The sequence below is a fragment of the Apus apus genome, chromosome 2 (genome assembly GCF_020740795.1).
Source record: "Apus apus isolate bApuApu2 chromosome 2, bApuApu2.pri.cur, whole genome shotgun sequence".
Classification (NCBI taxonomy): Eukaryota; Metazoa; Chordata; class Aves; order Apodiformes; family Apodidae; genus Apus; species Apus apus.
In genome coordinates this window covers 152009652-152153830 of record NC_067283.1, presented here as the reverse complement: position 1 = coordinate 152153830, position 144179 = coordinate 152009652, and the positions used below count along the sequence as shown (strand labels likewise).

Sequence of the window (144179 nt, the reverse complement as noted above, 5' to 3'; positions counted from 1 at the left end):
CACTTCTAGAGAAAAAAAAGAAGTAAATCACACACATCTGTTTTCATGAGTTCTGTGCAATGAAGAGGAATGAATCTCTGCAACTAAATGCCACACAGAGTAGTAAGGAGCTCTCAGGGTCCCTGCAGCTCTACATATTTTGCAGCCTGGTCTAGTGGGAGGTGTCCCTGGCTATGCAAGGGGCTTGAAACTACATGATCTTTAAGGTCCCTTCCAACCCACATGATTCTATGATTCTATGATGTTTTGGTATCAGCAAGTCCTGTAGCAAAGAGATGTGTATAGGACACTAGGTAGGGCTGCTTGTTCTGGGGCACAGGAGAGTTTACCAGAACTTTTAAAGTCAAGGTTAGTGAGATGGTGAATGGGGGCTAAACTGAAAACATGGAAATGATGAGATTAATGGTTAATGAGGCACTGTTTGAAAGAAATGGAGGTGACCTCTTCTTTCTCTCTTGCAGGGAAAGTTTGCTATGCTCTTCACCCACATCTCTGGATACCTTTTCTATGTGTCCTCCCTTATATCCCCCCCTACATTGTTATGCATGTAATGATAGGGCAAGGGGTAATGGTTTCAAGCTAGAGAAGGTAGATTGAGGTGGAACATTAGGAAAATGTTTTTTGATATTAGGGTGGTGGATCATTGGAACAGGTTGCCTAGAGAGGTGGTGGGGGCCCCATCCCTGGAGATATTCAAGGTCAGGCTTGATGGGGCTCTGAGCAATCTGCTCTAGTTGCAGATGTCCCTGCTTATTGTAGGTGGGTTGGACTAGATGACCTTTAGAGGTCCCTGCCAACCCAAGATATTCTATTATTCTACACACAAACCAAAGGCCTTTGTACAAGACTGTCCTACTGACACCAGCTGACGTGTACAGAACACACATGGGCACATCCTCTGATCAGACTAGAAGCAAGAACTCAGAAATTTTTGAATGAAGAAATATCATGGATCAGTTAAGCCTGGAAGGAAGTTTAGGCAGGCAATGAAAAACTAAATGCCACCAAAGTCATGAGTGGTTAGATGCCTGAGGGTGGAGAACAGCACCTGCCTAACCATCCTGAAATGAAAAACAGTTTCAGGGCTAAGTAAAACTAAAAGCAGCAGTTCAGTAGAAGGGTTCCAATTCTAAGTAAAGTCTCCCACAAACTTTCAAGAACCTGGCTTTACCACAGTAAAAACTATTGATTTATTTTTTAAACTATGTCCTTTCAGGCTGAAAATGGTCCTTAACTATAATAACCTATGATGATCTTTATCCCATTAAACTCATAATAAAACAGTATTACATCTCTCTTGTCAGTGGTTTGCTCAGTACACGGTGTTTTAAAATATCAAGTCTCATTCATTTCACAGGTACTTTCACCACAGGTAGTGGAACTACATTTTAAAGGTGCTGCAAAAGAAAACCTGGGCAATCAAAATCAGATATACTTGAATGCAATTACAGCAGCAAATGACTGTGTACCAGCGAATCTTGGTTTAATCTAAGCTGTGCAATCACCCTTTTCAGTATCTTATTATTAACCTCTTGTCTATGGAAAAACCACTCTCAAAATGAAGGAGCAAATGTAAGTAGTTTTAATGTTTAAGTCTTAGCTGGCTGTTTATTCAGGAACAAGCCCAGGCAGAGCTGACAGTGCAGCCCATAAAGCTGCCTAATGTTTTCATTTCTGTATGACCCCTCATTTCAAAAGTTTTCCCAAACTTTCCAGCAATCATGGAAAAACTGTAAGTGCTTTGGCTGAAATATTCTATTTCTAAGCTACGTCTTTCTGGTTTTTTGTTTGTTTATATTGTTGGTTGGCTTGGATTTTTTTTTGTCCTTTCTCCCAATCCTGCTAAATTGACTTGAATTCCTTCCCCAGCTTCTGACCCTTGTATGAGTTCCAGAAAGAGCAAAGCATGGGGATGATCCTCGCTTCTCCAACAGGCATGAAAAACAAGATCTGCAGAGATGTCAGAAGAAATTATTCTCACTGCAAAGAGGGACTGAGAAACGCAGAGAAATGCTGTTCTCTTAGAGGCGGGTGCACATGTGCTCCCTCTGCACAAGAAACAGCTGCTCTTGGGCATTCCTCTCCAAGCCAGTGAAAGAGGAAAGGACAGACAATCCACAGAGACACTTAGAATCATAGAATGGTTTGGGTTGGGAGGGACCTTAAAGATCACCTAGTTCCAACCCCCCTGCATGAGCAGGGACACCTCCCAGTAGACCAGGTTGCTCCAAGCCCCATCCAACCTGCCCTTCAACACCTCCAGGGATGGGGCAGCCACAGCTTCCCTGGGCAACCTGGGCCAGTGTCTCTCCACCCTCACAGGAAAGAATTTCTTCCTCTTGTCTAACCTAAATCTACCCTCTCCCAGTTTGAAACTCTTAGCCCCTTGTCTTCTCACTGCAAGTTTCTCTCCAGCTTTCCTGTAGTTCCTTCAGATACTGGAAAGCTGCTATGATGTCTCCCTGGAGCCTTCTCTTCTCCAGGCTGACCAATCCCAACTCTCACAGCCTGTCATCGTAGGGGAGGCTCTCCAGCCCTCTGATCATCTTTGTGGTTATCCCCTCCCTGGACATGCTGGCCACGCTTCTTTTGATGCAGCCCAGGACACTGCTGGTTTCTGGGCTGCAAGTACACATTGCTGGCTCGTGTTGAGCTTCTCACCAACCAACACTTTAGGACTGTTCTCAATCCATTCTCTGCCCAACCTGTATTAGTGCTTGGGATTGCCCCAACTGAGGTGCAGAACCTTGCACTTGGCCTTGTTGAACTTCACACGGCTGGCACTCTCAACGACCTGCTAAGGATGACAGTAAAGAATGGGCAGTTCTGTACTTTTGTGAGAGACTGAGGATGCAGATACACAACCACCAAATTTCCTGGTCTCCTGATGCATGCCTTGTGCTCCCCTGGTCTCACAGTTGTCATCTGTCTGCAGTTTAGTGCTGTAGGACCTGGACCCGCAATAAGCAGCATCTGCAAGGTAGTGAGAACCTTGGAGAAGTGACCTCTGGTGACAGACTGTGAGAAGCCTGGCCAAGTTGGCAACCTCTGTTGCAGCCTCTGGGAACTGCTCATCCAGAAACTTCCTGGCTCTTTGTTAGCTACTGCACTTGAGAACATGACAGTTCCTGGTGTTGCTGAAGAACCTGTTTACTGCTACAACCTTTAATGGGATAGAGCATGTCTCTGCTGCGTGTTCTACCCACCCTAACTGCAAAAGGGAGGGGGGAAGAAAGGGGTAGGGCTTTGGTCCTGCTTCCTTTTGCCATTAGGAGCACTGGCAGGTGAACAGTCCTCAGTTGTGAACGGATGCTGATGCAGATACTGGGGTCTGCCAGTCCCTTCAGCATCTCTATAACTTGCCCTAAAACAATTTCATGGAAAGGCTTGGTGACTCGGTAGCACTGGTGTTCTAGGCAGGGCACTTCCAGCAGCCTCAGCAGGTTCATCAGTAACTCTATAATGTCCACCATTCTAACATTGCTACTAATAAGGATGTAAACTATCATCAGGGATTTGATGAGTTTGTGCAGGGTGTCCAGAAAGGAATGGAAAACATCTGTTGGTGTATTTTACTTGGAGGTGCTTTTCACTAATGGCATCTGTTTTTGTTTAGACTTATGTGGGGAAGAAAAGAACAGTTTCCCACATCATCATACACCTGGAAGCTTCAGGAGGAATCAAGACTGAGAAGGATTGCTGCAGATGGTGAAAGATCTCACTTACTGGTCACCACAAGTGAAGGATGTGTCCCCAGCATCTGCTCTTCTTTACTGCAGATGCTACCTCCTCTCCAGCTTCAAAGGACTAGAAGAAGATTATTTATTTGTTATTTGTAAACCCGCAAAAAAACTTGCTGAAAAGTTTCATGGAAAGAACATTATTGTCATGGCTTCTACACTAGAAGACCTTGCTACCTGAGTTAAGTAAGTTGCTCAATTCAAGCAGAGCAAAGAATAAGAGGAGGGTTGAAGTGCTCAGAATTTGTGGTGAGTTAGTCTGGTGTTTGTCTGTGTGTGTGGTGCTTGTTCTCTGGCTGTCAAGAGGGGACCCACTCCCCTACTTGTCATTTGATTTTTCCCAAAGCTCTTGCTACTGTTTTCCTCACTTTCAGGCTCCCTCATACATCTACAGATTTCTTCATTCTTTCACTGTCCCTCTGATTTCCCTATAATGCCTTTATCCTTTTTTTTCTTTTATTTTTCCCCACTAATAACGTGCTTCCCTAATTCCTCTTCGATGTCTTTCACAAAGTTCACAAGACTCTTCACAGTCCTCACATCATCCTGTCCTCTTGGGGCTTTTCTGGAGGGACTTTTCATGTGTGCTTTCATGGGAAATATAATAAGAATTCAGTTCCAAATTGCTGGCCTAGCAATAAAATAATGAGCAACCTGACCTGCATACCTGACATCTGCATGTAAGTGTAGAAGATCTTACATCAGTGTATCCTTAAACTGATCTCCTGGATCTCTAATTTGGTGCTCAAGTGCCTTAAGTGCACTTCTAAAGAAAAAAATTGGTTCAGTTTAATCCATAATGAAACACATTTCATGTGCAATTCCATTTTGTGAAGGAAAGTGAAGCAAGTGTAATGAGAAATTCACTTCCAAAGCAAATTCTGATCTAAACTAAAACTCTACTGTAAACAAACCCAGTATGTCCATCCTGCCTACCCTGGTAGAAAATGATAGTGTCCATTTAGCTCTGGGAAATACTGAAATTTCTACTGTAAAAGGGACTGGAAAATATATTGTCAGAGAGGTCAGAAGGTTCCAGGAAGCTGGAACTTGCTGGAGTATGCCTTTCAAGACTGCAAATGAAGTTGTCTTGAAAAGACATTAGGAAGGTATCTCCTCTGTTTTCAAATCCACGTGCCTTCACAGGATCATGGAATGACAGAATTACCTTGGTTGGAAAAGACCTTCAAGATCACCAAGTCCAGCTATTGACCTAACACTGAAAAGCCCATAACTAAACCATATCCCTAAGTACTCTGTCTGTACAACTCTGAAACACCTTCAGGGATGGTGCCTCCAGCACTGCCTTGGGCAGCCTGTTCCAATGCCTTGAGGCCTGATAGATCCTCTTTCCATCCAGAAAACAGTGTTTCCCACTCAGTGGAGTTGCTTGTGATTGGCCAGGTTTAGTGACATTTGATACAGGTCTTCAAGACAAGGAGAAGCTACAGACTTTTCATGAGCTACAACCTGGAGCTAGGTAAGCTTCCAGCAATGGGTTCCTCCTCCTGCTTCCTTGCTTTCTAGGGCAGAAGCAGCCAAAGAGAGAAACTGAGGACATGCTGAGCTCTCAGCTTCCCTGTCAATACCTATCATTACTGTGGTGGGAAGACGTGGTCTAGTGGTCCCCTTCTGTCCTTCATCTTGGTGAGCCCTGGCTTAGAGTCAACTTCTATTTATGGCTTGTGAACAACCTGGGGACCAGCATAGGCTGGACTTGATGATCTTACAGGTCTTTTCCAGCTTTGGTGATGCTGTGACCAGGATGTAGAAGTGAACTGGGAGCTAAGTTATCTTCTGGTGCCAATGGACTTCTCTACTGCTGATCCACCTTTGGAAGGGAACTTTTGGAGCAGGAAACACGGACAAACCTGTTAGAGGATTTTCTATACATCTCTATGGCAGGGGAGGAGGGACAAGCTAAGAAGCTGCAATGGCAGATGTTTTACTTTTTATTTAATTAGTTTTTCTAGTGGCTTATTGCAGTTTGTCCAAAGTTTGTGCTAGTCTCTTTAGCCCCTGAGAGAGCAGTGCTGTCATTCTGTGCTGATCTGGTGTTGGTGAGAGGCTAAAAATAGTCCAATTAAGGTAGCCCAAACAATGATACAGATTTATTTTTTGGAAAAAAATTCTGAACCTTTCTCTCTGGCAGTTGATGCAGTCAAAAACATCCCTCAGAAGATTTACACAAAGATCTTACCCTGAGAATGAGGAAAAGCTTGACCTGACCACCATGGTTTTATCCTAGAAGATAAGATGCCAGTGAGGAGAAGGGGGTCTTCTGCAGCCAGGTGGGAAATTGTAACTCTGAAAAAAGTCACCACATCTCTGTTCCCTGCAAGTCAAGTAATCAGGAAGGATCTGCATAATTAATAATTTTCACTACCATCAATGTACTCATATATTTTTTTTTCCAACTTAGGGAGTCCAGTTAGGTGGAAAATATTCCTTTGATTTACGGCCCTGAGATAGTCAGCTCATAAATTAACATTTGTGTTGGCAGCTTCAATATGTGCTTTCTACATCTGAAGCCTGCAGGTAGCAGAGAGTGACAGGGAGGCATCAGACTAAGATGTGTAAAACATACAGAAACAGTGTTTATTTTCCATGTCTCAAGTGAGAAGGCACTTTATGATAGTGTTATACCATGGCTTTTAAAATGCTTTATTTTTCATAGGCATGACTTGGATAGCATTGAAAGCAAGATCTCTGGGTGACAGCAATTGGTGAGAAGTAGTAAATAATGAAGAACAATGCAGTCAGACAAAAGGTCTTAGATAATTTAAATAATTAGGCAAAGAGATGACAAATTCAGCTCGGTGCAGATAGATGTAGAATAATGAGTCTTGGAGCAAAGAATATAAAGAGAGAATATGTTAACTGGGAGAATGTTGCAGCATACTGACTAGCAAAGAGATCTGGGGAGCTAAGGGAGAGAAATCTCCTTAATGCTCAGGATATAACTGCTCCTGAGTGGGTGGAGTCAGAGAGGAATAAGGAAAGGGTCAAGAACTGAATTTTTCATAGACATAAAACTCTCTTAGGTTATCTTGTCCATCCCCTTGCATCAGCAGAGGGATGATTCTTTCTGCAAAGAACCCTATTATCTTGAATTATGAGGACTGTCAAGGTGATTAATGACAGATTAGTTAGAGTGTGAACACTTTTGCTAGCCAACGCAAAAAGCTTAATGTTTGGTTGAGATTCTAACCTCACTGATGCAGATGTAAATTGAGTCACCTGTGCAGAATCTCTCATGCTATATGGAAGTATATATGCACTTATTTATTCTCAGAACTGGAATATTACCTTTGCAATACTGGGATTTTAGCTACAGCTGCAGTTGAGACAACGCAGAACCTGGTGAAGATGAGTTTTCTGCCAGGGAAATTCATAGAATCACAGAATTGTAGAATAATTTGGGTTGGAAGGGACCTTAAAGATCATCTTGTTCCAGCTTCTCTGCCATGGGCAGGGACACCTCCCACCAGACCAGGTTGCTCCAAGCCCCATCAAACCTGCCCTTGAACACTTCCAGGGATGGGGCAGCCACAACCTCCTTGGGCAGCCTGTGCCGGTGTCTGACAACTCTTACACTAAAGAATTTCTTCCTAATGCTCCCCTCTTCCAGTTTTGATCCATTACCCCTTGTCCTCTCACTACAAGCCCTTGTCAAAAGTCCAGCCTCCCCACCCTCCCCCCGCCCAGCTTTCCTGTAGCCCCTTTCAAGTACTGGAAGGTGCCCTAAGGTCTCCCCGAAGCCTTCTCTTCTCCAGGCTGAACAGCCCCAACTCTCTCAGCCTCTCCATAGCAGAGCTGCTCCAGCCCCCTCCTATTCACAGGACCTGTGAAGCCCAAGCTTCACTTAAGACTGGAATCCTGTTTCTGTCCCATGGCTATTGCATGATTACCCAGTTCAGACGTTGATCTGGGTTAAAGGTTATCCGTTTTCTCAACAGACCCACTGATTCAGAAGATACTACTGGAGAGTGAAAAGAGTAGGAGTTGATTGTTGCAGTAAGAATATAAACATGAAAAGCAAGAATCAAATTATGAACTTAAAACCCCATGTTAAACTCCCACTGGAAATGTGCACATCTTCTGTTAGTGAGTATTTGACATCAATGTTTTCCAGGTTCTTGTAGTTCTGCTGGAAACTTCACCAGAGTCCATCTGGGATCCATAAAAAAGTCTAAATTCCTAGCCCTGTCTGGGAAGCAGAGGACCTAGGATCCGGTCTTCCTCCAAGAGCTGGTCATACACGTGACATGGAACAGGCACAGAAGCAGCAGGACAAACCCAGACCTCCGCTTTCCCCAGAAAGTCAGAACAGACCACTGCCCTCTTGTGCTTCTGCCCAGTGGATCAATGAAGGTTGTGCTCCTTTCTTATTTTGACACAAAGGGTGGAGACCTCTCTTTTTGAAGCTTGGAGTTTGATACATGGGCTAGATACTTCTTGTTTTGAGGGGGCTGCTGATCCCAGCATCTCTTAAATAACGTAGAAAAGGCAACTGTGAGTGGTGCAACGTTGCTCTAACATTGAAAGAAACTCCTACTCATGTATTTCAGAGGATGGACCTATGTTGCTTCTTCACAGAGAGTCGGGGAGCTTCAAGATTTTCAGTTCTGAGAAGATCACAGAATTACAGAAGCACAGAATCTTAGGGGTTGAAAGGGACCTCTAGAGATCATCTTGTCCAGTTTCCCTGTTGAAGAAGGATCCACATTACTCAGGACCAGAGGGATATTTTCACACCGTTGGAAAGGTGCTTCTGGCTTCATATTGCTATAAAAACTTCCACACACACAAACATACAACACGTGTAGAGATTCCTTCTCCATTTCCCATGGGCAGGATACCAGTAAATGCATTAAAACTCTCTGTTATAGAGAGATAGCTTGGCCTTGGGAACCTGTAAAATGCTTGGGAGATTTTTTTGATACTTAATTGCTTTTTCCAGATGTGCTTTTTCTGTAAGTTGTGTTGTGCATGGGGAGACACCAGACTCAGCCAAACCTCACTTGTAGCTTTCATGTTTTGTGGGGAAAGAATTTTTCTTTGTGATGAGTTACTGACTTTCTGGAGCAGTATGAATATAATTCTATTTTATTTATTATTCTTTTCTTTCTAAGCTGGGGTTAATGTCTGTGTCTAATAAAACTGCTAACAAGCCTCTGGGGCAATTTATTTCCTTCTGAGGCCTTGTTCACCATGGCCCTTTAAGAGTGTGACATCACATTGGCTTTTCAACATACAACTGAAATGTTTGTGCTGCTATAGGTCCCAAACAACTTTACCTGTTTATCCAAAGGGTGCTACTGTTCAGTTACGTGATCATCAGGTATTCATTTAACCTTGTTGACACATCAGAATGTCAAATGCTTCAAGATGCCTTCCCTTCTTGAATACAAGGCTACAGAATTTTCTCTTAGGTTCTGATGTATCTGAACAACTCTAGGATCCTGTTGTTTTAAATGCTATATACAACTTTAAAATAAAATTATACCCTGCTTAGTACTAATGAACAGCTCCTAAAACCTACCAGCTGTATAGACTGAGATAATTACAGTTCCCTCTGATGGGAAATCTCTAACTGTAGCCAACCACAGAGAGAAGAAGATGTTGAAGAATATTCCTGGTAGGCAGCAAGCAGTCCAGCTAGAAAATTTATCTTCTTGTGATGCATCAAGAGCAACTTCTGACGTGGGGTATGAACAGATGATGAACGTTGGGTTTCTGTGGGCACAGGAGATAACCTGATCTGATGAGCAAAATGGAACAATTCTGCATGAGGTTGTTGTTAACCATTTACCATTTTTTCCAGCAATGAGCCCTTTCTGCAGTGCTGCAGACAGCATTCCCCTTTTTTAGAAAAGAGGTCCCAGCCACCTGGCATCTCTAGTACATACCAATATTCTTATAGTCACATCCAAAATCATATCCCACCAGCCCAGACCCTGGATTAATTACCTTGGATTAAAGAAAAAAAAAAAAATCACATTTGAAAGACACAGTAAAGTTTCTTCCTAAAAATCAGGATGTCTGAGATGTCCTGGGGGGATGATAGATTGTTCTGAGAAAGCACGAGCAAAAAAGTGTTGAACACACAGGGATGCACAAGATGGTAATTTTGTGGGAGCAATGTCTGCCATGTAGCACATTTCCTTGGAAACAAAAAGCATATCTCTAGTAACTAACTACTGGAGCCAGTTCTATAGAGAAAAAATTGTGTTCCTTCCCTTTAATTTTTAAGGTCAAGAGTAGATCTCTTTCCAAAACACATGACTTATTTCAAAGAGGAAGGGGGAGCTGAATGCAGCAGTTGCTGGATGGAAATCATGACAGCTGGTTTCAGCAGTCCCCTCTCAACTTGAAACCATTGGGTGAAGTCCTGGTTTCACTAGAACAGGAGAGGATGGGATTTTACCACATCAAACAATGCCTTGTACATCTGGAATGCACATATCTGTATTTTGTATTCAATGCAAATAGTGTTTTGATGGAAAAGTGTCCAGTAGTATTGCAGATGGATGAAGACAGTGGTTGCTGAAGTGCTGGAGTTGAGTTGGAAAGGAGGGAGGATAACACTGATGAGGGGCAGAGCAGGACAAGAAGTAGTCCTGTCACAAAAGAGGCACAATACGAGCAGATTTTGCAGAGAATGGGCTGAGATCAGCTACACTACTGCAGCTAGTGTCAGAGCAGGCCTTCTAAGGTTGGGATGGTAGTAGGACATATTGTCATGGATTGGCACATTTACAGTGATGGAAAATGATCTAGGCTTGAGGGAAAGTGTCTAAAATGCATTGCAAATGTAGTGTGTATGCACTGTGTGTGTGTGTGTATTTGTATATATATATATAATTGGGTTTGCATTGACTATGTGTTGTTTCAAAAATCTGAACATGAGATGCATATACACAGGGCATGTGGATCACTGGCACCTATGTTGTATGAGTTTTCCTACAAGCTTTTTTGAGACAGCTTGATCTGTGGTACCATCTTGGGCAAAATCAGAGTGAATTTGTTTGCGTGATCTTTGCAATCAATACAACGGGGACATTTTAGGGTGCTCTGTGAACAGAATGAACTCTACAGTGACCAGCATCTTGGAGTTAGGAGGCTCAGTATGGATTTGTGGTATGTGGCCTTATGGTTGAGATAAGGACACAGTCCTCTGTCAAAAAAAGGATTAGAACCTCCTCATGCCTTTTACTGCCCCAGCAGGACGTTGCTATTGGTGAAGCCTCTGATTAAGAAGCACTACTTGAGAGATAACAAATTTCCAATGATTACCATGGGAACCACAAATGATTTCATAAGGGGGGAGAAATCATAAAAAGTTCTAATTGAGAGAGGATGAGGCTTAAAACAGTTTCTATGGAAACCAGAGGTGGCATCCAAAAAAAGTGTGTGTACTAACCTGATAGTCTGACTGGCAGGTAATTGATTCAGTGTTGGAGTGGTGGAAGCCTTGGGATGGGAGATGAAGTGTCCATCATACAAATGTATCATCACTCAATTGGTGATTATTTTTCATTCTTGTCTCTGTGCTGAGTGGATCTGGTTTGGGTTTTGTTGGGTTTTGGGGGTTGTTTTTTCTTTTCCTTTCTTTTTTCTTTTTTCTTTTTTTCTTTTTGTTGTTTAATGTCTTACTGCAATGTGGAGCAACTTTAGCAGATGTGATGGATGGAGCTCTTCCCTCACCTTACTCAAAGGATAGAAGTGATGAAGGTGCTTTTATGGACAGCATATATAGGCTTCAGTGTCCTCCTTCTCTGACACAAAAGAGAGATGAACACAGACTTCAGCCTTCAGTAACCACTCCAAATATTTGGATGAGATACTTGGTCCATGTTTTTCAGGACTTCTGACTTCTCAGTTTCTTCTGACTTACTGGCTACTTTCCAGCTATACTCACTTCACAGAATTCAGAATTTTTCAAGTACTTTTACTTGGCAGATCACAGAGGAAATCCCAAGGACACTATGTATTGTATGACTTGTGAAGAAACCTTACAGACATACAATAAACCAGCTAAACTAGTATTTATATCTACCAGAATCACTCGCTTTTTGGGCAAGTGGAAAATTATTGCCAAGGGTTTTGTGGAAGACATAAGATGGGCAAGTAAAGTCTTTGTGCTCTTTCATGGGGCTACAGCCCAAGTGCATTGCAATATCCTTCAGCTTGTTGCCTGACGAAGGAAAATAACACTTTTGTCAGTAAATTAGATAAATAATAGGCCTTTGGCCAGCTGCAGGTTGCTGAAGTCCTCAGCAAAATCTTTGCCAGCTCTGTAGTTTGGCAGACACATACATTCCTCCAGTATTCTCTGAGCTCACCAAATTAATTTCTCCATTCAGCAAATGTAGACAGAAAAGCCTAGCATTTTGAAGTATTTTATGGACCTGAGGTGTTCTGAAAGAAGATAAACCTTTCTACTGAAAGACCTAGAAGGCTGTTCTGTAATCTCTGTGATGCTGGGGTTCATGGCCCCCCTTACTGATATCCATAAGCATGATAGAAATGAAGTATTGAAAAAGTATTAAGAGAAGAAGCATCCCTTAACTTAACAAATCTGCATTTGGATAATTTACTTTGCCCATTTTCTAGTCATAGAATTACCATTGCCAGCATAAATCAGCATGGTCTAGGCTGGAGCCATCTGCAAGACAGCCACACTTCCCATCGTCTGTGGCCAAACTTTTAGGCCAATTTGCATCCAGAATGGATGCTACATAACAACCTCTGTATACTCCAGCATAAAACGGATTTGAAGAATGGTACAAAATGGTATTCAAGGAGATCAGAAAGATTTCTTGCTCTGTTTTTGATCTGGCCATTTTAGATTAAACTTGGATCAAGCTTTGCTTTTTGTGTTTCATATATATAGGGCTAAGGTGAGGTGAGTCTTACACATACCACACCTTGGCAGGACACTGAAATGTCTGCCTGCATAATAAGTTTAAGCTGTAACCTTTCAAGGATTTTGTCTTTATAGTATGATAAAAAGATTGTTTTCCACAGACTGAAGTGCTCAGGAAAGATCCAATGAAGGTGGTGGCATCCATTTAAAGAAGGCTCTTAGCATATTGCCACATGAACAGGCATCATGCAACTGAAGTGACCCTCAGGTGGTCACCCTGCCTTGTGGTTCAGTGAATCCATCGCTGCTTACACCACAGGTTCTTTTTAGCAGCATTTCACAAAATCAGGCACTGAACTAAACAGAGCAGCTGAAGAAAATGTCAGGAGATGCAGCTCAGTGCATGAACACCCAGGGCTCCATCCTGCTCACTCAGTCTGGAAAACCTTGCTGTTGTGCTTTGTTTTTTTTCCCCTCAAAAACTGTACATTTTCCAATTTTCCTGTATATTCTTATTCCCTTTGCCACCAGTGGGCAAGGAGGCAGTCAGAAAGGCATACTTCACCCAGCCATACCTCTAGCTGGGTGCTTGCACATCTGCTGGTTTTCTGATGGTGTTGGTCTGTGCTCTGTTATGGAACCGTGCAAAAATTTTCCAGCAACCAAATCATTCATCCATATTTCATTTCATTTCAGACCTTGCAATTGCCCTTCTGAGAAGTGCATGTCTGCATGGGGGAAGGTGTGTAATCACCTTATTTATCTACACGCTCAATAGAAAGCAACAGTGAAAGATTCTGGCTCACACAGGTGAGCATTTCAGTGCAGGTTTCGCAGGTGGTGTTTCATCCTTTCCAGTTCAGTGTGCCAGTAGTTTTAAACCCCTCTGGAGACTCTCAGATCTTTGCTATGCAAACAAAATGTTCCACTAGCTGCAGAACTACTGGAGTTCTGTGGCTGCAAACAAGGTAGCAATCCTCTACCAGGGGACAGCACCTACCACCTTGTGTGGGATCAATATGCAAGAATAACCACTGGGTCAAGATGAGGTGAACTAAATGAAGGAACTTTTGTGGAACTGAGACAGGAGATGCTTGGCCTGTGGAGATTAAGAGATGTTTGAGCATGTGCAGAGCAGTTGTTTATTATCACTTGAGAGCAAAATTTTGAGGGTAGAATGCTACTTTGCATGAGAACATAAGTGTGCTGCTCTGTAAGGCTTAAAAATACAAATAAGGTGTTGGGAAAAGCAGTTGAAAAAATAAGAGAGTTTCATCATACCTGTGTAATTCCACACTGCTCTCATCCTGATGACTGTGTGGAGTTGTGTCCCATCTATCTCCAAAAGGTACATTAGAACTGAAAGGCATGGAAAGGCTGACACAGCAAGGGATAACCGAGAGATGATTGAAAGACTTGGATTCTTCTCCTTCAAAAGGGAACAGCAGAGGAGGGATTTTAAAGAGGCCTTTAAAAACCTGAGCGGTATGGAGAAAATTAAAGAGGAGAGTTTTCTTCATGTCCTCTTTCATGACAAGGACTAGGGAATGATAACGGAACTAGGAGGCTGCAGGCTGCAGATCCATAGCACACAAGAGAAAGCAGTCCCTTGTGTCATGTATAATTAGGCTGTGAAATTTCTTCCCAGGGGAGACTGTAGATGCCAAAAGTTTACATGGGTTCAGAAAGTGATTCATAGAAGAAAATATCTGCTAAAGGCTAATGTGATGCAAACACACTATGTCTGGGTCAGCAGTTCCTAGGTGACAGTTTAGAGAAGCTGGGCAAACATGAGCACATGCCGACTCCATTCTTTCATCTTAGGAATCCACTTCAGGACAACGTCAGAGGGTGGCATGATGAGCTGAAGGAAACTTGGGTCACACCTGGAGAAGCTCTTTCCATCTGAAAAGTGGGCTTGTGCATGGAACTAGCTGTGAGGAAGAGAAGCTGAGGGTGGAATGTAAAGCACAAGAAACAGACACAGGACAATGTGGGAAACTGTTCTTTTCTTCCCCACATAAGTCTAAACAGGCAGGGTCTCAGACCACAGTTTACTTCTGTTTGAGTTCAAAATCATAACTCCAACTGTCCTGAGAGCCCTTCAGAATTCTTCTAATGGCAACATTGTGAACATACAGTCCAATAGATTAGTGCTTTGCTGTAATTTTTGGAGCTCTGCTAAAGTTGTATTAAAAGATCCTGATGTTCAGATAGTGGGTAGTCCCATCCCTGGTCAATAATGTGATGAAGCCCAGGAATAAGCAGAATCCTGCAAGGAAATTCAGTTCAAAGGAATCACAGGATCATTTGGTTGGAAAAAGATCTTTAAGATCATTAAGTCCAACTTTAAACCTGACACTGCCAAGCCCATCACTAAACCATAGAATCACAGAATGGTTTGGGTTGGAAGGGACCTTAAAGATCATCAAGTTCCAACCCCCCTGCATGGGCAGGGACACCTCCCACCAGACCAGGTTGCTCCAAGCCCCACCTGGCCTTCAACACTTCCAGGGAGAGGGCAGCCACAACTGGGCAAGCTGTTCAGAGAAGTTCACATCCAGGAAGGATGTGAAGAAATTCACATTAAAGTGTTTTTTTTGATCCATATGTTCAATAAAGAAATCTTTCTGAGCTTCTTTTTTTTGTTTTGTTTTGTTTTTGTTTGTTTGGTTTTTTTTGCTTTCAGCTCTCTTTTAAATCACAGTGTATCCTGTGTGTCCCAGAGCACAACTTTAAGCATTTTGGCATCAGTAAACAAGTTTGGAGAACAGGAAGAGTAAGAGCATTTGTAAGACTTAAAGTCCTCATGTAATCTTGGCTTACAAAACCAGGTGTGTTTAAAATACAAAACCAGATGTATTCAGGTTTTTGGTCTGAACTTAGTAGTTATTTAGACCTTCATGACAGCACTATAGGTATCTGTGCATATTTAAGCTACATGAAAAGAATTCAGCTTTTTAGTTAAAAAAAAAAAAGGGGGTGAACATGTTTGTCCACCGTAAGATTGATGATAAATCAAACTTGAAATTAGAGTGCCAGCTCTGTTTGCAGACATGCCAAGTGTTACATGAGAGTGAAGTCAATTTGCATGTTCCCAAAGATTGCTTACAGTGATTTGCTTGCAGAGTTTGTAAACATAATGACTGTCATTTGTTGAATTGACAGTTAATACAGTAGCCTGGCTCACAGATTAGCCTTCCTTCCTCCAAGCTGTGAGGTAAGGTAACATTAATGGTGTAGAGGGACCAGGCACAGTTGGGAGAGTAATTTGCCATCCATAATTTCTCTGTTAAATGTTACCTTTCTTCTCTTTTCTTCTGTTCACAAACTGTCCCTGAGTAGACTATGGCTGGGATTATGGGCTGAACAATTTCTGCCACTGTGTCTCCATCTATCATGAACTTTTTTCTATGAATGTATGATCAACAAGTCAAGTAGCTTTGACTACACACATATGTTACATGGATTGTTTCTTCTCCCTCATTGGATGGCAGGAAATCTCAGAATAAAGCCTTTTGGAAAAACAGCTGTAAAAGCTAATTCTGAGCTTGCCTGCTGATTGATTCAGTTATATTTTGCTGTTCTTTTCAGCTTTTTGAAGTGTGTTACATGTTCCCTTCCAAAAGCTGTCGTTCCCAAAGAACCTGGTAGCTCTTCAGCTGAAGAAAAGCTGAAGAAAGCTCAAGTATAGAAGCCTTCAGATCCATCTTTCATGTCATTTAAAATGCAGATCACTGCTCTTTGCCTAAGCAATGTGGAAAATAAAAATGTCTTATAAATATATTTTAGAATAAGGGATTACTATAGATAGAAAAGGACCTCTGGAGGTGTCTAGTTCAACCTCCCTTTCAAAGCAAGGCTAATTTCAAAGTTGGGTTGTGTTACTTGAGGTCCTCTCCAACTGAGTTTAATATATTTAAGGATGGAGATTAACAGTCTCTCTGGGTAACCTGTTCCAGTGATTAATTATGCTCATTGTGACAAATGTTTCCTTGCAAATCATTGAAATTTCCCCTCACTGCAACCTGTGTCTCTTGCTTCTTGTCTTTTCACTGTGCATCCCCAAAAAGAATCTGGCTCCATTCTTTCTATAAGCACCCACTAGGAGTTAATAAAATCTTCAGCTTTAGTAAGGGCAAATATGAAACAGTAGAAGCACTACTGGTCTGTGTAAGGTCATGTCCAAAAGTGAGCTAGTTAAAAAATTAATAATTAGGATATTATCCTATCTTCTAATGGCAAAATTCTCCAGCACAGATGTCATTGAGATAGGACACATGAAAACATTAAAGTAAAGAAAAGAAACAGACAGATTTAATGGAAAGGATAGTTTCTATATCTGTAATGTTTCTCATTACAAAGAAGAGAGCAAAGCTCTCTTCTCCCCTCCAGAATACTCAGCCCTCACCCTGATTGCCACTTCTGTGTGTGCTCACACAGCCTGCCTCAAATATACAAGACTTTCTACAATTTGCCAAGACTTTCATGGCATTAAAATATTCCCATATAGACTATTGCAGGAAAGGAATTAAAAACCATCATGTCCCACTGAAACTGCATTTTTTCTGTGGGAAGTAAATCCACTGCATAGGCCACACCATATCCAATGGAATAGGATATATTCATCGTGGTTTACACTCCAATGATTGGAATTGCCAAGGAGGGTTTTCCAGATGAGATTAGTGTAGGCACTGGGGCTGTGCAGTTGCAGTGTCATGGCCTTCAATGGTACAAGTGGTGTGAGCACCCAACTGTTACACCCTGCCCAAAGTTTGCTACTGTGGCTGAAAGGTGGATTTAGGGCAGGTGGGTGGTGGTTTTTCACCCCCCTGAAGATAGGACAAACACCAAGGTCAGCTCTCTGAGGGTCTTCTCAGCTCTCTGTCCCAGCTCCCCTTTCCCACACTGGGAACAGACCCCAGTAGAGTCATTAAAATTTGTAGAATCATGGAATCACAGAATGGTTGGGTTGGAAGGGTCCTTAAAGATCATCTAGTTCCAACCCCCTGCATGGGCAGGGACACCTCCCACCAGCCCAGGTTGCTCCAAGCCCCATCCAACCTGCCCTTCAACACTTCCAGGGATGGAGCAGCCACAGCTTCCCTGGGCAATCTGGGTCATTTTCTCACCACCCTCATTGTAAATAATTTTTTCCTAATGTTTAATCTAAATCTACCTCCTTCCAATTTGAGCCACTACCCCTTGTCCTCTTGCTAAATGGCCTTGTAAACGTCCCTCCCCAATTTTCCTGTAGGCCCCCTTCAGGTACTGGAAGGCAGCTGTAAGGTCTCCTTGGAGCTGTTTCTTCTCCAGGCTGAACTGTCCCAACTCATAGAACCATTTAGGTTGGAAAAGACTTTTAAGGTCATTGAGCCCAACTGTAAACCTAACACTGCCAAGTCCACCACCTCTACAAATCTTTCAGTGATGGTGACTCAACCACTTCCCCGGGAAGCCTGTTCCAGTGCTTGACAACCCTTTCAGTGAAGTAAATTTTTGTAGACTACAAATATAAACCTCTCCTGGACAACTTGAGGCCATTTCCTCTTGTCCTATCACTTGTTACACAGGAGAAGAGACCAACACTCACCACACTACAACCTCCTTTCAGGTAGTTGAAGAGAGTAAGAAGATTTGTCTGTGTAAAATTACTGTCTGTGTAAATTTACTATTTACTGGTGACTTTTAGCTAGAAAAGGATGACAAATGCCTCAGAAGGCACACTTGGTTCACTTACTGGTATCAGTACTGAGTGGTTCATTTTTGCTAAGGCAAAGGGTAAAACAACTGTTAAATACCAAAGTCCCTATTCTCCTCTGTGTGCTAACCTAGCCCTTCAAGGAAATTTTCAGCATGTGTGTGTCACTTTTCTGACCCATTCTCATTACAGTACAGCTGTTTTCAGTGCCTTTCCATGACCTTAATGGACCTCTCCTAGGCACTGATTCAATACAGTAATTTTAAATGAACTGCTCTAGCCAACTCTCATGTTAAGGGTCTTTTGATAGGTCTTATGGGAGAAATGGAAGTCACAGGGAGAGCTGTACAGCTGGCAGCTGATTCATGGCCATCCATAGATGTGTATTGACAATCTTGAGTTTGTTTTAACTAAAACCATGAGCAGACAGCCTAAGGGCCACCACCAGGACCAGAAGGGTATAAAGGTAGTTTAAAGCAATGTCAATTCATACCAGATGGCTCCTGTGCTGAATTCAGACATCTGGAAAAGAAGCTAAGACTGGTTGTGTGATATTGTTGAGTGGAATACTTGGTCCTGGATACTTAAACTATGGAAACTGACACAAAACATCCTTTTCCAGCTCAGTTGTGTCAAATGATTAATTAGGTTCAGAGTTAAATCATATCTATTCCTGCTTTAGCTGATGCATATTAAGTACTGGGCACCTTAATTGCACTGTATGTTGTTGTTAAATTATACTAAAAGAGGACTTCTGCTAGGGGCCAGGCCATTGACTTTAATGAAATAGCTAATTTGGCCCTTTAAATTATGAGTTGAGACAAAGCAGGAGCATAAATGTTAAAATATCATTTCATGCCAGTAGAGAGAAAAGTTGACATTTACCTAAACCAAAGACTAGATTGCTGAGAATGAAGGAGAGAGATAATGAGTAAGTGTAAAGGAAAATAGGAATGAAAAGGCAAGACAATCTGAAAACTGACAAGACACTAGGAGGACATGACCTGGAGCCAGAGATGGCTGAAAAAGTCTGCAAGCAGGGAGAACATAAGTTTTGTGAAAAGGTTTCATGTGCTTCTTTAGTTGGGGAGGAAGAGTCTTGGTGCTGGAAAATGGAGCCTCTATTTTCTGCAGTTCTGAAACAAAGTACTGGTTATCACACACACAATAATATCTCTGGATTCTCTTCTGAATGGAATTATTTCTGTATTTTTAAAGCTAAATTTGATCAAATTCCCACAAGAAGAGAGGCAGGCACACAGAATATCTTATTTTTTATAATAAATAAAGCCATACTTTTGTTCTGAGAGGCTAACAACTAGAACAGACTAACAACAATGTTAGCAGAAAACAGGTTTCTCAGAGAGAAAGAAAAATGGGATTACTCAATCCCTTAGGTACCAGGAGCAGAGCAGAATTACCAAAGCACTGCAATTGCACACCATTCTGGCACCATTCTGGTACCTCGTCCTACACAGGTTGAGTTCTTCTTTGGCTTTAGCCATTGACTAGGTGTGTGGACTTGAAATGAATCATCTAAATTCCCTTAGTGAACTCACTGCAATTTTATCACTGGCGTCACTGGGGGCCAACATGCTGCTGTACAGTTTTGAAAAGAGGGAGTAAGAATATTTACTGACTTTGCAGGGATGTTAGTCACTCACTACTTGCTTCATTTAGCACTTGGATGGACATGGTGCTATGGGAAGGCTGGCTATGTTTGAAGGTTGATCAACTCCTGCTTCCTGTACCTTATGCTATAGCCAGCTTTATCAAGGGTTTTTTCTTTGGAAATTATTTTTGTCTTTATCAAGAAGAAAAATTGCAGTGAACTGTGTCTATATCTTTGCTCAAAAGCTGAGAGGTCAAAAGAATCTTATAAACTGGGGCCCAGTAACTTTGTCCCCTATCCAGATTTTACAGAGGTCTGGGAAATCTACCATTAATCAGTATCCTCACAAGGAGATCCTGAATAATATCTGGTGGAAATACAGACAGATGGAGGAAAGTTTCTTCATAAGTAAGTTCTCATGAAAACACATTTCCTCACAAAGGAAATTCCTTTTTTTCTAGTAAATTTAGGAGCAATACTGTAAAAACCAAGTTTGTTCTTGTCAATCCAGTAGAAAGTCCTGAAGATCTTGCAGCCTAGAGGATTGCTTTGATCTTATATTAAAGGTATGAGTAAATTTGCAGATGACACTATAATCAGTGGGAGTGTGGATCTCCTTGAGGGTAAGAAGGCTCTGCAAAGGGACCTGGACAGGCTGGATTGATGGCACAAGATGAAGTGTCAGAATCTGCACTTCAGTCACAGCAACCCCAGGCAACAGTACAGGCTTGGGGAAGAGTGGCTGGAGAGCTGCCTGGAAGAAAAGGACCTGGGAGTGCTGGTCAACAGCCAGATGATCATGAGCCAGCAGTGTGCCCAAGGTGGCCAAGAAGGCCAACAGCATCCTGGCCTGCATCTGGAATAGTGTGGCCAGCAGGAGTAGGGAGGTGATTGTCCCCCTGTGCTCAGTTTTGGGCCCCTCACTACAAGAAGGATATTGAAGGGCTGGAGCATGTTCAGCGAAGGGCAGTGAAGCTGGTGAAGGGTAGGTGGGTGTTGATCTCTTCTTCCAAGTAACAAGTAATAGAATCTGAGGAAAGTTGTACCAGGGGAGGTTTAGATTGGATATTGTTGGTTGGCACTGGAAAGGGTTGTCATGCCCCGAAACGGGCTACACAGGGAAGTGGTTGAGTCACCATCCCTGGACGTGATTAAAAGATGTGTAGATGTGTTTCTTGGGTACATGCTTTAGTGGTGGATTTGGCAGTGCTGGGTTAACAGTTGGATTTGATGATCTTAAAGGTCCTTTCCAACCAAAACAATTTTATGATTCTGTATATAATATCTCACAATTTTACTGGTTTCTCCTCTGTGTGATTGGATGCAGTGAATGGACTGGGCCAAATTCTCAGCAAGCTTAAATTGACATCATGAGCAGGTTTGAAGCTGTGCACTTTCTCCAGCTTCTGTCAGCTGAAGATTTCAGTATGTGTTTGAGATTATTTGTGTAGTGGTTTGAAATCTTGTTTGTGCCGGCCTAGCCAGGGAGCAGCATCAGGGAAATCCAGTCCCCACAGGTGCTAGACAGAGGTACAAGGGGAGGCAGATTTGACTCCTGTTCACAGCCTTTGTGTCCACATTGCATTTCATGGAGGCTTCTGATCTGCACAGATTTCCTGTGTGCTCCTGGTCAATGCTGTAATTTCTCTAAGATACAGTTCTCTGTCTGTAAGATGGGGACACTAAATCAGCATTGAATTTCTTCTCACTCAGGTGATGCAAGGAGAAATCCATTAATGCAAGGCATCTAGGTAATGCACTAATGCAGGTCTGAGCATCACAAATCACAGAATCACAGAATCTCTGAATTGTCTTGATTGGAAAGGACCTCTGAGATCACTGAGTCCAACCATCAACACATAAACACCCACACAACACAAACAGCCACACACACTCCACTAAAAAACACTCACAAAAACCCCTACAACCTTGGCCACTAGAGCATGCCCTGAAGTCCCACATCTACACATTTCTTGAACACCTCCAAGGTTGTGATTCAACCACCTCCCTGGGAAAGCTGTTCCAGTGCCTGACCACTCTTTCAGTAAAGAAATTCTTCCTAATATCCAATCTGAACCTCCCCTGCTGCGACTTCAGGCCATTTCCTCTGGTCCTATCATTATTTACTTGGGAGAAGAGGCCAACACCCACCTCCCTATAACCTCTTTCCAGTTAGTTTTAGAGGACAACGGGGTCTTCCCTCAGCTTCCTCTTCTCCAAACTAAACACCCCCAGTTCCCTGAGCCACTCCTTGCATGACTTGTTCTCTAGACCCTTCACCATCTTGGTCTAGTCCTGCAGAGGAAGGAGCTCTTCTATTTTTACAGAGCTAAGAATCATGTTTCTCATCTGCTACCAAATCATTTGACATTCTGTGTTGAAAAGGCACAAGACAGGGATATATATATATCCTAATTGCATTTCCAGAGAAGAATCATGTGGCAATAAAGCATAGAAAATCGGAAAGTTCTGTTTTAATTTCTGTTGTTGTTTGATCTGCCAAGCTATGGGAAGGTTTTGAAAAATTAAAGTGCTGTTTTGTGGCTCCTGCTCTCCCTTTGTAATCATCCCTTCTCTTTTTCTCTAAAGCATCATGACAACGTGTCAGTCAATACTGATCTTACACAGAATTAAATTCTCCCTTCTTCTTCAGGGCCTTCATACTCAGCTTCAGGCCAGGCCTGGAGCTCCTGTCCCATTCCTTAATGACACAACTTGTGCCAGGATGGATTTAATGATATATTCATAATAGATGCTTTGGACTAAATCCAAAATGTCTTTACATTCATTCTCAGTCTCCACCAAAAGCAAACTCCCAGTGAAACCAGCCATTTTTGCCAGTCCCAGGCTTTGATTTACTAGACCTCAAGATGCACAGATTACCAAGCATCTGCCCTGAGGTTTGGGTATCAGGTTATTGGTTCTTCTTCTCATACGTGAAGAAACTGAGGCCCAGAGGAGTGCTGAGATTTGCACCACATCATAGAGTGACCCTGTACAAAACCAGGAATATAAACCCGTGGTGGCATCCCATGAAGGGCAGTCAGAGCTTGAGACTTGTGCCATGGCAGAAGTGATTTTTCTTGAGGACTTGCATGAGGGAGTGGCATTGGCAACCAACAGGCAAACTGAATCCAGGAAAGTGAAAGGCATGGAAACAGCCATGGAGTCTGGAAAGGAAGAGCAAGATAAACAGAGAATGAGGGCCAGTGTAAATTTGAGGTGGGAGTAGCTGGACAATGGCAGAAGGTGTGTTAACAGATGAGGTTGCTGTAAGAAACCTCAACTATAGTAGTATATGAGTCTTCTCTTTTACTTTGCAGTGTGCTGGGAAGTGTGATGAATTCAATCTTGTGTATCTTATGGCAAAGCAGCTCTAAGGACACTTGGCAAGCAGAAGATGCTGCCATCTGGAGTGCACCTCAGCCCCTGTTTTGTCTTGCATACCTGATATTTGCCATTGAAGAAAGCCTGTGGCAGGAAGTGGAGTGTGGTTTTATTTCACAACATTTATATAAAACACTTTCAATCATGTGTTCTTCCATTAATACAGTTGCTAAGAGGATGAGACTGATAGTAAGTGGTCTTACGAAGCTATCACACAGTTTCATACTTATAGCTCAGATTTCTGCCTTTTCAGTCTGCCCCAAATAGGCTTTTTCAGGACTTCCTAATCTGACCAACTGGCCTCTGCAATCTGTCAGGAAATATTATCCTTGCCAAGACATGATATTCAAGCAAAACCACAAAGTCCCAATCCCCTTCCTCCCCATCCCCTTTGTCTGATTCAGCAGACCAGAAATACCATTTGCCATTTTCTTACAAGCTTTTGACCTGTAACTCTTGCTTGTTATTGATTGTGGCTTTAGAGCAGGTTGAGTGAGGAAGAGCTCAGCAGTGCCCTGAGCACACACACTGTAAAACGAGGGCCAGATCCAGCCACACTACTTGGCCAGCCCTAACCACAAGCTTTTTATTGGCCAGGTGATGTTGCCTGGGGGTGTGAGGAGGTATGAACCATGAGTGTCTGGCTACTCTGGCACCAAGACCTAATAGCAGGGGGGTTATATGGCTAAAGCTGTGTGCTGCAATCAGACAGCTTACTTTGCTGATGGGGAAAAGCTACCAAGTTTGTGCAAAGCTTTGCTTTGCAGGCAGGCATCTGTGGATACTTGCAAAGATGTTTTCCACTGTAGTTCAGCAGTATGGAAATGCATCTACTGTAGACATAAAATGAATCCTGGAGAAAGTCTAATTAAACTGCAATTTTCATAGAATCATAGAATGGTTTGGGTTAGAAGCGGCCTCAAAGATAATCCAGTTCCAACTCCCCTACATGGGCAGGGACACCTCCCACTAGACCAATTTGCTCCAAGCCCCATCCAACCTGTCCTTGAACACTTCCAGCGATGGGGCAGCCACAACTTCCCTGAGCAACTTGCTCCAGTGTCTCACCACCCTCACAGTAAATTTTTTTTTCCTAATATCTAACCTGTATCTACCCTCTTCCAGCTTAAAACCAACACCCCTCATCCTATTGCTACATGCCCTTGTGAAAAGTCCCTCTCCAGCTTTCCTGAAAGCCCCTACTGAAGAGTGTGTCCTGAGCATCTTTCCAGGAGAATGGCAGGAAGAGTTGTTTGGGAGGTGTGTGAGGGATAATGCCCCTCAGCCATCAGCACACACAAAGAGTCTCCAGCTGCACTCAGGGAGGCTGGGATCAGAAAACTGAGGAGTTGGCAGAGCCCTTGCTCTTTTTTTTTCCTCTCACCATCAGCTTGTCACACCAGCACAGGCAAAAGACTCTGAAGCGTTACGTCCAGGGAAGAAAAAAGCCTTAGCAAAAGATGTGCTCAGAAATCTTCAAAGCACAGTGCCTGCTGGAAACACAGCTCAGGTCTGAGAGCCCACTTAATTTTCCCAGGACAGTGGCAATTTCACTGGACATGTTTCTTTCCCAAGAATCCCATAGTGTCCCATGCTGGGGAACTAACATGCCAGCGCTATCTACTCCCCCCTCTACTTTGTTGCTTTCAGGAAAAAATGCCAAGATCCAGCCAGAGTTTCCAGACAGCTGGAAAAGCTGCAGACACAGCTGAAGTGGACTTTGATAAACATTTTCTGCAGTTCTGATTGCAACTTTCTTTCTGCCCAGTGCCAAATGGCTGATTGCACCAACCACCTCCCTCCGAGTCCCATATCCTCAGTTCTTAATTTCTCTGTCCACTTCCTTCCTCAGTTCCCCAAACCTTCTTTCCAGTCTCCTTTTCCACCCCATCAAGGCTAGATGCCCTGCATGACAACCAGCACTGTCACCCTCTTCACTCTCTTAATGAATTCTGCCCCTAACCCTGATTTTTTCTGTCTTGAGCATGTTTATTGTGAGCCCTCATTGGCAGCTGTCCCTAGTCATAGAGGGTCCTTCAAGATGGCCTTACTGAGCCTGGTGAGCAGTCGAGCATCTCTAAACCTACTACTAAGCATAGTTTTCCAACTCCTACCTCAGCAACTAAAATGGGATGAGGAATTTTAAGCAAAGTAATGGATCTTGGAGTTATGAGATATATGACACTGTAGAACCATGGAATGGTTTGGGTTGGAAGGGGCCTTAAAGCTCATCTAGTTCCAACTCCCCTACCATGGGCGGAGACACCTCCCACCAGACCAGGTTGCCCAAAGCCCCATCCAACCTGGCCTTGCACACTTTCAGGAACAGGGCACCCTGTGCCAGTGTCTCACCACCCTCACAGTGAAGAATTTATTCCAAATGTCTAATCTAAATCTCCCCTCTTCTGGTTTTAATCCATTACCCCTCCCCAGCTTTCTTGTAGGCCCTTTTTTATACCATCCAGGTGTAAAGACAGCAACACCATGACAATACTAAGTTGTCATTTTTGGTAACTGAGAGAGAAAAAAACTCAGAAATTCCCACTCTGTTTAGGTGTTATTTTAACTTTATCCAGTCAGTCGGACTCGCCTGTACTGAGCAACCACAGGGCAGAAGGGCAGCACTGCTGTATGATAGTTGGGATACAGCAACCTGCATTTGGTTCATGCTCTGCTGCTAATTCATTGGTTGGTCTTGGAACCATCTAACAATGCTATGCTCCTGAGCAACCATCTTCAAAGTGATTATAGGACTTGCTGCATCACAGGCATGTTGGGAGGCTTCATCAATCAATTGTGGTTTTAAAAGGACTCTCAACTCCTGGCCCTAAAGTGTAAATCATCATCATTTATGTCCTTGCTAGGATTTTTTTATGCAAGTCTTCATCTCACTCTGTTCTCATGACACATGTACACCAGGTCAGTTCTCAGTGGGTTACTCCTCATTTGAATGTGTGTAACAGAGCTGAGGATCAAATCCCCCATCTTCAGCCACTGGAAGGCTCTTCATACTGTAGCCATCTACACACTCTTGAAAACAGAAGCTTTTTAAAAGCTGTATTTGACTTGAACATCAGGAAAATGTGCACCTCACCTACCTCAGCACCAATTCTTTTTAAAGCATATTGTGTGTTAACAAGCTGTCTTGAGCACTGAAATTGATTTTAGAGATGAGCAGTTATTAAAGTTTCATTTTCCTTCATGCATCCAGTTCCAAACTAAGTGATAACATGAGGTGGTGGGAAAATCTCTCCATGAGATCATACTGCCTTTGCCCTGACTCTCTGAGTTTCTCAGGAAAGGTTTTCTCTGGAGCTTATATCCTGCTTGATCTCTACAAGTAAAACTATAATCTTCCTTTCAAAGAAACAGTTTAGCCTTGTGTGTATACACAGGTTGGAATTTATTTTGAAAAATAGCTGTAAGAAACTCTGGCACAGCTAAATGTAATTGAATTAGCTGGGGTTTAAACTACTGCTATGCTTTCACTTCCATTTCAACACAGTCAGATACAGTAATAACCATATTTAGCATCAATTTCTTAATTTCTACTCAGTCTAACCACTCCCTGGTTTTGGTAAGCTAAAGCTAACACTTCCAGCATGTCTGTGGAGAAGTGGGAAGATGCTGTTCTTCCATTTGCTATGCAATAGATTGCCTTGCTTGACCCTGGTGTATCCTAGGTTGACTCCAAAGTTGCAGCCACAAATGACGTATCCAGGGATGACATTGGAGTATTCAGACCTTGGACCACTGAGACAGGTTTGCAAGAGATGCAAGAGAAGGCAGTGGGAACACCCCATGGGATGCCCACCTTTGTTAAAGATTTAGACTAAGGCTGCAGCTGGAGATCCCACCTGCCACAGGCTTTCTCTGTGGCTCTGATGTCTCTCTCTGTTCCATACCTGAAAAATGGTATATGCAGGAGGAAAATGCTGGTTGGAAAACGTTTTTCCATTACTGGGAGGCAGTCAGGTCATAAATGATGGGAATAGAGGCCAGAAAAAATACATTAGAAGAAAATGCACTTTGAAAATCATGGACATATCTGAAAGGTAAGTATATTAATGTGTGCTCAAACAGAAAAAAATAATAGGAGAAGATGTAGAAGAGCCCACTCAATTTCTTCCAGATAAAAAGGACATATATATACATCAAACATTTATTCAAAGGAGTTTTATTCAAAGAAGATACAGTCTGGTCTTGTTCAACATATTCATCTATGACCTGGACAAGGGGACAGAGTGTGTCCTCAGCAAGTTCACTGATGATACCAAACTGGAATGGGTGGTGACACTACAGGGGCCTGTGCTGCCATCCAGTGTGACCTGGACAGGCTGGAGAGCTGGGCAGAGAAGAACCTAATGAGGTTCAACAAGGGTAATGTAGGGTCCTGCACCTGGGGAGGAAGAACCTCATGCACCAATGCAGGTTAGAGGTGGACATGCTGGAGAGCAGTTCTGAGGAGAAGGATCTAGGAGTTCTGGTAGATAGTGAACGATGCATGAGCCAGCAGTGTGACCTTGTTGCCAAGAGGGCAAATGGAAACCTGGGGTGCATAAGGAAGAGTGTGGTCAAGGGAGGTCATTCTCCCCCTCTACTCTGCCCTGGTGAGGCCACAGCTGGAGAACTGCATCCAGTTCTGGCCTCCCCAGTTCAAGAGGGATAGGGAACTACTGGAGAGAGCCCAGGGGAGGGCAACAAAGATGACTGGGGGACTGGAGCATCTCCCTGATGAGGAAAGGCTGAGAGAGCTGGGACTCTCTAGCCTGGAGGAGAGAAGGCTGAGGGGAGACCTTATTAATGTCCACAAGTATCTAAAGGGTGGGTGCAAGGAGGATGGAGACAGACTCTGCTCAGTAGTTCTCAGTGATAGGGTAAGATCAATGGGCACAAGCTGGAACACAGGAAATTCCACTTAAATATGAGGAAAAACTTCTTTACGGTGAGGGTGACAGAGCCCTGGGACAAGCAGCCCAGGAAGGTTGTAGAGTCTCCTTCTCTGGAGATATTCCAGACCCACCTGGAATTACCCTCCTGAGTAATGTGCTCTGGGTGATCCTGCTTTAGCAGGGGAGTTGGACCAGATGATCTCTAGAGGTCCCTTCCAGCTCTGACATTTCTGTGATTCTGTGATAAAAGCTAGGTCCTGCTGCTCAAGCAGTCAACGCAGACAAATAAGGTAAGTCAGCACATTTTGTCCAGCCTTTCTTTAAATATTCCAAACAAAACAGAGTCTTCAATTCTGGGCCAGACAATTCCACATCCAATACCCATGGTAGCTCCAATTTTCCCTTTACAGTGGCATTCCATTAGTAACAGGTGTAGCTTATTGCACTAGTCAGGAAACCCCCTAAGCAATTAATTTCCTTCTTCAATGGTGATTTTTAAAAAATGCACACTTCCACGAGCTCATTCGGAATTTGTTGCATCGAAACACAGCACCCATTGCTACAGAAAGATGCCTCTGGATCTTTGCAGCTCAGTTATCTTTGATGATGATGGAGAAGACTGTACCAGCACAGGGATATTCCTTTGTACTTTGCCAGGGTTCTCCCTGAACACTTATTCTTACCCAGTGGCAGTTTTGGTAGGGAAGGCAGTCATCTACATGGAGTCATCAGGTGCAGTAAATGCAAAAATGACAGTCACAGTGTGAGCATTTGGTAAGCCACAAACAGATCAGGACATCACACTGTCTCAGGAAACTTAGGTGAGTCAATTCAGTAACAAATGCATTCACAATAATCATCCTTGCTGCACTAACTTCTCCAAGGCAGCCTGCTTCTCTATAGCATGCCTACAAGATGTGCATACATTACCATCAGTGACTGATGCTGTCCCTTAGCAGCTCATGTTTAATGAAAGCTCTGTGCCTATATATAAATTCTGTGTTTGAGTGAAACATCTCCCAAATCCTTCACAGCAGCTCTGGAAGAGACCTTTGGCTTGTATGCTGAGAAGTGAACTCACGCGTTCCACCATGCATAATCTCTGCAGAATAAAAATGATACATGAATATAAAAATAGAACAGAAGAGACTATTTAGATTGCACCAGATGCTCACATTCCTGCCACCTAGGTTGATTCAATATTAGAGAATTCCCTGTAAAAAGAAATGAGTGTGGGGAAAAATACAAAGCGTGGGTCTGATCCTGGTCTTTTTTCTCCCACGTGTGAACTTGCTTCACACAAGCACCTTCTCTCTAAGTCAATGAGACTCTTTGTGCATGTTTCTGTCACTGCCAATTCCTTTCAAGAGGACTGTCATGTTGCAGGCACAGGGGTGATGGAGGCAAGAATTAAAGCACGAGTTTCCTGTTCTTCTGCATAAACACTGCTTGAGGAGGGGGATGAATGATTTGAGACCTGCCTGAGAGTATCCAACAGAGGTTGCACTACTTTGAACGTCAGTGGGAAAAAGGCACAAAGAATAAAACAAGAGCTGCACAGGGAAGTTTCCCTCCTCTCTAATTTTGCTGAGCTACTGCTCTAAAGACACAGGTGTATTCACCTAGTGACCCAAGCTCAGCTTCCTCTTGCAGTCAGCCAAGTCAGTCCATGGACCACAAACACTTCAGTCACTGTGCAAATGCACACAGCTGGTGGAAGCAGAGGACATGAAGGGAGCTTGTGAAGCTGAAGGAAGTTTGGCTCCTTTCAATCCAGTCACTAAGGCTTGTCGTTGATAGCAGCCTGATCCAAAGGCAACCAGAGCTGGTAGATGTGGCCCTCGGAGTCAGGCACTGCAGTTTTAAACTGAGCCCCTTCCCAGTTCTTAAAATTGCAACAATTACCCCTGTGCTGCAGCTGCATTTGTGAAGGACAGGCTTCATTCATGGTCAGATCATTTAATGAATGAGCTTTGTAGACTTGCAGGGAAGAACTTTTATGAGGCACCTCTGGTGAGCTATCCTTTATGACTGAAATGGCAGTGTTGCCAGTCAAAGGGTGTTGGAAGTGCTACAGATCTGAAGCACTCCTCTCATGCAAAATGAGTGGCAACAACCACTCCTTGTGTGTGACCACCTAAGGCAAGTAATTCCTTATTGCCACTCAAAAGTACACCCACAGCAAATTTTAACACCCACCAGGTGTTGCTATGCAGCTCGTGCTCCCTTAGGGCATGAAGCCCTTGGGAGAATAATGCCTCCTATGGTACTTTTATTGCAGAAATGCAGATAAATCCCCCAAAAGGGGCAGAGACACTTCATAGGGCACAGTGAGCCAGGGCTACACCTACAGGCCTTGCTTGTCTGTGCAGGTGGAGCCTTTTACTCTTAATGCCATGGGAGACAGATGGGGAAGCCACACAGAGCTGTCACATTACACCCCTGTGTAGGGGGCAGTAGTTCAAAATGAGGCTACTTTCTTGAACTTCAAATTCTCCACTAAACCATGAGTGGCATGGAGAAACTGCACAGTTTGCTGTCTCATCCAGCTCAAGACTGGGGACTATTGAAGGAAGCCTAGTCTGAACAAATAAAAGAGAGTTTTTCTTCCAGCTCTGAACAGCAGATCTGTTGAACTCCTCCTTAGGGAAGGACAAGAATTTTTCTTGAGGATGCAAACATTTTAGCTGTATTCAGGAAGACAGAGGACAAGTGCCTGGGAGAAAGATCTATCATGGATCACTAAATAGAGCAACTAAATGAGGCTCAGAAAATCCCCTAAATTAAAATAGTCTGAGGTTGGGAGAGTATTTAAGGAGGTGAAAAGGAATCAGACATACTTGTTGGATTTGCATTTTTCCCTCGTGTCTACTACAGCCTCTGTGGAGGAGAGACTTTGGGGCTAAATTAACCTTAGTCCTGAACCAGAACTGCCATTCTGACCACCTTCATGTCACTGTTTCAAGGGAAAGAAAATTGTTTCTTGACAGCCTGTGTAGCAAAAGAAATAGTTTAGCTCTTTTTCTTTCCAATTTTAATCATATTTTATCATTGTGTTTCTGGTTGAGGGACTTTCTTGCCTTCTCTGGTTTCTTGTGACTCTCCTAGTCCAGCTGGAAGATGGCTCATGGATTGGTACCTCTGAGATCCTTGTTGCAGACAGAGAGAGATTAGATCTCACTCAAGGAGCACCGCTGACAGGTCAACAGGAGCGACTGGAGAGGCTCACAGAATTAGCTCAGAGCCAGCTGCCCTTGTGGCTCCCTCGTGCCTTCGTTGTAGAGTCAACTCCAGGTAAAATGGGAGAGCTGCTCTAACACAACAGCACCCACAGCTCTTACCCACACACTCCCACTCTGGAATGTGGGAGACTTCTAACTCTTGTTGCCTTCTCGTAGAGGGAGTAGGTGAAATGTTGGGTTAGCACAGCAGTCAGCAGCCAGGGCAACCACTGCACAGCTAAGGGCTATCTTCCAGCCTGCTTGCTCTCCTTCTAGTTAGACTAAACTGAGAGGAGCTAAGATATGTGTTGACACCTTGAGCTAACCTTTATTTTGGTGACCAATCAAGGTTTACTCCTTCAGTGGCTCTGTTTACAGCTGTCCAAGCCCCCAGTCAGTCACTTTTCCAGAGAGTAAGCAACTTTTTTTCTTCTCTTTATGGAGAAAACTGAGAAAAAATGTGGTCAGGAAATAACATTTTAGCCATTTCCATCTATATATTAGAGAGCAAAAGCTCTTCACTCATCCCTTAGCCCTCCAGTCCTTTCCACGGCAGTATTATGAAGAGATATTTTCTAGATGTTTCATCTTTATGGCTTTCTTTTCTTTCAGACATGCTGTACAACCCTGGGCCCCAATCCTGCACTCAGCCTGATGATGACTTTTCTGTTCCTGGGTGTGTTTCTGCATCTTACTCGAGCGATGCCATCTCAGCCTGGCACTCCGGAAGGCCCACAAACTGAGCCATAGATCAACTTGTCCACCATCAGTCCTTCTCCCTGAAGTTTGACTGACTCCTCTGCTGTAGATGAAACAACCAAAGGACACTTCTCATTGGACATTATTTGCTCTGTGGTTCAAACATTGACTTCTGCCCATAATTCTGGATGAGCAAAGGAAGGTGGATACAACAAGGTCTCTAAAAAAGAAAATCCCAAAATTCTTGTAGACATAAATAGATGTTTAAAAAGTGACTACGACTTTTCTCTGTGCAACGTTGAAACCTTTGCAAGAAAGCAGAACTACAAATATTTCCCGCTCTACAACCCCTGGAAAATGCTAATACTCAGATATTTCTCCAGAAAACACCACACCAACCCACACCTTGAGAGAGCAGCCTATGCCTGTGCTCTCCATGGCTGTCACACTGCTCTGTACCCTGAAGGCCATGAAGACCTCATCCCTTCCCAGCTGCCCACAGGCTCCACTTTGACCCCATGCTAACCACCACTTTCCAGCTAAAGGTTAATTACTCCAAGGGACATTTCCATCCAAGCTGTTGCCTGCAGCTTGCAATCCCCGCCTGAGTGCTATTTTTAGACCTGCTCCTTAGTTATTATTGATCCCAGTAACCCTCTGTTAATTAGATACACATAACACACACAGCATTTGCAATTCATTTGTCAATCCCATTCAGCACCTCCCTCTCCTGAGATGTAATTTGAAGCCCTCCTTGAATCATGCTATTGATCTTTCCCAGCAACTTTGCTTATAGGAGTCTCTGTGTTGCAGACTATTTATAGATTCTTCTTCTTCTCCTTCTCTCCCTTCGGGAATCAGAAACGGGCAATAGTAAGAAGACTTCTATTTTAAGGAGTTGGTCAAAACCAGACATTTCCTCTTTTCTTCTTTCCCCTCCTTCCCCCTATTGCTGTTGTGTACAGGTTTCCTTTGGCAGGCAAGACCTTCATGCTCCATGTGGTGCTGTAACAATTCTGGTAATGCTCAGGTGATGTGATGTGGAATTTGCCTTGGGTTGAAATCTTGTTTGCTGAATTAATTAAATTAATTCCTCTTCCTCTCTGCTTTGTGACCTCTTTTGTCTGCTCAGCCTGACGTGCACCTTTCAGTCTTCTCAGCCTGCAGATTTGATCCATTTGCAAGCCACTGTGTTCGCATTGCCCCTTGTAGCTCAGGAAGGGCAGGCAAGGGCTTTAGACAATGTGTAGTTAAGAGTGAGATAGATGCAGTTGCTTTTAGGGATGGAGGATGACCATAACAAGGCCTGTGATCCTAGGATTTGAGAAAGACCTTGTTGTGGCTTAACCCAGCAGGAAGTTCAATACCACAAAGGCACTCACTCACCCTCCCCCATCACCCCAGTGGAGTGGGGAAGAGAATTTGAATGGTAAAGGTAAAGAGAGAATTGGAGAGGCAAAGGTAAAGAGACTCGTGGGGTGAGATAAGAACAATTTACTAAATTATTATTACTATTATTATTAATAATAATAATAGAAACAATAATAATATAAATACTAACATCAACAACAACAATCATCATCATCATCAAGTATACAAACAAGTGATGAACAGTGCAATTGCTCACCACCAATGACAAACTTGTCCCTGGGTATCAATCCTGTCGGAGAGAAACCCTGAAACCACAATCCCAGAAGAGAGAGAGAACTGCCTGGTCAACCCCCATCTATAAACTGAGCATGATGTTGCATGATTGGAATGATAAGACGACTGGCCAATTTGGATCCCCTGGTTTGGCTATGCCTTCTCCCAGCTTTTGTGCACCTGCACACCAGCAAAACATGGGAAGTTTGATTTCTTAGCAGCAACTTAAAACACCAGTGTGTTATCAACATTCTTCTCATACCAGATCCCAAAGCAAATCCAAAACACAACGCTATTATACCTCCTAAGAAGAAAATTAGCTCTATCCCAGCTGAAAGCAGGACAGACAGAGGCTCACGAGACATCAGAAGCATGTGAAGTGAACAGCTGGCTGAGGAAGAGAATTATCCCCCTTTACTCTGCTCTTGTGAGACCCCACCTGCAGTACTGTGTCCAATTGAGTCCCCAAGAGAAGAAGGACACGGAGCTGTTTGAGACAGTCCAGAGAAGGGCCATTAAGATGATTAGAGGGCTGGAGCACCTGCCTTATGGAGACAGGCTGAGAGAGTTGGGGCTGTTCAGCATGGAGGAGAGAAGTCTCTGGAGAGAACTTAAAGGACCTTCCAGTGCCTGAAGGGGCTACAGGAAAGCTGAGGAGGGACTTTTTACAAGGGCATGGAGCAATATGAAGAGAGTAAACAGTTTCAAATTGAAAGAGGATAGATTTAGAGTGGATATTAGGAATAAATTCTTTCCTGTGAGGGTGGTGAGGCACTGGCACAGGTTGCTAAGAGAAGCTGTAGATGTGCCATCCCTGGAAGTGTTCAAGGACAGGATGGATGGAGCTTGGAGCAACCTGGGCCATAGAAACATTCTATGGTTCTATAAGCAGGTCAGCCTTAATTGAGCAAGGCTGAAAATCCCAGGTGTAACACAGGAGGAAGCCTGCAGTTACCATAGGCAAGGTGACACCAGAAGGGACAGGCTTGTCTCAGGGTGTACATGAAAGCAGCCCTAGGCTTCTGTGGTAACACCTGCTGAAAATCTGATGGCAAAGAGGGAGCGAGGTGTGCCAGGAGGAGCTGAGTGGGACACAGGGAGGGACCTGAAGCCTAGGCTGCCCAGGGAAGTGGTTGAGGCTCCATCCTTGGAGGTGTTTAAAAGACGTGTAAATGTGATGCTTAGAAACATGGTTTAAGCATTGGACTTGGTAGGGCTGGGCTAATGGTTGGACTCAATGATCTTAAAGGTCTTTTCTAACCAGAATGATTCTCTGATTCTATGACTCACAGTGGGCCTGGGGCAGCCGTGGGGATTGCAGCTCCCCCAGCAGGGTGGTGGCTCAGGAGTCATGGGGCTGGGCTCTGCAGAGCGGGGCTGGCGTGTGTGTGAGGATCCCTGTGTGTGCCTGTGCCCGGGAGAGGTTGTGTTGTTTGGGGAAGGGGCTGTGTGGTGTGTGTGGACATAGGGGTGGTGTGTGGAGGGCTGTGGAGTGGATGTGTGTGTGAGGTTGTGCCTTGCGTGGTGCGCTCTGGTAATGTTCTGTGGTGTGTTTGCCTGGGGATGGCATTTGGGCTGTGGTATGTACAGGTCAGCGTGTGTGGAGGGCTGTGAGTGGAACTGTGGTGTGTGGCTTGTTTGTGTGAAATGCTGAGGCACGATGTGAAGCTGCCGTGCATGTGTGTGGAGCTGTGCTGTGTAGGGCTGTGGTGTGTGGGGCTCGGTGTGTGTGGAGCTGTGGTGTGCAGGGATGTGTGTAGGGCTCTGTGTGTGGGGCTGTGGTGTGCAGGGACGTGTGTGGGGCTCTGTGTGTAGGGCTCTGTGTGTAGGGCTGTGGCATGTAGAGACGTGGTGTGTAGAGATCTGTGCGTGGAGCTGTGGGGTATGGAGCTGTGGTGTGTAGGGCTGTGGCGTGTAGGGCTCTGTGCGTGGACCCGCGGCGTGTGGGGCTGCAGTGCCTGTAGCAACGGTGTGTGCGGGGTGTGTGGGGCTGCGGCGTTTGAGGCAGCCCCCAGCATGCAGCCGCGGTGCCGCCGTCCCCCCCGGGGCAGGCGCTACCTGAGGTGCGGACCGCGCCGCTCGCTCCCGCCTGCAGCCCGGGGCGCGGCGGCAGCGCCCACGGCCGGGGGGGCAGGAGCTGCCCACCCGTCCCAGCTCGTGACCCGCTGCACGACCCGCTCCGGGCTGTCCCTGGGGGGGGCCAACACAGCCCGGCCCCCCCGCCACCCGGCCCCGCAACGGCAGCCGAGGCGTGGCCAACCCGGGGGGAGGCGGGAAGAGCCGCGCCGGGGGCGCTGGGCGGCTGCTCCCTGGCACAGGGCGGCGCCGACGGGGTTAACCCGCTCCCCGCGGCGGCCGGGGCGAGCTCCCGCCTCCCGTGCCAGCGCCGGAGCGGGCACGGACACACTCACACTCGCTCACACTCACACACACACACACACACGCGCGCAGGCGATGGCTGAGGGGCGCGGGCTCGCTTTTCCCCGGGATGATGTCAAGAGCTTGGGAGAAGGAGGAGGAGGAGGAGGAAGACGGCTGCTCTTTTCCTTAACGGCTTTGTTCTAAAATCATCCGAAATAAAAGCAGCCCCAGCCCCGAGCGCCGGGGGAGCAGCCGTGAAAGTAGCTTTTTTTTCTTATTTTGTTTTAGCTTGGTTTTTTTTTTTAAATAGTATTTTTCTATTATTTATTTTTCTCCTGATCTCTGGCTTTGTGTCCACCTCGGGGCCGAGCCCCCCTCTCTCCCTGCTCTTCCCGGGGGGGGGAAACCGCCGGCTTTTTCTTTTTTTTTTTTTGTTTTCTTCTTTTTTTTTTTTCCCCCCCTCCACTCCTCCCGGCATCCCGAGGCCGGAGGCAGCGCCCGCCGCCGTCCCGCCCCGCCGCTTCCCCCGGGGCAGGTGCTCCGCGCTTCCCGGCTCGCTTCCTTCGCTGCCCTCCCGCCTCCCCAGGCCCGGGAGCGGCTCCGCGCCGCTCCCCGCCCCCCCCAACCCCGGCTCGGCGCTGGCTCCCCTTGGCCAGGGCCACGCCGGCGGCCCGCAGCTCCCACCTCCCGCCAGAGCGGCGGCGCGGCCCGGCGCTCCCGGGGATGCTGCCCCCAACTCCCCGCCCGCCGCCTGACACCATCGCCGTCCTCGCCGCGCCGGGCGCCGCTCGGCTCCCCGCGCAGCGGCCACCTGCAGCAGCAGCAGCAGCAGCGGCAGCAGCAGCAGCAGCAGCAGCAGCAGCAGCCCAGCTCTTCACCGCCCGCCTCGCACCGCGGCGGAAGGAATAAAAAGCGTCCAACCCGTCCCGACCCGCCCGGCCGGTGCTCCCCGAGGGCAGCCGGGGCCGGGGCGGGTCGGGCCCCCGAGGGCACCCGCCGCCCCTCGCTCACTTTTTGCGCGGAGCCCCGCGGATGGGCGCGCTGCCGCCTCCCGGCCCCCCCTGACTCCGCCGCCGCCGCTCCGCCTGAAGAAACTTGGGGACGGCGGCGGCCTCCGCCTCCCCGCCGCGCCCCGCCCGGGCTGCGGGGGACCCTTCCCCTCGCCGCCGCGCCAACTTCGCGGGGGGGACCCGCCCGCCGCAGCACTCCAGCCCGGGGCGGGGACCCCCTGCTCCTGGCCCCGGTGCCGGGGAGGAGCGGGGGTGCCCTGGATGGCCCTGCGCACTGGGACGGCTTGGTTTGGGCAGGTCCTGCGCAGAGTTTCCCGGCTCCAGGGCACCTGGTCCCGGCGCTCCAGCAGCCTCCTGTGTCTCTCCTCCCAGGAGCCCGAGCAGGCGGGCGGAGAGCGGCCGCCGCCGCAGCACAAGCTGCCCCGCAGCAGCGGCAGCGGGGGCCGCCAGCCCCCCCGGCACCTGCCCCCCTGCTGCGGTTGTTGCGGCCTGTCGGATCCCCGGGCAGCCAGGGGGGGACATGGTCCCCTCACTCGCCCCTTGCTGGCGGCCATGAAGAGGCAGAACGTGCGGACCTTGTCCCTCATCATCTGCACGTTCACCTACCTGCTGGTCGGGGCTGCCGTCTTTGATGCCCTGGAGTCCGACAACGAGATGCGGGAGGAGGAGAAACTCAAAGCCGAGGAGATCCGGCTCAAAGGAAAGTACAACATCACCAGTGAGGACTATCGGCAGCTGGAGTTGGTGATCATGCAGTCCGAGCCGCACCGGGCTGGTGTCCAGTGGAAATTCGCCGGCTCCTTCTATTTTGCCATCACAGTCATCACGACCATCGGTGAGTGTCTCACCTCGGGGAGGCCCTCAGGAGCCTGGGCCGGGGCTGGTTTAAAACCCCCCTTTGTTGGGAAAAAGGGAGAAGGTGAAGGGGGCCGTGGCATGCAAAGGGTTAAGTACTGGATGAGGGTTTTTTTTTTGCTTCCCTCCTGTATTATGTAATTAGTTGCTCTTCACTGGCACTTGTTGGACGTGGTGGTGTCCCACACCTCTTCCCTGGAGATGATGGAGCCTGTGTCCCCTGTGTGGGACTGGAGACGAGTGGGGCTGGCCTGGTGGGAGAATTGGCATTAGCCAGGTGGCTACCACTGGGCTGTTGTTGCTTGGGTGTCAAGGAGGAGGGGGGAAGAGGCCGGGTGACACTCTTCTGGGGTTCCCCTCGGGAAGAAGGAGGCCCTATCGCCACGCTCCTCCTTGCACCTTTCCTTAAGAGACATGGGGAGAAACTTAGGCAAATGAGGATGAAAACAATGAGTGCATGGGAACTGGATCAGCTGGGAAAGCCCTAGATGTGGCCAAGTGTAGCCTGGCTTCCTAAACTTTGTTTTGGCATTGGCAAGGGCTGTGGTGGGGCTTCCTGCAGCTGTGGTCCTATTATTGGGCCTCTCCTGGGCATTCCTGAAGTTTTTATTGCAGTTGGAGTATGTGATGTGCCAACAGGTCACAGTCTACATCTCCTCTTTGTGGACACACGGTCCGACAGGCAGAGCAATGCCCGCTGTGCACACCCGTGCTGCCCAGCTCCCCAGATGTGCCATTTCCCAGGACAATTGAGAGACAGTCAGTGGACAGAGCCACAGGCTGTTCATTTTGTACTTCTCTGCTTCCTCCAGCTAAAGCAGAGTGTTTTGTGTAAAGTTTCCTTCCAAGCCATGAAAATAAATACCAGGATAACTAGAGACTGCCGAGTGGACGCAGAACTGTGCCACAACTCTGGCTTTGGCTTGATGAGCAGGTTTGTTCCTGCTGGTTTTGTATTCAGTAGTGGTGGACGTACTGAGGTGGTTGATATGTCCTTCTCCCAGCACTTCTAGATGTTCCCCCAGAACATCTGGGGAGATCTGAAAAGAGCTCTCTAGCTCAGTGGCTGTTTGATAATGCATTGTATTGAGCAGGACACGACAGATTAGCTGTGTTGTTAATACAGAAGGACTCGATCTTTTTATCATTTAGGGCTTGTTACAAGAAATTTGCACATTGCCACCTGAAGATACTGTCAGATCTGATAATATAAAGCCTATTTGCCCTTACAAAGATAAGATTTTAAACTATAACCTCCTATCTTTTTTAGTTACTATATCTATATTAATATTAATATTAATATTATATATTGATCAGCTATAGAATACAAGGTAGAATGTAACTTTGGCTGATGACTTAGGTTTCCTGCTGTTCGTTAGGATGTCAGAACTCTCCTTCCTCTGGTCACTGATTCTCCCTCCCTCGATCTGTCTCTAGCAATTTATTTGTGCTAAGTGAATTCTGGATTGTCATACCTCTCTGGATTGCAACTGGGCTTCCACACACACCCCCGTGTGTGCACTCAAGGGGCCCTACACTCCTGCCCAGGAGGTGGCTGCAGTACTTTCTGGGTTCTTAAGCTCAGTCAGGGACAGGTAGAACGAGCTGGCTTTACAGCAGTTTGCTGTTTTGATCATATTTTACACAGGAAGGAGTACAACTTGCTTGGGAAGCTTTAGCATTTTCTCCTGCAAAGAGCTGGGATTTGTTTAGGAAGGTTGGAGCACATCAGCGTGCAGAGAATAGAGTGTGTGTTTCTGTAGGCAGAGGCACTTTGGGATGTCAGAACTGTTTAAATTTGAAACGTTTATGGCAACTGAGAACCACTGGGAGGAAGAGTGATAATAAAGAACGGTGCAGAAAGCAGGCTTGCTTTAATGATTTTTCATTTGGGAAACTCTGCTCCAGAAGGATATGTGATCCATCTTTCAAAAGTTTATTAATAGTTACTATCTGCATCTTGCCAAACACACTTCTATTTTGTGTGTAATTTCTTCAGTACTAAAGTAGCTTTGTGATGTTATCTGGTCTACTGGTGGTCTGTAAAAGTGAGCATGGAAGGTTTTTCTTTAATTTCTTGTTTATCATAAAAGAATTTCATTCAAAGGAGAAAGAACGACTTTCTATATTCAAGTTCTCAAGAAGAGAAGGTTCATTCTCTATGTTTCTTGCACAGGACAGTGATCCCAAATGTTCATAGTGATATTTTGTGATGGTTGTTCATTTTAGTGTGACTGTTTGTACACTCTCCCATTCATTTTCTTCCCCTGAAACCTCTCAGACAGGCTCCAAGCAGCACATGCACTGGTGGTGTGCGCGCTACTGAACGTGCTGCGTTCTGTAGGTGTTCCTGCAAAAGTGCATCTAACTAACCATCGCAGGCTGGTTTTTAGAACAGAGTTAATAAAACCCCTCGTTGCCTAACCTAGAGGGGCACGCCCATCTCCAGAACACTCCTCACTGGACCACAAAGTCCAGCAAGACGCACACACTAGCAGACTACTTTCCGTCTGACTTAATTGTTCCCCTTGCTGTCGCCGTGCTAGCAACATGTCTGAAGCGGTTACCTCTTCTCTGTGTTGATTGCAGCCGCTGTGGCTTTAATTTAATCAGAGGCTCTTATCGCTGGCCACGGACCAGGAGCCAGCAGCTCTCGCTAGCCCGGCAGAGCCTGGTGCTTCTCCCGCCGGGAACGGGGAGCGGCAGCGGGCGGGGCGGCCGGTGGTGCTGAAGGGACAGCTCCGGTGGCCCCGCGCTGCGGGACCGGCCTCCCCCGACGGCTCCGGCCTCCTCCTGCAGCCCCCCATCCTCACCCCCTGGGTCCTGCCTCCTCCTGCCGCCCCCCATCCTCACCCCCTGGGTCCTGCCTCCTCCTGCCGCCCCGCATCCTCACCCCCTGGGTCCTGCCTCCTCCTGCCGCCCCCCATCCTCACCCCCGGGGTCCTGCCTCCTCCTGCCGCCCCCCATCCTCACCCCCAGGGTCTGGCCCCCTCCTGCAGCCCCCCATCCTCATCCCTCGGGGTCCTGCCTCCTCCTGCAGCCCCCCATCCTCATCCCTCGGGGTCCTGCCTCCTCCTCCTGCAGCCCCCCATCCTCACCCCCTGGGTCCTGCCTCCTCCTGCCGCCCCCCATCCTCACCCCCGGGGTCTGGCCTCCTCCTGCCACCTCCAATCTTCCACTCCCCTGATCTGAACCCCCACTCTGGTTCCGATCTCCACCCCCCCCCCCCCAAATCTGATCTCTCCCGCCAGGTTGCGGGCTCTTGCCTCCCCTTCCAGGCAACAACATTCAAGACCTACTTGGAAAGGAGGATGGAAATCTGGAAGCCTCCCATGTGAGGCAAAGTGCTGAGATTAGGTCAGGTCTCACACTTCCTCTAATCTACGGCATCTGGCTTTTATTAAAGGGTGGTAGGGGTTGTGGTTTGCTTGTCAGGCTGAGTAGTAAAGAAATAAGCAAGGGCTGATCCAGTAAATGCAAACAGTTTTTTTCACCTGTGACACAACTTAATTTTTTTGGTCCCCAAGTGCAGTGTTATTTATTTATTTGTTTGTTTGTTTGTTTGTTTGTTTTTAACTGATCCAACAGAAAAAACCAAACAACCACAGGTGCTACAGCATTCAGTGACTCTGCTCTTACAATCCAAGAGCAGCTTCCACAAAGTTTTGGTCATGTTTGAATTCCGCGAAAGTTTTTAGGTGATCAGGATGGAACTAATAAGCTGTTCTTGGCTCTCACCAGTTGCTGAGTTTATTTTGGGATTGTTTTCGCTTTACAGTTAGTTAGTATAATTTCCTATCCGTTTCCAGTTACACAGCCAAAATGATGACTGAGAGCAATTTAATCAAGTTCTCCATCCAGCTATTTGTCTTTTATGAGAGACGTTGTAGAATACATCACAGAGCTCATCAAGAGACTGGATACGATGAGTAAGAATAGCAGCTTTTGAAAAGAAAAGGTAATTCCTAGGATTCCTACTAAGTTTTAATGCCCTTTTCTACAGGTTTATAGGAGCGAGTAAACTGCTTCTATGTAAGCAGGTGTCAACACTGTCAGAATGTGTTATTGGCATGGATATCACTCCATCATTTAGGCCTTAAAGGGTGATAGTCATACTTGATTTAACACCGCCAAGCTCTAGTAAACACTGAATATTTCTGGAGGCTTGTACAGAATGTAAAGAACTGAAAGCTGTTTATGTCACCCTAAAATGAACTGAAACAACAGATTGAGGATCTTTATTTATTTATTTCTTCATGAGAAGTGACTTCAAGGAGAGCAAAATTCAGACAGTGTGTGCTGTGAATGGCTAGTCTCTTTTTCTAGGTTTTAGGCCTTTGTTTTTGATGTCAAACCTACTACAAGCAGTATCTGAACTATCCTGGTGAACACAGACAAAATATGTTTTAAGAATGTGGTGCAATATCTGTGATGGTGAATGGAATATCCACCTATTCACAGTTGTTTGGCTACTGACTACCCGAACGCTCAAGAACTCTGTTAGATCCAGATGAGGAGCTTGTGCACATCTGGCAGAGGGTGGCCTGACAGGGAGTTTTGAACCTGCAGGAATGAAGTGAGTGAACGTGCTTAAATCCCTTTCCAGAGAGTAGTTAAGTCTCCACGTCCTTTCTCTGCGTCACTTCACCCTCCTGTAAAACAGGTATAAAAATACCAAACTGGTAGTGTTGTGATGTTTCTAGTTTGGGTTAGAAAAAGACTGAAGTGTTTTCACTTGTAAATTATTGTATATTGCTTCTCCTTTTAGACCAGCCTCTGGTGTTATGACTCTGCTCTGGATTTTTGATGGATGGTAATATTTAGAAGCAGTCAGGTGAAAAGCTTTGCATAGGGGATCATGGCAGATGGACAGTTTGCAATGGAAAGAAGGAAAGGAAAGGAAGAAGAACAGACATGAAAGGGGAGAGATAGAGAACAAAGACACTAATGCTTTGGTCAGCTAACTGCTGCATTCATGAGCTGCTAGGACCATAAAGGTCATCTCTCGTATATAAAAAACAAACAGAAAGTAAATTAAAGCCACTCTATTATTAAGAAACTCAGGTGAAAGTAGAGAGCAAGATTTTCTGGTGATATGAATGCTTGTAGATGCACTGAAGTAATAAATCTTTCATCCACACCAACTGAAGCTTCAGTGGGGAGTACTGGATGACCAGTATTTTAGTATCTGTTGATGGCATCTCCCAGGCAAGGAGGAGGTCAGCTTCAGGGAGCAGCACAAAGATAAAATGTGCATAGAATTTTGCTCCCCTGCATATCTAAAATATTCTGCAAGATCTTTTTACACTGCATTCTTTGTCTCATGAAGAATTTTACAAAAGCCCAACAAAACAACAAAAACCTGAAAATATCCAAAACAGTGTCCTGCTAACACCGAGGGGACTTTGTGGCTGCTTTGCTCACAGTTGGTAGAAACAGTTCTTGAGCTCTCAAAAACTGGTTTTGCAATGATACCTCACATTCCTGCCAGAGGCACATTAGCAAAAGCTTTTTAAAAATCACTGATAAGGAAGGCTTAAATGCAGCTCCCACCGATGCTGAACTGCAGCTTCCCGCTGCACAGCTTTGTGGCAGTGCAGATGCAATATCCAGGAAGGGTGTGACAACACTTTTGGGGAAGCATCAAGAAGCCTCCAGCCACTCAGTGGATTTCCTTAGTGTAACCAAGTCTGCGAAATCAGTGTTTTGAAGGTGTTTTGTTTTGGGTTTTTTTTGTTGGTTTTTTTTTAGGATTTGGTGCCCCTTGCTTTCCTCCTAACTGTTTGTAACTTCTTTTTTAACTGAAGCAAGTGAGATTAAGAATAGGCACAAGAAAACTCCTTCTAGCTGTCAGGGTGGTTGCATGCTGGAAAATGTTGCCTAAGGGGACTGTGGAATCTCAATCATCGGAGGGTTTTAAAAGGAGTTTAGACAAAAATCTGTCAGGAATGGTTAAGTTATTGCTGCTTTTGGCTTTGGGGAGGAAGACGGACCAGCTGACCTCTTGAAGTCTTTATCAGCCATATGTTCTGTGATTTTCTGAATCTTCCTTTTTCCACGTCTTGAGCTCAAATAATTCCTGGAAAACTTGTTTTTCTTGAGAAGAAAACTAAAGATCTTCGAAATTCCAGTTTCTCCACTACATGATCTTTTCTTATGGATTATTTTTCTATGCAGTAAAACCACTCATGTGACTTTGCAAGTGTCAGCATAGAAATACCTGTTTTTACCCACTGACAAGACTACAAATTAGAGGTGTCAGCGAGTCTTTTGGGAAAGAAGTTAGCTGAAGAAGAAAATGATCCTGCTGATGCAAGGATGGGGAGCAGAAATTTACAAGTCAGAGCTGGGAGGGAGAGGAGGTGTTCTAGACTAAGAATAAGGGAAGAAGTTTAGCTGTTAGCTATGCGTTTATGCCTCCTTCTACTAAAAAGAATAAAAATCCCTTTGCTTCCCCTGGGGACAGCATTGGATCTAGAAGTCTTGATCTAAAGCAAAACTGATTAATGGAGAGCTTGCCTTTTGGACATCATGGGTTTTGGGACAGACACTGCTGGTCTGGCAAAAAGCAAGGATGGGAGTGCTGCTGTCTTCCCTTGAAGGCTGTCTAATCTGAGATGCTTAGTTCCTTCAGTGCCAGAGCATATTCCTTCATAAACAATGAAAGCCATGCTCATGGCTTTGAGCTTGAGTTACACAGCACTTTCTATTCAGAATGCTGTGCTGACATGAGGTGATTCATCTTCACAACACCTCAGTGTAAAAATTATCCTTAATTTAGAGACAAGAAGATAAAATGACTTTCTGGAAATTCAGGTTGGGAACTATTTCTAACTGCCAAACAACTCACTCCTTGCTTCAGACCACATGGAATTAGCTGGATTAAAGAGGGAAGATGAACCAAAAGCAGAGCTCCATAATGATTTGAGGTGATAGTAGCAAACTCCTGCAGCTTAGATCTTCTGACATGCAGTAATAGCAGAAACTGGAGCTTTATAAAATGAAGGATCATATATAGCTCTGGGCAATTATCTCTGTTATTACTATGTGACCTCTGTCAAAGGCCCTTTAGGTTTTTAGGTACCCAGCTTCTATGGATTTTACTCAAGATCCTTGACTGGATCTGGATGAAGGCCACATGAAATATGTCCTTCCCCTGTAACAGATGCTAGCAGGGACACTTGCTGGTGATGCAGAACTAATCAGTAAGAGTCCTTGCTGCTTCTGAGTTGAGCTAAAGGGTTACTGTGGACTTGCAACAGATGTTTGCTGTGTGTAGCCAGCCTGTTCCTCTGTTTTTGGCTTGTGGATGTTTTTGAGTGAAGCCATCCATGGACTACTTCCAAAATTCCATGTATGTAGATTGCTGTGATGTAAATTAATTGGACGTTGTTAACATCTTGGGATTATAGTCCATGGAGTCTTAACTTCAAGTAGAAATATAGGGACAGAGTCCTTCCTCCAAGTTACCTATACCTTGCCAGGTGTCTGTGCCTTGACTAGCTACAACTAATGTTGATGTTGTTGGTGATGTAGCTATGGCAGTCTCTTTGATTAATGAGAGTGGGTCTATGGATTAGGGAATGCAAGGCAAAAAACCCACAGAAATTAAGGTCTGATCCAAAGTATGTTGTAAATAATGGAGAGAATATTCTGAGTCACAGTAGTTTTGGATCAGGCCATTATTTGATATGAATTCTGCAAAGCAAGGAGATGTATTCTATAGCAAACCAACTCCTGGAAAATACTTGCGATAGCAGTTTGTTTATTTTTAATAATGAAGCAAACAGAGTTTGTGGAGTTAGAGTGCATGTTGGCTTTGATATTTATACTGATTTTTATTTTTTTAATTGAAAGTGAAAGGCTAAACTGCATACCTTGAACTCTGAGCAAAGAGAAAACTTGAGGAAGAATGTTGGTGCTTTTTATTTCATGGCTTTGTTTCCATGGTGGGTTTTTTTAAATATTTGGTTTCTTGCACTGTAAAAGCCAGGCAGTCAACAACCTCTTCTGAGCCACTGAGATGCTTTTGTTGTTGTTTTTTTTTTAAAAGTGTACTGCTCCCTTACTCCTTTCCTGTTTCAGGGGCAGAACCTCCTATGTTTCTTCACAGATTTTTTTTCTTTTTAAGGAATTGAAGTGACAGTTTTTCAAAACTATCTGGCCAATTGCCACAAGAGGCTTATGTATTCATCAGTTGGCTAAAGGGTTCAGTATGTAACTGCTTCCATTTTGGAGATTGTTAGGGGATGCCAGTGAAAGACATCTCTCTATTAAGGACTCCTGTATTTGTTACTCATTAGGATGATTAGGAGGGAATGGGCTGTATTGTCCTTTCAATTCCCTGCACCAGCAGGAAAGAAGAACTTCAGATAAATCAGAGACAGGTAGTGGGGTAAAAAGATGTCTGATGGCAGGTTGATTGTCTTCTAGCTCTCCCAACACAGAAGAGAATTGTTCCCTGTGAGCCTTCTTGGGCAGGAACATTTCACAGAGAGCTTTAGGGCACAAACTGATGGACAAAACCTGCAGCATCTTCTCTGATTGTATGGTGCAGGAGATGAGCTACAAGGAAATGTTTGTAGTCTCCTCATTTAGGGATATTCCTGACATATTGAAGGGAAGGTAGAAATAAAAGAGATCTCCTCCCAAGGCAGTTAGCACTATCAGCAATTTCCAATGTATGCTACTGTTAACTCAGAGAGATGTTTTGGGTGCAAATGGAATGTTTTATTTCTTCTACCCTCTTTTCTTTGGATGTCTAGAGAGGATGTCCTTCTCCTATGTTTAAACTGTCACAGGCCATTGCTATGGGAACTGTATCAGAAATGAGCCGTTGTCACAAACCTGTGACCACCTGGAGTTTTGAGTTGTCATTTTGCTGCATTTCACACCCATCTGGAACTTTTCAGGACTAGACACATTAGGAAAAAGGTATTGAATGCTCTTGTTTCAAGCATCAAGGCATCTCTAACTTGAACTAATGAGCAGCTGTTAGAATCATATAGTAATTTAGGTTGGAAAAGACCTTTAAGACCTGCACCTGGGTTGGGGTAATCGCAAGCAGGATTGCAGGTTGGGTGGAGAATGGATTGAAAACAACACTGAGTAGAAGGAATTGGAGGTGTTGGTTGATGGGAAGCTCAACACGAGCTGGCAATGTGCACTTGCAGCCCAGAAGCCAGCTGTGTCCTGGGCTGCATCAAAAGAATTGTGGCCAGCAGGGCAAGGGAGGGGATTCAGCCCCTCAGCTCCGCTGTTGTGAGACCCCCCTTGCAGAGCTGTGTCCATTTCTGGAGCCCCCAACATGAGAGGGACATGGAGCTCCTGGAGCAAGTCCAGAGGAGGGCTATGAAGGATGATCAAAGGGCTGGAGCAGCTCTGCTCTGGAAACAGGCTGAGAGAGTTGGGGTGTTCAGTCTGGAGAAGAGAAGGCTCCTGGGAGACCTTATAGTGGCCTTATAGTACTTGAAGGGGCTACAGGAAAGCTGGGGAGGGACTTTTTACAAGGCATGGAGTGGTAAGGATGAGGGGTAATGGTTTCAAACTGGAAGAGGGAAGATTTAGATTAGACATTAGGAAGAAATATTTCAATATGAGGGTGGTGAGACCCTGGCCCAGGTTGCCGAGAGAAGTTGTGGCTGCCCCATCCTTGGAAGTGTTGAAGGGCAGGTTGGATGAGGCTCTGAGCAAACTGGTCTAGTGGGAGGTGTCCCTGCCCAGGCAGGGGGATTGGAACTAGGTGATCTTTAAGCTCCTTTTCAACCCAAACCATTCTATGTTCGTGGAGTGCAAGTGTTAGCTGTTAATAGTTTGGGCTGTATGGTGACACAGATCTGACTTTAATAAGTGAAAACAGTGTTATTGGCAGTAATATTTTTTAAAAAATCTACAGTTTGATACTTCAGTTAACTTTGCACTGTATGTTAGGGACCTGAAATAAAATGAATTCCAGCAGCAGGAAGGACATGGAGCCCTGACCACAAGGCTCTGCATGCAGGCTGTGTCCTGTCAGGTACTGCATCTGGAATGTTTTCAAACTGTTCATGAAGTCAAGATGATTGGGCTCACTGTTACAATCCTGCATCAGAGGAACACCTCATACCTGCAGATGTGACTGGAAGTCTCAGTGCTTCCCCACAGTTTTTTTGGCCTTTGGGAACTTATTAGGCTTCCAGAGGCAGTCCAGGAGTTTTAGAATTCCTTACAGGATAAAGCATATACTGTTTTCTGCTGAGGACTCAAAACAGCAGAAGGATTGCCCTTCAGAACTATTCAGGATTGTTACATATACTCAGCTGTCAAGAAACCTTAGGTTGCCCTAGACTGGCAAAGAGAAAGAAACCATATTTTGGGACATGGAATTCTGGGGACCATCGTTTGTGGAGTGGGAACCTCTCCCAACATTTGAAGGAGTCTACCCACCATTACTCTGCCAGATCCTCTGTATAAGTCACTGATCCACTGTTTGCTTGCTCCTGGACACCAAATATGATTTAGCACTGCAGTCTTTTTTTTGCAATATTACTTAGGTGGATTAGAAATGAGATAAATCTAATTCTAGCCAACTGGATCCAGCAACACTAGATCTGTGCCATTGGAAGCACATGGAAATCCCAGGCATGTGACCTGAATTCTTCAGTTGACCTTTTAACTGATACATTAAGAATTCAGTGAACTTCTCAAACTCTCTCCTTCAGAGTTTCTCCCCTCCTGTGCTGTTTCCTGTGGGAATGAACATCTCAAGAAGAGGAAGGAGATGGTAGCAGTTAATTCTGGAGTGATGCCCTATCAGCTTTTGCATTCTTTTCTGGTATTTTTCTCTGATGAACAAATAAATGATCATCCAATTTTTTGGCAGCAAAGGCTTAAACTCATTATTTGCTCTTAAACACATCCTGCCTAGTAGTAAAAGGCCTGTTACTTTAAGGGCACTTTTTAAACAATTAGGACTTTAAGAGCAACTGTTTGCCTTAATGGGTGCACTCTGCCAGTCAGAGGGTACAACAAAAGCTGATGCCTACAGATGTAGGCTCACAGAGGCAAATCAGCAATGGTACAACTCAATTCATGAGTGTACTGCACATCCAAGAGATAATTTTAAAGCTTGAGAAGCACTAGTTGTGATTCAGAATGGCTTCATTTTTGTTTTCTTCCCAAATATCCACCCCTAATTATATTTTCATTTAGAAGCCTTTGTACCACTCCTATGCTTTTGATAGCTTAATCTGTGTGGGTTGCATTCAGCTCTGGTTTCACTTGTTGGGCTGGCACCAGGGATAATTTTTCGTAGTCTCAGTCTTACTACGTTGCTGTTCTTGTCTGATGCTTGAACTCAGTGTCCTTACGATGTAGGTAGATCAGCTGCTGACATTTTGGTACGACGCAGATTTCTGCTTCCAAGGTTTCAGGAGGTTTCTCTTTTCTCAAGATGGAGCTCATGGTACTGAAGAGGTAGATGCGTGGGATGCAAACTTGGCTCCGAGTACCTAGCGATGGGTATCGCAGTGGAAGCTACGGGCTCTGGAGCATGTGGTCCTGATTTGGATGACTGGCTGAAACCTGACTACAGGTGATGAGCTGTTACATAGTATTTCCATGATCTCTTTGGAAAGAATGCAGCCTGGGGAGCTTTGCAAATCTGATCAAAACCACAGCCGGTTCCTGAAGAACCTGCGTGTACAACAGTGAGTAAGAAAAGCCGTGAAACAGCAGCAAGGAAATGTTAGAGTGGCCTCAGAGAAAAAAAAATACTTCTAGCAATGATACTAGTGTTACACTGAAACACATTGCCTGGGGAGGGTGTGGACTCTTCATTGCTAGGTCTTGAAGAACAGGATAGAAAAGCATCTGTTAAGAATAACCTCTGCATACTGTCCTGCCTTGTGGCAAGGGATGGACTAGTCTCCTGCCTTATTTTTAATGGTTCTGTACACACACAGGCTGTTTGAAGTTTGTCTTGGATCTTGCTTGGGATCTATGTGAGTTTATCTTGCCCTTTTTTTGCTGAAGGTTCCTGCTTCTCTGGGGGATTATCGGTCCATCCTACAATTTTGTCTCCAGCTGAGTATCTGGATAAGAATCAAACCTCCTCTCTAAGCAGACACTGTTCACTGTCAGCAGTGTCACCAGTTTTTTATGGCTGCTGTTTGAACAGCCCTACCAGTGGCTGTTGCAGGGAAAAACAAACATGCTGCCTATCTTTAAAAAAAGGACAGGAGAGAACATGGGGAGTTAATGCTTAGTCAACCTAAATTTGATACTCAGAAAGATATTTGACCAAGCTCTTAAATAATCAGTGTGAAAGTACCTAGAGGATAACAAGGGGCAATCTGGAGCAAATGCAGTTTTTTCTTCTGTAACTCACATTGAACTTCTCTGGGGTGTTCTGGTTTTGGTTATTTTTTTGTTTTGTTTGTTTTGTTTTTTTTCAGTAGAGTAGCTGGTGTAGCTGATAGTGGGGGAGCAACAGATCTTGACATTAGGTATCGGGCATTATAATAGAAATGAGTTCTTATAATTACAGGAGAAAAACACAGACTGGATTGAATTATCACAAGTGGGTGCAAGGGCTGGATGCACACACACTGTGGCTGGACTTACTGCATGTGTGAAAAGCAAATACACTCTGCAGGTGATTGTAAATAAGGCAGAAAATACAAACCCAGTTGCCCCCTGCAAAATCTGCCACCAGATAATTTCACAACAGGATAACAAAAATAAATAAACTGAAAATGTTAAGTTTTCTGTCAATGTGAGTGGACATAACATGGACAGTCTTGTAAAGGGCTGTCTTGTTGTTGGTACCGTTCAGTTTTCCCATTAATGTCTTGGCTGATCCAACAAGAGAACACACAGTAATTGTGAGAGGAGTGGCTAGCACTTTGGAGAGCAGGAGCAGAATAGAAAATGATTTTGATCAATTGGAGAAATGGTCTGAAATCAATATGATGGAATTCAGTAAAAACAAGTGCAAAGTATTGCAGTGCAGATGCAAGCATGAAATGCACACATATAAAAAATTATGTGGACTGACTAGATGCAAGTACTGCAACATTATGCTGATAAAGCAGACTAAATACAAGTCTATGGTGTTAGATGTTCAAAAGAGGCAAGTGTTAGGTGTAAGTCACAGAAAGTAGCTCTTCTATTTTGTTGGTATTGGTCAGGCTTTGGCTTGAAAACTGTGTCCAGTTTTGCGGAAGGATCAGGAAAAATCAAAGTGTTAAGAGGGGAAAGCAACCAAAACACTAAGAGAAAACCTGACCTGCATTCAGTGTGAAGTGGACAGAGATTGTTTAGTCTGGAAAATAAATGTGTGAAGTGGAGGATAGTAGGTTGTCAAATATGTGAAAGATTGTTGTACAGAGGACAGTGATAAGTTTTTTCTACGTATCTACCCAAGTAGATATCTTGAGTGTGGCAGATGTAGGTTCCCTGCCAGCTGTGAAAACAGCTGTAACATGATCTGCAGGCAATCTCCAAAGTATCAGTAGTAGGAAATCTCTCTGAAGGAGTTAAACAGTTGTCCAGCACACATGGGCTTGGTATGCTTCAGCCCGCCTCAGATCTGAATGGACCAGGTTAACTGCTGAGGTCCCTCCAAGCCAGGTGTTCCTAGGAGTGGGTGGTTGATCATGGCTATACAGGAGTTGACTGATGAGTTGTGTAGGCCCTAAGTGCTGGGCTGAGGATCTAAGCATCCTGAAACAATTTATTGAGGTTTCTCCCAGCTCGCAGCTTCTGGGATTATACACTCTAGGTTTGTTTCTGAGTACTGTGCTAAATGGACAGTAACATTTGCTATCTGGCAGTGCACCTCACTATGGTCAAGAATGGACTTGCCTTTAAAAGAGCTGTTCTGCTGGGAATGGCATTAATATGCATCTTGCAACCCTCATTCATTTTGCATTTTGGGTTACGAATTCTGTCATGCTGAAACAAAGAGGTTTGTCCTCTTTCCCTAAATCCCATGCATACAAACCAGCAATTTCCATAACACAGACAATCATCCAATCTGTTATCTTGGCAGACACCGATGCCTTTCTACTTTGGAGGAAGGAAATCTATCCCATAATACACCTGTGCAATATATGGCAATGGTGATTTCGTTGCTAACCCCCGCAGCAATCAGTTTATGCCCTCAAGCATGGGATTTGATTATCCTTGTCATTATCTTAGCTACAAATGTTATTAGCAGCCATAAAATTGTCCATTAAAGTGAGAGGAATTACTTGCCTGCACCGAGGGGAGAACAGATAATTTACTACATAGATTTTAAGCCCAAATGCACTTTTTTCCACAAGAGGCCTCTAAGCCTTTGTTCAGCCTCCATTTTTGTGTTTCAAAAGCTCCTTCCCCTCCATGGGCTTCAGGTCTGTGTCTTCCTACCGTAACAGTGAGATAGACACATGCCATTCTTGAAATAACCCTGAGATCATGACCATATAGGACTTCATGCTCCATGGCTTGCATTAATTCTTCCCTAATACTGGATGTGCAGCTGCTCAAACTTTGGTTGGGTTCCATAATTTCTAGACTTCACTGTTGGTCCAGGCTTCATTTATAAAGAAGCAATTCTGAATGCCTTGGGCTTGACTTGGCACCCATGGACTGACTGTACATCACTGGTTGAGCATAGGATCTGCTCCTGGCAGGGTAATTTTTATAGGTTTTCATGATACTGCAATACTAGGTTTTTATGAGAGGAAGAGGTGATGTATCACAGGGGCCAAGAAAAGGTGCTGTGTCTGAGTGGGTGACATCCAGGGTAGCGTCTGAAAAATTTCTTTGTCTTCCCTGGGACTGGCTGATTCATTCTCTTCCCACCACCCTGTTAATTCCTGTTCATATGTCAGTTCACCTTAAAGCTGCTTATTCCCATGTGGTATTGTGTTCCCACCCCCTTCCATCAACAAGGAGTGGGAGAGACCGCCTACATCTTTCCCAACAGACAAAAATGGTGGATCCTCACAGACTGGGACAGATTCTGATCACAGTTACTCTCTGGAAATCCTCTGGAACTTTTTGCTGTATTTGTTGTCTTTAAACTGAGATGGATGTGTGCAGAATCTGGTCTGGAGAGCCTGCATTTTGAAGGAAACCTCCCCTCCTACTCATGCCAAAAATTCACACACAGGATGTAGCATCAATATTAGCTCCTGTAGTAAATGGAAAATGCAGCAGCAGCCTGAAAGGAACAGAAAATGTTCTCAAACAGGACTTGAAAAATAAATAAACATTGTATAACCACCAAAATCAATACTCTTCCATATTAACCATTACAGATATCTGTCTTTTTTTCTATCATACTGTGCACATTTCAGTGCTGTGGAAGATGTATAACTCAGGGAACCTCATTTCAGAACTTGGAGGTGGTATATCAAAGGCAGGGTCTGGGACAAAAGGCCTGACAAAGAATGATTTTAAGTAACACAGGAGGTTTTCACCTCCTGCTTCTCAAAAGAGCATTAGCTGTACCAAACAAGTGAAAAGATGTATCCAAAATGGATATGTATTAATGGATGTTACAACGTTATTAGAAACAACTCCTCAAAAGCTCATTATGTCCTGAGTCATCTCTGCTGACTTAAAAAATTACTTTGCAAGAACAAATATTAGGTTCAGGACATCCAAGAGGGGACAGCCTCTTAGCTTTCTGCAGTCTAAAAGCTTTATATTCCTCAGCTACTCCTCTGCTTGGAGGGAAACCTAGGTGGAGCAATGTCCTTATGCTTTCTGCAGTCTATGCCTCATGGCCTTCTTCCTTTACTCGTCATGTCTGCCAACACAGTCAGTAATTTTCAGGTTATTCTTGTGGGCTTCTCTGTTGAGTTTGTTCAAGCCAAGCTGCTCTTGGCTACTGAAGGCATCCTCTCTTCTCCTCTTCCTTTGAAAACTTGATATCCCTATTGATCCAGGAAGCAAAAAGCAGGACTGCAGACTGAGCAGGTGGTTGATGATCTTCCCAACCAGAAGACTGTGTGTTAGATTTAAAAGATGGAGATGCCCCTGTAGCCCATGGCCATCCTTTGCTTTCTTGCCCAACACACATAATATTGGGGGAACATCCTGTGTTTTTTGAACGGTGTTGTGGTTTGGGCCCAACATGACAACAGAGGAACAGCCCCAAGGCCGCTCACTCAGCTCCCCCCTCACACACACTCTGGGATGAGGAGGACAAAGCTCATGGGTTGAGAGAAAGGACAAGGAGGGATCTTCACTGATGAAGGTCCCGGGCAAAACAGACTCAACTTGGGGAAAAATAATAAGTTAATTTCACATTCATCACACACACACACAGGACACAGACACACGCAGAGCAGGGCTTGCATATGTTACCCCACCCCTCCCTTCTTCCCGGGCCCAAATCCCTTTGTTCCCTGTTTCTCTCCCTCCTTCCCCCCAGCGGCACAGGGGGATGGGGATGGGGTTTGGAGTCAGTTCACAGGCTGCTGGTTCCTGCTGCTCCTTCCTCCTCAGGAAGAAGGATTCCTTACAGTCCTGCCCTGCTTCCCCACGGGGTCCCTCCCATGGCAGAGTGTCCTCCGCGAACCTCTCCTTCATGAGCCCTTCCCATCAGGTCTGGAGCTGCTCCAGCCTGGGCTTCCCACAGAGTCATGGCTGCTTCGGGAACAGTCACCTCACCTACAGCAGGGTCTTCCATGGCTGCATAATTCAAGTCCACTGGCAGCAAAACCAAGCTCACCTCTCCTGGTGCCTTCAGGGAATATTCCACCACGTTCCTCCACGACTGCAGGGGCACAGCTGCCATCTCGCCATGGGTTGCAGGGAAACTTCTGCTTGGGCACCTTCTTCCCCTTCTTCCTCACCAACCACCAGCACCTCTCTGCCTCTCCAGCTCAGGTCTTTTCTAACTGCTGCTCTACTCAGGTGTTACATCAGTTCTTTTATATGTTAATGGCAGAGGCACATCCATTTTCTCCCTCTAATGGGTCCTTGGCTCACTGGTTATGGAGCTGGGGGAGCTTCTCAGCTTCTTACCCAGCCACCTGTGGAGCCCCTCCCCCACTACCAAAAAGCCTGTCAAGCCAAACCAGCACAAATTGTGACTTCTGCTTCCATTCCCTGTGCACAGCTTTGCCAAGGAGAGGCTGGCAAGTTTTCCTGCACAGCACGTTGGTAGAGAATTTGAAGAAGAGGAAGAAGCTGGAAATGGGTTGTAGGACAGACTGGACCGGGGCTCAGAATCCTTCATTCAGGTGATTTCCTGAAACAGAAATTTCTGGGTTTGGTGGTCTTTAGTCTTCTAGTGGTTTAGTGCCATGCCAAAAAGGTGTGCATTCTCACTGAGCCTGCTGAAGAGCCACAGAGCTGTGCTCCACAGTGTGTGTGTTTCTGTTAGAAAGATGGCATTACCTGAAATGTAGATTGATAGACAGACAGATGAGTTATTTGTATGTGACCTTTTAATGTGACATGCTCCAGCCCTTTTACAAGTCTCCCTACGTCCTCTGGGAGGTTCACAGCCTTCCATCTTGAAGGGGTGACAGAAGGCTTTTGTCTCTCCTCTGGCTTCTCCTTCACCTCCCAACTGCAGTGCTTGATGTTGATCTTGCTGCTTAGAGTGCCTGCAGCGTGGACCAGACCCGAGGGTCTGGGATTCTTGTTTCTAATGGCATGCTTAGAGCTTGTGTTCAGAGGGAGACAGAAAGATCAAAGGCTGTGCCAGTGCACTGAGCTTGATTTTGCTTACACCAATAGGAATCAATTGACTTCACTGAGTTATGAGGGATTTACAGCTAGGGGAGAACAGATTCTGACCTAATGGCTCCAAAAGAGGCTTTTCTTGGATGAGCAATGTAATCACAGCACTGGAAGAGACAGATTTTGTGACTTATCTGTGGGTCTGCAGTCTTTTCTTTGCTTCTGGTAGGGTGTTCTCTAATGTCACCATACTTAAATTTCACTGTGGGCTGATCTAATGAAGGACCAGCCTTTGCTTGAACAGAGATCTCTGTTCAGCTGCAAAGCATCCTACAATCTTCATGTCACTGTGCACATTTTATTTACTGCAAAGCACTCTAGGAAGGGGCCAGCAAGCTCAGGGACAGACACTGAGGCAGTGAAAAGTTTCCACTGTCTTCCTTTGTTGGAGTAAAGCAGAGGATTTAAAAAAATGGAGGTGAGGCAAGGGCCAGGGGGAATGGATTGGTGACTGGGTCCATTTACTAATCCCAAAGACATGACTTAGCAAGGGGCCAAATGATGGAGCACGTGTGCCAAAATCAGCCTGCTCTGTGTATCCAGCTGGCAAGCAGTACATTTGTTTTTAAATCAGTTAAGCTCCTTTTTAGAGTTGGTTGGAGTTCTGGGAATGAAATATATATATATATTTTTTTTTTAGAAGATACCAATACACTGAGACTGCAAGGCATTGATTTGGGAAACTTTGTTGAGAACATTCCCTAAGTTTGGGGAATAGGAGGTGATAATGGTCAATGTAAGAGGGACTGTTTGGAATGTGTGGACTGTGTTTGGAATGAGTGGAGGTGAACATAGTCCCAAGGCTCAAGCTTGTCTCCTTGAGGTGTCTGGAGGCTATGCTGGGCACAAGGGCCTGAAGAAGAGGTGGCAGCACTCAGGATGTGGAGCTGGTGCAGCTTTGGCTGCTGGTTCTCCTTTGGTCCCAGTGCAGCTGGAGTTGGAGTCAGGGGACAGCTGATGTATCATAGAATCATAGAATCCTAGGGGTTGGAAGGGACCTCGAAAGATCATCTAGTCCAACCCCCCTGCCAGAGCAGGGTCACCCAGAGCACATCACACAGGAAGGCGTCCAGGCAGGTTTTGAATGTCTCCAGTGAAGAAGACTCCACAACCTCTCTGGGCAGCCTGTCCCAGTGCTCTGTCACTCTCACAGTAAAAAAATTTTTCTGATATTCACCTTAAACCTCCTATGCTCCAATTTGTATCCATTACTCCTTGTCCTATCACTGGTCATCACTGAAAAAAGCTTAACTCCATCTTCTTGACACTCGCCCTTTACGTATTTGTAAACATTGATGAGGTCACCCCTCAGTCTCCTTTTCTCCAAACTAAAGAGACCCAGGTCTCTCGGCCTTTCCTCATCAGGGAGATGTTCCACTCCCTTAATCATCATGTAGTTTGGCTGGTGACCATGACTGTGACAACAATAGTAGGGTTGAGTCAGGGCTGAGCAGGCAGAAGCCCCTACCCTGCTGCATACATAATCCCACCTCTTTCTTGCCCATCTCTCCTTTCAGCTGAGCTTGAGCTGTGACATCCCTTGAGTACCAGGGCTTTTACAGTGGCAGGCAGCAGAGGCTTTGCTTTGGTCCATCAAAGTAACAAGGAGACAGTAGTTTCAGGAAAGGATAGGGAGACAGTGATGCAATGGATGGGAGTTTAGCATGGGATGGGAGAGGGGAGCCAGAGACACCGTAACTAGCATCATTGAGGGTTCTTCCAAAAAAGACTGGGGACATTGATATGGGGAATCCAATCTTACATGCAACCTTATGCTTTGTGCCTGTGTGCTGTCATCTTCTGAAGCCAGTGTACTGCTCCAAAATCACTACCTACTGCAGCTGTACCTCAGCTAGATTTAGCCTTTCTAAGTGGGTTGCTTCTGGTGTGGTGCTCAGCACAGATTGTAAGACCCACCTGGGAAGAAGGTGAATTGCTATGTGCTGGATTGTGTACCTCACCAGTTGGCAGTGACAATAGCACAAATGTCTGCAGTGAGATTTGATGTTGATTTTCTTCTGATTTGTCACTTATTGAAACTTAGAGCCAGCCATGATGATTGGTCCTGTCCTTGGATTCAAGCCCTCCTGCACTGGGCTCTGTACCAGCATGAGATTCAGGGTAATTTCAAAAAAAGTGTCTAGAAGACCACAGAACTAAAGCTCCATTTTCAAAAGTAGCTTTTGCACTTTGGAAACCAGTTTCCAAGCCAAGCAAGTTCTTACCTGCCAAATACAGGTTTAGAAAACAGGTTGGTTGGGGTGTGAAGTCATTGAAGAACATGTGAAAAATATGCCTTTCAGGAAAGTTTTTTAAAAAAGGCTACAGGTGCCTGGTAATTCTGAGTCCTCTGGTAACCCACCTCTTCAGCTACCTGTCACAAACGTTCCTGGGAAGATCCTCCTCTCCTGTTACTCCTGAGGGTGTAATTCACCATGAAATCTGCAGTAGGTGCTTGTGCATAGAAGTTAAAGCTGCTCTTTCTGCCTGCTGACTCATGCATGAGGTACCAACTCCTGTTGATATTCACAGGAGCTTGATGAGTACCTGTAAAACACAGGATTAAGTCACTGCCTTGGAGAAATTTCTAGTGCTTTGAAATGAGACAAATGAGTGCAACAAGTAATAGGATGGGAGACAAAAAATGTGACACCTATGAATGCAACAAGTACTAGGTTGGAAGGAGAAGAAATAATGAAAATAATGACAATTAGGTTTTTTTAATTGCTCTCAGTAGCCACCATCACTGACTACCTGAATAATTTATCCCAAGAAAAATCCTGGCCTCATGGTGTAGTTCAAGAATGCTTTTGTGTCCAAGGGACTGTGAGAAACAATGCCTGGAGGCATTTTTTTGGAGAAGCCAAAAAATGCTAGTCACAGCTGGCACAAGTGGCATTGCAGATGGGAAAGTGGGTGATGAGAAATGGAAGCTGGGGAACATGGAGCAGGGCTGTGTGGTCATGAAAAGCTTGGAGATGTGAAAGCAGACCCCCAGGGCAGGAAGGCACTACCACAGAGGTGTGGCAGGTGTGCTGATGCTTCTGTTTTCAATCTGAAAAGTGGGGGCAGGGCCATATAAGCCTCCCTGGAGCTGTTCTGTGGGTTAAACCCCGCTCGGGGAGTACTAAATATTGTCGTTATTGCTTGTGTTACTGAAGAGAGCAAAATTACCTTGGGGGAGAAGAAAACGGCCAAATCCACTCTCCTGGCCACGTCTTCCTGAAGAAGAATGTTGACTGTGAGCAGCACAACTCCGAGCTGCCGTGACGCTCAGCTGCTGTCGTCGGAATGCCGAGACAGACGTGCTGCTTCCTCTGCAGATTGTGTATTTGGAGCACGTTTCAGTAGTGCTCTGAGTTTCCTTTTTTTTTTTACTCTTCCTCTACAGTGCCAGTCATTGCCTTTTCTTCATTTTAGTGATTAATTGCTCTAAATACTCCTGCTCCTGGACTGCGGGAGTACAATTTCTGAGCTGTATTTCATTTGAACTCGCTATGCAAGTACAAGCGAACTTGGGGGAGTGCACACACCCACGTATTGCTAGGTAGAGATGGTTGCCAAAAGGACACCAAGTAAAAGAACAGCTAGTTCTTAAACAAGGGTATAATCTAATAAGCCAAAAAAGACAAAATTGCATACTGGAATCTTCACTGCTTTCCCCCTCCCCCCAGTTTCAAAATTTACAGCTAGTAGAACCCATGACTAGAGCAGGGATTTAAATATATATAGGCATCTGTGCTTCTAAGAAAAGGAAGTGTGTCTGTTTGGGGAGCTGTGTGGAATGAGTTGGTGGATCTCAGTCCAACTTCTGGCAGCCAGGTTTTCACATCACTCAAAGCCACCCCCTCACCCAGCCCCCCTCCAAGTCTCATGCCAAGCTCTTCCTCATATGATGCCACCTGCTTTAGCACCTTCTGCAGAGATGGAGTGTTTCTCGTTTTCGGTTGCGGTCCTTCTGGGCTGGTGCTGAGATGTGCTGCTGGCCTGTCAGCCCTGCCTGTGGAGGGTAGAGTTGGCTGTCACCTTGCTCTCTCCTCCCATGTGGCCGAACCTTTGCACATCTCTCCCTGCCATCCCCATGTGTCAGACACTTTTAGCCATCCTCGTGACTGGTTTTGCCTGGCATGTGGCATCATCTTTTCAGCGTGCTGAAAAGAGGCCAACTAGAAGGCACAGTGCTCTTGTGTTAGGACCATGGCACATCCCCTTTCACATGCTGACAAGCATCTCTCCTAGGTCCAGTGTACCAAATGTACCAAGCACAGGGATGCTGTCTGGGATGTGGCAGGACAGCACTTCTTCATCTTTTATATACTATGGCTCTGTTTTGTTACAGGCAAAAAAGCTTCAGGACTTGCAACAAATTCAGCAGCTCAGAAATAGAAGGTTATTTTGTGCTGCCTGGAGGTTACAATTTCCTCCTCAGCTCATCTGTTCTTAGGATGTCCATTGCCAGGACCCTCAATCTGGTCTTGTTTATGTGCTGCCTTCCAAACCTGACTGTGCAAGTTATTTCTTACAAAGCTGTCGCTACGCCTGAGTGTTTTTAGCTGTGTAACGATCCTCCTGTGCCCCCTGAAAAGCACAACAACCCTTTCTGATGGAAGTGGCACTCTGCAGGCTGAGTGCTTTTACCTTGACTCAAAATCTTAAAAGGAAATGTTAATTGCTTTAGTGGTGTTACTGTTGAGAAAGGCACGCCGGGCTGACTAGCTGGGAAAGATGAGTCCTGGTGCTGATAAAGGAGAGAGCAATCCATGTGAGTCTGTGAGAAGACAGCAGTGCCCAGGGCAAATTCAGAAGTGGAATGGAAATATCTCAGTGATTTGCTTCCTTGTCGTTTTTGTCTGGAGGTGGCAGAACTGACTGGCATCTCAGGGCTGTGTTAACTTCTGCACTGCCTTGGCACAGGCTCTGGGCTTTGGAGTGCTGCTGCCTGTGCTGCTTTTCTCTCTGCCAGCTGCAGTAGATAAATGCAAAGGGGAGAGGGAAAAGAGACTTTTAATGGAATGCATTAGTTACAGGAGTCATGAAGGACATGGGAAAGGTTTGGGCTTGCTCTTCTCCTAGATGTGGAGCTGCTGTGGATGGGACAGCACTCTGGAATTCAATATTCACTCAAGCTTGGGTGATTGAATAGGTCAGGAAAAGGTGACACAGCTCTTGGAGAGAAGGGGTTCAGAACTCAGACATACGACCCCAGAAACATGAGGGTGTCCCAGCAGGTTCCATTTCCCAGCTCCCATCTGCCATAAAACCAAATGGCCTTGTAGTTCCTGGTTAGTAGCTGGTGGTTTGGGGTTTAGATGAGGTATCTTCATATCTGGGGCTTGCTGTCTTTGGTGCTCAGGTGGTCTAACCTATACTCATCCGATGACTCTGCTGTTTTGGAATTTTTTCTGTTTTCCTTTGGGTTTTTGAGCTCTTCCAGTTACAACAGTTGTGGTTTTGCGTGTGTGCAGAATCGCTCCTCTCATCATCTCAACACCTGAGACACATGTAGGCATCCTTGACATCATAAAGAGAGGTTACTTGAATCAAAAGGAGGTAGGGAATGAGCACTTTCTTCCTGTGCTGTTAAAATTGAGCCATTCTACAGAAGAGTATCCAGCAAGAGAGAGTACAAGGGAGCGTTTGATGTTGCAGCATGGTGATCAGATGAGGAGGAAGTCTTTGACTGTGTTTTTTGTCTGCACTAATTCTGGATTTTTGGTTTAGTAAAATACTTTAACAGTCATGACAACCACATCTCCCAAGCCCCTGAAACAAGGTTTTGAATTTTACTCTGTGAACTTGACACATAATGCATAGGCATTGCTACATCTCTGCTCTGGGTGCTCAAGGATCTTAACTGCTGCTAGCCCTTGATTTGAATGTGCCTGAGTTTCCTACAAGTGAAATAGGTGTAACAGTGCATCCATCGTTGCCTGCATGTGCAGTCTGTGCTGGGAAATAATCCTTCCCTTGTCTCTTACTGCATCTGTGCAGTACATAATATATAGGTGCTTGTCTGGGGTTTTAAAAGACCAGCACAAATCCAAGAAACTAATGTACTATTTCAGTTTCTGTCTGCACCTGTTATCGTTCTCCAAATTCCTGGATTATTTTCTTTTCTTTTACAAATTCATCCTCAGGCTCCCCAAAGAGGTTTTAATGGGCAGAGGGAGTTAAAGTAGACAGCCTGTAAAAAACCCAGACACTTAAGAAAGAGCTGCAACCTAAATTATCATCTCAAGTTGTTGCTGTACTGTGTTACTGCTTTACACTACAAAGTGGTGTGAGCTATTAGGAAGCAGCTGCTTTGTAATAGTGGAGCTGACTGGTATCAGGTAGAATCAGAAATGCCCTGTTGTGTGTTACGTTGTGAGGGTGGTGTCCTGCATGAGAGCATGGTGGAAACTCCCCTGCATCAGAGAAATGCCTGCTGTCTTATGTGGCCAGAAAATGGCTATAAATGGCATTTATTTAGCAGCAGCTCCAACTCGTACTAAAGAATGCCCACAAAGATAGCTGAGAATCAATGTGTCTCAGTGCTGGATGGTGGTTCAGAAATAAAACAGCATAAAAAGCATCCTACTACACCAGCTGGAAATGGAAAAAATCCGTCGTTCTTAGAGTGGGAAATAAATTAGGCTGAGCCAATCTTGGAAAGAAGGTAGTCAAATCACCCCCTATTTGTTTTTTCTTATTGTATCATTCACTGCTAGGCTCACTCTCTTTGCATTACTCTTTTTCTGTTCTGTTTGTTTTTACCATATCTCAAGCTACCTCCACCTCCATTTACTCTCTTTCTGATCCTTAGCCCATTTTATGTCTAGTTCTTGGAATTTCTACTTAGGATCCAGTGCCGAAGGGTTTTACACCTGCCAGCTGTTATGCATCAGAACCGTTGCTGATAGGAGAACAGTGATGGCTACTAAAAAATGTCAACTAATTCTTCTTTCAACTATTCAACAGTCTACAGAACTGGGTGCTAGCCTGAGACATTCCTAACATTCCCAGAAAGACCTGGGCTTCATATTTCACAGGCAACTGAGAGTATTTAGTCCCAGCACAAGATGTTATTCCTGCCCTCTGACTATTTATTGATGAGTAATGAATGAAGACAGTGGCAATGTGGTAACAGAGCTGTGACAGAATGTGGCTGTTTGGGTTTAACACCTCAGTTGTGATGATGTTTGCTTGGGTTTCCTCTGATTTTCAAATGAGTCTCTTTTTCTGAGGTTGTCCTTCCTTGTATTTGTCATTGCTCTGAAGAGTGCAAGCATTCAAGAGGTGGATGGAGTAGTCTGGTAGTAAAGATAATGACTTGGGTGAGATTCCTGTTATCACAGAATCACAGAATTGTCACAGTTGGAAAGGGCCTCTGAAATCACTGTGTTCAAGCATCAACACACAACAAAAAAACTCCAAAGAAAGAACAACAACAACAAAAAACCCAACAAAAAACCACACACAGACAAACCCACACCCCACCAAAAAATACCCACCACAAAACCCCACAACCTCAGTCACTAGAGCATGCCACATCTACACGTTTCTTGAACACCTCCGAGGATGGTTGTGGTTCAACCACTTCCCTGGGAAGGCTGTTCCAGTGCCTGACCACTCTTTCAGTAAAGAAATTCTTCCTAATATCCAATCTGAACCTCCCCTGCTGCAACTTCAGGCCATTTCCTCTGGTCCTATCATTATTTACTTGGGAGAAGAGGCCAACACCCACCTCCCTACAACCTCCTTTCAGGTAGATGTAGAGAGCAGTGAGGTTTCCCCTCAGCCTTCTCTTCTCCAAACTAAACACCCCCAGTTCCCTCAGCCACTCCTTGCATGACTTGTTCTCTAGGCCCTTCACCAGCTTGGTAGCTCTTCTCTGGACACACTCCAGCCCCTCAATATCCTTCCTGTAGTGAGAGGCCCAGAACTGGACACAGGACTTGAGGTGAGGCCTCATCAGTGCTGAGTACAGAAGCACAGTCACCTCCCTACTCCTGCTGGCCACACTATTTGTGATACAAGCCAGGATGCTCTTGGCCTTCTTGGCCAACCTGGGCACACTGCTGGCCCGTGTTCAGCTGGCTGTGAACCAGCACCCCCAGCTCCTTTTTTGCTGGGCAGCTTTCCAAGCACTCATCCCCAAGCCTGTAGCATTGCCTGGGGTTGTTGTGACCAAAATGCACAACGCAGCACTTGGTCTTGTTGAACCTCATACAGTTGGCCTCAGCCCATCAATCCAGCCTGCCTGGATCCTTCTGTAGAGCCTTCCTGCCCTTAAGCAGATCAATACTCCCACTGAATTTGGTGTTACCTGCAATCTTACTTATCCTTCTGCTAGTAGCTTAGTAAGATGCATGGAAAGGAACAGGTACAAGGGGGAGAGAAGGAAACAGTGTTACTGGAAGCTTAATGGTGCCATGCCTCAATTCAGCTCTGTTGTGAATGGAGCTGTGTATCCCTAGTATTGGTGCTTTCCAACCTGAAATTCCATCCTGCTCTTAGGAATGATCATAGAATCATAGAATCATAGAATGGTTTGGGTTGGAAGGAACCTTAAAGATCATCTAGTTCCAGTCCCCTTGCATGGGCAGGGAGACCTCGACCAGACCATGTTGCTCAAGGCCCCATCCAACCTGGTCTGAGGGGGAATCCACAGTCTCCCTGGGCAGCCTGTTCCAGCAATAATGCTGTATGCCAGAAGTGGTATACTTTAATGGCTTTAAACTTGAAGAAGAGAGATTTAGGTTAGACATTAGGAAGAAACTCTTCAGTATGAAGGTGGTGAGATACCGGAAGAGGTTGTCCAGGGAAGCTGTGGAAGCCCCATCCCTGGAAGTGTTCAAGGCCAGGTTGGATGGGGCTTGGAGCAACATAGTCTAGTGGGAGGTGTCCTTGACCATAGTAAGGGGAGTTGGAACTAGATGATCTTTAAGGTCCCTTCCAACCCAAACCATTCTGTGATTCTTTGAAGTGGTGTATTCCCAAGGAGGGGAAAAAAGAGCCAAATTGACAATTTAAATAAAAAAGATGGGGAAATTATTGTATATTCAGTATCTTTCCTCACTGCTGCAAGGGAATCCAGCTGGGTGGCCTGTATGTCTCCTAGAAGAAGCAGCAGCCCTCTTTACAGCACTGAAGTTGAACCAATCCCAGTGCTATCAGTTCTGTTTCTAAAGTGAGTGAGGGCTCCTTAAAACATCCCTGCAAAGGCAATGGGAACCCCAGAAGTGCACCATGAGGTCTGCTTCCTTTGGTAAAATCTGTGCAGGCAGAGAGGAAGAGAGCAGAATGAACACCTTGTTCAGCTCAAGTGATGTGGACAGGTCTTTCCTCACAAATTCTTCAGTTATGTGCTGTGGGCAGGAGGGTGACTGCTCCCCACACTCTGGAAGAGTTGTTACTGCTGGGCAGACCCAGAGAGTAGTCAGATATCTGTCACAGCATTATGGTTGCTCGAGGAAGTTTGCTTTTTCAGCCACTTGTGAGCCAGGCAACTGTGAAAGGAGCTGAAGAAAATTGTACAGTGTTTTAAGAGCTGTGGATGCAGCTACAGGGATCCTGGACATCAGAGAAGGCAGCTGGCAGGTGGGACCTGATGGGTAGACAAGGGTTCTCCCAGAAAATTCCTTGGGCTGTTGAAATAAGAACTTAGCTACGAAAAAGTAGCCCAGTGTTGTGCTTCAGCCAGTTCAAAGCCATCTAATACATTTTCCAATATCCTGTGAGCAGGAATAACGTGACTGGAGTGCTTTTTCTTTTCTCCCTGACATTCATCACAAAGACGAAAGCAATGATGTTGTGACTCAGCCGACCTGAACGAGCCTGACAGTTCATCTCTCTGATGGGTTGGGACTGGATTATGATAGGGAGTCATTTACTCTCAGTTGGTTTTTAAGCAGTAAGGACTTCAGAAATGTCCCTGGTGAGGCAGGGATGAGGGCACTTAGCAAAAGCCAGTTCTTATCTGACAAAATAAAAAGCAAAAAGCTCTAAGAATTGCTCCTTATTCCTGGTAGAAACGTAACATCCACACAAAGAAGATGGAGTTGGAAAAATGCCTCGTTCCAAAGTGTGTTTATCCATGGTAAAGTGCTTCTATAAAAGGCATCTTGGGACTCCAAAGTTTATTCCCCCTCAAGGACTTCTAGACTGGGTTTGCTTGATTTTCAAGTCAACATTGCTTTTTTTCTCTTTCCTCCTGCCAACCACGTAAACTCAGCACGGCTGTGGAAATCACACAGTGCTTTCTCCCTCATGGCTGGTACCTCCAGTAATATCCTGCAAATGGGAAACAGCTTTATTGGCAATATGGAAGCCAGTGTAGGTACCAGTTCATTCCCCACTGCAGTGACTCTCATGTGCTAAGAACAGTAAAACCCGGTCCCTCTAAACAAAACTGAAAGATTTAAAGTTCACTCTGGTGAAAAGCAGATGCATCTATGTCTGTATCATGGTGAAGAAGAAAAAGCACACGTATGTATGTAATTTACCCTCTTTTTGAAGGGTCAAGTGAATTCCCCACTTGGACATTACAGACTGTGTAGGTTGGTATGTGCTGGGTCCTGAAGGTAGGAGCTGGGAGAATGATTCCTGAAGGGGAGCATGCAAAGGTGGCATTAATTTTTATCTCTGGTATTTTGGGTGGATGTCTGGGCCAGTTGGGTCTTCAGTAATGTTCTGGGGAGGGGAAGAAGGGGAATGATTTCTGAGAGTTGTTTCTAATGGAGCTCTAAATCAATTTTGTGCTTCTGAGGGCTCTTGCTCCTGATTTTGCTTCCAATTTTGGTTCAAGTGAGCTCCTTAAATAGAACCACAGAATGGCTTAGCTTGGAAGGGACCTCTGATGGTCCTCAACTCAAGCCTTTCCTCAAAGCAGACCCAGTCCTGAGTTCAGAGTCTTGCCCAGTTGCATTTTAATCATGTCCGAGGCAGATTTTTAAGCAGCTGGAGATTCCACATCTTCTTGGCCCCTGTTCTGCCGTTTGTTGTGAGAATTTTAATCCTAATACTGCACTGGAATTGCTCACTACAATCTGTCTCCCATTCTGTGGTGCATCTCTGGGTGTACAACTCTCACTTCTCTCTACCTGCGAGTCACGCCCTTACTGATGCAGCCTGGTGGGGTTGGTCCATGTTGCTGCAAGGGCACACCACTGACTGCTGTTCAACTTGTTATCCACCAGCACCCCCAGGTCTTTTTCTGCAAAGCTGCTCTCTACCCAACCATGATGGTTTTCAGGACTCTCATTCCAGCTTTTGCCAGAGGATCAAAGGAGCAAGAGCAAGGGACCGGGAATCCATCTAGATGAATATTAGAAAGAAGGATTGGAAAACCTTCAACGAGGGATTTGTGGCCAAGGAGAGGAGTGGAGCTGCTTCCTTTTGTAGCTGGAGTGATGTTTTTTTACCTTCCTTCGTGTAGAGCTGCTAGAAAGTAGCACAGTGTCAGTTGTAACAGCATCATTACAATTTGCAAACGTGCCCGGTTAAGCAGTTAGTGTGAGGCTGCAGGTTCCTGAACTCTCCTGGATGTCAGACAATTCTGGGAGGCTACCTCTGCATTAAATACAACTTTTTTCTTTTTTTTCTGGAAAAGATCACTTTCCTCAATGGACTGTTCCCTTGATGTATAGTCCCGGAGTTTAGGGCAAGCTCCTAATTTTCAGCCTGCATTTTGGGTTTCATAAATTCCTTCAATTCTTGCCATTTTTTCTGCCTTATGTAAAGGGTTTGCATCCTTTCAGTATTTACAGACTGTTACGAAGTCCTTAGAATAGGTTATATTTAGCCAAACTTTGTATTTATCTGACTGTTTTAATCTCCCCTAATTAGTCAGTTCTTTCCAACATTGAAATAATGATTTTACCCCCCAAGGCCAGGTTGGATGGGGCTCGGAGCAACCTGGTCTAGTGGGAGGTGTTCCTGCCCATGCAGGGGTGTTGAGACTAGATGGTCTTTAAAAGGTCCCTTCCAACCCAAACCATTCTAGGATTCTATGATAATTTCTCATGCCTTTCTTTGGATTTCTGTATTTCCTTGGTTTTCCTCCCTTCGTGGGCCAGGGAGCACTGTGGAGAAGCAATCACAGGTGAGCTTTTCTCCTCTTGTTTTTTCACCAGAACATTCACGTTAATTATATTTCATCAGTGATTTTAGTTTTTAATTTTGCCTTCCCTGATGAACGTGTGAATGCAGGAGAGGTGCAACTACACCAGAAAATACCACATTGAACTGGGGACTTCTGGAACTGAGAGCCACATCTGTGACTTAGGTTGAAGTGAAGGAGGAACATGCTGAGCAACTGCCTTCATATTTCTATCTGGTCATCAGAAACGTAGCTTTTCTCAAACTCAGCTTAACTTACATCAAGGACCATCACAGCTACAAACCCAAAGTCAGATCAGCATGGGGGATCAGGACAGGAGGGTCACAGATTTTCTTCCCCCATGGAGTGAGGTGATGCTTAATGTGTATTCCCCGTAGACTTTTCTAAGCAAGAGGAGTTCTGGGAGCCGTGTTTCACTGAGTCATATGAAAAGAGTCCTCAGTGGTAATAGGGATGGAGATTGCTGGGACGGGCACTGAGTGACTGAGGTGGAAGATGTTGAGATTGATTAAATTCTGAAGCTGTTCAAAACACCCAGGGCTCTGAGAGCTGGTGAAAAATCGTGCCACCAACTTCAGCATCTCTGCTGGTGCTCAGGGCGGTGCCTGGGGTGCCTTGGCCCGGGATCAAGAGCTTCTTGTGCTTAATCCTGTACACAGGTACCCCCCCCCCGCAAAGAGACACTGTTGTTGAGAGCAACTTTGCAGAGCCTGACATGGGTTTGCTCATCCCTCATTTTTCTCTTTATTCTTGAGCTAGCTGACAAAGCAGATACCTGCGTTTCCAGGCTGAATTTCCAGGGAATGAGGATGCATATTTCTCAACGCAGGGGACAGAAGGCTCTTTCCTCCCCCACCCTCCTCATGGCACAGCAGGCAGGGAGATGGAGCCAGCCCCGTGGGGGGCGAACGGTGGTTTCCGAGCTCCCCCCAGAGGCACAACAGCACTGCGCTCCCCGCCCGCCTCGCCAGGGCTTCAGAGCCTCTTCTTCTTTCCCTTCCCTTCCTTTCCTTTTCTTTCTTTCCCAAAGAAAGCCGTAGGTAGAGAAAGCATTTCTGATCTTCACCTCGAATGTGCCCCCCCGCCCCCAATTCCATTTCCTTTCCCATTCCCTACAGGTGGATTTTGTGTGTAGAATAAGGCATCCACCACTGTCTGCATTGCAAAAAGAGCCCACAACCCCAAGCATTCTGGACCATCAGTTGTTAAGCCTGTTGCAGACACTGGGATAACAAAAATCCCAGACAAAAAGCAAATGAGAGAATACCTTTCCACATTTTATTTTATGGAATTTTAACTGCTTTATTTTTAGTGTTAGCTTTTTAGTAGAGACTTAAAAGAGATATGCAGATGGCTGAGAGTGTAACAGACACTTTGCATTTAGACTGCCTGTTACAGTACAAGCCATCACTGGAGAGAGGGTATAGAAGGCAGAAGAGATGCTTGTGCAGAGTCCTTTGGGGGATGCAGTTGTGCTTGGGTTTTGCCTTGGGTGGCATGTGAGCAACCTCATATTGGATGTTCCTGTTGACTTTGGATTCCTGGCCAAACTGAACTCCCACTTTTTGGGAGTGCAGACTCATGTCTCTAGGTAACGCTTGCTCCTGGCTGAGTTGTTAGGACTTCTGCAGGCTTGAGGGATGTGTTTGATTAAGGTTGTGTTTGTCTTCTGATTTTGCTGGGGAATTCTGAATTGATTCCCCCTCCTATCCCACTCCTCTTCCTTTCCTCCCCCAAAATGGTGGCTTATTTTGACAAAGAAAATGCACTGCAGAGAATAGCAACAGCATTTAGACTTTGGTGGGGCACTGTTTCTTCAACCTTGTGAGTGGGTGCTGTGGAGCAGGGGGAAGATACAGGCATTAAGCTGGCACTTTCATAGAATCATAGAATAACAGAATATCTTAGGTTGGAAGAGACCTCTAAAGGTCACTAGTCCAACCCCCCTACAATAAGCAGGGACTTCTCAGACTAGAACAGATTGCTCAGAGTCCCATCAAGCCTGACCTTGAATGTCTCCAGGGATGGGACCTCCACCACCTCCAGCCTTCTGATCATTTTCATTGCTCTCCTCTGGACATGCTCCAACAGGTCCACATCCTTCTTGTGCTGGGGGCTCCAGAGCTGGACACAGCACTCCAGGTGAGGTCTCACCAGGGCAGTGTAGAGGGGCAGAATCACCTCTCTTGATCTGCTGGCCACACTTCTTATGCAGCCCAGGATGGAGTTGGCCTTCTGGGCTGCAGTTGCACATTGGTGGCTCATGTCCAGCTTTTGATCCACTAGTACCCCCAGGTCTTTTTCCACAGGAGTGCTCTCTAGCATATCTTTCCCCAGCCTCGATTTTGTAGAGGGTCTTCAAATTACATGGGTTTCATGCAAGGGATTATAGAAGGAGATTCTCCTGCTCAGTCAGTACTCATCTCCCAGGCTTGTGTTATGTTGTTTAACATTATGGTGACACTTGGTTGGTCTCATTAACCTCTTCAAGATGAAGGAGAAGAAAGAAATCTTTGTGTTTTCAGCGAGGCCTTGGCCAAGGCCTGGTGAGTCAGTGAACTGAAAGCAACGTTCAGCCGGGGACCTATGGAGATGCCAGTTTATTTTGCTTCCCATTCAGTTCCCATTTCAGGATGGCTTTTTGACTATCCTTTCTCAGCTTCTATTTGTTTCTCTTGACACTCTGTAGACAGAGTCTTTTCCCCTTTTTAATGTATTATGAATTCAGCTGGGACATGCACAGGCTGATAGATTCTCTATTGGATTTCTTTTTGGCACCTGAGTAGGCTTTCACAATGGGCTATGTACTTACTGAGAATTATTTTCTGGTATTTCCCTCTTCATTTTCTGCAGTCTGACTGTATCTATCCTGCTTGAGCTCCAGCTTGGAATCATTCACCCAATGTGATTCATAGAATCGTCAAGGTTGGAAAACACCTTCAAGACCATTAATCCAACCATCCACCCTAAAATCCCTAACCACTAAAGCATTTTGTGAAATACCATGTCTAGCCTTTTTTTTAACATCTCCAGGGATGGTGCCTCCACCACCTCCCTGGGCAGCCTGTTCCAATTCCTCACCTCTCTTTCTGTGAATATTTTTTTCTAATAACCTCTCCTGGCACAGCTTGACCCCATTTCCTCTTGTCCTATTGCTGGTCACCAGGGAGAGGAAGAAGTCACTTAACTGCTTGTAATGGGCAGGGAGTAGCATTTGAGGTGGTTTCTTCATGTCTAGTGAGGAGTTTCTTCACTTCTTAGCAAACTTTTATTTCAGAGTTGAGGTAGAGTGGGTACCAATGTGAGACCATTTGGGAAGTCTGAGCTGAAGCCCTGAGTGACCTTGTCAGTGAAAAGTATTCTCAGGATACTTGCATGTTTCATGTGGCAAGAAGATGTTTTCTGGTGGCTGTGTGTGTCACCCAAAGTAAATCTCTAAGGTGGTGTCAGGAGGTTCTCCATCAGCATGAGAGGAAAGAGTAAGTATATTTTAGACATTATGTTGTTCTAATCAATGGGATATATGTAGGAATTTTTTGTTCCTCTATGGCTTGAGTGCTGAAGACTAGAACATGTTCTTCAGCAACGACATTTGATATCAATTCAGGTCCCCTGACAAATTGTGTATATTCAACTTGCCATCAGCCCAAATACCCAGATCTCTTTCTGTGAGGCTGCTCTCCAGCCTTGCCTCCCTCAGTTTGTATGTACAATAACCATTGCTTTTAACACAATTGTGTAATTAGTTAATTCTTACCTTAAAGTCTTCATTTGCTGGCACTATCTGCCTAGCCCTCCCAGGCCTTATGGCTGCAGGCCATGGAGTCCTCTGTCAGGACTGCAGGACTATTGAAGGGACATGGGGGCAGGTAGAGCTGCTCTGTGCTCTAGGAAATCTGCCCCTGCCTATAAAAAGAACCTTCTTTACCTGTAGCAAAATAAAACTAGCACTCAAAAACTAGTAGTTTAATTTTCTTATGGAAAAGGTTTGTCATGGAAGTCACGGGGAAAGTCAGAACTGTCAGAGTAGCCACACTGGTGTTGTCCTGGCTTGGTCTTTCTCTCTAAAAATGTTTAGAGGGACAGACAGACCTCCCTGAAAGGTTAGTTCCCTGTTCTGAAAATCTGGTTCAGTGGATTGATGTGGGGTGGAGATCCTCTTAGTTTTGCTCCTTCTTTCCTTTGTTTTGTAGGGTCATTCTGAGCAACTGGCTTCAATTTGCTGCCTCAGTTTCCTCCTCTAGCTGCAGTGGTACCCACTGCCTGCCTTTCTGAATCCTTGCCAAGGATTATTTAGGTTTTTTGTTCACAGAATCATAGAATGCCAGGTTGGAAGGGACCTCAAGGATCATCTGGTCCAACTTTTTAGTGTAATACTATAGTGTATATGAGATGGCTCAGCACCCTGTCAAGCTGAGACTTAAAACTGTCCAATGTGGGGGAGTCTTCCACTTCCCTTGGGAAACTATTCCAATATTTGATTGTCCTCATGGTGAAAAATTTACCTCTTGTGTCCAATCAGAATGTTGGTACAGTTCTGTACCAAAAGTGCTAATTGTTAACCCAAGTGATGAAATGCTGTTGTGCACAAGAATTCATTCATTTGCTGGATGAATTGGCTAATGGCAAATTAGCTAATGTTCAGAACAATTCACTCCAAAGTCCTGCTGAGCTGGGTTTCTCAGCCATTGAATTATTAGCCCAGCATATTGTTATGTGTGACACAGTGAAGCCATCGAACATACATCAGCAAAGCCTCTGTTAGCAAGACAGGATGGGTGTAATGCTGGAAGTTGCAGCCAAACCCAATTATCACACGAGAACGCCTCTCCTGTTCAGTGCCTGCCAACCATTCCTGTTGCATATTTAAGTGCCTTTGTCATCCTTTGCCCAGCTCCTGTTTCTCCAGCAGAGCTGCAGGGCTGTATAGCAGTGACAGGCATGTTCTGAGGTTGTTGCAGCTTAAAGGTGAGACTAATTGTCCATTGAATGATAGCATCATAGAATGGTTTGGGCTGGAAGGGACCTTGAAGATCATCCAGTTCCAACCCCCCTGCATGGGCAGGGACACATCCCACTGGATCAGGCTGCTCAGAGCCCCATCCAACCTGGCCTTGAACACTTCCAGGGATGGGGGCTTCCACAACTTACCTGGGCAACCTCTTCCAGTATCTCACCACCCTCATAGTGAAGAATTTCTTCCTAATGTCTAACCTTAATCTACCATCTTCTGGTTCAAAACTATTCCCCCTTGTCCTGTTGCTACAAGGCCCACTAAGAAGTTCCTCCCCAGCTTTCCTGTAGCCCCTTCAAGTACTGGAAGGCCACAATAAGTTTTTCCCAGAGCCTTCTCTTCTCCAGACTGAACAACCCCAACTCTCTCAGGCTGTCTCCATATCAGAGCTGCTCCAGCCCTCTGGTCACCTTTGTGGCCTCCTCTGGACTCTCTCCAATAGCTCCATGTCCTTTGTGTGTTGGGGGCTCCATAACTGGACACAGCACTTCAGGTGGGGTCTCACGAGAGCCGAGTGAAGGGGGAGAATCCCTTCCCTTGACCTGCTGGCCACACTACTTTTGATGCAGCCCAGGTCACAGTTGGCTTTTTGGGCTGCAGGAGCTCTTGGCTCGCTCATGCTGAGCTTCTCATCAACCACCAACCTCATGTCTTCTCCACAGGGCTGAGGACAGGAGGGGTAACCAAGTGCTGAGGTTGGGGGTTAACCATACTCAGTAGCACTGGTTGCTGCCCTAACCAGCTTCATAATTTGTGGTAGGAGTAGCAGGCTTGCCCTGTAGCCATCTCCCCCAAAACTTTCCTTCCTGCTCCCACCTTCCCCCAGCTTTCAGTTTGTTGTTTGCTCTGAAGAGCTCCAGCTTCACTTCTGAGCAGAGAAACCTGTGCAGTCAGGCTTGTCTTTACCAGCTTTTTCATGTTGTTTTGAAATGACCCATTTGATGGGTCTTTCTCCATCTCAGGCCTCTTGAGCTGGTGGTACAAAAGAGGGATTAGGCCCACATCTGATCCTCCCTGGTATTCTGAGGCCAGACATGGTCTTTTCTTTCAATAACAGTTGCTGAAAAGGTATTAAGCATATTGTCACAGCTCCACTCACGGGCAAATGGAGCAGTTCAGCTGCTTCAGGCTGTGAAGATTTAATTGAGCTCTAAAGGAAGGCTTGAAGCTGAATTCAGTCTTTTTCTGGTGGAGAGCAAGGTCTGCCATAAAGAAATTCTCCTGATTCTTGCCTTCCTCACTGGCTCTACCAACCCAGGACCAGCTCTAACCCAGTCCAGGGCAGAGTTTGTGCTGGGAAAGGGTCTGTTTGCCCTGCTGGAGTTTCTTCCCACAAGGAAATAAACTGTTTTATTCTCTGTTCAGCATGTGAAAAAAAGACATTTTGGAGCAACAGAATTGCCATTTTTTAATTGCTGTTACTCTGTAGCTGGAGATCATAAGACTTGCAGGCTCTCAGTTGAAGTGTCATAGCAAGATTGTTCCTTAAAATCGGGTAAGAAGAAACAGCATATGTGGGAGAGACAGTTTTTCTGTTTTCCTTTGTATAATAAGGATGACACGTGTATTAATTTTGGAGCAGACTGTGGAGATTTGTCATAGGACCTCATGGATCTTACTCCTGAATTTTACTCCTAAATAAAGAAATACTTAAACTCTAGCATGTTTTGACTTTCAGGCCCATTTCTCAGCTTCTTTTATACCTTACTCCTTACTCCCCCAAATACTCCATTTGTCCATCCCTGTAAGGAATACATTTTCAGACCTTAAAGGACTAATCTTATGCTGGTTACTGGGAATCAGTTCCCCCTGGATTTCTGTGCAGTAAACACCTCTTAAAATGCCTTTTATAAAATGTCTTCATCCCTGGTTTGCCATAAGTCTGGCAAAGAAATCCTCAGCAGCCAGTAGTTAACTGCTGAAACATGGATATGGGGTATTCTCTGGAGATGGACAAAGGCTTTACCCCTGAGCCTCAGAGACCCTGTGACATCTTTAGGGATATGCTGAAAAGGAAGTCTTTATGCAGAGTATCACCAGCTGACACCCTTGGCAAATGTGTAGGCAAGACCAAGCTGAGGAATGGGATGCCATTCACAGGGACCTGGACAAGCTTGAGAAGTGGGCCCATGTGGACCTTATGAGGTTCAAAAAGACCAAGTGCACCTGGGTCAGGACAACTCCCGGTATCAATACAGGCTGGGGGATGAAGGGACTGAGAGCAGCCCTGTGGAGGACAATTTGAGCTGGCAATGTGTGCTCACAGCCCAGAAAGCCAACCATGTCTGGAGCTTCATAAAAAGAAGTGTGGCCAACAGGCTGAGGAAGGTGATTCTTCCCTTCTACTCTGCTTTTTTGAGACCCCTCTTGCAGTGATGTGTCCAGTTCTGGTGTCATCAACACAAGCGGGACATGGAGCTGTTGGAATGAGTCCAGAGCAGGGCCACGAAGATGATCAGAGGGCTGGAGCAGCTTTGCTCTGGAGACAGGCTGAGAAAGTTGGGGTGTTCAGCCTGGAGAAGAGAAGGCTGCAGGGAGACCTTAGAGTACCTTCCAGTGCCTGAAGGGGCTACAGGAAAGGTGGACATAGACTTTTTAGTGGGCCTTGAAGCCATAGGGGTAGCAAGGGGTGATGGTTTCAAACCAAAAGAGAGTAGATTCAGACTAGATATAAGAAAAATTAAGAATAAAGAAATTTTTTACCATAAGGGTAGTGAAACACTGGCCCGGGTTGCCCAGAGAGGTGGTAGATGCCCCATCCCTGGAAACATTCAGGGTCAGGTTGGATGGGACTCTGAGCAAACTGATCTAGAGGGAGGTGGGATTCTTGGACTGGATGACCTTGAAAGGTCCCTTCCAAACCAAACTATTCTGATTCTAAGACTTTGGTTTGCCAGTCTCGGTAAACATGACAATTTGGATTTTTCTGCAAAATAGTGTTTTTTTGGTTAGGGTATATTGGATTTTTTTTTTTTTTTTTGAATGAGGAAAGTAATATTGAAAATCTCTTTTTGAAAAATCTCTCTCTTTTGGGCTCTTTGACAAAGGAGTAAGGATCAGAACTGTGGGAGGCTGGTGTGAATGAAACTTTTGGGAACTTGTGAGGCACTTCTTTTTGTTGCTTATTATAGAGAGATACTTTCTGTGAAGATATTTTTGCAGTCATACAGTCTTTCCGTGGATTTAACAGGAATTCAGAAAGTTCTCCTGGTATCAGACAAAGTAATTAACACATTCCCAAACTTCAAGTCTCCTAAAGACTTCATGTTTTTTAATTTTTTTTCAGAGATACTCCCTTCTTGTTCACATGTCTGAAAACGTTTTCATTCATGTGTAACTGATCTGAGACCAACACTAAGATGCCAGAATTATTTTAAATTGAAAAGAATAATTACAGAATTCAACCTTGAACTACCTGGGGTTACAGGAAAGCACAGAACTAGGCATGAATTATGGGGAAATAGATGTGAGGTGAGTGACAGGTAATATTCTTTGGGGCTTTATCATTCCAGAAAAGAGGGAAGTATGAAATGGAAGGTCAACCAAAGTTAGAGACCCTTCAGAGATGCTAATAAATCTGAGGGGTGCTGATTAGTGCAAAGTTTGTGAGCAGCTTCCCCTCTTTGGTGCAATTGAGAGAGAATTCTATCTCAATCAGTGTGTGCTAACCTGGTTCTCATCTTTCACCATCATTTGCACAGGCACAAAAGGTGACATTCACCACGGAAGGGATCTGTTTTGGTAACATTTTGCCAGCCCTCTGGACAGATAAAAGTGAAAGCAAATGTCGTGGCAGCTAGAGTGAATTTTCTCCTGTGACTGTGGGATTTAATTGCACAGTTCTGGGGCTTAATTCTTCTGCATTTGTCTGACAGGGCAAAGTGAGAGGAGTCTAAACCAGAGGTAGCCTCATCCGTACCAAAACTTGAACCAAATCCAGTGCAAAAATGAACAGGCTGGTGCCTGTGGCTGAAGCTTGTGGATGCCTCACCCCTTCTGATGTTAAAATGGCCCTGGGAAGGTATTACCTCTCCTGCAGGAGATCTGAGGTCCTGCTGTACTGTCGTTCTGGTGCAGCATCAAATACCTCTGCGTGTAGTTTATTGCTGGAGCTAAAGCTCTCTGTGACCTTGCTGAGGTTAATCCTCATGTGTGCTGGTGTGAAAACAGAATCCAGTCCATATGTTCAGCCTTGCATGTGGCTCCAGGAGGTGCCATGGATGGGTTCGATATTAGAGTCATATTGCTGTCTCCTTGGGTAGGTGGAAGCTTGCCAGAACTGGAGGGGAAAATGTTAGCTGATAGTCATTAATGCAAGGATATTCGTGGTTTTTCTTTCTTCCATCTAGGTTGGATGATAGGAGAACCTGAGGACTTTTCTGTTTTATTTTGTTTAATGAGCAAGGAGATGGAAAGATAGTTTTTGATGTAAATGTCAGATGACAGAATTACAGCCTTGCCAATGCCCTGGGTGCCCTTTTATTTAAAAGAAGCGTCTGAGCAGGAATTGGTACTCACAACAAAGCCAAGGTCTCAGACAGCAAAACTAAAGTGGCTCTAACTAACCAGTAAATGCAAAGCACAAGTGTGCCTGAGTCTGCCTCAGAAACCTCAACTGCCCTTCAAACTGCAGGATAGGGGCAGCAGATCTTCCTCTGACTCATATACCAAATTGTTCTGCCAACCTGTGAGCCATGAGGTGTATCATTGTCCCTGGGATAGGAAAAGGTAGGAAGATTCAGGAATAGTTTACAGAGGGAAATCATGGTGGTTTCTCAAGGATTGGTCACTCCTTTGGCTCTGCTGGGTAATCTGATGGGTCTGGTCTTAAGAGTACTGGCTAGTCTCTGGGGTCCAGGGTACAGTTCTGGGCTCCTCAGTGCAAGAGAGACATGGACATACTGGAGAGACTCCAGCAAAGGGCCACAAGGGTCAGTAGGGGATTGAAGCATCTCTCCTGTGAGGAAAGGCTGAGAAAGCTGGGATTATTTAGCCTAAGGAAGAGAAGGCTCAGGTGGAATCTCATCAATATATAAATACCTGAAGGGAGGATGTGAAGAGGGTGGACCCAGGCTGTGGATGACCACACCAATATCTTTGAGAAATCTCTGGTAGATGGGCTCTCAGTTTCTAGGAAACACAAAACTATCCCAGATGATGGGACAAGGATGTGTGGGCAGGTATTGGGGTGCAGGTTCTGTGAAGTGTCATTTCACTCTGCTTTGCTCCTACAAATGAGCTTTGACAAAAAGGGGGAGCCCAGCAGCACCTCAGGTCTGGGTAGCAGGAGTTTTCTCATCTGAGGAGTGAGGCTGCAAACTCTCAACCTCTGTCCCAAGTGGGCTTGCTGGGAGCTTTGCAGCCTACCCAAAATAGCAGCACAATGTGACTGACTCACCTCACACGCCACTGAAATGACACGCAACGTTGCAGATGACCCAGCAGGGGTTAAATAATATCTGCAAGCCTGCTGATGGCTCTTGGAGAGGTCTGGACCATGTAGCTGCAGCAGACTAATGGGAAATGAGTTTTGATGGGAGGGAGGGGAACAGTAAAGTCAAAAATCCCTTCTAGATCAAGAGGTTAATACAGGCCAGGCCAGTGAAGCATTGCTGATAGAGGTGGGGATCGGCCATGAAAAATTCACAAGCCAACATCTCAAGCCCCTGCCAGACTGCAAAATGTGATCATAGTCCCCTGAGCCCATGGTGCCATTGCTGGGCAGTCGATGCTGAGCCTTTGCAGAGGAGCCAGACTGGGAGCTGATGGTCAGTCTGCTTTCCCTGCAGCATCCTTCTGGGATCTGCTGATCTCTGTGTCTCACTGTGTGTCAGCTGGAATGTGGCTGGACATCTGATCTGTTTGGTTTGAAAACACAGAGCTGGGGCCACACTGGAGGGTTGGCAGGTTGGCAGGAAGGGACCTAACTTGTGCTGGACCTGCTGAACTAGGCTGGAAACATGAAAAATACATCTCATCCTAAAAGGTCCTAAATATCTCCCATTCCATGTCATGCAGAGGTCTCTTTGGCATAGCAGTGGCAGTGTAACTGTGTGACATTTCTTTGTCTTCATTGATACATTTTCTTCTTTACTAAATTACTGAGCATGCTTCTGTTTTGTGAAAGAAAGGAGGACTCACGAGTCTTGCTTCATCTGATGAATTCTAAACTGTATAAAAGTTGTTGTTCCAAGGATACATATTTAAGATCTTGTGCTTTGCCTAAGCCTGGCGTGCTGAGTGGAAAACTGAAGAATCTCTCAACATCTCAGTCCTAAAGAGGAGAGACTGGTTGGAGGACCAGGCTGAAGGTTAACTCAGCTGTGTGTTCCTCCCAGCCTGATCCTGACTGGCCATGATGGCTGTGTAAGCAGTCTCCTTTCTCTCTGAAGCAGATAGTTCACTGACTCGCCAGTGTCAGAAGGTCTGATAGCCTGGTGTTTATAAAATGTTGGAAATCCTGAGTGAAAGCCTGAGTGCTACTTCAGTCCTTTAGCAGCCCACCATCTGAGTGACCTGTGACCCCAATGACAACAGTATGTCAGTATTTTAAATCTAATCTGGTTTAAACTTGCTTACACAGAAGCAGAGAGAGAGAGAGATGAGGAGGGCTGTCTCTATCCATACCTGCTTACATTTCCAGTTTAAAGACCATGTAAGTAAAGAGTAAAATCTAAGTGGGTCTTCAGTGCTTGGCCCTTAGAGAGCTCTTTTTTCCACCCCACAGAAGGAATATAATGGTACTAGAAGTCCCCTTTCTCCTCTTCATCTGCTCTTGGAGACGCCAGTTGTTTCCACCTCTCTGAGACTCAGGTCTCTCCACCACATGCTGTCTCACCCTCGTACCAGCAAGCCAGAACAGGAAAGGCCAAATCCAGCTGATGCGTTGGAGTTCATCAGCTGGCAGTTTACACTCATCAGCACTGAAAAAGTAGTGGTCACCAGCTGGTTTGCAAGGCACTGGCACTGGAGATTTTGATCATGAAGCTTGGCAGAGGGGTAAATGGGTGCAAAGGGTACAATCCAAGCCAGATGGGGTGTTAGTAGCAGTCTCCAGCCCTGGTAGTGGTCATAGAATCATAGAATCACAGAGTGGTCTGGGTTGGAAATTACCTTAAAGATCATCTAGTTCCAACCCCCTGCATGGGCAGGGACACCTCCCACCAGACCAGGTTGCTCCAAGCCCCAGCCAACCTGGCCTTGAACACCTCCAGGGATGGGGCAGCCACAGCTTCCCTGGGCAACCTGGGCCAGTATCTCACCACCCTCCCACTAAATAATTTCTTCTGAATATCTAATCTAAATCTACCCTCCTTCAGTTTGAAACCATTATGGAGTATCTGCTTGCAGTGTAAATCAAACAGATAGACGTGAGACATGCAGCTGAAAAGTCTCCTAGGACATGTTGCTTGAGTATTGGCTAATAAAAGTGTAGGTTATGTGGCTTCCATTGAACTCTGTGACCAAAGACCTCAAGATTTTACTGCTGGAAGTCAGGAGAAAACTTGAGTACATAAAATGGTAATAAATCAGAGCCTGAAAGGTTTTTGGATTTAGTGGGGCAGTGAACAGCATGGAAACAAGACCAAGTATTTCCCCTTCTCCTATATTTCTTTCCCTCCTCCTCTTCCTTCAGCTTTTGAGCTTAAGGAAGTACTGAGGGAGGTTGCACATCATTGCTTTTCCTAAGACCAAGTCCCCAGTTGTTGTGGTTTTTTTTTTTTCCATTCTACAGACCCCAAATTTAGGATGACAATGAACTGATGGCAGCAAATATCCTCGCCTGTTTATCAGTGAATCCATATATGAAAACCAATGTAAAATACAACATTCCTACTGCTGACTTGTAGGTTTGTAGCAAGGCAGCCAGAAGCTATAGCTCCCCTTTCTATAGAGGTGGGGATCCCTCCTATTGGCTCCATTCATGTGGAGGTGATCAGACATCTCATAAAGCTTTGTGGGTTTGCAAGTGATGCATCATTTTCAAATTCATTTCCTGCTTGGGTTAATAAACAGTTGATTCATCTCCTTCTTCCTAGTTACAGGCCAGTTGCAATGACTCTAAATACTAGACTGTCAAGGTGAAAGGGTTCGTGGGCAATAAACAGACTGCAGAGGAGTTCAATTACTTGTTTGCATCAATCTTCACTCCAAAGCCGTGTTCATTTTGAATTGGAAAGGGTTTGGGCAGCAAGGTGAGAAGAGGTGTGTGGGAGGGAATCCCTTTCCTCTTCTGAGTTTTAATGTCTCAGTGCCATTGAGCTATTCCCACAGGCAAAGCTCTGTGCCTGTGAGCCAGAATATTTCTGACATAATGTCTCCCCTGTGAGCCCATCACATCAAAGCAAATAAAACACTATCCTGACACTGAGGTTGCAGGTAATCCAGGATCCTATTTTGGAGAGTTCTTCCTTCTTTGCTCATGCTTTGCCAATAGAATAATTAGAGGGAGGAGGGTGACACAGAGAGGGAGTTAAAATCAATATGGCATTGGAACAAATGGGAATTGTAAAGCTGCAGCACAGTGAGGAGCACATCGTGGGCACATCTCCTTTGTACCCTGCTGAAGTTGGCTGGGTGCAGGTTTTGTTCCTAAGGACCAGGTCCCAGAAAAGAGGCACAGCTCAGGGCAGTGGGGAAAATCCAGGTGTCATTCAGGATTATATGGTACATGCATAGCCATGCTGTTTAGCATCAAAACCAGCTGGAGAAACAGAATAATAGTGCAATTAAAGTAGAGATTTTGGGTTTTGTGACTGAGCTCTTGACTTCACTATGCTTTGCTTAGTTCACTTCTTACTGTCTGCAAGTTTACTGAGAGCCCCAAAGGATTTGGGAAAGCATCTTCCAAAGTCTAGACTTCCAGTCTCCAAAGTCTAGTGATAATAAATCAATTTATCACTGATCAATGATTTTGCAGTGTGTGGCTTCTCTAATAAAGCAGTTACAAAAGATCATGGATATGGGGAACCAACTGGAAGCCAACCATTAAAAGTCATTAAGTCATTAAGAGTCAAATAAAATTGTTTGCAAATAACTTGAGGTCAATTTGCCAAATCCTTGTGAACAATTGATACATTTAAAGAAAATCAGGATAGTTCCCAAACATTCTGCTAACCAAAATGGGGCTTTATTAATAATAAATACTATTTATGATGAGTAATTTGACTAGGGAGGACTGGACAGAGGCCAATGCATCCATCTACTTAATAGGAACTATGGGTGATCCAAAGAACTACAGACTTCTCAGTCTCATTTCAGTTGCTGAAAGAGTAACTGAGAAATTAATTTAAAAAAAGGCAATAAAACACCAGGGTAAGTATAAGTTGAATGTAGCAAAACTCCACAAATTTTAAGGGTAAAATCCTGCATGCTTTCATTTACATTTTCTAAAGTCAAGGGACGAATTGTTCCTTCTTGCTGGCACTTTTTTATCTACTAAGATCATGAACAGAGGTGGGGACTTTCACTCAGTGTAGACAGAGCTTAGCATGTTGCCACCTCATCTTTGCTGATGGCTTTGAACACTGCAGCACTTGAATACAAGTAATAAAATATGTCTCTAATGTTAATAACCCCTCAAATTATTTGGAAAGATTAAGAGTAGAGCAGATATAGGAGGACTGGTAATTGCAGTGCATTTAGATTTTCAAGATGTTTTTGGAAAAACTCCATAAGAGAAGCTATTAATGAGATTTGGTGAAGGAAGACAGAGGCATAGCTTGAGCAGTGAAGAGGAGGGCTCAGAGTTCAGTTCTCAGCATGGAAAGAAGTTAATGTCCAGGTCTGCCCAAAATAATGTTCCTAAAGACTAGCAAGGAATAAAAGCAGCTCCATAAAGGTCTAATAAATCTCCAAAGTGGCCAACATGAATTTCAATATAGAATGTCTAGGGTTGGAATGGACCTTAAAGATCATCTAGTTCCAAACGCCCCTGCCATGGGCAGGGGCACCTCCCACCAGACCAGGTTGCTCCAAACCTCATCCAACCCATCCTTGAACACTCCCAGGGATGGGGCAGCCACAACTTCCCTGGGCAACCTGTGCCAGTGTCTCACCAACCTCAAGGTAAAGATTTTCCTCCTCATGCCTCATCTAAATCTCCCCTCTTCCAGTTTTAATCCACTCCCCCTTGTCCTCTCAGTACAAGCCCTTGTCAAAAGCCCCTCCCCAGCTTTCCTGGAGCCCCTTCATGCACTGGAAAGTGCTCTAAGGTTTTCCTGCAGCCTTCTGTTTTCCAGGCAGAAAACCCCAACTCTCTCAGCCTGTCTCCATAGCAGAGCTGCTCCAGCCCTCTGAGCATCTTTGTGGTCCTGTATAGCCAAGCACAAGGCAATGCTGCTCAAAAGGACTGATTTAAATGCTTAGTACATTCTGGTGATTTCTACATCCATTTTAACCCTCTAGACCTTGGACCATTGTTGCAGTGCACAGGGACTTGCAGCAATGGAAGGACCTCTCAGCTGAGTTAAGGAATGGGAGGAGGGGGCTGTGTCTAATAATAACGGGGTAGCTAATAATAATGTGATGAACTAATGCTTGACCACCTGCTGTATTCAGTCCTGCTTGCCCTTTTGTTGAGGAATGGTAGTGCAAATAGGGAAAAAAGGGGAGTGATCAGCAGCATGTGGTTCCTCTATAAGGTGGGAAGGGAAGGTGATGGAGTTTAATCCATAAGAAAAGAATATGAATAAGTCAGAACTGACGTGTTTTACAGGATTAATACGTGTAAGCAAAGACCTCGTCTGCCACTCTCTGGTTTTGCTTTTTGTCTTTCAATCCTTTATGTGATGTGATGAGTACAGAGGAGTACCAAGGAAGTGAAAGGCACTTTGTTACAGAAGGGAGTGTTTGGAGGGATGACAATTTTCGGCCTGTGAACCTTGGTGGGGGAAGTATTTCTTGGAAGCAGCTGTATTTTTTTGTAATAGGTGCTTATATACATATGGAGATTATCTGTCTGTCTGTCTATCTATCTATCTATCTATCTATCTATCTATCTATCTATCTATCTATCTATTTATTTTTGGTGAAGGATCTTGTACTTTAATGATGCAGTACTTCAGTACTCTAAAGGAAAGAAAATGTCCTGGGCTGTGAACGCTCCAGGTGCATACTGATGTCAGGCTGGGAATGGAAAGTGATGCCATCTCCTTGCAAATGGATCAGGCTTGATGGCAGTTTTGGGCTCTAGGTCACCCTGTGCCCATCTGAAAGGACTTGAGCAGGGGTGTAAGGCTCTGCCTGTGTGTGAGTGGGAGAGACCCAGCAGTTTTGATTCAGTCTCAGGCTCAGTTTTTGAGCTCATTTGAACACTGGGAATGAAACACAGTCAGATATGTTCATTCCAGCTCTCAGGCAGCAAAACCCCAGGTCAATTTTCATAAAATCATGGAATGTTTTGGGTTGGAGGGGACCTAAAGATCATCTGGCTCAAATCCCCTTGCCAAGGGCAGGGACACACCCCACTAGACTAAGTTGCTCTAAGCCCCGTCCAACCTGCCCTTGAACACTTCCAGGGTTGGGGCTTCCACAACTTCTCTGGACATGCTGTGCCAGTGTCTCACCACAGGAAAGAATTTCTTCCTAATATCTAATCTAAATCTACCCCAATTCAGGTTAAAACCATGCCCCTTGTCCTGTTGCTCCATGCCCTTGTAAAAAGTCCCTCCTCAGCTTCCCTGTAACCCCTCCAGGTGCAGGAAGGTGCAATATTCCATCTCTTCTCCAGGCTGAACAACCCCACCTATCTCAGACTGTATTCATAACAGAGGTACTTCAGCCCTCTGGTCATCTTCCTGGCCGTTCTCTGTTGGGGGCTCCAGAACTGGACACAGTACTGCAGGTGGGCTCTGAAGTTTTCCTGGAGAGGTGCGAAGTGAAGTCCCTCCAAAGATGGAGAGTGCTTTGAGAAATTGCCTGTGACCTGACACTCCTGTGTGTGTTGACACAGGCTGGGACACTGCTGCTGTGCACACATGTGGTGGTGTCAGAGTGACATCAAGCTCCAGACAGCTGTGAGATGCTATGGGTGGAACTGCTGCTGTGAGTGAGATGCCAGTCCCCTGCACCACTGATGGGGATGGGTTGTTGGAGGACTGAACATGTGCCATCTGTTCTTCTCCTTTTTTCCTGAAGCACTTGATGTGCGTGTTAAGACGTGACCACCTGGGGCACCTGGAATGGCTGTTTTGCCCATAATGGTGCTTGCTGCCCCAACTTTCTGCTAATTGGAGTCCTGCAGCTGAGAGTCACAAAATCACAGAATAGTCATGGTTGGAAAGGACCTCTGAGATCACTGAGTCCAACCATCATCACAAAAAAACCCACCAAAAAAACGCACACAACAAAACCCCAAACACAACCACCACACACACTCCACCAAATAACACCCACAAAGACCCCCCTACAATCTCAGCCACCAGACCATGCCCTGAAGTGCCACATCTGCACATTTCTTGAACAACTCCAAGGATGGTGATTCAACCACCTCCCTGGGAAGGCTGTTCCAGTGCCTGACCACTCTTTCAGTAAAGAAATTCTTCCTAATATCCAATCTAAACCTCCCCTGCTGCAACTTCAGGCCATTTCCTCTGGTCCTATTGTTGTTTACTTGGGAGAAGAGGCCAACACCCCACCCGCCTCCCTACAACCTCCTCTCAGGTGGTTGTAGAGAGTAATGAGGTCTCCTCCTCAGCCTCCTCTCTCCAAACTAAACACCCTCCATTCCCTCAGCCACTCCTCATATGACTTGTTCTCTAGACCCTTCACCAGCTTTTTAGCTCTCCTCTGGACATGCTCCAGCACCTCAGTGTTCTTCCTGTAGTGAGGGACCAGAACTGAGAAGTCATCTGTGGTCCTCTTGGCTCATCTCCTTTCTCCACAGCACTGTTGCTATTACTGTGAATGGCAAAGGTAGCAACTAGGATAAGGATGGCCTAGGTGGATATTAAATAAGTGCTGAAGCACCTGATCAAATGTGACACAGGGATGATGTCTCCTCCTGTCTGGAGAAGGCAGGGAAGTGCTCCATCCTTCAATTACCACTGGAGAGCTGAGGCACAGAAAATGTCTTGGCCACACCATGAAGAAATTCAATGCCAGCAACTGACTCTGACTTTCCTGGATCCCAGCCCTGGGTGCAAAGCAGAAGCTTGAGAAGCTTGACACTTCACCAAGGCTGTCTTCTCCTCTCCTGCCTGTTTGTCACTGTGCCTCGTTGCATCATGCTTAGTATTAGAATCCACATGTGCCATGGACAGATCAGACCTTTCTGGGGTGCTCTGTGGGGAATGAGCTTCAGGGCTTTTACACAAATTCAGAGCAGCAATGTGCCAGAAATAGCAATCCTTAATCACGGGTGATTTCTAAAATGAATCAAACATATTCTTTTCTTTCCACTAAATAATTCTCTTAGTGCTGAGCTTTAGTAATGACAAGGACTTTCTAATGTCCCCACGGTATTTGTTTAAAAGGCATGGGTCTCTCCTTTTTAATACATCCCCTTCAGAAATGTTCTGTTTCACTTGAAAACCTTAGAAAAAAAGGCAAGGTCTGGTCAAAAGCAGTCACTGCTGTTCAGCCTTAATCACATCAAGATGGTTTTCGTCTGCAGCTTTAATGCATTTGTGTGGATGTGTGGCTCAGGCCCTTCCTTAGGCGTGCACTGACTTGATAAGCCCTAATGGCCATGTCAGTGATTCATGGATGATAGGTCACCCACCAGGAGCTGGGGCAGTTGCAAACAGCACCTTTCAATCCAGGCTGCTGGGCCCTTGGGGTGTTTCTGAGGCAGCCACAGGAACCAGCCAAGAAGCAGCAGTTTTGTACCCATCACAGAGCATCCTAGAAACACCTTGGGCAGTGGCTTTCATCATCCCCCTGGCCTTTGAGCAGCTCTGAAGGACAGCTCTAAACTGCAGGAGGTTGAGCAAAATCAGAAAGCCGAGTATTGGAGCACATTGCCTTGTGCTTGGGGTTTTTTTTTGCTAACTGGGGAGAAAGCTGCTGTTGGCCAGCTGAATAAGCCTGGAAGTAAATGCACGAGCCTTGACTGGCCTGGAGGCACTGTGTGGAGTTGGTGGAGGGATGCCAGGAGGCATCTGGCTGGAGATGTCTGCCTTGAAGTGCTTAAACTCTAAGATAGAACATAACTGAGCTGGGATGGAGAGACACGGGCAGTCACCCACGTGCAACACGTGCACATGCCCTCCCTGTCAGGAATGTAGTGCTTTCAACTAACACTGATCTTCCCCTACTGTCCTTCCACTCTTTCCTCCTGCCAGCCTAGATGTAAAAAAGCACAGCTTGTTTTAGAGCTGCGACAAGGAGAGAACCAAGGGAGAGAAGTCTAATGGCTATCATCAGGGCTTGAAATGCAGAAGGGCTGTGAAGATAAGATGCTTGTGGCTCTGCAGCTGATATGGTAACTGCATGTTCAAAATATCTGTGTGCACCAACGTGGCAGCTGCCCCACTGCTCAGGGAGGCACCATTTCATACTGTTCCCCACTGTTGTGCCCCCAGGATAAGTTTGTGAGTGCTGCAGTTTTGAGCACTCAGTCCCATCTTCAGGAAGACGAGGATGCTCTCAGGAGTTCCTGGCACTTTTATTCATACTTCTCCCTTAAGATATGCTGACCACCTGGCGCAGTAATTATTTTACCAACTTAGTTTCAGTAAGTTACAAGGCGAGGAATTTACAAAAGGAAACCTTCATCCCTTTCAGGAATGTGTTTCACCAGGAACTGAGAGCTTGTCCCAGTGTGCAGTGCCAGAAGCCCATTGCCAAGGATGCAAAGCCTCCTGCTCCTGCAGTGTGGTTGCACTAAATACCCAGCATAAGCAACTGATCTTGCTTTTTTTTCCCCCCTCAGTTTTCAAGGCTGTGCCACAGCCCTGGAGATGAGATCTTGACATGGGGATGCAGCATTAGATTTGAACTCTTGATCTGTATAGTTCATTGGGGAATGAAGAGTATGTAGGTAGGGGGGATATGGCCTCATGTTTCAGACCCAGAAATGTGAGTTTGAGCTTCCCTGGATGCCCCTGCTGAAGTTTAAGAATTTTTCATAGTACTATGAAGAAAAGGCCCCTGATCTGAAGGGCTGATGATCCAGATGAAGAACGTTCAAAAGCAAGGGGAGTGAGGGAAGTGAACATCCAAGCCAAGAGCTGAATAAGGGAACTTTCTGCCTTTCTAGCCTGTCCTGTGGTGGTGAAGTGTTGGTCTCAGTGCTTGGGTCTTTGAACCTTTGCTAAATAAGCTATAGAAAGTGGTAGCTAGCTTAAAAAAATGATTCCACTGTGAGAGTGGGGAAGGTAAGGAGCTTGTGTCGAAGTCTGTGGATGTGATTGACTTTTTTTTCATATATTCATTTACTTATCCTCTAAAAGCATGGCTGGAGAATTGAACTGTGGTGTATATGGCAGCAGGAAAGGACATGGATGAAGACAGGCAGGCAGGAACATGTGGTTGGGGGCACAGGGATCTTTTAAGCTGGATTTGTCTTTGGAGACTGTTAGATGGGACTGCCCCCTTCAGCATCAGTGTTTCAGGAGGGTCATCCTCCTTCCCTATATCCTTTGGGATAAACCCAGCTGATTTTGCAGTAGTTTGCTGCACTTGAACAGCAACTGCTCCTTGGTTTTCCATTTGCTACAATGAGTGTTTAGACAGACCATTCCTGGGCAGTGCCCTGTTCTTCTCTTAGTCCTCTTCTAGCTCTGTTCCCTTGCCTGGGATTGCAGTCTCTGAGGTTCTTCTCTGCCTGGATCTGCTGTCCTCCTGCTCTCACCCTGCCTGTGACAAAGAGAACCTTTAAGTATCATTAAATCATAGAATGGTTTGGGTTGGAAGGGACCTTAAAGATCGTCCAGATTGAACCCCCCCTGCATAGGCAGGGACACCTCCCACTACACCAGGTTGCTCCAAGCCCCATCCAGCCTGGCCTTGAACATTTCCAGGGATGGGGCTTCCACAGCTTCCTTGGGCAACCTGAGCCAGTGCCTCACCACTCTGACACTAAAGAATTTCTTCCTACTCTCCCAGTTTAAAGCCCTTAGCCCTTGTCCTATTGCCACATGACCTTGTCAAAAGTCCCTGCCCAGTTTTCTTTCTTTCTTTTCAAGTACTAAAAGGGTGCCACAAGGTCTCCCCAGAGCCCTCTCTATGCAGAGTTAGTGGGATAGTTAGACTGAAAATTATCCTCTACCTGATTAGGATGTCGTGCAAGACCCAAAGTGGCCTTATAGGATGTGAAAAACAGTTATATTCTTCGTTGGAGTCGTGGATTAAGTATTGCATGGGGGCTTAGAATTGCACAAGACAGACATCTACTGACAAATTCTTCCTTCCCAATCCTTGGTTTCATTCTGTACATGCTCTGTTACAGAACCACTGTTCTGCAAACATTATAGAGAGCTGTAATGTATCAAAATTAGGTTTAGATTAGCATCCTCCCACCTGGAAATGCAGGTGCTTTACTTATCATGAGTTGAGCTCTCCTGAGCTTGGAGACAACCATAAAGCTTCCTTGAACATCCTTAAATAGCTGTTCTGAACCTACAATGCTGCACCTTTGAAATCAAATACCTAATTTCCAGAGCAAATTATATGTGTTGATGTTCATAGTTCTCTCCTTCCCTGGGTGTGAATTGCCTTATTCTTCTGAAGAGCATGGACCAGGACCCAGTGGTGGCAGTTTTTGGATTACATACTTCTGTCTGGTCGAATTTCCCTTCTCCCTTTAGTGGAAGGTGCAAATGGGTAAGAGAGAAGAAATGCCAAAAAGAAAAGAAAAGAAACAAAATTAAAAATAAAAATCAGTGTGTGAAAGATTTAAAAAATAATAACCAATGGTAGTCATTTAGAGGTGTGCAGATAAGATGGTGGAGAGGTAACATCACAATGTATCAGTCCTCCTGTAATCATCAGTGTTATCCTTATGGCTCTCCAGCTCCTTACAGGGTTATCATTTCCTCAGGTGCAGAGTATATCAATTATTTTTAAGGGCACCCTGCACACCCTGAGCTGTGTCTTCAGCTGGTGTGGGGTGGCAGAACTACCTCACCTCAGCAGAGCTCTGAGGATTTATGCCATCTGAAGTTCTGGTTCATTGTCTGATTGTCATGAACGCCCCACGTGTTGGTTTGAGGTGGTGAGTACAGAGCCCTGCATCCAAGAGCAATTTTAGGGGGAGCAGAAATAACACAAAACGTGCTCACCATGGCTGGCATCCTGCCAGGATGCTGGGATTAAGCTGGTGAATGTTCACCAACAGTGTGACTGGCCCTGGTTGTAGCTTTCCCATGAATTCCCAGCACCCGGTTCCTCCTGAGCGTCCTCCTGAGCCTTGAGGTCAACACTGCTTCTGGGGAGGAAAAGCTGCTGGTGAAGGGGCTGGTTGCCTGATTTCCCCTTCTTCTGGCTTGTGTGTTGGGAGGCTAATTGCAAAAAGTTTCCAGCTTGGAGGGGCGGGAGGGAAAAGGAGGAAAAACAAAGAGGGAAAGGATGATTGGATTTTGTTGACAGCCTGAGGATGTGAATAGTTGGAGTGTGGAGTTTCTTCTGAAATGGAAGCCTAAGCCAGTGGCTTTTGAAATCAATAGAAAGCCTCCAACTGGCTTCAGTATGTCTTTGTTCTAAGCAAGGGAGAGATCATGGAAACAGGAAAGGAAAATTATAACAGGCATTAGAACTGCAGAATGCACATTCATCCTGGGCTCTGTGGATATGCAATTACCTGTCTAGGCTCATGGAGAGACAAAATAATGATGTTTGACTTAAGAGAAATGAATTAAAAAAAAAAAAAAAAAAAAGAGAAAGCACAGCCAAAACCAAGTAATGCATTCAGGGGAAATGGGTGGAGTTGTCTGCAAAGAATGAGGATTAAAGGCTTGGGTTTGCCTATTGCACTCCTGCTCAAACCTGAGTTTAGGAGCAACGTAAAATAGTGCAAGGAGCTGAGGAGCCAGTTCCAGTTCTACAAGGAGATGGTGGTATCATCAGCCAAAAGGCAAAGCAGACTAAATAAAAAAACACCCACTAACTTCTTGTTGTAGAGTCAAAGAACTGAAAAGATCTATTAGAGGATACAGGAGGGAGCAAACCCAAGTTGCCAATAAGTTGAGGCCAGACAGGTTGTCTTGGGAGTCTTCAGTCTGTGTGTCTGTCTCTGCATGTGTCAGCCATCTTATACCTGAAGCATCCTGTAACTACAGCAGACAATCAGGATAGTCCAGGACATACACTGGGGGTTTTCCTTTGCATTTGTATACCTGAACAACACCTGATTACCAAGGTGATGGGTTCTATAGAAAGCATTCATATGGTTTCCTTAACAATTGTAATCCAGTGGGGGGAGAAAGCAGTTTGAGAGGGGGTCTTTGCCAGATGGATTGCATCTAGAGACATCCCTATAGGAGCTAATGGGTTTTCACTGGACACCTTTGATTCATATGTTGAATTTATATTATTTAAGAGAAATAAATGAGCTCTGAACATCCAGCCTTTGCAGCTAGGGTCTTTGATGGCCTGTGGCTATATGTTTGCTTCAAAACTCACAGAAACTTGAGTAAATACTCTGGATTTTATATTTAGTGAGGCCCATAAGGTATTTAAACATGTATCTGCCTTTAAACAACTAAATGTGTGATGTAGGTGATATTAATATCCTTGAACAGTCACTGATCTGTGGTGACACTCACGGAATCATAGAGTCATGGAGGTTTGAAGGGACCTCTGGAGAACATCCGGTCCCCAGCTCAAGCAGGGTCAGCTAGATCAGGGTTGCTGAGGGGCTGAATGTCACCAAAGAAGGAGACTACAACCTCTCTGAGCAACCTGTTCCGGTGTTGACCACTCTCTCCTTAATGTTTACATGGCATTTCCTATGTGTCATTTTGTGCCCATTGTCCTGTCAGTGAGCACCACTTGGAAGAGTCTGGCTCTGTCTTCTTTATGTTCTCCTGTCAGTTGTTTATACACATGAATAAGATCCCCCTGAGCCTTCTCTTCTCCAGGCTGAACAGTCGCAGCTCTCAGCCTCTTCTTGTGTGACAGACACACCATTCCTTAATTATCTTCATGGCCCTTTGCTGGATTCACTCCAGTATGTCCATGTCTCTCTTAGACTGGGGAGCTCAGCACTGGATGCCTTGGCTATGAGCACTGTCCTTTGGAGAACATCCACCTTGTCCATCAGAAAAAGACCAAGGGAGGTAGGATCTGGACCCTTTTGTCCCAACTTCCCACTCTGACAGCAAAGGCATATTTTTCTAGTCAAGCTTGGAGCTGGTTCCCCTCTCTGGCTTCTCTTCCTTGCTGTAATGAAAACCTGGTTGGACTGACTATCAGAAGTAGAGAAGCTGATGAGTCACTGTCTTGTAGAGCAGCACAGTTTTGTGTGGAGCACTGTGCTGATCTGCCTACCCATCTCAGGTGAAGATTTATTTCTGGTGCGCTCCGAAGCGATACTGTAATATCCTTTTCTAGCCCCCATTCCCTCTGGTTCCTGCTCACTACAAGAGGTGTGGTGTGTTTTTTTTTTTTCTGTTTTTTTTTCCCCGCAATATGTCAAGCAAGATTATAGTGTATTGAGATTGAAGGGAGCAGGATATTATTAGGATTTTTATCACCAAATTACTACTTTAAGCAAACTGGAAGTCTCTGATCAATCATGTCGAGCACAATGTGCTGGTCCTGGGCTTGACATCCTCACTCCTCTCAAAGCCTCAACAAGATTCAGTGAGGATCCAGAGGTCACCCAGGGTAAAGATGGAAAACATATTGGTGTGAACAGCTGCTCTTGGTGCTGGCTCCTTCACTCCTGGGGAGAGTTCAGAGGCAATAGATTTGTCTTCGTGAAACATTTCTCCTGCTTGGTAGGTCGTGCTTCACTAATGTACTCATCTACCAGGAGGTTATTTTCAGTTTATGCTCATTCCAAAAATGAGAGCTCATCTCCCCACTCCTCCCCATCCTCCTTGTTCTGCCCTGGGAGGGTTTGAGGGGCTGGTGGAGGCATCTGATGCTTGCAGGGAAATGTGGGTGCTTTGCCATCTTCTCCTTCAATGCAGCGTGAGAAAAGTGATCTGCTGAAGGTGTCTGTGGCATGCAGAGCTCACTGGCCACTGTTGTCTCCTTGTCTGTTGCAGGCATGAAGGTGATCAAGTCACATTTAATTTTAGTATAAAATTAGAATGTGTTCAGAGGCAAACTCAGTGTGTTGCCTGGCAGGGGACCTGCACTGCCCTTGCCACTGCTAAGTTTAGATTGCCAAGTACAAGTGATGAAGTGGCACCTTCCCTGCTTCAGAAGAAGTCCAGCATCTCTCTTTCCCCAATGGGCTGGTGATGTTCCTTTCACCTCCTGCAATACTAAATTTGCCTTGTTTTCCCTCACCTTGTCCTTCAGTCAGTAGCCAGAGGCTATTCAGACTAATACCAGGGAATCACAGAATCATAGAACTGTCATAGTTGGAAAAGTTCTCTAGGGTCACCATGTCCAACCTTCCACCTGGGGTGGGAACAAACAACAACAACAAACCCCTACAACCACACACCTCATAAAGCCAACAACAACACACAACCCACAAAAAATCCACCATGCCCACTAGAGCATGCCCTGAGGTGGAGGTGCCACATCTACACATTTCTTGAACACCTCCAAGGACGGTGACTCCACCACCTCCCTGAGCAGCCTGTTCCAGTGCCTGACCACTCTTTCAGTAAAGAATTCCCTTTCAGTAAAGAAATAACCCAAAAAGTTAACCCCGAGGGGCAGCAGTGAAATAGTTAACAAGAAGGGCAGGGGAACACAGAGGAATGGAGATGAAAGGGATTATCCAGGTTTGCTGCAGGGGGATGAGTCACTGCCAAGGGATGGTGGCTAATGTAGAGTTCTAGGGATGAGCGTCTTTTTCCCTGAGTGAAATTTTCAGTGGAAAATCCAGTTTAAATATGGACTGATGTCAAAGGATGCAGCAGGGACAGCAAAGTGCATATGTTAAACTGAACAGCTCTGCAGCCAGCCACCCAGTGAAAGGATTGATGGGTTATTTATTGCAGATTATATGACAGAGGAAGAAATCTGGCTCATCAGGGGCCAGGGAAATTAAATGTTATTCTCCTGTCACAGTAGGTGCTGAAATCAGTGTGTTACCTCCTGTTACCTCTTTTGATGAGCATGCACAAGCAGCCTGTTGCTCAGTGGATGAGGCCAGCTTCTCAGAGTTGGAGCTGACTAATTTTGAGGGCAGCAGTAACATTTCTGGTTATGAATTTCAGAGCATGAAATGTTTTCTGCATAGATCACCAAGATGACATCCCTGCTAGGTAAAATACTGATTACCCATTATGGAATTGTTTTTACACTTTGAACCATCAGATAATGGTGTTACTAGAAGCATGATACTGAAGCAGCTCTGCCTTTTTTTATTACTATTTTTTCTGCTTTGTGCCAAATTTTAACTTCCATAGGTTTCAGGAGAGATCATCCAGTTTGCAGGGCTAAGTATTATTGTAGCAATACGTGAAGCTTGAAGATACCTGTAGCACAGGAAGAAATTCTTCAGTATGAGGCTGGGGAGACACTGGCACAGGTTGCCCAGGGAGGCTGTGGATGCCCCCTCCCTGGAAGTGTTCAAGGGCAGGTTGGATGGGGCTTGGAGCAACCTGGTCTAGTGGATGGTGTCCTTGCCCATGTCAGGGGGTTGGAACTAGATAATCACAGAATCACTGAATCACAGAATTACTGAGGCTGGAAAAGACCTTTAAGATCATCAAGTCCAGCCTATGACCAACACCACCACATCAGCCAGACCATGGCACTAAGTGCCACATCCAGCCTTTCCTTGCACACCTCCAGAGATGTTCACCACTTCCCTGGGAAGTCCATTCCAATGTCTGATCACCCACTCAGTGAGGAATTGCTTCCTAATGTCCAACCTAAACCTCCCCTGGAGCAGCTTCAGGCCAGGCCCTCTTGTCTTGTTGCTAGTTGCCTGGAAAAAGAGCCCAGCCCCCACCTGACTTCAGGTGTTATTTATATATCACCAAGGATTACAGACCTGGGTCTCTTCCTACTGAGATGGCTGTGAGGTTACCAAGCAAAGAGCACTCAGCATCACAAAGTGATATGGTAAACCTGAATGAGATCAACATTAGTTGAGAGCAGCCTAGAAAACACCAATTGGAATGGAAGCTGATAGCTGGGACACAGTGCTTTATGCAAGAGACAGTCGTATGGAGTCAGGACACGGGCAAAAAGCAAGGCTAACCAGCTTAGTGGAAAATTAGGCTGTGGCTGAGTAGAAGGAGATAGATGTGTGATTGAAACGCTGGCAGAGCCGTTGGGCTGGGGTTCTGCTCCTCACTCTGCCACAGGCTCCTTCGTTCGGTCTCGCTGCTCGCTGCAGCACAGCTTTGTTGCTGCTTCAGAGCTGCCAAAGCACAGGTGTGGCCATCTGGGGAGTGAAATATTTTGCTAAAGTCTTTGAGCTTGTTGCAAAAACAGTCAGCTCTTGGTTGAGTGAGGGATGGTGAAGGTAAGGCTGGTTCCTGCAGTATCTCTAGTTATGTATGCATGTATATGTGTATATATGAGTTTCTATAGCTATGTATGTATGTGTGTGTAGCTGCCACTCTTTCCTCTGCCTATCACAGACTTAGAAGTGTTTTTTGGGAGGTGATAGGGGAGATAGGACCATAGCTGTACCCTCTCTTTCTTCACCCTGATCTCTCCTGATGTCCCTGGCTGGCCATGGAGAGAAGATGAGGGGAGCTGCACCAAGGTCTCCAGCAGGCTAAAGCAAAAGCTGAGACTCTTTCTGCTTTATAGCAAAAAATATTGTAAAGCAAGGAGTTGTTGGCCTCTTGGGTAAAGGAAAATGCTTACTGTGATCACTGAGCAAAATGGTGGCTCTTTTGAGAAGCGTGTCCCAAGAAGGGCAATAAAGCTGCTGAAAGGTCAAGAGCACAAGCCTTATGAGGGGTGTCTGAGGGAACAGGGTGTGCTTAGCCTGGAGAAAAGAAGGCTGAGGGAAGACCTCCTTGCTCTCTACAACTACCTGAAAGGAGGTTTTAGTGAGGTGGGGCTTGGTGTCTCCTCCTTAGTAAGGAATGATAGAACAAGAGGAAATAGCCTGAAGTTGTGCCAGGGGGACGTTAGTGGGAGAAGAAAAATAGGGCAACTGCAGGACAGACTTGGAGCCAGTGGTGGCCAAACTTGTAAGCTAGAACGTGCCAGGAGGAAGCAGAGGTGATGACCAGCCATCAAAATATAACTGGGATCCCTTGCCAGTCTTTTCTCTCTGGAAAGACAAAAAAAATAGGAGATCCACTGACTTCATGTCATCTCAAGAGCCTGCAGAAGAGCATCATCATCTGTAGTGTGTCATAGGCTGAGCTTCTCTACACTGAGTCAGTCTTTGTCCTGTCCTGTTTGGAACTCCTGTCTAGGATGTGCCAGAGAAGATGAGACTGCCAGAAGCCAGAGTGAGAAGGACTGAAAAGGCCATGATGACCATGATTTGCATGGTCAGAAGGAAAAAATGAATGTGACATTTAGCTGTCCAGCTAAAACACAAGAAAATGTGAGGAGCACTGTTCTTAATTTCTCAGACAGAGCTCTGGTGATGTGAGGAATAGGAGGTGATGCCCCGTGGAACAGCCACCATTAGGGAGGGGGATGGTGTGTGCATGTCCTCAGCCCTGCTCTGCATCACAGAATGATAGAATGGTTTGGGTTGAAAGGGACTTAAAGATAATTTCGTTCCAACCCCCCTCCATGGGCAGGGACACCTCCCACTAGACCAGGTTGCTCCAAGCCCCATCCAACCTGCCCTTCAACACTTCTGCAATCGCCCTGGGCAACCTGTTCCAGTATCTCACCACCCTCAGAATAAATAATTTCCTCCTCATGTCTAGCCTAAATCTCTGCTTTTCCTGTTTTAAGCCATGACCTCTTGTCCTTTCACTACAAGCTCTACTAGAAAGCCCCTCGTCAGCTTTCCTGTAGCCCCTTCAGGCACTGGAAGGTGCTCTAAGGTCTCTCTGGAGCCTTCTATTCTCCAGGCTGAACAGCTCCAACTCTCCCAGCCTGTCTCCAGAGCAGAGCTGCTCCAGCCCTCTGATCATCTTTGTGGCCTTTCTCTGGACTTTTTCTATTAACTCCATCTCCTTCTTATCCTGGGGGCTCCAGAATTGGACACATTTCTCCAGGCGGGGTCTCACAAGAGCCAGCAGGGCAGTTATTTCCTACTGGCTCCCCTCCTGCAGATGTACCAGAAAAGATCTCCCGGATAAGCTGAATAAGCTGTTGGACCACAAAAGCCAGTGAAATACTAATTTTGGCAAGAAAACAAGTTTTCTGGAAATCAATTACCTAAAATTCAGCCTCTGGCAGGGTAAGGTCCTGCAGATTCCAGTACAGCGTTTGTGTTGCCTGATGGATTTCTTGCACTGGGGATTGCTCTCTCCTCATTTTAATTACGGGCACTTCCAACAAATGTAGGGAGCAACACCCTTTAAAACCAGGCAGCTCTTCCCCATGTACCTTTCAAATACGAGCAATGAGGCCATTGATCTTGCCACCTTCTTACATCCAGAGATCATAAAATGAGACTCGTGCTCAAGTGGATTATGTAGCTTTGCTCAGTGGCTTCATGTTGAGAGCAGAGACTGGGAGCCAGGATTTCTGGTTCCCTGCATTGTCTGTTGGCAGTGGCTGGGCTCTTCCTCAGCGTGTGGCATGGCCACCTGTTTTAATATTAGGTAGAAATCTGGGGCTTCCTTGGAACATGCCTTCCTAGGGACCTGTCCTGGATCCCTCCCACAGAGCTGGTTTTCTTCCCTGTTTCTTTCTTTCCTGTTTTTCTTTACATGCTTCAGACTTTACATCTGCAAAATGCAACTGGAAAGATGCGACAGACAAGCTCAGACATTGCAGCATGTCTGTGAATTCTCCTAGACTCTTGGCATGACCTCCAGAGATGGTGTAGGGAGATGAGTAGATGGCTTCATGCCACGACATAAATCGTGCAACACTTCCTGCAAGCAAAGCAGAAGAGACTGAAGGTTTTGTCCCCTGTTAAGGAGGGGGAGTCCCTCGCTCATGTCTTCAGTAAGGGGAGGCACTCAGACCTTGTTATGCTGTTACCAAAAAAAGAGATGTGAATTACCAGGAGATGCCCAAAAAGCAGCAGGAAGGCAATGCAAAACACCAGCAGAGGGTTAAATCTGGAGAGCTTGTCCAAGAGATGAGTAAAAGGGCTTGTGCTACCTAGCTGCAAAACCTGAATGGATTTAAAAACCAAAGAAAGAGGGGAATGATTTGACTTAGTCAGAGGGCAGAGCACTTAGCAGTAATGGGGGCAAATTATGGAAGGTTAAAATCCAGGTTGAGTACAGTACAAATTTGCAGTCAGATGTGTTAGTTTAGAGAATAACCTCCCATGGAGCCATGTGGCACTTAGCTGGCATTTTGTAACAAGGTAAGTGCACAGAAGGGATAAAGGTGAATGAGTTTCTGGAGAAAGGAGCTGGTGTGTGAGCAGTTCTGTGGAGATACAAATGCCTGGGAAGCTGCGTTGTGAGGACCCATGGGTATTTGGCCCATAAATAATATGAACAGAAGAGCTGGGAGAATCCCAGTGGGATGGCTTGCCAAGCAGCTATCCCAAGGAACACTCTTATGGGAAAAATCACCAATCATCAGGGTTTATTGGAACATTTTAATGCACAGTGCTTGCTGTTCAGAGATCTCAAAACTGTTTTCACTTTGTGATAGACAGGCACTACTGTTCCCAGTTTACAGAGGCAGCAAAAGGAAGACTTGGAATGCCAAGACTCTCTGTAGTCACTTGCTTTGTTAATAGCTGACCTGAAGAAAAGTTATTAATTCTTATAATTTGGGCCTTTCTCTGAAGTGTGCCATCTCCAAAACTCCTCTTTTTGTTTTTTTTCTTTTTTTTTTTTCCATTTCCAGTTGGTACTGGAGCCTGCTGGACCAAAGTGCTGCTGGGAAGCTGTTTCTTGGAGGGGTTAATCTCCAGCTCAATCACAGGAAAGATTGTACCTGTCAGCTTTACAGCACAACTTTTGAGACTTTAAAAAATGTTTTTTAAAAATATTTGAAGCTGTAGAGGATTCTCCAGACCCAAGAGGAGAGATGTGATTCAGCAATCAGACTGGCATTTTCATCCAGGAAACAGCATTTTTTACTTCTTATTGTACCAACTGTTATACCCAGTGTGAAAGAGCTGCTATATTCAATTTTTACAGGAAGCCACAAAGTTAATGTGTTCATTCATTTATTTTTTCATCCATGCAGTGAGCAGGAGGCTGCCAATAGCTGTTGCACCAGGATCCAGGGAGGGAGGAAATGGCAGCACATCAGAGGTTACAAAATAAGTTTCTCATCTGGTTGGAAGTGTAGAAGAATTTCCAGGTGAATAAGTCAAAGACAGAGACATCTGTAATCACTAAGGAGCTGGTCTCTAGCTGATAAGTTGGTCTAGTGAGGAGTCCTCTTAGAGTTCTGAAGAAATGTCCAGAGAAGCACGACCCTTTAAAGTCTGCAAATGTTGGAGCTATTGTCAATTTGTCCTGAGACTGAGAAGTTCAGTGGTGAAAAGAACCATTACATTTTCTTTTTTTTTCCATGCTCATTTGATTTTCCTATTTATTCTTAGCATCATATATAAGACACAGTCATTTTCTCAATCTCTTTAAAGCCCTAGGATCCAGTTCTGCTCATTCTTCACTATATTTATTTAATATGTGCAAGCAGAAGCTGGCTGATAAAACATGCTACTGAACTGAATGGGCCATCACAGGAGAAAATGGGTTTATTTTTCTCCTTAATGACAATTCAGATAAGTAGGCAGTGACTCCTGGAGTATTTTGTATTGAGATAATGGAGGAAGAAATTCTTTCCTGTGAGGGTGTTGAGATCCTGACACAGGTTGCTGAGAGAAATTGTGGCTGTCCCATCCCTTGGAGTGTCCAAGGGCAGGCTGGATGGGGCTTGGAGCAACCTGGTCTGGTGGGAGGTGTCCCTGCCTGTGCAGGGGGGTTGGAGCTAGGTGATGTTTAAGGTCCCTTCCAACCCAAACCATTCTAGGGTTCTATGATTCTATCACTTAGAAGCAGCTCTCCTTCCATAGATCCCCTTAAAGCCTCGGCCTGGGCCCTAAGGTGTCATAAGCTTTGCCCTCTTGGTACTGATGATGTTACACAATGAGATGCATTTGGGACTTGGAACAGAACAGTTCAAAGTCCCACGTTGATTATCAGACCCACAAATGTCAGTTAAAAAGTACATGAACACCACACCTCTCCACCAGAACAAACCCATGGAGCTGTGCCTTTCCTCTCAACCCGCGCAGTCTTGATTGATGACAACAAAGGAGATGGTATCTGTCTTACGTAAGGCTAACAGTGGTCTCCAGATTAGTGGCTGGAGAGGCAGTGCCTCCAAGTCCATGATCATACAAAGGCCCTAGATTGATTTTGGTGCAGAGACAGACTTTGACATGCATAGAGACAGCAGCCCAGGTACCTGCTGGCCATGTGATGGGTGGTGCTCAGTGTCATGGCTAATACAACAGGAGTTTCACCAGCTACACAAGATCAGGCTAAAGAAAAGCTATGTAGTGGTAAGGCTTCCAGGATTGGCCACTGAAGAGGATATATAACACAGTGGTATATCCCCAGACCTGCTTATGACTCTATCTAACACCTTTTACTGCTTAACTTGTAGGATCGAATATCTTAGGCATGCAAACAGCAAGATCTCCTTCTTGTCTGAGATGGGCTTTTTTTCCACATTGGCTAATGCCAATTGCCTGTGCTTCCTGATAAGCTCAGTAGCTGCAGTTGGGATCATCTTCATGGAAATTTCCATGTGCCCCTTGCAGAGAAGCCAATAACCAGCTGTCAAGCAATGAACCTCAGCCCAAGCACCCAACCTGGGTGGCTGCTAAATGGGTATGGGGGGAGTGATGACTCCACATCTGACTCCTGACAACAGGGTTGCATGACTGCATACACAGTGGGCTTGGACTTCTGCAGAGTGACTGTCCCCACTATGCAAGAAGCTCCCAGGTGGAGACAGAGGATCTGCTGCTGTCAGATTGCCCATAAATTCAGCCCAATTAGGGATTGAGAGGATGTCATCTTTGTTTGGTCCTCATCCCTTTTCCAGTGCAGAGGTGGAAAGAAATGCTGTGATCATCAGTTATTGTAGCTCTTCCTTGGTGGCCAGGAGTATTTAAAGGTGGCCTTCCCCCTATAGAGCTTCCACAACTGATAGCAGAGTGAGCTTTGCTTTTGTCACTTACCAGCTCTGCAGCAGAACAATGTTTATTGCAGCTTTGCTCTTTCTTTCCCTGAAATATAGACTAGTGTCTCCTTTTTCCATTATGCCACTCAAGGAGTAGTAGAGATGGTGTATTTAGAATAGAAGTTTAGAGTTACCTAACCAGCAGCTTGAGAGAGATAATATATGTCATTCAGGATTATAGAGAGTTGTTTTGTTAATATTTTATTAAAAGTGCATTTTTTGGTAAAAAGGATCCTTAGCCAATAATCAAATAAGAGAAGCTGCAGATCATTAGGAAAACAATAAAGGATCAGACTAATGACTCTTAGGGCCTCATTTGCTCTCCAGTTAATTAAACAGACAACACAGATGCTGCTGCTGTTAATAATATCATTCAATTACTGTGCTGCTAAGTATTATGGTCCCTAGGAAACCATTACCCAGTGCTGATTGAGAAGGGGAACTGTGAAGGGCTACTTAGGGGACAATAAACCATGTCTCTGTTGGAAAGGGGGCTGAAAGCAGTGTTGACTGGAGACACTAGGTGCTCCAGTACAAGTCGGGGCAAAGTTGTTTGAGGTGATGGAGGAGCTGAAGTGCTAATCTGAAAAGCTGTGCTCCTACCCTATGTGTGCTAAGAAAGCCCAGAGCAACCAGTCAGGGCTCAGCTGGAGCATTTTTGTGAAGAAGGGGCTGGGGAGGAAAACTCTGCTTGGGGAAAGAAGAGAGCGTGTGTGTATAGCAGCCAGGAGTTGGATCATTAATAAGAGGGAATTGGAATTGGTAGTGAATGTATCTCAACACCCCGGAGTATACTAAGCATCACTCTGAGGGGGACAGGGTATCATAAAAGCCTCACTGAGCAGTTGCAGGTAACAGATTCACTTGTCTGATATTTCCACTCTCCTAGTTGGAGGGTGAGCGTAAAATCCAAGGCTGGCAGGAGAAGACCTCATCTAAGGGACTTTATCAGACTCAGCTTTCTCATCCAGGCACTGCAGCAACAGGGACCATTGAGCTGAAGAAGCACAGCACAGTTTGGTCCCAGGTGGCTCCTCTTCATGGCACAAACCTCCTTCCTCTGGCATCCCAGGAGGGTGATGCATGAGGGTAGGACAGGGCCAAGAACAGTTATTGAAAAGAAACCTGAACCTTCCCTGGACTACTGAGATCTCCTTGCACCTTTTTCTGTGTCTTAATCTGTCAGGTATCTCTCATTTCACCCACAAGAGCCAGAGAGTGCTCATTTAATTATTTTTTTTTCCTCCTTTTCGCTGTTTGCTTGTGCAAATTGAGCTTTTGTAGTATTTATATGTACTGTGGTAGCAGCTGGAGACCCTGACTGGAGATGCAGAGGGACTTGTATGCTTTGATGCTCAAGCTGGCAGGTAACAACAGCCCTGGGGTTAATGGTCTGTGTGCCTGGTACTTTCAGCTGTTCTCTGGTCTCCAGGAAGTGCCTTCGGTCATGGTCATAATAGCTTAAGTAATATGAAGAAATGTGTTGGAAAATGTCTGGCAATAGCTCTGTGTAAGAAAACTGCTCCTGCATGGCTGCACTGACTTTTTGAGCTTGATTCAGAGGAGTTAGCTTCTGTATCAGACTATTTCTTTGTGGGTTCTCAGGGAAAGAGAGTGGATATGAGGCTTTGGGGTGCTGATACTGCATCTACAAAGAGGTCCAGCAGTGTCAGGGGCTGGACTGCCATGTGGTGACACCCAGCTGCATCAAAACTGGTTTTGCTAATTGCAGAGGAACCCTTTACTGGCCTCTCCTGGAACATTGCACCAAGGTCAGGGTTTCAGTTTGTATGGCAAGGGCTAAATAAATAAATAAATAAATGTGTTTGTGTGTAGGCTTGCCTGGGATACAAAATAATTCAACCCAAAACCAGTAAGAAAGGAATTATAGTCACTTCTGAAGGACCATGGACTGGTTTGGGTTAGAAGGGACCTTAAAGATCATCTAGTTCCAATTCCCCTGCATGGGGAGGGACACCTTTACCAAAATAATTTCAAATGTCTTTAATCCCACAGACAGCTGTGCCCCCACTGAATTATTGTTGGAACACCTCAAATCCAGAATGCAGAGACTGTTCTGTCCTCTGGACTTGTAGCGTGACCTGGCAATTAGCATCTCTTTGCTCTTCAGCCGTGAGCAAAACATGGACTTAGGAACACTCTGGGATCTAAGACCTGGGCATGCAACAGCATCTTGCCAGCCCTTGGGCTGGAAGGAGGCCATGAAAGAGCAAAGCCAACCCAGAACTGGTGCTGTTGCCAGGGGGTGGACCTGCTACTTCATCCTAAAACTGGGACCATCCAGATGTTTCCAGCAGGTCCAACTCACTGGGGCTAGGTGGCACCTCTTTCTGGAGAGTGGGAAAGGGTCTTGGTGGCCAAGACACTGCATGTTCCTTGGCTCAAGGCAGTGGGCAGGGACAGTGCAGTATAAGACTGAACCTCTCAGGATGTGTCCAACCACTGTGGCAAACTCAGGCAGAGAAGAGTTTAAATAGGAGGATACAGTGAAGCAGTAGCAAAGGTAATTTGGACTCAGTTCTGCACTTAAAATATGGTAAATTGGGAGTAACGTCAGCCAGGGGAATTAAGAGCAAGAGCATCCCAGCCCCTTGTAATCACCACTGCTGAGAAAGGAGATTTGTTGTGAATGAAATAATTCTCCAGGGTGCTTCAGTGTAGGCAAAGTGTCTCCTTGTTTCTGTACAGTTTATCCCTGCTGGCACTGACCTGTCAAGAGGCAGGATCTCCTTCACATCAGGAGGGTGGGACTGGCCTTGCAGGGCAGGGACATGCTGCTCCACGCTTGCTGGTCACTCAGGATATGTGAGAGGAGCTGGGGTGGGGGGGGTCCATGTCCATGCTCCATGTCTGGGGAGACAGCAACCTTTCCAGGACAACATTGTCCTTGCATTTCAGCTCTTTCCCATCTCCCTGGAAAGGGGCTGGCAGCTTGTGCCTCCAAAGACACCCATCTCTTAGAATTTCCGGGGTGCTTGGTGACTGCAAACCTTCCCAGTTATCCCACTTTACTTTTTGGTGGTATCAGCTATGGATCCCTCCTTTATTATGGAAATAACCATGACAGACTATTTAGTAAGGGCCTTTGCAAAGTGGCAAGAGGTGATGGCTTTAAACTGAACAAGGGTAGATTATGAGGGTGTTGAAACACTGGGACTGTTTTCCCAGGTGGTAGGTGCTCATCCCTGGAGGCATTCAAGACCAGGTTGGATGGGGATTTCAGCAAGTTCTAGTTGAAGGTGTCCCTGCTCACTGCAGGGGGGGTTGGACTAGATGACCTTTAAAAGTCCCTTCCAACCCAAACGATTCTCAGTGTTTGTGACTTGCTAGCTGGCTTATCTCATCAGTGGCACCCTGCTTCTGTCCCAGGAATGGAAGTATTAATTAAAATCAGCCCCATGCAGGGGATGTGACCTCTCTCCAGCAAGGATTTGTCTTGGGCGGCCTGGCCACCATCCCGTGTCTGCAGCCTCCTGAGATCTGTGGATCTCTGCCTCAGCTACTCCTTCCTCTGATGTTTCTTCCTTACACATTACTGTACTAAAGGCTTGTCTCACTGATGGGCCACTACAGACATCCCTCTAACCACAGTGATAAGACACAACCACTAACTCTTCTGGGCCCATCCTCTCTTATCCCACACAACGTGTTGACATTTCTGATTTAATCCTCCAGCATTCCTCATTTTCACAAGGGATTCCCTGTGGGGCGTATTAATTAATCTCACTGGAGGGCAACAAGAAACACACCTGTGATTTATTTAGGTATTTATTTATTTGATTCTGATATAGAGATATTTGGTTTCTACATTTCAGGATGTGGGGACTTGTAACCAGTTCTAGTATTGCTAGTAACAGTAATTCTCCACTTGCCATGCAGAAAATTGCAAAATGACACATTTCCTGGTGTTATTCATCTTTCTAATAATTTCCCAGAGACCTCTTGTCACATCTGGATCCAATGTCAGAGATCTGTAACAGCTTCCCAGAAAGTGAACTGTATTCAGGTGGATCCCATTAGATGCATGATCTTGTTTTTTAAACCTTTATGAGCTACCTTGTTAATCACCTGTATGGTAGTTTTGCCCTTACAGCTTTTATTTCTCTCTCAGATGATATCCCCCAGTACTGTGTACTGATCAGATCAGATTCCTGTCATCACAGAAATACTCTGCTTCACATCTGGCACCAGGAGTTCTTATTCTTCCAAGCATTCACACTGCACATCTGCCATTCTCCATGGACAAGTTTTCTTCATATTTTTATTTCCTTCACACTGTCTCTTGTTCTCTCTCCTTTCTCTTCATATCCTCCTTTCTTCTTTTCACCCCTTCCCTCCACTCATTTAATCACTTTTTCATAGCCTTTCCCATCTCATCTTATTTTGCTGTTCCCGCTCCCCCCTTTTCTCTTTTTACCTCTCTCACTGTGAAGTAGTTCCCATGTCCTTATAAACCTGTTAGTGCTTATCTCCCTGCTCTAAGTTAGCCTGCAAAAGTCACAGGGAACCACACCTTAGAGGCATGTAAGGTGTGCTTAGTCTATAAAACATGAAGCACACTCCAACACAGTGAACCTGTCTCTGCTAATCTCCTGGTACATCAGTGAGGGTTAAACAATCAAGGTCAGTGGAGTTGGGGGCTTCTGTGCACACTGGATTACTCAAAACCCTGCACATAATAGCACTTGTTATCTCTTCCAGCCACGTTTAACTGTTCTGCTTGTGTTCCCAAATCCTGATGATTTTTATGCTGAACTGCCCACTCCAGGCTACAATTGGAGGAGGGAGACAATGGGTCCAGTCTGGGAAATATCTAGCAGCCTTCCAGCAGCTGAAGGGGCTACAGGAAAGCTGGGAAGGACTTCTTACAAAGGCATGGCGTGATAGGACAAGAGGTAATGCTTTTAAACTGGAAGAGGGGAGATTAGGTTAGACATTAGGAAGAAATTCTTTAGTGTGAGGGTGGTGAGACACTGGCACATGTTGCCCAGGGAGGCTGTGGAAGCCCCATCCCTGGAGGTGTTCAAGGCCGGGTTGCATGGAGCTCTGAGCAACCTGGTCTAGTGGGAGGTGTCCCTGCCCATGCAGGGGGATTAGAACTAGATGATCTTTAAGGTCCCTTTCAACCCAAACTGTTTTATGATTCTATAAAATGGAGGAGAGGGTTTAAGAGTGAGAAATGATGATGAGGGGGACATGAGAAGAGGCTGGAAGGTATTGAGGGTGGAGAGGAGAAATGAGAAGGGAAAGTTAAGAAGGTCTGGGGGGGAACTGTGGTGGTCAGGATGGCATAAGAAGGGCCATTTGGACACCCAGATGGTGCTGGAGATGGTCACTGACTGAGACAAAGCTCCAGATCTGTGCTGTATTGCACTTCTGGATGCAAAGGAAGGGAAGGAGAGGGGGGCACAAAGCAAAGAGGAGAAGGTGTATGAAGAGAAAGGCATTGGAAGGGAGTGAGTGTTATAAATGTGCAGAGAGGGTGGGAGGTGGATGAGGGGCACCTCGGATCCCCCATGATTCCCCATAGCAGGAAGCCACCATTCTTCCCCTTTGGGTCTCACTTGGTCTCTGGGGGATGCCAGCAGCAGTTTGAAGTTGTCTGCCTGCTGCACCCTACAGATGCTGCCTGGATCAGCAGCAGCAGCACTGGCAGCAGCAGCAGTAAAGGGACAGGGTCAGCTGCTGGCAAGCTGCTAGAGCTAGAAGAAATACAACAACAAGAAATTATATACATAGGAAAAGGAAAATGAAGCAATGATGGGTTGGGCAATTAAGCTAAAAGCATTTAAGAGTATAATCCAGCTCTTCCTGTCAATAATTCAGGAGTCCAAGATCAACCTAATTGATTGAACACCTTCCACAGTAGTCAGCCCCTAATAAGACAAATGAAATGTCTTTTTTATTGTCAAATCTCCATCTCACATTTGCACAGGCAAAATCCTGCAGGGCTTTTCATTTGAGGAGCTTGGGTATTTTTTCCTCTTGATGGAGATAAACTGAGGGCCAGCCTCTGTTTCTGAACAGCAGTAAGTGAAGCTGGTGTGCTCCTTTGGCTGTGGGTGGGTGGGGAAACAGAGCTGTGCTCAACAGGATTCACACGTAAAAACATGGATAGGTCATAAAAAGTTGAACCCAGTTCCCAGAGGATTTGAGTGCCTAGGACACTTGGCCTTGCAGGCTCCAAAGGACTATAGATCTTACCCTAAAACCTGTGTCTTTTTATCTCCCTTCCTCTAAAGAAGAACCACATTAGCATCCTTGGTTTCCTAATAGTGGTAGTGATGTTTATCTTTTGAGGTGGTGTAGATATTTAAAGGGGACTGGACAAATGTTTAACTTTTTCAATTTGTGTGAGCCAAACACATGGCAGGTTTAAAACAAAAAAAAAAAAAAAAGAAAGAAAAAAGAAAAAAAGGCAGAAAATAAAAAAGTTGGGTTGAAACTGTTCTGTGTTTTGTAGCTTTCTCCCCAAATCATACCAAATGCAGTGACTGGGTGACCTTTGTGATGAGATGGTAGGGCACGCTCTGTGAATTTGCTTGATTTTGTTTCCTTTGGGCCATATTCCTGACTCTGGGGGAGATCACCCCAGCAGAGTAAGGCTTGTGAACACCAGGTCCAAAACATGGCCCGTCACTAATCAAAAGCTGCTTTGGGGAAGAGGTAAGGCTTGAGTTGCTACTGATGTACAGACAAGTACCTCAGAGCAGGGTGAAAGCCTGTGTGTGAGCAAGGCTCACCAGTTACACTGACACATCCTCTTGTGTGCACAGAGGCTCTGGGACTGGGTTTTTAGCCAACAGAAATCAAAGTAGCTGCTTTGGGGCATTCTGCTGACTTAGAGAAGCTGAAGACCCAGCCCTGGGGTGAGGGAGCAGCCCTGATTATGGTGTGTGTGTGTGTGTCTTTAATTAGGAAAGACCACAAGCTAGGCATGCTCTGGAGTCCCCACTGAGTTAACCTTTTCACTGGTGTGACACAAGTTACCTATTGAGCAAACCCAAAGTCTGGAGGTCTGGTAGAGGCTTTCCTCATTTGCTGTTATTCCAGATGCTTCCCCACAGCTTGGCTGAGAGAGAGGAAAGGAGGGAAAGTGCCTAAGAGATTTAATTTTGCCTGTATTACCTCTGAAACATTATATGATGTGCTCGAACGCTTGATCTGACCAAGGAGTAGTTGTTTTATTTCCTAATCTAATAACTTCATGATGTCTGTCCCCTCTTAGCTTTGCTCTACCTTGACTGTGCAAGTGCCATTTAATTGTGTTCTTGTGAAAACTAAAGGCCAGTAGCTTTGCCAAGGATGGCTAATTTTATAATGCACCTCACCAGAATTAATCTTGTTGGCCAAGATAAGGCTGATGGTTTATAGTTGGCAATTATGGTCATAGAACAACTGTTGTAATGGGGGCTTATAGGCTATGAAGTTCTTTTAACCTGTGCATTGCCTAAGGAGGCAAGTGGTTGTCATAGTCAAGACAGAGGAGAATGAAGAAGGGGCAGATGGGAATGAAAGAAAGTGGGTAAGAGAGAGGAGAGAAATAGGACCCCAAAAAAGGTGAAAACAAATACAGTGAAGGCACAAGAATGGTGTGGAAGTGATGTATATTTGGAGCAGAAGAAGAAGAGGAAGGCCAACAAGGGAAATGTGATGGAGAAAGAGAGAAAGAGAGGAAAGGAAGAGAGAAAGAGAGAAAAAAAGGAGGAAAGAGAGGAAGAGACAAAGAGAGAGGAAGGAAGCAAGCAAGCAAGCAAGCAAGCAAGCTGATGTGGTGGTGTTAGGTCATAGGCTGGACTTGATGATCTCAGAGGTCTTTTCCAGCCTTGGTGATTCTGTGCAGTGGGGGGTCATTATGACATATGGACAGAAATTCTAGTGGCCCCTCAGCAGTGCTGCTGCTTATTTAAATAAGCTTCAAAGCTTGCAAATGAAGCTGAAACTGAGCCTTAAATCACTACAGGAACAGATCTGGAGGATATTAGCCAAGGTTTTGTCCAAAGCAGTTTTAAATAACTCTTTGGGTGGGTTTTCTTCCTTGTTGAACAGACTAAGAACTTTCTTCAGTACATGGCCCTTTTTGGGGGATGTCAAACTCTTAGTGGGATCTGTATTCTTCATGGCTAGGCCCTCTCCCTCTCTGGTATCCACATCTGGAAAGTGCAGATTGTAATTCCCAGTGTCAGAGGAGAATTGTGAATAGTCAGGGACCTTCTCATGTTATTCTGTGTCACTGATAAATTCCCTGCCACTGTGGGGTCTTGGATCACAGTGGAGGTTCTCAGATATAAAAACTGTGCAAATAGTGGTTGTGACTCCTCAGAAATGTCACATGAAGTATTTTGTCAGTGTGGTTTCTTGAGCTCCCTTATATGGGGGAGTACAGGGATGAAATAAGGTGAAAAGCACCTGCTTATGGTATTAAAATAATACAGTAGGACATTGTTTTCCATCCAGCAAAAGAGAAATGGTGAGGAGTAGAGGTTTGAAGAAGTTAAGTAACTTCCCATTTCTTCCAGCTCAGTTTGACTATTTCTGTTGGTTGGGAGCAGAAAACTGAAGTGATGGATTGCTCTGATTATGCTCAGTCAGGTGCATTAGATGGTGTCTCACCCTGCTGCCTCCTGCAGTCTTGCTGTTCCATGTGCTTATCAGGGCTGAAATGGAAAAGGCAGGTGTCTATGAACAACAAACAAATAAAAGGGGAGGTGAAAGATCACGGATTCATCTCAGCAAAAGGATTTGTTGGGAACTGGAAATGTGTTGAGGAGATAAAACTGAGCTACCTTTAGAATAACTAACTGGAATATGCCTGTCAGCTTCATGAACCCCATCCCACTTCTGATGGGTCATTTGTTGGAGAGATACTTGCAATATAAGGGAATTTTCTTTTTACCATCCATCTGTTTAATGCTAGCATGGAGCTTAGCTCAAACCCTCATCTCTAGTTAAACCATGAACTCATGTACTGGAGTTACAGAGCTATGAGTTCATAGGCACCAGGGAAGACTGCTCTGTTTTCATCAGTGTGAGACAAAGTAAGACCCCATGGATTTTTAGCACTGTGAACAAGAGACAGGTAGGTTTGATTTGCACTACTCTATTTCAAGTTTTATGCCAGTGCTGTCTACAAGATCTGTCTAAAATTGTGTGGAATACTGTTGAAAGTCTGTGCAAATGCAGCATTGAATTTCTGTGTGTCTGTGTCTAAATTCGGGTTGTGGATGTACAGAAAAATTGAACTCAGGCTGGAAAGGTGCAAAATGCTCTAGAACTGAAGCTGTCTAATGCAACAGCCTAGCAGTGGCTGCTTGTTTCATCCTAAGAAAAAAATCAGACTAATGAGATATGGCTTATCTTTATTAATCTGTGGGAGCAGGGAAGAAAAACTGGGAGGACTGCTGTTTGGGTGAAGGACTTTACTTTTATGATAACAAGCAGGCCATGAACAAGTTTGAAAATAGGAAGACTTCTAGCTGGAAGAGCAGTGTGTTTATGGATAGTCTTACAGCTTGATTCATGGAGATGACAGCCCTAACTGAGGTGGACCTCCATCTGTTTAAGAAGGAGATTTTCACTGCATATGAACTCAAGTTCTGGGTTTAATATCCCTCAGGCTCAAGTTCCTAAAACATGGGACTTACAGTCAGGTGACTTACAGAAACTTGGACAGTTTCTGCTGGCTGAAGCAGCATTCCACAAGAAACACCTCTGTTTTCACCTTGGTGGGAAAACGTACTGGTGGTCTCTGTGCTCTCTGTGCTTGATTCTTTGAGCTAGAATTTGCTATCAGAAAAAATAAAATAAAAAATATATATATGAAGTGGCTTCCTCTGAAAACACCAACCCAGGGAGTTAGAGCAGCCTAGCTACAGTGGTGTAATTACCCTGACACTGCAATTCCAGCAAATCTTCCCCTAGACAACCTTGGACAAATGTTGCAAAACTTTGACCTTCACATTTTAACTCAGCTCTTCTGTCTTCGAAGTGCAAGGATAAATGTACCTCAAAGTTAGGTACTGACTCAGTGGAAAACTGAACAGAACAGTAGATGTGGGCAATAAATTTCCATTAACTTTCTTGGTTTCAACTTCCAAAAAATGCTTTCTCAATCGGAATTGAACTTTTTCCTTCACAGGAGTTTTGGTTGAATTATTTAAGTTTTTCAAAGACAATTGACAGAACAGACTGAAAATTTGTAAAGCAAAATTGAGAAATCTCTTTTTGCTTGGATTGTCAAGCATAAGCCTGTCTTGGGAATAAGAGCAAAAGAAATAATAAAAATAAGATAATTGTACATTGGTAAAATAAACTCAATCCGTATAATTTTAACAACGTGTTTTTGTTTTGTTTCTTAATGAAACACGTAAACTCTTATCGACCCAGCTGAATCACTGCTTGGTCTATATGTGATATAATGGGGGAAATTACAATGGTCTCTACTTGCTTTGGCTGTTAGATCACTGAAGCCAGGTTTCAACTAATAAAGCTGCTGCAAGATTAGTGTCTGCAGGGAAAATAGCCTCTTGCCTTTGAGCATTTCCTCTTAGGAATACAGGAAACCACCTGGAGTCTCCTGCTCTGCAGAGTGACTACGTGGAGTTTAGAAAGATGATGATGCCAAGAGTATGTTCCCCATCTCTGCCCTTTATCACACACCATAAGCCACTGAACATTCACCAGTGTTCTTGTATAGAATAATGGAATCAAGATCATCTCCATGGCACATAGAATCATAGAATCACAGCATGTGTTGGTTTGGAAGGGACCTTAAAGATCATCTAGTCCCAGTCCCCCGCATGGGCAGGGACACCTCCCACCAGACGGGGTTGCTCCAAGCCCCAGCCAACCTGGCTTTGAACACTTCCAGGGATGAGGCATCCACAGCTTCTTTGTGCAACCTGTACCAATCTCACCACCCTCACAGGAAGGAATTTCTTCCTCATGTCAAATCTAAATCTCTACTCTCTCAGCTTGAAACCATCACCCCTTGCCCTATCACTCTATGCCCTTGTAAAAAGTTTCTCCCCAGCTTTCCTGTAACCTCTTAGGAACTGGAAGTTGCTCTAAGTTTTCCTGGAGTCTTCTCTTCTCCAGATTGAATAGCCCCAACTCTCTCAGCTTGTCTCCAGAGCAGAGGTGCTTCAGCCCTCTGATCATCTCTGTGGCCTCCTCTCTCCAGGAGCTCCATGTCCTTCTTGTCTTGGGGTCTCAAGAACTAGCCACAGCACTGCAGGGGGAGTCGCCTGAGAGTGGAGTAAAGGGGCAAAATCACCTCCCTCGACTTCTATTGCCCAAGGAGGCCATTTCTAGTGGGGATTGAGAAAAAATACTGGTTATTGCAATCACATATGTGCAGTAGAAGGAGCCTTTGGGATGTACAGAAATTACAGCATCAGGAAAACTTTGATATACAATGAGGTCATCATGTTATCATGGTGACTAGTCAGACCTATATAACCAAAGAGGATATTTTGCTGTCCAGGGAACTGATAATCCTGCTACCATGGTCCTGCATCTGTAAGGACTGTGCACAGGGTCTAGCAAAGATCCTGAAAATTTCTGAAGAGCAAGAGGGATCTCAAACAAATGCAATACCAATTATCACAGGATCTGCTTCTGAAGAGACATTTAAAATGTGAATGTAGGCACATGTTGTAAAACACCTATTGTCTTCCTCACTGCAGGACTTTGTGCCAGAGAGCTCTGTTTATAGCTAACATCGACTGAGGGATAAAGCTGTGACTGCCTCCAAGAAATATAAAGGAGCAAGTAATGATGGAGAGAAATAAGGTGTGTTGGATTGAAGGCTAGAAAGGAACACATTCATTTGGTCTCCTACACTGTGATAAAAGGCAGCATAGAAAAATACAGGCTTTGTGTCAAAAACCCTCTTCCTAATAACTGGATCTGCTAGACAGGGGAATAATTTCTTTAGGGGGAGAGCAGAAATAATGTTATTTCAGTTATTTAAACAAAACTGGACAAAGCCCTGGAGAATATATTGTAGGGAACAATCATGCCAGCCCCTGGGAATGGATGACATGACATGATAAGTCTTTTCCTAGTGGTTGCTACGATTCTGCTCAGATTGAACACTTGTTCTGGGCATGATTTGTCCTGGGACTAGATGTGATGTGAGCCTCAGGTCAATCCTCTGGCTGTTTCAGAGAATAAAATGGAGAGGAGGAAGGGGAGGAAAGGCATGCAGGGGCAGTCAGAAGTAGAGAACATGGGGAAATGTTGACTCAGAAGTGCTACAGGGCTTTGTGCAGCCAAGTATCACGGTGCCAGAGGTACAAATCATTCTCTGGTCCAGATGCAAAAGTTTTATTCTGAGCTGGTGGTGTGTAGGGGCCAGAAAACCTGATCATTTGGTGCTTACCACAAAGTTCCCAAGATGTGCAAACCCTAAGACTCACAGACAACCTGCTTGTCCTTGGACTTTGGAGGTATGTTTTCCTTGCTGCTGGCTGCTCTGTCTTGCTGTGTCCCTGTGATGCACACATGCTCTGCCTGGCTGCCAATTTGTACCACTGCTGAGTTCTTCAGAAGGGTGGCCAGGCTCAGCTGCAGTCCAGGGAACTGTCAACTACTGCCCAGCTGGAGATCTAGAGCAGAACTGCTGTTGGTGGGAAATGGTGTACTAGAAAAATGGCCCAAATCACTGTGGTTTTCAATGCATCCTCACAGCACTGGAGAGGAGCCTCTTCCCTCTTCCCAGCCTCTCTTGTGGAGCAGAAGAAGTCATAGAGATGAGTAAAGATGATGTTGTTGCATCTGGCAAGTGCTGGTATTCTTTATTTCCTCAGGAGTGGAACACCAGGTGGCTCAGGTGATACCTTGGGTGCCCTGTCATCTTATTCAAAAGAATTGCCAGTGACTGCAGGAATCTCTTATCGAAGCTGTAAAAATAGAGGCTAAGTTCAACATAAGGTGGTTTGAGATAATTGGGTCTTCTGTGTCATGTGGTTGAGCAGGAAGATTGTCAGTGATTTCATGTGGCCCTTGGAAAATTTCCACTTCCCCTCATTTGCTTTTTCAGTAAAACGCTTTATAGTGTAAATGTTACACAGGAAAAAAACTGGAAAAGGTTCACGTGCAAAAGGAAAAAAAAAAAAAAGAACAAACAAGCAAATTCAAAACTCTCAAATGCTTCGTTTTCTTAAAGCAATGTTTTCCAGGTTTTGTCTTTTGCTAGAAACATGTCATTTATTTCTTGAGCAGCAGCAACAATTAAGCCTAGTTTCCTGTGAACTTCGTAATGTCCCCCAGTCCTCTTTAACCCTGATCTGCATCCTCCTCCTGGCAGGCAGATGGATATTCCATCACAGGCTGTCTTAGAAGGTGATGGAGACATCCCATTCCTGCAGTTCTCTTCCATGCCCGTACATCTCAGCCCACCTTGCAGGACCCCCAGCTCCTGTTTCTTTCCTGAAACTGGCCAGAGAAAGAGCTGATTGCATTGCAGCTGAGTCTGCACTGTGTGTGTGTGTTGTTTTTTTGGCCCTTTTATGTGTTTTCACAAATTGGCCAGATGGCAGGCCCAGCAGAACAGATTACTATCAAGTTCACATTACAGCTTCTTCTAAGTGGTGGAAATTGGTGAGCAGCTTCAAAGCTATTGGGGAGGAAAGACAGATGGGCAGAGAAGCAGATATGGGTGGCTCAAGCTTATTGAGGAATGAGAATAAAAGCAAAGTTATTGAGATAAAGAAGAGTTTCTTATGGCTCAATGTAAACTTGTAAATCCATTCCCCAGTGGGTGTCTGAAAGACCCAAATCATAAAATCATAGAATCACAGAATCTTTTTAGTTGGAAAATACCTCTAAAGTCATCAAGTCCAACCATTAACCTCACACTGCCAAGTCCACCACTAAACCATGTCCCTCAGCACCACATCTACTCAGCTTTTAAATACCTCCAGGGTATTTACCAGGCCTCCACCACTTCCCTGGGCAGCTTGTTCCAGTGCCTGACAATCATTCAGGTGAAGAAATGTTTCCTAAGACATTGTGTCCAAATCTCTGCTCCCCTCTTAGGAAGAAGCAATGCCTCTCGAAACAAGGGTCTTTGTCCCATTGGGGATAGAAGTTTGCTGACAGGCAGTAGACTCAGTGTGCCTGGTGACCTTGCAGAAATCACTGTGCCAGGGGTAATTTCTGAGGCTGAGGCAATTCTCTGTCCTGACTCCAGATGCACATGGATCTGGGCTGGCCTCCCACTCACAAGAAGACAAGCTTTGGCTGTGTCTTCACCTGCTGGTCACAGAGAAAAGCTGTTTATTGTCCCCCTCACTTGCTGGACGCTGCTTCTCTGCATGTGTGTGTCTGCCTCCCGGGTCAGAGCTGATTTTGAAGCTGTTTTTCCCTGAACATCTTGAAAATTTGGTTCCAAGATGAAGAAGAGATCTCTGTCCTTATGGTGGGGACAATAAAGTGAGGGGAGCCTGCTGCATTTCCCAGAACAGGAGGTCTTCTGGAGACCCTGATACAATGCAAAGTGAGGAGTGTCATTGCCAAGGTGGCAAGGCCTTGCCTCTGCAGTCAGGACATGGAAGCAGTCCTGACTGAGCTGAGGTGAGAGGCTGTGCTGACCTTGTCCAGGGATTTCAGATCTGAGGTGGCACCCGGGGGTTGGCACAGCCTTCCTTCTCTCACACAGTGTCCACGTTGTCACAGCACAGGCTGATGTCAGCCCACATTGCTGTGTGTTCCTGTAGGGAGCTAGGCAGCACGCTTTGGAGGCTGTCTTTGGGGCATGGAAGGGGAGGATGTCTTTGAGGATGGAAGCTGTGCAGTGTAAGAGAGATCATTCAGTTGATGTGCTGCAGTGAGGTCATGGAATCGTTTTGGTTGGAGAAGACCTTTTAGATCATCAAGTCCAACCATTAACCCAGCACTGGCAAGGCCACCACTAACCCATGTCCCTCAGCACTACATCTACATGGCTTTTAAATCCCTCCAGGGATGGTGACTCCACCACTTCCCTGGGCAGCCTGTTCTAAGGACCTGACAATGGACTAAGGAGGAAACTAAAGGAAAAGGGAGTCCTGGAGATGTCTGGGGAGAAAGGCAGTGGGATTAGGAAAAAAATATTCACAGAAAGAGTGGTTAGAGACTGGAACAGGCTGCCCAGGGAGGTGGTGGAGTCACCATCCCTGGATGTGTTTAAGGGTCGTTTGGATGTGGTGTCGGTGGAGATGGTTTAGGAGAGAACTTTGTAGAGTAGGGATGATGGTTGGACTTGGTGATCCGAAGGAGCTCTTCCAACCTGAATAGTTCTATGATTCTATGATTCATGGTGAGCCCAAACATCTGGGAGAGAGCAGAGGGAGCAGTCAATGCTGGTGTGCCAGGAGGCTGGTGCTGCTACGCAGCAACTTTCATCCAGGTACAGCATCATCCATGACATGCTCTCAGTTTCCCCACAGAAGAATGCATTTATCCTGGTAAATGAGTTACTACCAGTTAGTTAGATGAAGTACCTCCCTGATCCCTACTGAAACCTTTTCCATCTGCACTACGATGACCACGTTTCTTCTCCCTGCTGAAAGGGCGAGCAGCAAATCCAGCACAGAGCCCACCTGTTCTTTGTGGCAGTTCCTGTGACGTAGATGAACCTCTGAAGTGAAGTGTGTGACATCAGGAAGATGTTTTAATCTGAATTATGCTTGCTCATCTGATTAACAGGTGCTGTTATCCCCTTTTCATTATCTCAGGGCCAGAGCTGCTGCCAGCATGAGTAAGAAAGGTTTGAGTCACAGGATGGAGTAGTTCATTTCTTTCCAGAGGCTGTTGTCAGAAGCAACCAGGCCCAAATGTCCATCATGGGATTGAATGATGTGTAGATGAACCAGGGGAGAAACCTCCTCCTTAGAGAAATAAAGCGTCGCTCACAGAGCAGAGTGTTGCTTCAAGATTCAAGACACCTAAACCTCTTGGCCATTGAATGTGAATCTAAATGAGCCTCAGCCTCTCTGCAGCTACACACTGGCCTGGACACCACCTATAAATAACTTACTGCTGCCACATTTAACTCTTTTTTTTTTAACACTGACCATGTGTTTGGCCTGGTACCAATGCACATCTAGAGACAAACCTCTCCCAGTCTCTGACAGAGCCCAGTCTAGAAAAACACCCTTGGCTTTGCACTGTGCAAGCTCCATCTATGCTAGTAAGTAGAGCAGGACCCGTGTTTTGCAATATATGGAGGCCAACAGAGATGGCATGAAGAATGCTATTAACAGCACTGCCCCAGAGTGGTGCCTAGCTGCAAGGGTCCTGGCAGGTGTCAACCTCCATGGATGGACCAGGCAGTGGACAGTGGAGGTTGGTCCAGGGTAAAGGAGAGACAAAAAGATGATCAGAGGGCTGGAGCACCTCTCCTCTGAGGACAGGCTGAGAGAGTTGGGGTTGTTCAGCCTGGAGAAGAGAAGGCTCCAGGGAGACCTCCTAGTGGTCTTCCAGTACCTGAAGGGGCTGCAGGAAAGCTGGGGAGGAGCTTTTTACAAAGGCTTGTAGTGAGAGGACAAGGGATAATAGCTTTAAAATAAATTAGGGTAGATTAGTATTAGTTATTAGGACAAAATTATTTACTGTGAGGGTGATGAGACACTGGCACAGTTTGACCAGAGAAGCTGTGGCTGCCCCATCCCTGGAAGTGCTCAAGGCCAGGTTGGATGGGGCTTGGAGCAACCTGGTCTGGTGGGAGGTGTCCCTGCCCATGCAGGGGTGTTGGAACTAGATCGTCTTTAATGTCCCTTCCAATCCAAACCATTCTATCATTCAGGATTCTAAAGCCATGACAGAAACTATGCTAGTGATTTAAGAGCGTGGACAATCAAGGCTTGGTGGAATCCATCCCTTGTCCCAGTTTAGTTTGCTGGAGTAGATATCACCTTGCAGTATTGGAGGTGGTAACTGCGTAGAAGCAACACACCAATGTTTTCAGGGTTTTTCCCCATAATGTTTTATTTTTGTTATGGTTTTACTTATTCTGGGCAGTCTGCATCATTGTAATAGCATTGAATTGTTTATTGAGACCCTTTTTTGCCCCAGAAGCAAAGTGTTATTCAAGAGAATTTGTGTTGGAGAACAAGACCAACGTTATGGGCCCATGTGTTCACTGCATCTGAGCGTGGTGCAGAGATCAGTGATGTAGATCTAAGCAGGCTGGTGTGTCCACATGAGGCCACACAGTGCTGGAGGTACTTGCTTAGAGCCTCAATGCAGACAGGGATTTTTGCTGATAAAATGTCTATAAAATCGTGAATGACACAAAGAAGAGGAATAAGGAACCATTGTGTCTGGTTTCTTCCATAGAGGAGGTGAGGTCATCAGATGATAGTAATGGGAGAGAAATAAAGAAATGATGGTGATTTCTTTTAAAGAACCCATGGTTGATCTGTGGACTTTCTTGTCACAGGATGTTTGGACTAGATGATCTTTCGAGGTCCCTTCCAACCCCTAGGATTCTATGTTGCAGGTGCTGAAAGTTTATACACATTCAAGGGACAATGCCCAAGCTCATGGAAGAGAAATCCATTGTGTGCTGCTGAAGCCAGTGAAACCAGATCTGGTTTAGGAAATCCCTGTGGTCCAAATTATTAAGCTGGGTACATTCATACTTTGGGGAAAATAAGCTTTGAAGGAGGCTGAGTGGGTTTTCCCTAGATTTGCCCCAGACTTTCATAGCTACACTCTGGCAAACAAAGAAATACTATTCCTTTTTTTTTTTTATTTTCCTAAAATTACATGGTCTTTGGGAGTTTTCTGCCCCCAAAAAACAGACAAGGCCTGGAAAAATCAAAGGCAGGGAAGACCTCAACAGGGTACTCACTTGGTGTCAGCCCTTATGGTCTGACTGTTTGCCTCCCTTGCCTACACTTCCCTGCAGTTCTGTTTGATGTCTGTAGCCCAGCCCTTCCAGGAGGCCATGGCTTTGTGGTGCATTGGAGCTCTGCAGTCCAGAATTGGAGCAACACTCTGAGACATGACATTTCTTCATGCCAACCTATTCTTCCTGGTGCCAACCCAGATGAGCTCTGTCTTGAAAGCCTAAGCAGCTGGGAGGTATTATAAAAGAGAGTACTAATCGACGTGAAAGTTACTTAGACTGTCCTTCATCACTCAAATTATGTCTCATTGAATATCAGACAAACCTGCTTGCTGTGGTCATATTGCTGTACTGAGGAACCTCAGCAAACTGGTTAGTATACCAGAGTAGTACAAGGTAATATTGACCTAGGTGTGGTCCAGTGGGAAGCTCCATCTATACCTTTCTCACTGATTTGTCAGCCCCATGGTTTGTTACGGGTTGCCTTTGCTATACCTAATCTTAAGGTCTTCCATTTGATCTTTCTTCTACACCACAGAAGAGTGAGAAATGTCAGAGTCAACTTAACCTTTCTATTCCTCTTTAAGCCTTGTGGTCCTTATTGTTTACATGCAGCCATCTGTGCATGCTCTGGCAAGGGGCAGTGACAGTCAGGTAGAGAAGGTTAAGCTGAGTTTTGGTAGCTGGAACCTGCTACCAAGGCAGCTGCTTCTGCTTCTGCCTTTACTTGAGACAAGTAAAACCCAACTGCTTGATGCCTGACCCTGAGCACTGCACAGGGCTATTTCCTGGCATTAATGATCTTCTGTGCCCTTCTTCTTCTGGCAATTACTAACCTTCTCATTTTTCCCAGAGGCATTCTCTGATGGTAAGAAGCCAGTGGTTTGTTTTAAATTTGAGATTGACGGAATTTCAGAGAACATGCACTGCTGGAGTTTGCTTTTCATGCATTGCCCTGGGTATTGCTGGATAGATTCTGTAATGCTAACATAATGGAGAATTAAAGTCTTTCTTTGGTGTATTTTGAAACCCCTCATTTCAGAGTGCTGAAGGCAACGACTAAGGTGCCTGTTCCTTAAAGCCTTGTTGTACTGGAGAAATACATGACTCTAATCCCCCCTACATGAATCTATTTGTAAAGCCTTATTCCAGCTTCATGGGTAAAGTCCTTTCTTTACCCCAGCTTCATGGTGAAAATGTGGGAAAAGAGACATTTACCTGATAGTGTGGAAAGTGGGTATGAAGAGAAATCAGAATTTCTGTTTGTTCTGTCTACCTGTGTGAACTGGGGAGAAATTACAGCCTGCATGTGGCTGTGCTTTCTTGTCTGTCAAACAGGGATATGGATATACTCCTGTCCTATGGGAGAACCCTGAGTTCCAAATTAATTGCAAAGTCTGTGACAAATCTTAGAAACTCAATTGTGATACAGTGTGTAAGCATATAATACTTATGTGTTATAATTTCCCTAAACCCCCTCTGTGGATGTCCTTAGTTAGAGGGATATAGTGGTATCACAAGAAATCTTTTTTTCAGCCCAACCATTTTCTTTAGAACCCAAAGTGAAAGCTGTTTCCACCAACTGCCATCTCTGCAACCATCTGGAAAATCACATTTTCTGAAGCTTCCCTTCTCTTTATCAGCTGTAACTAAAGCTATAAAATGGAAAGATGTCCCTGGTTTAATTAACACCCCTGTAGTTCAAAAGCTGATCTTAGTAATGAGAGGCAATTACAGCCTTTATTGAGGGACAGTCAGGTGGAACAAACAGAGCATCAATCTATTGAAGAAACTTCCCTTTCCAGGTAATTTGAAAACTCCTTTTTATGATGAACAGGCTACCTGGCCTGTTTTGCAACCTGAAAAGAACTTCCTATTTTGATTCATGTGCTCCTTTTGTAAACTGGTTTTTCCATCCAAACCATCTGCCAACAGCTAGCAAATGAGCTGAGGAAATACCTGTTGCTTTTTAGAGGGCATTCTTGTTGTTTTTCTCGTGTTATTTTCCTGTCCACTGTTGTTTTGTCATTTTGAAGGTTGCCTGGAGTTTGTATTTCTGTTTTAGTAAAACTTCAGACTCTGGTGCACACACATCCTGAGGGCTCTGCAGAGTTCTGGTCTCTGCAACACATAAATGATGATGAGCTAGAGAAGGTCCAGAGAAGGACACTAAAGTGGTCAAGAGACTGTAATTTCTGCTATATGATCTAAAAAGGCTCTGGCTTCAGTTCAGATAGAAGGGACAGCTGAGGGCAGGGGTTAAGCTGAGTTCAGCTGAAGTCATGCAGGTGATGGATAAGGCAGATGTACAACTTTAATACTAGAGCTAGTGGGCTCTAGCTGCAACAAGCAGATCTGCTTGAAATTGTGAATCACTTTTTTACACAGTAGATACTGAACTTCTGGAATCTGTTGCCACAGGACGTTAGGGCAGTGGGAAGTGTCAGCAGGTTAAAAAAACTAAATAAAAATTTGACAAATTCAGAGCAGCAGATCCATTACTTGAGTCTAAATGTCATGGGGAGGGCTGAGGCAGCACAACAGGAATGGTCTGCAGAGAAGAGTCATGCTTTTCTGGTCTGCCTCAGTAGTATCTCAAGTGCTGAGATGCTGTCTGGCTTCCAGCTTCTGCTCTGCAAGAGCATGGGTCTGCTGTGTGCTCTGTGTGTCATCTGCCAGCCCTCTGTGGAGATCCTGATATCTCAGGGCTCTCAAGTGATGTTGATGCCTCTTTCTGGAAAGCTGATTTAAACCCTCAGTGTCTGCAATGCAGACACCTACGGTGGAGCTCTTCAGTGAAGGTGGAGCTCTACTGATGATTCAGATGCCACCATTCAGCTGGTTGCTTGTAGTTGTCTGCTTGTGCAGCAGGTTTCTAAACTCTTGTGCAGTCAACAGATGACTAATGGGGACTTAATGGACACAGTCAGTGGAACAGTCACTAGTGTCATTTCATCTCACCATAAGGTAGACTTGGGATGGTCTAACTCATCACTGTCTGTTTTCATTCAATCTTTGTTGACATCACAAGGGGAGCTTGGACACTGAGCACAGGTGTAGATACCAAAATTTAGGTCTCTTAGTCTTGAACTGAGTTCTGTCCCAAGATTTTTATTGTAATGACTGTAGAGAAATAGGAGCCTGTTGAGAGTAACTCACTGAGCTGTTTGAGACACCTAGGTGGAGATGAGATAAACTGCACTTGGGAAGTGCATATTTCTCTTCATTGACTTTAGGAGGAGTCTAGATGGTGATACCTACGTGGTCAGTGCACACCATGGCCAGGTGAGTCCCAGCCATCCCATTGTGGTACTGTCACTTAGAACCTTATCTGTAAAAATGTAGATTTTTAAAGCAGTATGATGTGAAAAAATGAAATAATTTCAAAACAGGCACAAACACACTTATGATTTGATGTAGAATAAAGGTTTAGCCATGGTTTTACTGTCTGTAAACTATGCTGTGAAACATACTACATCCTCTGACTTGGATTAGGTTAATACCCTGCCAAAATTGCCTTTGCCAGACTAGCTGTACAGGCTGTAAAACTATGAAACAAGCTGGTAAGTTGTTTATTCTTCAATAATTAAAGATAGAGCAGGCATTAAACACCTAAAGTCCCATGGTGTCCCAGCAGTGCGTGGCTTTCATGGGGTGTCTAAGAGAAAGGTTTGTTCAATATGGCAGAGTTTGGAAAGGAATTTCTTCCATGGGTGGATCAGTGGATGTTGTTAACCTCATCCTGCCAGCAGGCACAGAATTGGGATGCCATTAGTGTCCTCTGGTTTTGGGAAAGGGCAACACTAGCTCTTCTGAAAAATATTGTGGACAAGACAACCTGTTTCCAAAGTTTCCACGATTGCATGTGATACAGGACGGACGTGAAATTTCTTTAATACATGAATATATTATAATCTTATTTCAGAGGCTGCACAGTTATTAGAGGTAGGATAGACTGCCCATTCTTCCAGCTTCCCCACCCCTGTGTGTACAACTTAGTTATTCTATGTCTCACTTGCTTTGGATGCAGGATGTGGGTGAGGAAATAGAAAGACTTTGTGACTGTGATGTTCCTGTAGCTTTGGATCTGGCGGTGGCATCAGAATCTGTGTGATTCCTGTGGTTTGCATGGAGGGGGAGCCATGGTCCTCACCTGCCTTGCTGACTGTCCTGTCTTTTCATTCTTCTCCCAGGTTATGGACATGCTGCCCCAGGGACGGATGCAGGGAAGGCCTTTTGCATGTTCTATGCTGTCCTGGGGATCCCACTGACACTCGTCATGTTCCAGAGCTTGGGTGAGCGCATGAACACCTTCGTCAAGTACCTCTTGAAGCGCATCAAAAAGTGCTGTGGGATGAGGAGCACCGAGGTCTCCATGGAAAACATGGTCACTGTGGGTTTCTTCTCCTGCATGGGAACACTCTGCATTGGAGCAGCAGCCTTTTCCCAGTACGAGGAATGGAGCTTTTTCCATGCTTACTATTACTGCTTTATAACATTGACTACGATAGGGTTTGGAGACTATGTGGCCCTGCAGACCAAAGGGGCCCTTCAAAAGAAGCCTCTCTACGTGGCTTTTAGCTTTATGTACATTCTAGTGGGGTTGACAGTCATTGGGGCATTTCTAAATCTGGTTGTTCTCAGGTTCTTAACCATGAACAGCGAGGACGAGAGGCGGGATGCCGAGGAGCGGGCGTCCCTGGCAGGGAACCGCAACAGCATGATCATCCACATCCAAGAGGACTCCCAGCATGGTCGGCCGCGGTACAAGGCCGAAGTAACAGACCTTCAGTCAGTTTGTTCCTGCATGTGTTACAGGTCCCACGAGTACACCAGCCGGGTGGTGTCCCACCAAAATTCGTTCAGCTCGAAGCTGAACCCCCAGTACTTTCACTCCATCTCTTACAAGATAGAGGAGATCTCACCAAGCACATTAAAAAACAGCCTTTTCCCGTCCCCTGTCAGCTCCATCTCACCTGGGTTGCACAGCTTTACAGATAACCACAGGCTGATGAAAAGGCGAAAGTCCATCTAAAGGGATTTGTCCTTTTCTTTTCCTGGCTTTCCTTGTTTTCCCCCAATTCTTCTCCGTTGTTTCGGGGTTTGTTTCTCTCTGTTCCTCGAGCGAGGCGGAGCGAGGGAGCAGAGAAACCCAGTCCGAGACTCCGCTCCTGAGCATGAAGCATGATGGACTATTCCTGTTCCAGCAAAGTATGCCTTACATTACCCCCTGGGTGGATGTCCCGAGGATCCGAGGTGACGTGAAGTGGGTACCAAATCCAAAGTTGCACACACACAGCTGGGAGCCTTCATGTGCCACTGGCACTCCTGACCTAATGAACTCTTGTCCCCCCACGAGCGTGCGTGCGTGTGTGCGTGCTGGGTGTGAGAGCCTGCCCGTGTGCGTGCAATTCCACAGCTAGTGCCATCCGACTCCAACTGAAGCATCAGGTATTGGTTTACTTTTTTTTTTTTTTTTGGTTTGATTTTGGTTCTTTCCCTCCAGCCTGCTTTGAACTTTTAGATTGCTTCCCAAACAAACAAACAAAAAAGGAACGGGGGAGGTGGGAGGGGAGCCAATTTGGTTTGTTGGGTTTTTTTTGCCAAGACAAGCATGCGCCGTAAGCAGCCAATATACCAGGTGTATCATGCTCAATTTTTTAATGCTAGATTTTAGATTCTATTAACATGACCAAAAAAAAAAAAAAAAGGAAAAAAAAATAGAGAAAAAGAAAAAAAAGGCAGGAAAAGATGGATCATTTTAGCTTGCCAGTTCAAAATTTCAAATAATAAAATAAAATAAAATAAGCATGCACTTTGTAAAACTGGTATGCATAATAAAAACACAAGAAAAACTAGCAATGGAATTAATAATCAAAAGCAAATAATCCTATTGATTTAACTATATTTACTTTTTATAATTTTCAACTGTTCCAACAATTTGAAAGAGAAATTTTAAAGATAAATTGGGAGAATTGTTGGAACTAAAGAGTGTATTTTGTTATTTTTATTTATAAATTTTATTATTATTATTATTATTATTATTATTATTATTATTATTATTATTATTATTATTATTATTATTATTATTATTATGTGCAGCAATTACCTGCATGAATAGGAATTCTTAGGTTTGGATTTTAGGATGGGTATAAATAGGTGGATGTGTATTTTTTCTTATATAACAGTGACAGAGTATTCCTTGTTTTAAATAAAAAAATAAAGATGATTGTCTCTAAATGCTTTTGATTTGTAAATAATGGAAAGCCTTTGTTGGTCTCAGGAAGAATTCAAGGGACAGTATCTTGTGTTTGGCTCACTGGGAACTAGTGAGATGAGCTGTGCTGTTGCTTTTTTGCTAGGCAGAAAGGCAAAAATGCAGGCAGCAGAAACAGGCAAAAGCAGTCTTGCTCCAGTGTTTGGAGTGTAACACTGGGGGTGCTTGTGTTGAGAAGCTGTAGTGGAGGGTGTTGAGACCATCTCGTAGAGTTGTTCCTTGGAGATTGTCCATCTCTCCGTTGTTCATCTGAACCAAACAGACTTTACAGAACCAAATTAGAGGCCTGATCCAGCTCCCTTTTAAGACAATAAGAATTTGCAATGATTATTTGGGATTTAGTGCTTTTGGGAGATTTATCTTTGATTTGACAGGGGTAGGACTAAGAGTTGTATCAGCCTGCACCTTTGTCTCTCATTTAATCCTGTCTTTTCAATCCCCTTCCGTGTTAACTGGCCGTACGAAACCCATCTTGTTTTTGGCACTGATCTCCTCCAGCTGATTCTACCATTTTGTGCTCTCAGTACAAAAGCAATAATCCTTTTTTCTTGTTCTTAAAATAGATGGTGTGTTTCTGCACAAGCCCCAGCTCTGAGCTCTGTGTGCTGATGGATGTTGATACCCTTTCAAAGAGGCATCTATAAAAAAGCATTAATAGGGAGAAATGAGGAATGTCACTCCTCCTCTGTTCTCTTCTCCCTGGCTTTAAATTATGAGCTATATCAAATATGTTCACGTTCTCCTATTTCTGTGTTTCAACAAGTAAATGAAAAGCAAGTATCTCAGAATCACAGAATCTTAGGGGTTGGAAGGGACCTTCGAAAGATCACCCAGTCCAACCCCCCTGCCAGAGCAGGGTCACCCAGAGCACATCACACAGGAACGTGTCCAGGCGGGTTTGGAATGTCTCCAGGGAAGGAGACTCCACAACCTCTCTGGGCAGCCTGTCCCAGTGCTCTGTCACTCTCACAGGAAAGAAGTCAAAGTCCATGACTGACTCCCCTGTGTAGCTTCCTTTGGGTTTATAAATTGCTGTGGCATGAAAAGCTCCATGAAGATTAGTGAAGAAATAATTCAGGATTCTTAATGAGGATGGACTTTTTTCAGCCTAACGTGGGGATAGCATCCTCCAGCATGGCAGGAGAGCATGCTGGATGCATTCATGATGTGCTGCTTGTTATCATGTCCTAAGGCAAATGCTGAGGGCAGAAGTACTGAGGCAAGCATGCCTAGAAAAGCAGTTTCAGGATGTGTTAAACCACCTCAGTGGTTGCCACCTTGAAGCTGGTTTCTGTGACGGTGGCCCACAGGGTGCAGGGTGGTGTCCAGATTAACTTCTGTAGTCTTTGCTTGTGGCATCCCAGAAGTGCAAATAAATGTAGGTGTCTTTTCCTTCTAAGGAGACAAGAAAAAGTAAGCCTGGGATATACACATCTCTAACATGTACAACTGCTGGCTGTGTTTGACATTGGAGAAAAGCAGGAGAAGCCTGGGCTTTTGCAGAACTTGAGTGAAATTCTGTCTGCCTAGCAAAGGAGAATTTTTGAAACAGGACTTTTAGCAAAAAACTTCAACAGTCTTGTGAGAAAGGTATAAAATATTGATTCCTTTTTCCTTTATTTGTCCTTTCAGAAAAGTGAAAAATTATACTTCTGCTGCATATAAAAAGAATCTTTAAATGTCACATAATTCATGTTAAACTCCAGAATTTCAAAGCTTTTACATACTCTAGCTGATTTGTCACTAAATCTGAAACCATGAATGAAGAGAAAGTTTTAATACATGGGGTATTTCACCAGGAGAACAATTTACCTCATTGTGTCATGGGTTATCTGCCACTTAGTGTGTCTTTACATTAAATCCCCGTGGGTTTATTAAAGCTCTGCTTTAGATTAGTCAAAGTTTATGGCCATGTTTGAAGAAATCTATATATGTTGATAAGAAGGCACCAGGGTAGATGGCTGTAGGGATACTTTAAGTCTAAAAATGTGTCCGTGGGAAGTGTTTTGCTAAAATGTATCTGCATTCCTTAGGATTTTAAAATATGTTTGTTTATTTTTATTTTCTGCCTGAAGAACCTGCAGTTCTGTCCAATCTATATTTTTGTCACACGAGGTTTGAAAGGGGCAGGATTATTTCCTGCACACATTCAGATGTTTGCATGAGCCCTTGCAGGACTTTGCTTCGTGAGCAGCCACAGAGAGAAGAGCTCTCATCTGTACACATCAGGACGCCAGGCAAATATCCTGCCTCTCTGTTTTGTCATTTTTGTGGTTCTTGACTGATGTGGGAGTAATGACTTGGGCTGTCTGGAACTGGAACTGACTGTATCCTGAAAGGGAAGCTTTTGTCCAAAGTTAATCCCAGCTTTTCAGTCACACATGAAAAGTCAGTCAGTGAAAGCTGAGCTGGTTTTTGTCTGCTCTGTCTCTGACTTTTTCCTGCACTCCATGAATACTGGCTTTCTTCCCATGACACTGCTTTTTCATGGAACATTTTCTCTAGTGTCTTATTAGTTTTATTCCACTTAAGACATTCGTTCTTTCAGCTCAACCTCTGTTGCTTGCTACTTGCTCTTTGGAAATTCAGCTAGAAGCAGGTAGTAGTGCTGCTTGTGGCAAGACATCCTAATATCCAAACTATGTAACCTGTGTTTCTGTAGCACACAGCCTCCTGCTGTCACTTTGTGATGCACTCACATTCCCCAGAGCCTCATTTCCTCTACTCTTCCCTATTATTAACCATTAGAAATAATAATAATAAATCAGATTAGTCTATTTATGTCACACTAATGTGCTCTTCATCAAAACAACACAAATTTAGCTCCCTGCTGTCGACTTTGATTATGTAACAACCCTATCATATTTCATATCATCATCAAAGGGAAAAATCAGTTTGATCAGTGAAGCACCAAAATAGCTTTGACTGAGTGTGCTGTGGTACAGAAACCAAAGAGGAAACTTAGTAGGACAATGCAGGCACCACTCTGCTTGGGCTTCATTACTGCCTAAGGAAGACCCTTACTGATCTATTGGGACTGCTCTGCCAGAACTCCAGAACTTTGTGTGTGTGTGTGTGTGTATATATACATATATACACTGTATAGACAAAGATGGAGTGGGACAGCTCTAGAAGGAATGTTTGGATGCGACTTCAAGGGTCCAAAATATCTTCTTCACTGTTAATGAGTGGAGGAGACCTTCAGAGACCTTCAGTGTCCTTCAGCTGTAGACGTGTGTTTGGACTTCTCTGTAACAGCTCATGAGGACAAAATCAGCAACATTATAAAATAAAAAGAGGGAAGTGACCAAGTTAATCTACGGTGTTGTAGGTTGTCTCCTTAGCGTCCTAGTAATTCAATCAAAGAAATGCCAGGGCAGTAATCAAGATTATTGTGAATCAAACCTGAGCAAGGCAATTCCTTGCTTTCTCTGGCAGATTTGTAAGCTTTTGTTATGGGGAAAAAAAGCATCATTTGTTGCTAAAAGCTTAAAACAGAGCAGTCAGTGAAGCACGATGGAGAATGAAAGTGTTCCAGAATGATTTCCTGTGTGCAGAGCAGAGAGCAGGGGCTTGGGTGGAAGTAGCTTTCAGTTGAAGTTTATGTCCTTATTTAGCTTTACATAATATTCCTGTTAATATTAGCATCTAATTTAGACAGTCATTTCAAGTCTTTGTGAGGAAGCCAGACCAGAAGGATGTATTGAAGCGTGTCCATTACACTCATGTCATGGGCTTTTTAATGCATATTTCAACAAGACAGCATTATTGACTGGAATATTGCCCTAATTACAATGAGAATCACAACACCACTACTTTCATCAGCTAGAGGTGCATAATGCTTGCAGAACTGAAAAAGAAGTACTGCCTTTCTGACCAGTCTGCCTATCTTCTAACTTTGATATCAAACTTTTTGGGGGGAACTTCAGCAACATAAAGTGTATGAAAAGAATTAACCACCATAATGATAGACCAAAATCAAAACAAATAGGATTTGTTGCATGGGATGTGGAGAAATTTATGGAAGGTGCTCAAGGACTCTTATGCTAGTTAATCTGAGCTAGTTAACTTGATGCTGAATTGAAAGAGAGAAAATGGAGGGCACCCTTTGCTAAAATGCAGTTTGCAGTTATTTAAAATGAAGATAATTAACATGGCAAAGGAACTTTCACACAAAAAAAGTACTAGGAGGGCAAAAAGAAACATGTAAATAAATTGCTCTCAACAGCAAGAGTAGTGTTATTTTGAGCTGAAATCACTGTGAGGTGATACTGAAGGCTGTTGTGCTTTGGTCTGGGTAGAATCAGTCTGGGTTATGTCAAGGTCTTTACCACGGGGTTTCACTGATTACTGCTGATGAGGAGGTTCATGGAGTTCCTGAATCTCCAGTTAGGCTTTGGCTACTTGCAGTCAGCCAGCCCATCCTGAGCAGAGCTGGTCCCTGTGATGTATAATGTTAGTGATGCCATTTCCTTCACTGGTGCTCCCAAGTGCAAAGGCTCATTTGGATGTCAGCAAACTCTTTCCTTCCCTAAAGCCTGGAGTCACAGGACCTTTGTCTGAAGCCAGTGAACACTTTACTAAAGCTTCTTCAGGCTGGCCCAAAGTCTTTCATTTATTTGTAAATTGGTCAGTGATTGTTACTCCTTTTTTATGCTTTTTGGAGGTTTCTCCAAAGCCCCTGACTGATTCTCAGTCAAACTGTATTTTCCTTTGCACAAGTTTGCAAGTCATCTCCTTGTACACATCAGTATTCCTCTGGGGGCAAAGTCCAACAGAAAGCTTCAAATTGAGGAACTTTCAGCATTTGTATCCCTCTTACACTAGGAGCTTTACAAAGTTTCTCCTTGATTGCTGGAGAACTTACCTATGGTTGGGTTGGCACATAACCTGGGTGGATGTTGCAGCTGCTCAGTTGACTCTTGCTGGATTGTTTTCTGAAGTTGGTGGCTTTACTTTGCTGTGACCTGGTGAGCTACAGAGAAATTAAAACACTCTAAGGCTACTTTTCTCACTTTTTTTGTGTGTGTTTCAATATGCTAACCTAGCTGATTTGGGTGCAACACAAGTCCTGATTTATATTCCTTTACTAGAACTGGAATCTGAACCTTTTTCTATTTACTCTTAGATAAAACATCAGTATTTCCAACTAGTGCTTGCCATGAACAGATCTTCCTTCACCTAATGGAAAGCAGAAAGACCTAAAGACAACAGAAAACCTGTATCAATTATGCAGCTGTATTTGGCTTTGTGCAATCCAGTCATCCAAACCTCCCTGCTAATTTTAGGCTGGAAATACTATAACTGGAGCCTCCAGCCTTCAGTTGTCTCTGCTTCTGTGAATATTGTGCATAATAAATACCCCAGAGCCCTCCCTCACCTTGCTTTCTGATCATGTAAGGAGTGCTGCCATACATGAACACCCACAACAGATTGGGGGGTAGGGAAAAAGAAAGGTTAATGCTGCAGTTTTATTGGTAATTAATATCTACAGTTCCAGGCTGTGTTGCCTTTTAGCTCACTTTGAGAAATGCAGAGCAAACAACAGCATGATGACATTTATCAGCGCTGGCTAATTTGCAAGCAGAGCTAGCAAATGTAATAATTGAAAACTATGCTCTGCTTATGCATCTTAATGCATCTTCCTCATGCATGAGTTCTCATACCACCAGCCTGGCTTTGATTCATTGTTTCTCTGCTCTGTGGAACAGCTTGCAGTAATTGCTGCACCCAGAGCACTACACTTGAGGCTAGAAGAGAGATCCATTTCCCTGACAGGGGCCCTCCAGCTTTCTCCATAAGCCCTCCCCCCCCTTCCTACCCAGACATTAACTCATTAGCTTGCCATTTCATAGATGTATGTTCAGACCCAAGATCACCACGCTCTGTCCTTTCCTCCCTCATCTATTAATGAAAAGCATTATGCTACAGAACTGCACCCCGGGGAAGGAAGCGTCCCACTCTAATGATTACAGACAAAAGAAATCTACAGATTGATTAAAAAACTATATGCAGGGAAGCAAAGAGGAAATGCAAAGTGCATAAACCTGCATGGGTGAGATCCACTTTGTTCCTGGCCAGGATGCAATACCTGAGGCTGCAAGGAGAATTTGGGAGTGTGTTTGTTTGGGAGAAGGCCATCAGAAGAAAGGGCAGCACAAATTACATGAGCAAGCAGAGAGACACAGTGGTTTGGCCCAATGTCTGTAGATCGTTGGTAAGGTCTGTGGTGTGGTTTCAAATTAAGGAAGAGCCATGGATCTTCTGGCTTTAGTCCATTTGCTGGTCATCTGCCAGCAGCTTCCTGAGCAGGAGTGGCAGGAGGTGTGGGAAGGATGGACCATGGCTGGTTCATGGTGGAGTGAATTATCACTGGTGAGACCACATTGCCAGTGTTCGTGTCAAGCAGAAAGCTGGGAAAATTTTTACTTTTTCTCAGCTATTCCTTGGAAAAAATCTGTTGCACTATCCTTATGGCCTGTTGCAAACCTGTACTGTAGCTCAGAAAGACCTGGACCGTGGTATCCTTGCCCATCTTTGATAGCATCTCCCCAGAGCTGTGCCATGGGAATGTGAGGGAAATGCTAAGCTTCTCCAGCTGGGTTCAGGAAGCCACATTATAGCAAGGAAACCTCTTCATATTGACTGTGTTTGACCAGTTCCTACATGTCAAAAAACAGTCAAAATTGACCTTTAAAGAAATGACATACATTCATTATTGTTGGCTCTCCTGACAGCAGGAGTATGCAGCTCCTTAATCATAATTATTGTTAGGAGGCAAATTAATCTGATAACAGCATTTAATTAGATTAGCTGAAGTAGTGTGTGTAAATTATTCTGGCCTCCCAGAGTCTGAAATGGCAAGTCTACAAAACAATTTCCAAAAGGCCTGTTTGGTGGTGTCCCTGCTGACATGGGGTCATGCCACAGCTGCCCTATTGACAAGTGTCATCTTGGCACATTGACTGGAGCTGATCATGGGAGTATCTGGGGAAAGGATTTTAGCCCAGATCCCATATCAAGAGCAGTGAGGCTCTTAATTCCCACTGAACTAATTAGGTGCTTAAATGTCTTTGTGGAGATAGACTTTGGGCCTGATTTTGCCTTACCTGCAGAGGAAAGAACTGGTGGTGTGTCTTAGGGACATGGGATGATGCAGATGGATGAGCAAGAGGCTGGATTTCAGGGTGGAGCATGGTTCTAATATCATTTGGTGCAATGGCCAAAGTGTCTTAGTTGTGTTGTCTGGGATAGATTATGATTCTAGGAGTACGTGTTGCTGGATACATGTCCAAATACATCTGGACTACCTAGGGAATGAGGAAGATCCAGCTGAGTTTCTGTGTCCTAAGCTGGGTTGCTGAGGACACTGATGCTATGGCACATCCTTCTCCCAGTCACTCCCTGAGCAAGGTTACAAAAGACAGAGCAAAAGACTGGATTTCTTCCTGGCTTCTGACTGAGGGTGTTGGAGGACAGGCCTAATTTCTAACTTGCACAGCCAGGGGGGAGTTCAGGGCAGCATTCTCCTTAGGAACCAAGACAAGGAACTTTGGTGACAGGACCTTCAGATAGCTCTGTAGCCACTTCTTTTAATGTTTCCTTTAAAGTGCCAAGCACATTTCTCTGATCTCTCAGATTTGAAGCTCTTCTGAGATCCCCTCCTGAGCAGTGAGATGGGTGAAATGGAGTTTCTTGTTCAGCACACAGCCGTGGGCACATCTCATTATCTTCTTTGTGCCAGTCATCCAAAGGGATCTGTGAGGCAGCCCACAGCCATTAATTGTGGCTGTGGCCTCCAGAACCTGGCCAAACTCTTCTGGTTGCTCTGGCAGCTGTTGTTTTGCCAGAAGATTGGCCAAGTCCTTTCTTGGTCTTCAGCATCTAAGCCCTAATTGCTCTCTGGTGACTTCTTTTTCCATGTGACTTCTCTTTTCTTTGAAGAATTCCTTAATGTCCTACATTTTGCAGAAAAGATGGATGCCATATTGTTCCTTTTTAGCATATCTTCTCAATTCTCAGCATGGACAGGTGCTGCAGGCTGAGGCAGTAGGAAATTCCTCTTCACCATTGATAGTGTGCTCTTTTTGTTCTCCTGGGGAGATTAGTACAGCAGTCTGGTGTGGTCATCACTGACCAGCACAACTGGTATGGCCAACACAACTTAGTGATCTTGTCATGCCAGTTTACATCTTTTTTGGCTGCTCAGCTCCCTCTACATTGTGGCAGATGCTTCTAGTACAAGTTGCTAATGCAGGAATATTATTCCGATCTTGGAGGACAAATATATAACCTGCCTAAGAAGAGAGGGATCCTAAGGTCCAGGTTACAGCAGGCTTAAGACTCTGTTTAACTAGCAGTTGGCTTTATTAAGGTGTTTCCTGGGTGCCTCTCTGAGCACTGCTCTTTTGGACTTTAACAAATTTGACTAATCCACACAAAGTTTGTTTGGGTGTAAGTACTGTAGGGTTAACCCTGTATGAGATGGCGACCAGTGTATGCTTCAGAAAGAGTCCTGCCTGTAAGAAACCATTTTAACAACTAATCAGCAGAAATTATGAGAGACTGACTCATTCTTTAGAATGCAAACCTAATCTGTCTTGCTTTTATGGAATGTAAATTTCCTATAATGTGCTTTACAACCAATAACTCATCTGTTCCATTTTTGCAAGGTCAGGAGTGAACTGTGGAAGAAGAAAAATGTTTTCTTCTTCCTTTTCCCTTGACTTATTAAGATTTGTGTGGCTGTTTGTTGCCATCAAGGAGTACTGACTAAAACTTTTGATCGTAATGATACGATGGCAGAGGAAATTATTTGGAGCTGGATAGGTCAATGAGGAATGGGAGGGGGACTTAACGTTGTTTCCAGGAGGCCAAAAGAATGTGGATACTGTCTCTTCAAGGTGCAATTTCTTACTTCAACAAACTGTTCATCTATGAGAAACAGGGATAAAAAGTGTTCAATTTGGGACCTAAGGAGTTTATATGGAAATTCTTGGGATTTCTTCCAAACACACATACATGTTGAAATTAAATTGCGGTTCCTACTTTTGGAGACTGAGCACTTCCTGCTCAGGCAGAAGGGTGCGTGTATGTGTGTGTTTGTGAGTGTGTGTTGATGCCGTGTCTCTTCTAGATCTCTTGACACTTTTTGGTGCATTTTTGTACTTCTTTGAATGTGCATATGCTGATTTACTGGTGGTGTACCGACGGCATTCTAAAGGCCCTCAACGGCCTGAGACAGAGCAAAACTCTCTAAATTTCTGCCCTGGTCGAACCATTTTCTGTGCAGCACTCAGAGCATTATGAGCCTGGTGATCTCTAAAGAGGAGCTGCTTGGCTGTGGAGACTGCCCTGGGAATTTGCCTCCTGGAAGCTGTTTTCTCTGCTCATTTCAGACCTCTTAACTTCAACATAGTTGTTGAGCTGGTCCTAGCAAAGGAGAAAGAGCAGGTCGAGATGCGGTTTGTTAAACCGGTGATAACTCGATGACGAAGAACCAAATTAAAGACTCTTTTGTGTTTTCATTTCTTTTTCTGGCCTTCTCCACAATGGGAGAGGATGCCTTCACACATGGCCTTAGAATGCCGTACTGGAGTTAGAATGCAACAACAGTCAAATGAAAATAAGATGTATTGCAGCTTATATAAAGAATGAAAACTGTATCACACAAATGTTTACAAGTCCAAGTAGACAGCGAACCCCTGTACAATATGTAATTTATGCAAGGGATTGCATCTTTCTTTTGTAATGAATGCACTAAGCAACCCTGTATATATTTTACAATGTCTTTGCAGAGGAAAAAACAAAACAAAACAAAACAAAAAACAAACAACAAACAAAAACCAAGAATCATTTACTGTAGTGTTGTAAAATAATGCACTTTTCTAATTTTTTCATTAAAAATCCTATGGCACGTTTTCAAATGTATATTGTTTCTTTTATATTGGATGTGGAAATGTTAACTTCCTGTAAAATTGCACTACAGAAGTAAAAATCCACTGATGGAACTTATTTTGTTAAAGAAAAGTCCCTTGACAACCAACAGATGTTTATATGTATGTGTGTGCATATATGTGTATATAGTGTATATGTAGTGTATATGTATATATGTATATGCACACACATATATCTAGTGATATGTGTATATATATAAAATGATATAGGTCCGGATTTATATATGATTGTATTAATATAATACCTATAGATTGATAGATATATAGATATGTATATATATTCATACATACACACAAGGATCACAATGTACAAACCCAGAAAGGATTACTCAATTAAATTTAAAGGGGGCTCGGGGGGTGGGGGGGGGGGGAGAAAGATGTCGTATACAGAAGATATTTTGCATTGCAATAAAAGCTTTTTTTGACAAAAGTACGTGCAGAGTGAAGTATGAACATTCATCAAATACCCAACCATGCTGTTCCCTGAAGACTACAGAGCAGAATAAGAAAAAGGAAAGAGCGTAGGAGAGACATAAGAGCAGAGTCAGTGCATGGTGGACTGGAGTTAGCTGTTGGTACTACCCCCACCTTGACTTTGTGGAGCTGAAGAGCAAGATCTTAATACCAAAGTGAACAGCATAACTTCTCCTGGCTTGAGGAGATCAGTGTTTCACTCAGAAAAATAGAATAATCTAGTGCTTCCTGGCGAAGGAGAGAAAGTGGGTGTCAGTGCCAGTCACTGGCAGGTGTTGCTGTGAGGCACAAGCACCATTTCTCAATTGAGATGGAGCATTGGGCAACTTGTGCTGTTGTTGCCACCCAGGTAAGTCACACATGAAGTCACGTCCAGGACCTCAGGGTGTCCCTAGGATGTGATTTCTACACACTACTCATGGAAAAATTCTGAAAGTTTCCAGAGCTAATATTTCATACTTGAGAAACATCTTACCAAGAGGAAGAATGCTCTCTTTTCTCTTCTGTTTTTTCTTTTCCTGACAATGCTGTGGCCAGAAGCTGATCCCAGCTGCACAGTGACAGTTTTCTATTCCCTTCCAGCAGCCTTGATGAGAGAAAATGTCTACATGAACGGCGAGAATTGTTAGCCATTGGAATGAAAATAAAAGTTGCAGCAAATTTGCCATAACATGCAGTGATAAAACAGAGACCACCTACCCTGTGCAGTCTTACAGGAAAAAAACATTGCCTTAGCACAGAAAGCACTTGGTAGAAGTCACTGTTCTGTGTTAAAATGAGAGTGAGATTAGCTTGTTGTCTTAGCCTTCATCTGTTCTGGCTGTGAATGACACTCACAAATGAGTGAAAAGCCAACATACCCTGTGTGTGTTGGGATGCAGTCAGTCTTACATACAGCCTATATTTAGTCACACAGAATCACAGAAGCTGGAAAAGATCTCTATATTAAAACAACATCAAAAAATACTTGTGAAAACTTCATTTTCTGATCCTGAAGACAGGAGTTCTTATGGCACAGAAAGGAGAAAAACAGCTTCAACAGTAGAGGTAAATACACCCAAGCGATCTCGCATGAATTTTTTGTGCTGCATGAGAAAACATCCCTGTTAGCAATTGAGATGAACAATTTCTTTCTTTTTGAAGTAGTATTTGCCAGTGTATTTTATCATCTCAATTTATGTAGCATGCACAGACAAGCCAAACTGTTGTTGAATCCCATCCATCCCTTTTGAAAGCAAAAAAAAAGCCTTTTAGAGTAATGAATTAAGCAATCAATAATATAGACTAGAAGACCACATTGTAAAGGGATCCAGGTAGTGCAGTTGCATGCCCAGAAGAATTTGAAGAAGACCTTATGTGCTGAACTGTCCCTAACAACCATGAGAATGATAGACTTCAGGGAATGAAGGAAAAAAAAAAAAAGCAGAAACAACCCTGCAATCTTTCATCTACAGTCATACAAATATACTTATAAACCTGAACCAAAGTCACAGATCTCTGGTTGTTCAGGGCTTCACTGCTGCCCTGTGCCTGGGTCCTGCCTCAGAGAACAAAATAAATTAAGCATCTTGCAGCAAGATACGAGGGCCTGCTCAGGACACATCGACTGCTTGGTTGACAGCAAACAAAGTATTTCAGTTGCTGAAAACTGATTTGTGTCTGTAATCCTGCTGTGACCAAACCTCTGCATCTTTCTCACCTAAGGCAATGTCTTCAGCTTGCCCACTGTAAGAACAGTGGCTTTGGAGAGGGGGTAAATGAGTGGATTGTCCTGGACGTGTCCAAAATAATGAGCAACACAGAAAAGGTAATGAACTCCTCCCTGTTCTGCATTCTCTCTCTCTCCCAGGAGAAAGCAATACCCAATTAAACAGAGCACAAAACATTTGTAACTGAGAGAAGGAAATACTTTTATTTCCACTATTTAAAAAAAAAAAAAAAAAAAAAAAAGTGAAAAAGTTTTTTAGGAGAAAAAAAAAGAAAGTAATATTTCTAGGATCGTCAGAGCCAGGAAAAAGCAGTTACTTGATTAAAAGGCAGGAAAAAAAAAGCTCTGGCAGACCTGCAATCAGTGTTTCAGTCCAAGTTCAGCCACTGAAGGAGCTATAAAAGACTAGTTGTTGCTTATATTCAGACTCTCCTTGGCTCCAGCATTTTGCTGCTGGGAAATTTTGCTTTCTGAAGGAAAGGAAGAAAATGTTCCTATAGATGAAGTCAATGTACTGTGCCACTTACATAGTGGAAACTCTTGGCTTTAACACTTGATTTGGATTCAGATGAGCTGCCCTGTCATAGCACTATGATTATTTGTTCTGGGTCTGCCTGGGGTGGGACTATGTCACTTGGTTTCTAAGAGGGTGAAAATACTGGAGGTGGAAACTACTGACCTATACCTGACTCTGCCTGGAGGTTAATCTTTCCCTTTTACCTCTTAGTTAAGTTTGAGAGGCAGAAAAAAACCCTTTCATAGCCACATTGCTCCTACATACCTCATACACTAACAGTCTGTCACAACAGACTGCAGTCTCACACTGGAAGTTCAGGTCATATGAATGAACTTGGGTATTTCCAAAGGGAACAACCCATAGCTGTGACATTATATTTAGGTTTAAATAACAGGAAAACATGTGGTACTTCTTGATCACGGGGAATTTCAGACCTGACCCTAGATCTGCTTCCTCTTTGAATTTTGTCTGCTGGAAGAGGACCTTGATCCCTCCCTGGAAGAGTTCCAGGCCAGGTTGGATGGGGCTTGGAGCAACCTGGTCCAGTGGGAGGTGTCCCTGCCCATGCAGGGAGGTTGGAACTAGATGATCTTTAAGGTCCCTTCCAACCCAAACCATTTTATGATTCCATGACTGCTGGTGCCATAGGGCAGGGAGAGCATCTCCTCAGTGTGTCACCCCATTGTCAGCTTAATCTGGCATCCTTCTCTAGGCAAAAGCCAGCAGCTGACTTTTCAAACAAGGAAGAACAGTTTGCACCATCCTCTGGCATCCTGTGCAGCACAGTGCAGCATGAGTAACAGCTTTTATTTTGCGTTTCACTGTTGCAGTGTCTGATGAGTGTCACCAGCTGCATTTTGAGCAGCAAGGTGCAGAGACAAGCTGCAAGTTGCTGACGCATCTGTGGAGTTTTAGGACAGAGGTTTGATGTGATTTACCCAGAAGAGAGGGGAAAAGAGGCCAACTCACAATGTGAGTGACCTTGATCTCAGACAATGAGTTGTGCTTCTGAATGATGCTCCCATTTAGAGCTCTTTCCTTTCTTTATTTCTACTTGATAAAATGTAGGAAAGTACATGTGTAAAAAGGGAGTCCTAAGACATGCAATCACCCTGCTCCTCTAGGATTTCTTCAGGAAAGTTGTCCCTGTCTCTGAAGTTTAGAGTTGAAATAATTTTCCCAAGAGACAAAAGGAATCCAGGAGCAGAAATGGAGCAAGATGGAAACCTCCCTCCCTTCTAGACTCACGTTGCTGTTGTGAAACACTGCACAGCACAAGTGATCCCAGCTTCTGTTTCTGTGTTAGTCTGTCTCTTCCCACACTGTGCATGAGCTCTGACTGTCATGGTGTGGACTTTGCCTTTCAGAATAAATCTGATATCCGCTCACTGAATTTATACTACTGTAAACAAGAGGAATATTTGGACTGATGGGTTGAATGAATCTATTTTTTTGTCCAAGAGATTGTGGAATGGTATGAGCCAAAGTATAGGTTAGCGATTTAAAAGCCAACATCACTGAGATAGGATTCAGCTGAATATGGATATGCTGAAAAAGAAGGGAGAGGGTAGAGCAGCAATTAATAGAACTGGAATTATTTAACTAGTCAGATTGAACGAGAGAGCTTACCTCAATTTTTCAGCATTGAGCTAAGCAGTTTACTCTCAGTATAGCCTACACAGGGATTGAACTTTGCTTATTTGAGTCAACCCAGCAAATTGGTGCAAGTTATAATACCTTGCTTGTTCTACTTGTCTGGTCTGTATGGGCCACTAGCACTGAGCAGGTAAGTCTCAGCACTGTTCACATCACTGGCAGCCCCAGTTCTTCTTGGCTCCAATTTCATGCTGATGATACATTTCTCTTCCTAATGCTGATAAAACTTGCCTGTTTCAGTTTTTTTTCCTTCCCAAAATGCCTGCAGCCAAGATGTTTCCATTCATGTTGTAAATTTGCCTGCCCAGGAGAAGTGGTCACCATGGAAGAGCCCCCCTGCAACTGTAAAACACGTAGACAGTGGATTTGGGTGATAATAGCTGCTGGCTCATTAGCACAAGAGCAAGTATCTGTGGGAGGTAATTGCTGTAAGGGTAATAATGTAGGAAACATCCCAGCCATCGATCTCTGTGTGAAGGTGAGTCCCCAGGTGCTAAATCACTTAAATTAATCCCCCAGTGTAGGCAATGATTAGTGTCTGCTTTTCTGAGGGAGAGGAATGGAGACAGAACTCTAGAACGCAAATCACACCGAGTTTCTTCTCCTGTGAACATTCTCCACCTCCTTGCAACAGCTTGTAAGCCGACACAACTTTGCAAGATGTGGTCTTGTCAGGATTCCCAAACGCAAACAAGTCAATCAAATCATGCAGATCCACTTTCAAGAAGAACAACAGGTGCTATTTTAGTAAAAGGAAGAGCTCTGGGAGCCCATTTGGTAAGTGAAATCCCAAAAGCTGTCCATAGCAATTGCAGTTGGATAATTTCAAGATGATTTGGGCCTGCCTTTTTATCATTTAAATCCATGCCATGTTGATAGATCAAAGGTCTCACCACCAAGAAAGCATCTAGTTTACTGTAGTATGAAATTTGCCATTACTTCCCTGTGCTCCTTAGGATAATCTGATATGAACCAGGTCTGAGTGAGCTCTAGAGACAAAATTATTCTGCAGTCTTGAGCTGTTGTAAAAAAATCACCATCTTTTTTGTGTCTGGGCCTGCAGTGGAACAGCTGAAGGACGTGATGTTTTGGAGGTGTTCTTGAGCTCTCCAGACTTCACACAGTCAGAGAGATAGCAAAAGGGTTCACATCCATCAGGAAGTTAATGTCTTAACAAGTTATCACCTATCAGGTGAGCTGTAACACCCTGCCTCAGGTCTCTCCTCAGCCCATGTGGATTTTTTTTTCCAGTCAGTTGTGATGGAGTGTATGTTGCTTGACAAATACACAGATATATTTATTCTATCTCATATTCATGACAAGAGGGAGCTGTCTGGCCTGCTCCACTCTAGTTAAGTCTCTGTAGGGAACGGCTTTACTCTTACATCCAGCCAAAGACTTTCAGATACGGAAGCCAGCTCAAACCCCATTCTGGTCAGGATTTCTGGTCAGGATCAGAGACATTCTTTCCATTTCAAGTGCTACGAGCTCTTAGCAGGTTTGGAATGCTCAAAGAAATACAACAAGCCCTTCTGAGGAACCAGCAGAATTAAGGGGCAGTGGAGGGGCAGGTGCTGATCTCTCTGGTGACCAGTGACAGGACACAAGGAATGGAATGAAGCTGTGTCAAGGTAAGCTCAGATTGGACTTTAGGAAAAGGTTCTTCACCAGGAGGGTGTTTGGTCACCAGAACAGGCTCCCCGGGTAAGTGGTCACAACACCAAGCCTGGATTGTCCACAACAGGTAAAGATATAGTACCTGGATTGTGTGTCCATGCCCAGGCAGAAGAGGAGGCAGGAGGTGCTGCAGGCCCTGTTCTTATTTTTCCACCCTGTCCTATTGAGGAGTGGGAGTGAAACAGCAGCTGAGTGAGATTTTTTTCTCCTAGCCAAGGTTAACCCACCACAGTGCCCCAATGGAAAAAGTCCTGAACAATCTGGTCTGACTTTAGCATTGGCACAACTTGAAGAAGGACTTTAGATTAGAGACCTCCTGAGGTCCCTTCCTGCCTGAACAAGACTGTAGGTCTCTGTTTCAATCAGCGTAACACCTGGAATTAAGACTTTTCCCACAGATACAACAGCAGTGATCTTCAGAGGTCCCTTCCAACCCCAACCACTTGGCGACTCTGTGTGACTCTGTGACAATGGCTACTTCAATACAGTCTCTCAATATCAACAACGCATCTCCAGAGATAACAGATCTGTCACACCAGGTGGACACAGCAGAAGTTTCAACCTGATGTCCAAGAATTAGGAGGAAGCTTAAATGAAGCATCATCTAAGCACGCTTATAATAAATCTCCTGCAGAGCAAAAAACACTCGTGGACATTTTGTAGCACCCTGAACTTTTCCTGCTAATGATTCCACATTTATACTCATCTTCCACTGGGCCCAAAAGGCTGTATGTGCAGCTTCACTGCCTCCTGGGGAGAGCTGTGTGCAGGCTCTGGTAGGTGGACATTAATCATCCCGGATGGCGAAGTGATGGACGGCTGAGTGAGCAGCACAGTGTGCTTTCCTCCTCCAAGGGCGGTGATAAGCAGGAGCTGGGGTTGTAAGGACATGATTATTAGTGTAGCTGCCTGATTACCAGAGAAACAGCGACAGAAAACACAATCTGGTTGCAACTGCTGCCCGAGCAGCTCTCCCCTGTAAGAGCTCAGGGGAAGGCGAAGCCGTGCAGGAGATGGATGGTCCTGCCAGGGCTGCAGCCCCGCGAGGTGCGTGCGAAGACAGAGGGAGCTGGGCTGTCCCCTCTGCTCCTAGAGGAAGAAGAGACCCTGTCCCTCAGGACAGTTGTAAGTCAGCCTCTGCTTGCCAACCTGACTCTGTGGAAATGTATAAAGAGACATAAACTCTTTGAATTGGGAAAGGGCTTGGGGAAATCACGGGCAACAAAACAACTTCACTCCTCAGTGCTGCCACATCGTGTCTGCCCCCTGGGAAGCTGCCAAAGGACCAGTGGTGGGTCTGGACTATCTCCTCAAGTCAGGAGGAATTTCCCTATGTGCCACAAAACTAACACAAGTGCAGAGGGCAATAGCCCACCTCAGAGAGACAAGTTGTTGACAGGCAATTGCCTGGGTCATAAAACCAGCATTCAGAATTATGCCAGAAGTTTCACTTAGCTGACATCTCAATATAATGAGAGAGACAGAGGATGTGAAAAGAAATGAGCTTCCTTCTAGCCACTTTCTAAGATGGACTTAGGTCTGCTGTGGTGTATAACTGAGGTGAGACAGAGATCCTTTATAGACCTCAGCAGTCAGCAGGGAGAAATGGTGCCATATACAGACCCTTTGACTCCTCCAGCTAGGTGCCTTCAAAGTTGTAGCTACTTATCTCCATCAGCTTTATTGAAAACCATGCTCTGGTGCCCCTTATTAGAAGGCAGTCTGAATGAATCACAGTCACATCAGCTGGGAGGCTCATGCTGCTGCCTCTGCAAACAGGGGACTCAACTCTCCAGTTCAGTGGTGCTTGACTCAATTGATTCACAGAGAAAGTGACCACAGAGGGAAAAAAATGATGCTGGTGAGTTTGTGTAGACTCTCTTACACACTCCTATCATATATAAAAAATAACTTTTTCCAGAAGATAGCTAGGAGGCTCTGTGACTTACACAGTAGATGATTTCATAGCTCTGCTTGTCTCCAGCACATGTTGCCTTTCTCTTTGGCTCAGTCTGTTCTTTATCTGTGCCATCCGTGGCTGAGGGGCAAAGATATTTCTCATCTACTTAACTTCTGCACGGGAAGCTACATGAACTTATGCACCACCTCTAAGGACGCTTCTGAGGGATATGCTGTGGCACTGGTTTAGAACTCCAGAAGACAGAAAAGAAAGATTTGCAGTCAATTTTCAATAAGGAGATAGCACACGGCTTGTTTTATACTGCAGTAAATTTTGAAGCCCCTACTGAAAAATAAGAAAGCAAGTGTATTTGCTTTTATTTCAAACTTTCCTTGTTTCCATGGCAATATCCCAGTGAGGAACCAAGAGTAGATGCTGGGATGTGAGGTATTAAATAGTTCTTTTTCTCTGCCTCATGAAAGGCAATGTTGAGATCCATTTCTAAAGAAAAAAAAAAGCAAGGCAGGAAATGACGCAGGGATGTTGAAGAGTTGTTTTATCAAGGATGAGAAAATTTCAACACTGAGTCCACAGGATGAGCTCGATTTGTCCCTTTGTTTTCATAGAATCATAGAATCACGGAATGGTTTGGGTTGGAAGGGACGTTAACGATCATCTAGTTCCAGCTCCCCTGCATGGGCAGGGACACCTCCCACTAGACCAGGTTGCTCAAGGCCCCATCCAGCCTGCCCTTGAAGACCTCCAGGGATGAGGCATCCACAGCCTCCCTGGGCAACCTGTTCCAGCATCTCACCACCCTCACAGGAAAGAACTTTTTCCTAATGTCCAACCTGAATCTCCCCTCTTTAAACTTCAAACCATTGCCCCTTGTCCTCTCACTACACACCTGTGTAAAAAGCCCTACCCCAGCTTTCTTGTTGGCCCCCTTCAGATATTAGAAAGTTGCTATAA

The 144179-nt window shown here is 44.8% G+C and overlaps 1 protein-coding gene across 1 annotated transcript; it reads left to right on the top strand.

Annotated features, from left to right (window-relative positions):
- Positions 1 to 37400: 37400 nt before the first annotated feature.
- On the top strand, positions 37401 to 124123 carry KCNK9 (potassium two pore domain channel subfamily K member 9). The gene is made up of 2 exons (XM_051612437.1): positions 37401 to 37974; positions 123236 to 124123. Exons 1-2 carry the CDS (start codon positions 37401 to 37403, stop codon positions 124075 to 124077), a joined length of 1416 nt encoding a protein of 471 aa, XP_051468397.1. The 3' UTR covers positions 124078 to 124123.
- Positions 124124 to 144179: the final 20056 nt, after the last annotated feature.

Excerpts from the sequence above, each read along its gene's own strand:
- KCNK9 (XM_051612437.1), top strand. The coding sequence starts at position 37,401 with ATGGCCCTGCGCACTGGGACGGCTTGGTTTGGGCAGGTCCTGCGCAGA. Across the intron at positions 37,975-123,235 it reads CACAGTCATCACGACCATCG|GTTATGGACATGCTGCCCCA; the intron begins GTGAGTGTCTCA and ends TTCTTCTCCCAG.